The sequence below is a fragment of the Bos taurus genome, chromosome 5 (assembly GCF_002263795.3).
Source record: "Bos taurus isolate L1 Dominette 01449 registration number 42190680 breed Hereford chromosome 5, ARS-UCD2.0, whole genome shotgun sequence".
Taxonomy (NCBI): domain Eukaryota; kingdom Metazoa; phylum Chordata; class Mammalia; order Artiodactyla; family Bovidae; genus Bos; species Bos taurus.
Window position 1 is genome coordinate 14,035,482 of NC_037332.1, and position 144,179 is coordinate 14,179,660.

Consider the following 144,179-nt stretch of genomic DNA (forward strand, 5'->3'; position numbering starts at 1 on the left):
AATTTTGATGATTCACATGTCTCTAGACAAATATGCATTTGTTTTATAAAGTTACATTTAATATTTTCTTTAAAATAGCTTAACGTTTTTCTAATATTACTTACATATTTATTTATTTTTCCTTATTTAATTTGCTGAGAGCTTATAAATTGTATTAGTTTTTAAATAACTGTTTAAAATATTTTATTGTATTTTTGTTTTTGTTGGTTAGCTAACCTCAAAAGATAATTCCATATTCTTTGAAAATTTTCCTCTTTCTTCTTTAATGAATTATGGCTATAACTTTTCAACTTAAAGCACTTACTTTATTCCATATGTATAAGTATAAAATATATTCTTTTTCTTCCTTTTCTAGATAGTTTGAAATTTCATTATTTCAAGTTTGATTCTGGAGGCACCTATATGTGGTTTTTCAAATTTCCAAGTAGTTAAGATGTCTGTTAACACCATTTTTGTTACTTGTATCTAACTTCATTATATTATAATAAGAGCCTATAAAATCTTAATTGTCTAAGTTTTCCTTGTGGCAACAATTTGAGAGGTTTAACTAACAGCTTATACCAGTGAATATTTATATAATATATGAATATTTTCTGTTTGAGAAAGTTAATTTTCTAATTTCCTTCTCTTCTTTCTAACCCTTATTCCTCCTAATTCCTTTTTCGTTTCTTCTATTTCTCATCTATGATGTATTATTTTATTATAAAATTAACTTAATTCATTAAGGAATTTATTTTATTTTGAAATAAATCAATGTTGTTTCTTCTTAATATTGTATTATTATTATCATAAATAATGTCACTATTATATATTTAGTCTCAAATTTTAGTGTATCTAATATGAATATGCCTGTATTTGTGCTTGTTTTGTTTTCATGTAACTGTTTTTTATTAAAAATTATTATTTTCAATCTTTATCACTTAGTCTAATTACATCATTGTTTAGGAAACAGCATTTAGTTAATTTGTTTCACATTAACCCAACCTGAGAACACATTACAGAAGTAGAAAATCTATCTACATTATATATGGGACTTCCCTGTTAGCTCAGCTGGTAAAGAATCCACCTGCAGTGCAGGAGTCCTGGGTCGGTATGATCCCCTGGAGAAGGAATAGGCTACCCAATCCAGTATTCTTGGGCCTTCCTGGTGGCTCAGACAGTAAAGAATCCACCTGCAATGCAGGAGCCTGGGGTTCAATCTCTGGGTTGGGAAGATCCCATAGAGGAGGAGATCTGGGTTCGATTCCTGGGTTGGGTATATACCCTGGAGGAGGGCATGGCAACCAACTCCAGAATTCTTGCCCAGAGAATCCCCATGGACAGAGAAGCCTGGCAAGCTACAGTCCCTGGGGTCCCAAAGAATTGGACACAACCGTATGACTAAGCACAGCACACTCTATATAATGTTACATATGAAATTTAATAGTGATGATTTGTTAGAGATGAAAGAATTTAGATATTTTTCTTTACTATTATCCTTTAGTCATTTTGCCAGGTTATTCTAAGGTTTGTATTTTGTTTGGTTTTACTTTTTATTTGTTTTTTCTCATCCATTCATTGTGAATTGCCTGAGCTTTTTTCAATCTTAGATTGAGTCTTTTCAACTCAGGAAAACATTCTTCAGTAGTTTTTAACTATTGAACTTCTTTAATTTTTATCTTCTCCTGGAATTTTAAATACATTTGGTGTTCTAGATAAAATTTCTTTTCTATCAACACATTCTTTCCACTTGACAAAAGTGGATGGCACCTTTGTACCACTGCCTGGTCGGGGACTGTCCTAAGAATCGAGTTGAATTAGCTCAAAAACTAAGCTAGGCGGGAAGGTGGGAAGTGTCAGCTAATTGCATTCCTTATAACTTGGCAGCCAGTTCATCTCTCAGAAGGGATCTGAGCAGTACACCTCTGTACCTGTCACTAAATAGAGGAAAAAAACATTTTTATCCTGTTTGTTTAAAGAAGCTTAAAAGAACATATCAATAATATAATGACATTGTTTAAATAGAGAAAGTAAAGAAAAATTAACAAGATTTTGAGATTAAAAAGAGCCAGAAATGTAGCTATGCATGATATATAAGTAAGTGAAGTTGCTCAGTCATGTCTGATTCTTTGCAATCTCATAGACTGTTGCCTACCAGGCTCCTCAGTCCATGGAATTTTCTAGGCAAGAGTACTGGAATGGATTGCCATTTCCTATATACATTGTACATAAAAGGTCAAATTTTTTAAAAATATAAGCTTTGTAACACCTAACTGGTACTAAAAAATTGGAGCATTTTTTAAAAAATCATTATATCCTAACATTAAGACTTTGCATCCTACATGAGTCACAACTCTCCTTGCTGCTATGATCAGACAAAATATCTTCCCCAGTATATTTGTCATGGTGGCAGACTGATTATGGAAGATATCCAGATTTTGTATTCATAACATCACTTAATCAGTGGTGAGTTTTTTTTTTTTTTTTTTTTTTTTGCCTTTCCTATTACTCATCCTAGATTCAAAGACAGCCAGAGACCAGAAGTGTGCAGTAAGAAAAATCTCCAAAGAAAGTGCTCATATTCTGAACCAAAAAGTGAGAAAAGGAAACTTCTAATGGTCACAGTGGGGAGAGTTCTATTTTTCTTTCTTTCTTTTATTTTTCTGTCTCACTTCAGCCACGAGTGACTGCTATGGTGGTGGTGGCAACAGAAACCACAGTGGGGATCAGGCAGTTGCCTTAACTGAAGGGGAGGGAAAGTTTTATCTCTGACCACAGGAATTACAGTTCCAAAAACATGAGCTGAAACTCCATGGCTTAGCCTCTTTATCTTGATGGCTATGCCTTAATTTGGATGTAGTCATAGGAAGTGCACAGGAGAGCAGGAAATATAAAGGCATCAGCCCCAGCAAAGCAGAAAGAGTTGGGCAATCACAGAGAAGAAAGAGCTCAAGAAAAATATCCTTTAAAATAGTTTAAGATTTCCTCAGTTCACTCCCAAGCTGCACTACATAGATCTGACTCTAAACAAAATATCAAACATTTTGAAAACTGGAATACAGAAAAAAATCACCATCCAATTCACAGACTGCCTACTGGGTGGCATAAATTGAAGACAGTTACAGATACCACTAAAAAGACCTTCAGAAGTTACCAAGTTACAATTATACAAGATGATTAAATCCTAGAGATCAAATATACACCATTCTAACTATAATAAACAACACAACAATTGTTGTTGTTGTTTTTCAATCACTCAGTCATATCTGACTCTTTGCAACCCCATGGACTGCAACACCCCAGCCTTCCCTGCCCCTCACTATCTCCTGGAGTTTACTCAAACTCGGGTCCACTGAGTCAATGATACCATCCAACCATCTCATCCTCTGTCATCCCCTTCTCCTCCTGCCTTCAGTCTTTCCCAGCATCTGGGTCTTTTCCAAGAAGTCAGCTCTTCACATCTGGTGGTCAAAGTACTGGAGCTTCAGCTTTAGCACCAGTCCTTCCAGTCAATACTCAGGATTGAGTTCCTTTAGGATTGACTGGTTTGATTTCCTTGCTGTCAAAGATATTTTGATAAGAGGGTGAAGCTTATGTGAAGGGTTCTAATCACATTAAATAAAAATAATAAAGAGAGTAGGAGAGAACTTTTGAAGGTGGTGAATACATTTATGGCATAAGCTGTGGTAATAGTTTCATGGGTTTATAATTATATCCAAATTCATGATTTCTATACATTAAATTTATATAGTTATTTGTATGTCAGTCATATTTCTGGGCTTCCCAGGTGGTGCTAGTGGTAAAGAACCTGCCCACCAATGCATATTAGATGTACGAGTAGCTGGTTAGATCCTTGGGTCAAGAAGGTTCCCTGGAGGAGGGTACGGCAACCCACTCAGGTATTCTTGCCTGGAGAATCCCATGGACAGAGGAACCTGGTGGGCTGCAGTCCATGGGGTCAAACAGAGTCTGATATGGCTGAAGCAACTTAGCACACACACATGTCTCAATAAAGTGGTATGAGAAAAAAAAATGAGGCCTATGCTAGAATTCAGCCCGCACAAAAGCTTAAACCCAATAAAACAGAATGTCTACATTAAACACACAGATATCTTTCACACACAGATCTGTACATAAATATTCAGTGCAGCTCTCAGTTCAGTTCAGTTCAGTCACTCAGTCGTGTCCGACTCTTTGCAACCCCATGAATCGCAGCACGCCAGGCCTCCCTGTCCATCACCAACTCCCGGAGTTCACTCAGACCCACGTCCATCGAGTCAGTGATGCCATCCAGCCATCTCATCCTCTATCGTCCCCTTCTCCTCCTGCCCCCAATCCCTCCCAGCATCAGAGTCTTCTCCAATGAGTCAACTCTTCGCATATCCTCTTAGTCCCTCTGCAAAAGTCCCTCTTTCATCTTTCAATGTCTCTCTTTCTCTTCCTATATCTTTAACTATAAAACTGGTGCTTACTTGTGCATTCTAGAGGAGAATTTTTTTAAATTTAAATTTATTTTAATTGGAGGCTAATTACTTTACAATATTGTGAAATGACAGAAGAAATGTGTTAGTCTGAATTTTCATTTTGTGCTCAGTCTCTCAGTCATGTCCAACTCTGCGACCTTTTGGACTGTAGCCTGCCAGGCTCCTCTGATCACAGGATTTCTTCAGGCAAGAATACTGGAGTGGGTTGTCATTGCCTCATCCAGGGGATCTTACTCATGTCTCCCGTGTCTTCTGCATTGTAGACAGTTTCTTTACCGCTGAGCTATCTGGAAATATCCAGTTCGATGGCTATCTTATTGACCAGAAGTAAAAACTGGGATTGGAAGTTAATAGGCTCTAGCACTAAAACTTTAACTCAGGTATTCTCTAACTATAAAATACTTGATTTAACTATACCACACTGTGGAACTGATCCATTTTTGCAAGACATACTATGCTTTGTAGTATCTAATAAAAATTCAATAAATTATTGTCTCATCTAAAATTAACAAATTCTTATCCATGTGTAATTAGCATTGTTTTCTTTATTTTTGTTTTAACTTATACTGAGTGAAGGAATAAAATATGGATAATGCCTCTGGATTTTTTGTTCAAATTATTACATAATATTAAATCTCAGTTTAGTTTAGCAGTAGTTTCTAATTTTCACTCCACCTCAGAGTGGGATCTTTTATAGGAACATGAATTCTTAAATATGCTTTTGCAGTACAGGAATTATTCCAACTGTTACGGTCACAGTGTCCATAAAAATATAATTATGTTTAACTGTTAGCAGCAGTACATGGTTAATGAATCAAACACTTGTGTTTTTAATTTGATCAACATCTGGTTTTGCTCTAGTTTTACCACTTAGGAAGCCAAGATTGATTGACTAAAGAAATATCAATTAATATATGATGGTTGAATTAAACATTATCATTCATATATAGTAATATATCTTCCTCATTCAAAGTACCCAATTTTAATACAACTTTCGTTTATGTTTGTTAATATAACTACTCTTAAATTTGTGGTTGTAATTTTGTTTAAAATGCTTGCTATTTCAAAAATTTTGTTAATATTTTTTCTATTTGCTGTTATGTTAAATTGTTTGATTAAAAAAATAGTAAACAGTGGCTAGTGAGATATCTTATATTTGTTTTCTGTTTTATCTATTACTTATAGTAAAGCTGGTTGTTAAATCTGTTTCAATGTTTTGCTTTACCAAAACCTTTTGAAACTGTGTTGTCTGACATAAATATGAACTCATTATTAACATAATACATATATGGATAGATATATACAAAAACATTTATAGATATGGACTTCTACATTGGTTGGCACATATACATATTCATATCCCTGCCCACTGACAGGATTTAGCAATACCCCAGTAGCAGTGAGCACATCAAGTCCTAAGACCTTGGTTTCTAAATAAAATTCTCCAGTAAATGGGAACCAAAGTTTCTTAGGGAAATGTTTGATTCTAGTACTGGGATAGGGAAAACACAAGACAATCCAGGAGTGTTTTACAGTATCAAAAAATAAGAAATACTGAGAGAGAAATGGAAGAATGAGTGTGTGTCAGAGGGAAAAGGAGCCTCCCAATGACCAGAGCTTAAACAATTTGAGCAACAAAATAAATAATGACAATATTGGGTTATAAACCAAAGAATAAAAATAAATATCTAAACCCATGTTGATACAAATAAATAAATTTAAAAACAGAGGCTAAGTGATGTGTACTCACTATAGAATAATTCCAAATACCAAAGGTAGAAGGAATAAGAATATAACGGATGATCATTAGATCATTACCATGCAAAATATTCTAATGAATGACAAAATTTGTGGGTGAAATTTTATAATCTTTTATAGCCTCAGTATTAATTACTGCAGTGGTTTTAACTTATGTGAAAATGCCTTAATAATACTACTTCTAGGAGGTAAATATTAATTCCTTTCCCCTTAAGTGTGAACTAGACTTAGTGATTTATGTTCAAAGAATAGAGCATGGAAAGTGAAAAATGTTAATTCAGCAATAATAAAAGCTGACAACAACTTAACAGAATGATTTAAGCCAAAATTACCAGACACAAATCATATTAATATTATGTATTCTCTTATATGATTTAATTTGGAGGATACTTCACCTCTGTGCTGTTCTCCCAAATCCATAACTCCAGGCTAATTTTGAGAAAATATTAAACAAACTTTAATTGAAGGAATTCTACAAAATATCTTACTAGAATGCTTCATAAAGGCATTAAAAAAAAAAAAGGAAAAACTGAGAAATTGTCACAGATTAAGAAGGAATGATGCTAAAGCTGAAAGTCCAGTACTTTGGCCACCTTATGCGAAGAGTTGACTCATTGGAAAAGACTCTGATGCTGGATTGGGAGCAGGAGGAGAAGGGGACGACAGAGGATGAGATGGCTGGATGGCATCACTGACTCGATGGACAGTGAGTCTGAGTGAACTCCGGGATTTGGTGATGGACAGGGAGGCCTGGTGTGCTGCAATTCATGGAGTCGCAAAGAGTCGGACACAACTGAGCGACTGATCTGATCTGACTGAAAGTAGATATGATAAGTAAATATAGTGTGCTACCCTGGATTTCATCCTGGGATATAACACTGACATTTGTAGAAAAATTGTTGAAATAAAGTCTTTAATTTGTTAGTATTGTATTAACAAGATATTTTTAATTTCATAAGTTTAGTATCATTATTTAAGAGAAACAGGTAAAGTTTATATAAGAACTCTGTAACTATCTTTATAATTTCTCCTTAATTCTAAAATTATTTCAAAATTAAAAAGGGACGTGAAAGTGAAAGCCACTCAGTCATGTCCAACCCTTTGCGACCGCATGGACTGTAGCTTGCCAGTCTCCTCTGTCCATGGAGTTCTCCAGGAAAGGATACTGGAGTGGGTTGCCATCCTCTTCTCCAGGGGATCTTCCAAACCCAGGAACGGACCCCAGGTCTTTCCCATTGCAGGCAGATTCTTTACTGTTTGAGCTACAAATACAAAGGATCAAGTAACAGCAAGTGGCAATCAGATTCAGTAGTAAGTAGGAAAATTTATGAAATTGCAATGCACACACAACGGATTACTATGAAGCTAAAGAGTCTGAAAACGATCATTATCAGCTAAAACATGGAGCAAGGAGTTCTCTGAAGCACTCTTGATAGAAGTGTATTTAATACAACTTCTTTGAAAAAACTGTTTGGCTTTATGTGGTAATGCTGAGGATATGCTTATCCATGACCCAACCGTTCTACTCTGAGGTGGATATTCTTGGGAAACTCATATATTTGCACACCACAATAAAGGTCAAGGTTGTCCTCAGGAGCATTGTTAGTATATATTAGCCCAAATCTCAAAAAGATTGAAATGCTCGTTGTTATTAGAGTGAACAAATTGTTATAGAGCTATAATGAATTAACATATGTACAATTAAACTTACTGAACTCCAGCCACATGTAAATATTTATGTGTATTATAAAAACAATATTGAAAGAAACAAACACAAGTTAAAATATTCAATATGATTACATTTATAAAAAGGCCAAAATTACAATATTATATTGTATCTTTAGGGGCGCATATGTATAGGTAATGTTTAAGTTTGTTTGGGATGCTGTAACAAAAATACCACAGACTGGTGACTTAAATAACAAACATTTATTTCTCAGTCTTGGAAGTTAGAAAGTCCACAATTAAGGTGCTGGCAGATTTAGTGTCTGCTGGCAGCTTCCTTCCTGTTTGATAGACCACGTCTTCTTCCTGAGCTTTTGCCATGGAGGAAGGCATGAGGGAGCTTCCTGGGGTCTTTTTAATAAGGGCATTAACCCCATTCCTGAGAGTTCAGTCTTCATGGGTAGAGCCTAGCATATGTAGTTTCAGTCATGTCCAAATCTTTGCAAGCTCACCAGGATTCTCTGTCCATGGGATTTTCCAGGCAAGAATACTGGAGTGTGTTGTCATTTCCTTCTCCAAGGCATCTTCCCAACCCAGTGATCAAATTTGAATCCCTTGCATCTCCTTCACTGGCAGGCAGATTCTTTACTGCTTCCACAGTCTGGCTACTGAAAGTCCCACCTCTTAGTACCATCCTTCTGGGGGTTAGAATTTCAACATATGAACTTGGGATGGAGGGGACAAGAACATTCTGGCATAAAAACGTGAGGGAAAACACAGGTAATTATCATCAGAGTCTTCATGTGTTACTTATGGATTATTTGGGGATATATACAGGATGCTTTAAAATATTTTAAAAATATGAAGCTATTACATGAACTTTGCTCTATGTTATGTGGCAGCCTGGATGGGAGGGGAGAGTGGGGGAGAATGGATCCATGTATATGTGTGACTGAATCCATTTGCTGTTCACCTGAACTATGACAGCATCGTTAATCAGCTATACCCTAATACAAAATAAAAAGTTAAAAATATATGAAGCTGTTTATCATAAAAATTAGCATTGTAGTTATTCCTAAGAGGTGGGGTACCATGGAACAAGAACACATGAAGGGGTTCTGGGTAGATTGCAGGTTTCTTTCCAGCCTAGATGGTGGTCACCCAGGTATTGCTTTTCTAGTTATGTGATATGCTGCATGATACAATTTTATGCACTGTCGTTATATATATATTATTTTTCATATTTTAAAAGGCAAATGCATAGGTATATTTGTTTTAAAAAATCCAGAATCCAAACTAAGATTTTAAAATCTGTAATACTCTAAAAATAACATTTGTACAATTAATGAATAGAAGAAAAGCTGATTACACAAAAGTTAACAAAGTGCTTACTGAAAGTGTCATTTGACTCTAAATTTGAAAATTAGGTATGGAATAGAGTGTCTGTGAATGTGAAACACATTTTCCCTTATATTTTGTAATGTAGAATCTTAAATTTATATGAAACTTGGAATAGCGGTTTGGCTCACCATCCAGTCTAAATATTCAAAATTACTGCCAACCTGAGAGATTTGATATAATATATTCAGACTAAGCTGATACACTAAAAAAGTGAACACCAATTATAGGGACACAATAAAATCATAGGGGAGGTAGAAGAAGTAACACAATATTATAAGTTTCACTTTTGCATCATTTCCAATAGTTTATTATTCAGGCAAATCATAATCCCAGAAAGATTATACCCTCTCTGTGGCTAGCTACAACAGTCCAAGCAAAATATTTCAGTCCTTCATGGGCTGGTTATATAGCTGAAAAGAGGGCTAGTTACTAAATACATCTCTTTAAATCCCTAGGCAGACTTAACTCCTTCACTCATTCATTGTGGAGCTTTTATTTTTATTATTTATTGTTTTTTAATTTTTTACAATAGCTGCTGTCATTCCCATTTACCCAGTTGTTCATATCTAAGGTTTAAATAAACCAAGACCATGAGAAGCTATCCTGATTTCTTCTTTTGGTGCTGCAGTAAGATTTTCTCACAGCCTCTTTTGATACTGTTGCTTCTATTTCATGGATTTTCTTTTTTTCTTTCCATTAAACTTCTCTGTCATTACCTATATGTCTTTATAGTTTATACTTTTCCAATTATATAAGAAAAGGGTGTAAGACGTTCCCAATAACACACTGGGATCCTGACAGCTCTTTCCACATCATTTATAGTATCTAAAACAAGACTATTTGGGACACAGACATTCATTTCAATGCTCCTGGATTTTGATATCACTTTGACAGACTCAAGCTAAGTAACTTCTCTCTCCATTGGACATTTGCCTGAATTTCAAGCCTGCTTTATGGGGACATATAGTCACTTCAATTTTACTTGGAGAAACTTCCATCACTTCTATTGCAATACCAAGACCTTGCACATTTCCTCTGCTTTATTTAGAACAACATTCAACCACAGAGGGTTTTATCCCTTCATGGATACAAAATCCCAAACGTGTAGGCAGATTACTAGAAGCCATTTTGTCTATGTTTTTCCATGTTTTGGGAGACTAAAATTCTAAACTAGAGATCATATTGGATTGATTTCACTCAAGGGCCAAAAGAACAGTTTTCATGAAGTAAATGGCCTAGATACGTGCCCAGTCAAGGGACACTCAGACAAAGCTGAGTGGCAGTAATAGCCTGAAGACGTGTGACTGGTGTTAAGAACAGTCAGAGACAGTGGTTTTCCTGAAAAATACTATTTTTTATCTTATAGTCATATAAGTAAGCGTGTGCTGCTAAAAACCAAATCTGAAGTTTTTATCATCTGTCTAAAGATCTCTTCTATATACATTTTAAATTGCCTTACTTTAAACATAAATTTTGAATAATAATATTCTTTCTAAGCTCTTAATTGTAAATAGTATATTACGAAAAACTAAATGAAATTTGTAGCATGAATAGAAGTAATATATAGGGTGCAAGACATGAGAGTACATGAAAAAACATTTTTGTTGTTAGTTTTCAGTTACCATAAAATTCAATTTTAGATTTGAAACCAGAGTTTTGCATTAAAGCATAAGTGCTTGATTTTCAGAGCAATCGTTTATTTCTAGATTTTCTATTTTGCTCTTTCTTCACTCAAAATAAATTTTGTATGATATTCTGAGAGAGATAAGTCAACAATCCTGCAATATGTTGTAGTCTGTGGCTTCTGAGGGAAATTAATACCATCTGTAATTGGAAATTCTGTAGAAACCAAATCTCCAATGAATGGCACCACAAATGCTATTATTGACTCAGAAAATTACTATCTAAATAAAAATGAAAATCCATGTTGCAGGCCATTACTATTTCCTTGCCTCAAATTAATTTCCTCTATACCACCTTTCCCACTGATGACAGCCACTAGAGTTTTGACTAACCACAGTATATTACTATTCAGATGCCACAAATAGCACAAAACATACCCACAACTGGAAAAACCCTGAGGATAGCTCTGTTTTCATTCTGAGGTGAAAACATTTTTTCAGAATGATAAACAGGACAGCTAACCCCAGAGGCATTCTGATACTCACAAATATATAATGTGCTCAGTCACTTCAGTCATGTCCAACTGTTTATGACCCCATGGTCTGTAGCCCACCAGGCTCTTCCATCCATGGGTTTCTCCAGGCAAGAACACTGGAGTGGGTTGCCATTTCTGTCTCCAGGACAAATAAATAATATTTTAGTGTAAATATATATAGCACGTTTGTCCTCTTTAACAGTTAAATCTTATTTGCATGTCTAATAAGTCATTTGAAGAGACAAGCATATTTGTAAAATGGTAGTTACATAAAAATATTTAACCCTGATGGCTCAGCGGGTAAAGAATCTATTTGCAATGCAGGAGACACACATGATGCAGGTTCGATCCCTGGGTTGGGAAGATATCCTGGAGAAGGAAATGGCAACCCTCTCCAGTGTACTTGCCTGGAAAATCCCATGAACAGAGGACTCTGGTGGGCTACAGTCTATGGGATTGCAAAGAGTCAGATACAACTGAACATGATACACAAAGATGCAAAAATAACAATACTATTACAGAAGGGTGACAATATACAGCCTTGACGAACTCCTTTTCCTATTTGGAACCAGTCTGTTGTTCTATGTCCAGTTCTAACTGTTGCTTCGTGACCAGTATACAAATTTCTCAAGAGGCAGATCAGGTGGTCTGGTATTCGCATCTCAAGGCTGTATATTGTCACCCTGTTTATTTAACTTCTATGCAGAGTACATCATGAGAAATGCTGGACTGGAAAAAACACAAACTGGAATCAAGATTGCTGGGAGAAGTATGAATAACCTCAGAGATGCAGATGACACCACCCTTATGGCAGAAAGTGAAGAGGAACTCAAAAGCCTCTTGATGAAAGTGAAAGTGGAGAGTGAAAAAGTTGGCTTAAAGCTCAACATTCAGAAAACGAAGATCATGGCATCCAGTCCCACCGCTTCATGGGAAATAGATGGGGAAACAGTGGAAACAGTGTCAGACTTTATTTTTCTGGGCTCCAAAATCACTACAGATGGTGACTGCAGCCATGAAATTAAAAGATGCTTACTCCTTGGAAGGAAAGTTATGACCAACCTAGATAGCATATTCAAAAGCAGAGACATTACTTTGCCAACAAAGGTCCGTCTAGTCAAGGCTACAGTTTTTCCTGTGGTCATGTATGGATGTGAAAGTTGGACTGTGAAAAAGGCTGAGCACCAAAGAATTGATGCTTTTGAACTGTGGTGTTGGAGAAGACTCTTGAGAGTCCCTTGGACTGCAAGGAGATCCAACCAGTCCATTGTGAAGGAGATCAGCCCTGGGATTTCTTTGGAAGGAATGATGCTAAAGCTGAAACTCCGGTACTTTGGCCACCTCATGCGAAGAGTTGACTCATTGGAAAAGACTCTGATGCTGGGAGGGATTGGGGACAGGAGGAGAAGGGGATGACAGAGGATGAGGTGGCTGGATGGCATCACTGACTCGATGGACGTGAGTCTGAGTGAACTCCGGGAGTTGGTGATGGACAGGGAGGCCTGGCGTGCTGCGATTCATGGGGTCTCAAAGAGTCAGACACGACTGAGTGACTGATCTGATTACAGAAGGAGTCACTTTGAAATCATACTGAGTGTATGATTTCTCAGTGTATGATACTGACAAATCAAAATTTTTAGCTGTTAGATCAAGAGCCAGAATAGTCACTGGGCTTTCCAAATTCATGCAAAAACATGTCATATTGTTTCTTGGCCCCTTTCCTGGGTAGTTCTTGGATTCTATTTTAACTCCAAACATCCACATTTTTTTCAGATAAAGAAACTAAAGCTTTTGAAAATTAATCAACATTCCTAGAAGTAAGCAATTCATAAGAGAACCAAGATTCCAGCTCTGTTCTGCTTGAATTCAAGGTCTGTTATATTTCCAATCATGTGTCCTACTTTTCTTTCCTATTCTCATCAATATCCTACAGACATAGTGCTCACTCCTTAAAGAAATGAAGTCTACATTCATGGTTTCCTGGAAGATGCAGTGTGGTAGTGAGACGGTATAGGTATGGAAATCAGGTGGAAGACATTGTAATAGTTAGGCTAGAGGCCATGAGCATCTAAAACAGAGAAAAGTCATAAATAGAACAAGAGAGGAGGAGAGCTAAGTGATGAGTATACAAAAATATATAAGCCTTAACAGCTCTTTTAACGAAAGAGGCTGCTTTGCCCCATATGCCTTTTAAAGTCTTGGGGAAAAAAAAATGAGTTAGGGCAATTAAATTTATCTTATGGAAACTTAGAATTCGTGAGATGACCCAGTTCCTACTGAGCATTTGAGATAAAAAAAGTAAAAATTTCAGGCACTTGAAGAAGAACAGAAAGATAGTGACTGAAAGAAATTCTGGCCCATGATAAATAGAAGTCTGAATTCTTGATGGCTTTCAAACTCCCAGTTGCACTCCATAAGAGGTCTGGATGTATTTTAGTGTGTTTGTGGGTTTCTGTGAGGTTACAGCATGTACCCATATAAAAAACCACTTGTCTGAGCTGGTTCAAGTGAGTCTTTGTTTTTTGTCAAAGGAGAAAAAGAGGAAAAAGGAAGAAAGGAAGGAAGGAAGGAAGAAAGAAATACAAAACTTTAACTGAGAAAGAGCATAAATTATTGAGAAAGGTCTATATTAACGGTGATAGAAGCAAAAAAGGGTTAAAGATGTAAAAACCTAGAAACCAGCAAGAGAAATTGTGAATAAGAGAGTAATAAAGGCACAGATGCATTGATCCTTTTCAGAAATCCATTCAGATGATCCCAACTGAATAATGAAACAGGACATCATTTATTAATATGGCAGAAACCTTTACAAAATTTGTCTATAGGTCATGTTCAATATGAAGGGCTTTCCAGGTAATGCAGTAGTAAGGAATCCCCTTGCTAGTGCAGGAGACACAAGAGTTGCAGGTTCAATCCTTGGGTGGGAAGATCCCCTGGAGAAAGAAATGGCAACCCACTCCAGTATTCTTGCCTGGAAAATCCCATGGACACAGGAGCCTGGTGGGTTACAGTAGGGGTTCCAAAGAGTCACATATAACTGAGTGACTGAGCACACACACACACAAAATAAATTACAAGGAATGATAATGAAATTAAATTTCAAATAGCTTTTAATAGTGCCCCTTCTCTTTCTCCTACATTCACGAGGAAATATTCTAATCTGTTCACTAAGCCTGTGTACCTCTTTCCTAATATAAAACATTGCATGCTATAACACACATTCAGTTTATAAGATTTACTCTGCAGTTTACCCAACCCAGTATTCTTGGGCTTCCCTGGTGGCTCAGCTGGTAAAGAATCCACCTGCAACGTGGGAGACCTGGGTTCAACCCCTGGGTTGGGAAGATCCAATGGAGAAGGGAAAGGCTACCCACTCCAGTATTCTGGCCTGAAGAAGTCCAATGACTATATAGTCCATGGTGTCACAAAGAGTCAGACACCACTGAGCGACTTTCACTTTCCACATTCAACACTTTCTTCTTCTTTCCACTTGTTATTTATTCCTAAATTACTTAATCTCTTTCTTGCTTTCCCTTTAAGAAACCAAATAAGTATCTTACTTAGAGTAACAGGCTTTCAGTAGATACTGATTTAGACAGTTTAATAATAAGGTAAACTTGTTCCTTCTTCAAAAAATTATTTCAACTTTTAGATTTATATCAAAACATTAGTAAAATTGAGATGTCTAAGGAAAACTGTAGCTGAATTATTGCTGGATAATTTAATAAAGCATGTTTAATTAGCAACAGGCATTTTCTGTAGAAACAGGGCAAAATTCAAACAAGAATGTAATTTTTTTTCACTTCTGACTAGAGGCTACAGTGAGAAAATACTGTCTTGTGGTGGGAATAAAAATATTTGAGGTTTTATCTTAGTGGGTCCAAGGAATGTTTTTCATGTTTCTTTTGAGAGATGAGAGTAGGGAAAAATAAGAACTCTTCCTTTCCTGTTATATTTTCTGTAGGATAGATAAATGAGAAATTAGAAAAGAAAATCCTTGTACTATCCAACAGCTGGAGGGCTTTTGGCATCAAGGACTGGAAAGAATTGGAGGAAAAGGAAGAGCCTTTGATATAAAATAATTGGAAAGATGAAAAGTTTCCTTTGAAGCCAATCATACAAATTGAAGAGAGAAGATTCAGGAATGAATAATCACTACTAATCAAATTGCTAGTGATAAAAATTAAACAAATATGATGAATTTTAATATTTTTGCATTTTCAGCTGAAAATGCAAAAGAAGGAACAACTGAATCATATTCTGATGTGAAGAAATGTGAATAAATACTTAATAAATCTAAATAACCTAAATATGCTTCTGGAAATGATTCAGTACCTGGATCCAGACAAGTTCTCCTGCAGTAAACAATTTTAAAATGGACACGGTGTAAGACGAAATTATTTTCAGGTCAACAGGCAAAGTAACACTATGACTCTGAGAAAAGGGAAGTTTACAAAGTCAACTTTGGCACAAATGCCCACCTTGCTGATATGAGTCAATTTCCTGACCACATTGCAGAAAACTAGGGTCTGAATAGAGCACAGTGGTTCTGCTGAATTGATGATGATCAGACCTGTGAGATGGAACATCGGAGGAGGAAGTACAAAAAGGGAGGGCTTGAGAAGCACATGAAGGGACTTGTTGCAAGGTCATGACTGAGAGGCAGGCTGTACTTTCAGAGAGTAAGATGAGTTGAGGCTTTCCACAAACTGGCAACAGTTTTTAACTATACTTTTAAAACAGACTTTGCATTGCCAAGAAAACGTGTACCCCAATGTTCATCATAGCACTGTTTACAATAGCTTGGACATGGAAGCAACCTAGATGCCCCTCAGCTGACGAATGGATAAGAAAGCTGTGGTACATATACACAATGAAATATTGCTCAGCTATTAAAAAGAATGCATTTGAATCAGTTCTAATGAGGTGGATAAAACTGTAGCCTATTATACAGAGTGAAGTTAGTCAGAAAGAAAAACACGAATACAGTATATCAATGCATATATATGGAATTTAGAAAGAAGGTAATGATGACCCTATATGCGAGACAGCAAAAGAGACACAGATGTAGAGAACAGACTTTTGGACTCGATGGTAGAAGGCAAGGATGGGATGAATTGACAGAATAGCATTGAAACATGTATATTACCATATGTGAAATAGATCGCCAGTCCAGGTTCAATGCATGAGACAGGGTGCTCAAGGCTGGTTCACTGGGATGACCCTGAGGGATGGGATGTGGAGGGAGGTGGGAGGGGGGTGTTCAGGATGGGGAACACATATACACCCATGGCTGATTCATTTCAATGTATGGCAAAAACCACTACAATATTTTAAAGTAATTCGCCTCCAATTAAGATAAATTAATTAAAAAAAAAAAAAAGAACAGAAAATGGAAAGATTTGAGTTGTAGCCCAACCTAAATTATCATAACTAATTAACATTTGCCCCATGTCCCAAGACAGCAGAATTAAAGCCACTAAATCAATAAGTGATATTTAGTATGAGTTTATTGTACATGTAAAAACAATTTGTAAACTGGAAGTCTTCTCATTTAAAACTGATAGGAAGTTCAGCACATGAAGTTACAAGATGGTTTATAAAGTGAAAATGAGGAAGTTGTTTAAGTTTCACAATGATTGGTTATTATAAGGAGGATTTCCAGGTTGATTATTACAATGGGGATTTTGGTTACAAATGATTATCTATAACATTTTCAGGAAGATGACTTAAGTTTCTTCTGTAATTATCAGAGTCATTTACAAGATATAATCAAAATTAAGTTTTGTGTGTATGCATGATAATTCACTTCAGTCATGTCTGATTCTTTGTGATCCTGTGGACTATGGCCCGCCAGGTTCCTCTATCCATGGGATTCCTCAGGCAAGGATGCTGGAGTGGGTTGCCATTTTGCCCTCCAGGGGATCTTCCTAACCCAGGGATGGAACCGGCATCTCCTGTATTTCAGACACTTTACCACTAACTTCTTTACCACTAACGTCCAAGTTTTATGTATGTTCATGAAATACATTTGGCTCGCCTGTGTGGCTTAAATGGTTTTGTCTGCTCAGGGAATTGTCAGGATGGGTCTTCATTTTGTACTTAATATAACACTTTCCGGGCATCCAGCTGAGATAGCAGAAAGACTACCACATATTTGTAATAAAGACCATATCCTAGAGCACTAGTTCTTAATGGCAGAGAAGGTGAATGATGCAGGCTTGCCAAACAGTGGACATTTGGCAATGGAGGGGGCATCTTTGATTGTCACAACAGGCTAAATGATACTGGTCTCTTTTGGGCCAAAGATGTTTTAAATCAATCTTCCCCCCCCACACACAAAATAGCCCCAGCAATAAAAAATTATCTGATCCAAAATGTGAATAATACCAAGGCTGAGAAACATTACCCTAGAATTAGATGTACTCTCCACTCATACCCCACAAAAGCCTAAAAATAAGCCTCAATAAGATCCACAGGAGAAAAAAGACATGTTACATACACAGTAACTGAGAATAAAGTTCTGTTGACTTTTCATCAGAAATAGTGGAGGCCAAAAATCAATTGAGTGACCTTTTTTAAGTTCTGAAAGTTAAAAATAAAAAAAAGAGCAGAAGAAAAGAAAGAAATAAAACTGTTGACAAAAAATTCATATACAGTGAAAATATCCTTGAAAGGTAAGGTTTAAATGACATTTTTAGAAAAATGAAAGCTGAGATTCTGTCACTTCAAGAAATGATAAAATGTCTTTCAATCTGAAAGGAAATGACAAGATAGAAACTCAAATGTACAGAAAATAAATACAACCATTGAAAATAAAAGTCTATGGAAAGGATGGTCTTCAGAGTTGATTCAGTGGCTCAGCATGTTCATGAAGATCCCAGATTTTTTCTACCTTTCAATTTGACATCATTGGAAAATATCATAGGGTTGGTAGCAGTATGTCTCCTACTTTGTAAGCATAGTCTCTGATATAATAACAACCAGAGTCAGTAAAGGGGATTATCATTGAAGTTTTAAGAAGTAAAGAAATTTTACAGCATATCTCTTTTGCCAAAATTGAGTTGCCTGCCTATTATCAAGACAGACACAGGCACAGAGTTTTAATGACCATGATGGTTGTAGAACAGTCACTGCCATGGGATAAATTCTAAGGAGTCACCCTACAAGTCCTCCAGCACATGAAAATGGAACCTCCAACAGTCATATCTGGACTAAATAGTTTTGTGGCTATCCACCCTCCACAGAATCACATCATCTGTTCTCTTTACTGGCAACCTAAAACCTAGATGTTTCAAATGAAAATTAGCCCTCCAATGTAAAATGATCCTCGGTTCTGAAACCATTGGCTGCCTGAGTAACAGAGCACTAGAGCTACTCAGCCTTCTTCTAGAGTTAGTTCCACCCACTGCAAATATTTCAGGGAGCTCCTGAGTTGGTTCTTGGATCATTCATGATTTTTTAAACCCTTTTCCACTTATTGCAGGTACTCTTTCATTCTCTTAAAGTTTCTGAGATCAGTTTGTTTTCTTTTTAATTCCTCTGCTTCCTACCTAGACACAATTAAGGCTATCTTTGGCAAGAGTCATCACTTGGAGCAATAGAAGTCTCTCTCAACACGCACCTGCCTCTCTCTACACCTCTCTGCAACACCTGTCACTGCCCATTCCTTGCAATCTCAAATGTCGTTCTGCTATCTCCAGTTACCCAAATTCTATCAACCATGCAAATCCACTCATTGTCATCTCTCCCAGGGAGACATCTTTGGTCCAGCAGGAAGCATTAATCGCTCCTTAAAGACCTTTAATTTTTTCTTTTTTCATGACTTCTGCTATATTGCCTGAAAGAATTAAGCTCACTTTTCTCCACTCAATCATAATTTCACTTTCAAAAGACAAGTCAGGTTTTCCTCATTTCTTACTCAGGGAAAGAGTAAGGCCTTTGCAGTCAGACATGTACACCTTGAACCACTCTTTACTAACAGTTTGACTTTACATAAATCACCAAACCATCCTAAGACTTAGTTTTCCCCCTCTGTAAATAAGGAAATATAAGTGCGTAAATAAGGAAATATAAAGTTCATTGGTGAACTTTAATGTATGCTAAAGCTGAAACTCCAATATTTTGGCCACCTCATGTGAAGAGTTGACTCATTGGAAAAGACTCTGATGCTGGGAGGGATTGGGGGCAGGAGGAGAAGGGGACAACAGAGGATGAGATGGCTGGATGGCATCACCGACTCCATGGATGTGAGTCTGAGTGAACTCCCGGAGTTGGTGATGGGGAGGCCTGGCATGCTGCGATTCATGGGGTCGCAAAGAGTCAGACACAACTGAGCAACTGAACTAAACTGAACTGAACTGAAATTTCAGTAAAAAAATAAATGTCACTATCTTAATGAGTCCATAGATGGAGCTGAATCAAATTTTCGGTGTGTCTCCAGTGACAAATTTTAGATAAGGAAAACAAATAGCCATGTGGGTATTCTGTTCTTAGAATGTTACCAAAGTAACATCTCACCCCAAATAAAAATAGTGATATTTAATCGTACATATAATATTTATTTTACATATATACATGTGTACTCATATATGTGTGTGTATATATATAAATATATATATATATATATATATATATATATATGTGGAACTTCATATATGCTTTTAAAAGTGTGAATGCTACAAAGTCTAACTGAACTATTCACTTTCAGAAAGAGAAGCAATCTTTCTAGGTGAATGCTATGGCTGAATTGGGTCCCTCCAAAGTGTATAAGTTGAAGTCCTAAATCCAAGTGCTTTAAAATGTGACATTATTCAGAAACAGGGTCATAGAAAATGGAATTAGATAACTTAAGGTCCTTAACATTCAGGTCTGATTTCCTTTAGGATGGACTGGTTGGATCTCCTTGCAGTCCAAGGGACTCTCAAGAGTTTTCTCCAACACCAGAGCTCAAAAGCATCAATTTTTCAGTGCTCAGCTTTCTTCACAATCCAACTCTCACATCCACACATGACCACTGGAAAAACCATAGCCTTGACTAGACGGACCTTTGTTGGCAAATAATGCCTCTGCTTTCGAATATGCTGTCTAGGTTGGTCATAACTTTTCTTCAAGGAGCCAAGTGTCTTTTTATTTCATGGCTGCAGTCACCATCTGCAGTGATTTTGGAGCCCAAAAAAATAAAGTCAACCACTGTTTCCACTGTTCTCCACTATTTGCCATGAAGTGATGGGTCCGGATGCCATGATCTTAGTTTTCTGAATGTGGGCTTTAAGCCAACATTTTCACTCTCCTGATTGTTCATTCAGACCTGAATGTTCACTGAAAGAACTGATGTTGCAGCTGAAAGTCCAATACTTTGGCCACCTGATGTGAAGAACTGACTCATTTAAAAAGACACTGATGCTGGGAAAAATTGATGGCAAGAGGAGAAGGGAATGACAGAGGATGAGATGGTTGGATGGCATCACTGACTCAATGGACATGAGTTTGAGTAAACTCTGGGTGTTGGTGACAGACAGGGAGGCCTGGCATGCTGCAGTCCATGGGATGGCAGAGTCAGACACTACTGAGCGACTGAACAGAACTGAACTGAACTGAGGGTCCTTGAGGTGGACCCTAATCCAATATGAATGTGAAAGTTGCTCAGTCGTGTCCCACTCTCTGCGACCCCATGAACTGTAAAGTCCATGGAATTCTCCAGGCCAGAATACTGGAATTGGTAGCCTTTCCCTTCTCCAGGGGATCTTCCCAACCCAGGGATAGAACCCAGGTCTCCCGCATAGCTGCTGCTGCTGCTAAGTCGCTTCAGTAGCGTCCAACTCTGTTCGACCCCATAGACAGCAGCCCACCAGGCTCCTCTTTCCCTGGGATTCTCCAGGCAAGAATACTGTAGTGGGTTGCCATTTCCTTCTCCAATGCATGCATGCATGCTAAGTCACTTCAGTCCTTTCTGACTCTGTGCGACCCCATGGACAGCAGCCCACCAGGCTCCTGTGTCCACAGGATTCTCTAAGCAAGAATACTGGAGTAGGTTGCCATTTCCTTCTCCACTCCTGCATAGCAGATGGATTCTTTACCAGCTGAGCAACAAGGGAAGCCCAAGAATAGTGGAGTGGGTAGTCTATCCCTTCTCCAGCATGTCTTCCCAACCCAGGAATCAAACAGGGGTCTCTTGCATTGCAGGCAGATTCTTTACCAACTGAATAGGGGAAATTTGGACAAAGAGACATAAGCATAGTAGGAAGATGATATGAAGAGACGTAGAGAAAATGGCCATTCCCAAACCAAGGAGGAAGGTTTAGGACATACCCTTCCCTCATAGCCCTCAAAAGGAATCCACCCTTTCTACACCTTGGTTTTGAACTTTGAGCCTTTAGAGATGTGAGACAAGAGCAGTAAGAACAAACTAATACAGTGAACAAAAAACAAGATAACAGATAATTTTATGCCTGAAAGAATTGTCTGATCTGGTAAAGGAATGGACTTGCCATAAGGAGACACATTTGACAAGGTGAAGAGGAACCGGACAAACATTTATATCTGCATCGGCTTGTGTTATGATATAAAACCTAAGTGTCCTGATTGCAAAGATAATCTTTCTGACATTAGAAACCTCCCCCGTGTAAGAGTAAGCAGTGGCTAGGGTGAGGCAGGGAAGCAGAAGGAGATGATAGTTTCCAAATAACTGTATCAAAGGATCTTGCTGAAGGGAGGACCTGACGTAACTCTCCCAGTATTTGACACTAAAAGTGAGCTAACTGGCCTGAAGTTTCAGCTATCAAAGTTATCAGTATGTAACCTAATGCAGTAATTTGGGGTGATTGCATGATGCAGGCCACCATGCAAACGGTGAGCAATTAACTTTAATTCTTTAAAATATTTTATTTACATTTCAGTTTATCCATACCCACCAAGATGCAAGAAGGGAAGCCCAAGAATTGTTAGCAAGTTTTAGAGTGTCTGGTTTCAAGTTTCCCTGAAGAACACAGCTCTTTCTCTTGTGTCCGGGTTGATAAGTATATTGTCTTTGGTCTAATAAGCTTCTTTTTAAGGATTTCTTCCCCATTTCCTCACACAATTGGGTACAGGTAAAAGTTAATTTAAAGTTGAGACCTAATAACCAATGCCGTTTAATAATCCTACCTCCATCAATGTGAAACAGACCTATGACCTATCAAACTTTTTTGATAAATGGAATCATAGCACACAGATCAGAGCACATGTTTTATCCATGTTGTTACATGTATCAGTAGTTTATTACTTTAAATTACTGAGCTACATTCCACTATATAAATATATACAGTGGAATTTGCATGCTCCTGTTTATGGAAATCTAGTTTGTTTCCAAGTTTGAGAGAATATGAGTATGGCTATTATGAAAATTCCTATGTAAATTGTTTTCTGAATTTATATTCTCATTAATATTTGTTAAATATGTAGAACAGAGATCAAATTGCCAACATCCATTGGATCACAGAGAAAGCAATAGAATTACAGAAAAGCATCTACTTCTGCTTCACCGACTATGCTAAAGCCTTTGAATATGTGGATCACAACAAACTGTGGAAAATTCTTAGAGACGGGAATAACAGACCACTTTACCTACCTCCTGATAAATCTGTACACAGGTCAAGAAGCAACAGTTAGAACCAGACATGGAACAACAGAATGGTTCAAAATTGGGAAAGGAGTATGTCAAGCCTCCTTTATTGTCAACCTGCTTACTTAAGCTATATGCAGAGTACATCATGCGAAATGGCCAGTTGGATGAAGCACCTGATGGAATCAAGATTGCCAGGAGAAGCATCAATAACCTTAGATATGCAGATAACACCACCCTTATGTCAGAAAGTGAAGAGGAACTAAAGAGCCTCTTGATGAAGGTGAAATAAGAGTGAAAAGGCTGGCTTTAAAATGCAATATTCAAAAAATGAAGATCATGACATCCAGTCCCATCATTTCTTGGCATATAGATGGAGAAACAGTGGAAACAATGGCTGACTTTATTTTCTTGGGCTCCAAAATCACTGCACATGGTGACTGTACCCATGAAATTAAAAGAAGCTTGCTCCTTTGAAGAAAAGTTACGACCAACTTAGATTGCATATTAAAAAGCAGAGACATTACTTTGCCAACAAATGTTGGTCTTGTCAAGGCTATGGTTTTTCTAGTAGTCATGTATGGTTGTGAGAGTTAGACCGTAAAGAAGGCTGAATGCTGAAGAATTGATGCTTTTGAACTGTGGTGTTGGAGAAGACTCTTGAGAGTACCTTGGACAGCAAGGAGATCCAACCAGTCAGTCCTAAAGGAAATCAATCCTGAAGGACTAATGCTGAAACTGAAGCTCCAATACTTTGGCCACCTGATATGAAGGGCCGACTCATTGGAAGACCCTGATGCTGGGAAAGATTAAAAGCAGGAGGAGAAGGGGATGACAGAAAACCAGATAGATGGATGGTATCACTGATTCAATGGACCTGAGTTTGATCAAGCCCTGGGATATGGAGAAGGACGGGAAAGTCTGACATGCTGAAGTCCATGGAGTCACAAAGAGTCAGACACGACTGAGTGACTGAACAAAAACAAATGTAGAACAGGAATTCCTAAATTGCTTAATTTCTTTCAAGAAATTACTAAACTCTTTTCCAAAGCAGTTATATTACCTTAGAGTACAGACAAAAATATCAGTTTCAGTTACTCCTGCAACCTTTCTGAAATTTGATGTTGTCAATTTGTTTTTTTTTCATTTTAACTTGTGTAGTGGCAATGGCACCCCACTCCAGTACTCTTGCCTGGAAAATCCTATGGATGGAGGAGCCTGGTGGGCTGCAGTCCATGGGGTCGCTACCAGTCTGACACGACTGAGCAGTTTCACTTTCACTTTTCACTTTCATGCATTGGAGAAGGAAATGGCAATCCACTCCAGTGTTCTTGCCTGGAGGATCCCAGGGATGGCGGAGCCTCATGGGCTGCCGTCTACGGGGTTGCACAGAGTCGGACACGACTGAAGCGACTTAGCAGCAGTGATACCTTAGTATAGTTTTAATTTTTATGTCCCTAATGATGTTCAGTACATTTTTATGTTCCTTGGCCACTTGTATATACTATTTTGGAAAATGTTGGTTTGAGTCTTCTTCAATTTTTGGAAATCAGCATAGTTGGGCTTCTATTTTTGAAATAGAGGTATTGTTTACATATTTTCAATACAAATCTTTTTCAGATATTAGTGTTTCAAATATTCTCTCCCAAAATGTCAATAATTTATTTATTATTTTTATGATATTTCTTTTCTTTTGTGATGATCTGAAAATTTTAATCTTCATACAACCTAACTTTCTTGACAGAAATGTATAGTTTATGCCTACTATATACCATAAGAATTCATTGCCTAACCCAAGGTATCAAAGATTTTTCTCCAGTGTTACATTTAATAAATTGTGTTTTTTAACTCTTATGGTGAGCTTCATAATTCATCACACATTAACATTTCTCACCTGTGATATAAAAATGGGAGGGTGAGATTATCTCTGTAGTAATAGCTATTGTTCCAATACCATATTTGGAAGAGATTTCTCCTTTATGCATCAAATTGTGTTGACCCTTCTTTTATTGCTGTTGTTGGTATTTTATGTACAGATGAGATTTGATTTCCTATTATTGAGCTCCATCATCAAACTCTGGAAGCAAGAGTAAGGGATCAAGTGAAAAAATATATATTAACAGTTTATTAAACTGTTAGTAATATCTTGGGATTTAGGAAGTCTTCACTGCTCCTATACACAAAATTTATCTTCCGCATTTGCTAGGGAAAAGAAAGACTCAAGCAGTAGTTGTTTTAGATATTGGTTTCAGGTATTAGAATTAAAATATAAGAAGGAGAATTTGTTATTCCAAAGTGAGTTTGTCACAGCTGCTTACCTCAATTATTCCTTTATTCTTTAATTTCTTAATCATGTCATATATTTACTTAACCCTATTGTGTACAAGTAACTAGGTGATGCTGGCTTATAAAAGTTATGAAAGAGCATCTGCTACCCACATGATAGTGTTTATTTTAACTCACCTCTTTGATTATTTTCCCCTAAATTTTTCTTAGGATGTAACTTTTTGCATGACGTTTTATCTTTAGAAATGAGTTCTAACACTTAAGAAGACTGTGCCTCCGTATGTAGACAGAGTTAATTCAGAGATAAAATGGGATAAAAAAAAGTAAAAGCGAGTTCCTAAAAGGAGAACAGTATTTCAGAAAACAAGGATACATCTTTCAAGAAGCAGTAATAATCAACAGAATAAAATATTACACACACTAATCAAGCTATGACAATCAACCTAGACAACATATTAACAAATAGAAACATCACTTTACCAACAAAGGTCCCTCTAGTCAAAGCTATGGTGTTTTCAGTAGTCATGTACAAATGTCAGAGTTGGACCATAAAGAAGGCTGAGCTCTGGAGAATTGATGGTTTCAAATTGTGGTGCTGGAAAAGACTTTTGAGAGCCCCTTGGACCTTAGGAAGATCAAATAAGTCAATCCTAAAGGAAAAAGGAAAATGGCTGTCTGGGGAGGCCTTACAAATAGCTATGAAAAGAAGAGAAGCGAAAAGCAAAGGAGAAAAGGAAAGATATAAACATCTGAATGCAGAGTTCCAAAGAATAGCAAGAAGAGATAAGAAAGCCTTCTTCAGCAATCAATACAAAGAAATAGAGGAAAACAACAGAATGGGAAAGACTAGGAATCTCTTCAAGAAAATCAGAGATACCAAAGGAATATTTCATGCAAAGATGGGCTCGATAAAGGACAGAAATGCTATGGACCTAACAGAAGCTGAAGATATTAAGAAGAGATGGCAAGAATACCCAGAAGAACTGTACAAAAAAGATCTTCATGACCCAGATAATCACGATGGTGTGATCACTGACCTAGAGCCAGACATCCTGGAATGTGAAGTCAAGTGGGCCTTAGGAAGCATCCCTACAAACAAAGCTAGTGGAGGTGATGAAATTCCAGTTGAGGTATTCCAAATCCTGAAAGATGATGCTGTGAAAGTGCTGCACTCAATATGCCAGCAAATTTGGAAAACTCAGCAGTGGCCACAGGACTGCAAAAGGTCAGTTTTCATTCCAAACCTAAATAAAGGCAATGCCAAAGAATGCTCCAACTATTGCACAATTGCAGTCATCTCACACGCTAGTAAAGTAATGCTCAAAATTCTCCAACCAGGCTTCAGCAATATGTGAACCGTGAACTTCCTGATGTTCAAGCTGGTTTTAGAAAAGGCAGAGGAACCAGAGATCAAATTGCCAACATCCACTGGATCCTCAAAAAAGCAAGAGAGTTCCAGAAAAACATCTCTTTCTGCTTTATTGACTATGCCAAAGCCTTTGACTGTATGGATCACAATAAACTGTGGAAAATTCTGAAAGAGATGGGAATACCAGACCACCTGACCTGCATCGTGAGAAATCTGTATGCAGGTCAGGAAGGAACAGTTAGAACTGGACATGGAACAACAGACTGGTTCCAAATAGGAAAAGGAGTACGTCAAGGCTGGATATTGTCACCGTGTTTATTTAACTCATGTGCAGATTACATCATGAGAAACACTGGACTGGAAGAAACACAAGCCGGAATCAAGATTGTGGGGAGAAATGTCAATAACCTCAGATATGCAGATGACACCACCCTTATTGCAGAAAGTGAAGAGGAACTAAAAAGCCTCTTGATGAAAGTGAAAGAGGAGAATGAAAAAGTTGGCTTAAAGCTCAACATTCAGAAAAAGAAGATCATGGCATCTAGTCCCATCACTTCATGGGAAATAGATGCGGAAACAGTGGAAACAGAGTCAGACTTTATTTTTCTCGGCTCCAAAATCACTGCAGATGGTGACCACAGCCATGAAATTAAAAGACGCTTACTTCTTGGAAGGAAAGTTATGACCAACCTAGATTGCATATTCAAGAGCAGAGACATTAATTTGCCAACAAAGTTTCATCTAGTCAAGGCTATGGTTTTTTCTGTGGTCATGTATGGATGTGAGAGTTGGACGTGAAGAAGGCTGAGCGCCGAAGAATTGATGCCTTTGAACTGTGGTGTTGGAGAAGACTCTTGAGAGTCTCTTGGACTGTGAGGAGATCCAACCAGTCCATTCTGAAGGAGATCAGCCCTGGGATTTCTTTGGAAGGAATGATGCTAAAGCTGAAACTCCAATATTTTGGCCACCTCATGCGAAGAGTTGACTCATTGGAAAAGACTCTGATGCTGGGAGGGATTGGGGGCAGGAGGAGAAGGGGACGACAGAGGATGAGATGGCTGGATGGCATCACCAACTCGATGGATATGAGTCTGAGTGAACTCCCGGATTTGGTGATGGACAGGGAGGCCTGGCGTGCTGTGATTCATGGGGTCGCAAAGAGTCAGACACGACTGAGTGACTGATCTGATCTGAAGGGAAATCAGCCCTGAATATTCACTGGAGTGTTAGGGGAAGCACACTGACCACCCACCGTGGCCAGGCACCATAAAAACCGCTTGCATGAGTTGTTTTAGAACAGGAGGTCCTGGTAAGCAACAGGGACCTAATAAGCTACCACCAACCAGAAGAGTTCAGGAAAGGTCAAAAGCAGACACCATATGTCCAAGAACTTCCCAGAATCTTTCTCTGGCATACATCTTAGCTGAACAAGGCGTGCACCATCAGGAAGGACTCTGAGTCAGAATGATTGGCTAAAGATGACTGGGAAACTAATCCCATCACCACAAAACCAGAGACTGCAAGCCATGTGGCATAGCAGTTTTCCTGGGAAGGGAACCCTTAAACTACTGCTCTCCACCCAGGGGTCCTTTCCCAATAAAGTCTCTTGCTTTGTCAGCACATGTGTCTCCTCAGACAATTCATTTCTGACTGTTAGACAAGAGCCCAATTTCGGGCCCTGGAAGGGGTCCCCTTTCCTGCAACAGAAGTACTGATGCTGAAGCTAAAGCTCCAATACTCCAGCCACCTGATGTGAAGAGGCAGCTCATTCAAAAAGATTCTGGTGCTGGGAAAGATTGAAGGCAAAAGGAGAAGCAGGCAGCAGAGGATGAGATAGTTGGATGGCATCACTGACTCAATAAACATGAATCTGAGCAAACTCTGGGAGATAGTGAAGGACAGAGAAGCCTGGCATGCTGCATTCCCTGGTGTCACAAAGAGTTGGACACAACTTAGCCACTGAACAAAGAACAACAATCAAATAGAAAAAGAATGACTCAATTAAACATACACACACATTATGAATACAACAGGATAGCATTGGAAAACTCAAATGTAATTTTATGAAGATTATGACAAATGATATCATATGTCACATGTAGGACAGGGGTGAGACACATGACAAAGACTATTCACAAAATCTTTTTTCCAGCAGTGTTCCAGAGACAGTTTGCAAGCCAGCTTCAGTTAAGTCGCTCTGTCATGTCCAACTCTTTGTGACCCAGTGGACTGCAGAACGCTGGGCCTCCCTGTCCATCACCAACTCCTGGAGTTTACTCAAACTCATGTCCATTGAGTCAGTGATGCCATCCAACCATCTCACCCTCTGTCATTCCCTTCTCCTGCCTTCAATCTTTCCCAGCATCAGGGTCTTTTCTGAGTCAGTTCTTCACATCAGGTGGCCAAAGTATTGGAGTTTCAGCATCTGTGCTTCCAATGAATAGTCAGGAATTCAGGACTGATTTCCTGAATTAGGGATGAACTGGTTGGATCTCCGTGCACTCCAAGGGACTCTCAAGAGTCTCCTACACCACAGTTCAAAAACATCAATTCTTCGGAGCACAGCTTTCTTTATAGTCCAACTCTCACATCCATACATGACTACTGGAAAAACCATAGCCTTGACTACAGGGACATTTTTTGGCAAAATAATGTCTCTGCTTTTGAATATGCTGTCTAGGATGGTCAAAACTTTTCTTCCATGGAGCAAGTGTCTTTTAATTTCATGGCTGCAGTCACCATCTGCAGTGATTTTAGAGCCCCCAAAAATATTCTGTCACTGTTTTCACTGTTTCCCCATATATTTGCAAGCTAGCTACTCATTTGATATTTGGAAGGAAATAGCAACCCACTCCAGTGTTCTTGCCTGGAGAATCCCAGGGACAGGGGAGCCTGGTGGGCTGCCGTCTATGGGGTCACACAGAGTCGGACACGACTGAAGCGACTTAGCAGTAGCAGTAGTCTTTCTCCAGAAGGAAAAACACAAACACATGAGCTTAAGGAGCTTTGCAACATCTCCTATGAAAAGCCTGACTTTTTCCTAAATACCTGGGAAAATCTTGTGCTTAAGGATATGTGGTATCTTTCTGATTCCCTTAATAGTCTCTTTAAATCTGAGAATTAATAGCAATTTTCTTGACCTTTTCCTCTCTAGCCCTCCCAACAATTTGTAAGCAAATTATTATTTTAATCAGATCAATTATTGCTTAAAATACTTATGGTATTTATTGCTTTTTGACCTAACTGTGAACCCAACTGGAAGTAAAATAAAGTTTATTTAATTGTAGAAAGCAAATGTAAGAAATACTTCTAATAAAAGTAAATGAATAGGTATTTCAACATAACATTTTAATATTAATGGAAGGCAAGATAATCCAAGTAGCTTACAAGTTAACATGCATAATGTCAAGCAGACAGTAGGCAAAAATGACCAGTTAAGCAGAGATGCAAGAAAATATGATAATCAGGAAAAATTAATTAACATAAACTGACACCAAAATGATTCAGATATATAAATAGCTAAGAAAAATTTTGTCAACTGTTGACAAAGCATGAATAAACTTTGACGGACAAAATAGACTTGATAAGAAAATACTTGGGGAATCTCAACAGAGAAAAGAAAACTAAAACAACCAAAAAATAATCATTAGACATTCCATATTTGAAAGTACAAAAGATGATACAACAACAACAACCAAAAATTATTTTTTGTTGTTGTTGTTGAGGGGTTTAACACAACAATGGAAATAAGAAAAAAAAATGGATTTCATGAATTTGAAGGTAGATTACTTAAATTCATTTACTTTGAAGACCAGAAAAAAATAAAAAATAAAAATACTGAAGAACTTTACTGTGTCTCATTGATTTGGGGGACAAAACTAGGAAGAGAGCCCTCACCAGAAGCCAGATTTACGGGACCATGACTATGAACTTACAACACATGAAAAAATCAATATCTGTTGTTTAAGTCACCCAATGAATGATATTTTGTTATGGCAGCCAGAGAAGACTAATACTCCTTATGAAATACACATACTAGAAATATTTCATAAAACTAAAAAATTAATTATGTGTTAATAATTATGTGAGTGGAAATATGTGCAAAACTGCATTTTTTTTGTTATTCTAATTTCTGGGTTAAAAAATATATGTAACATAAATCCACCCCCTTGTCAAAACTTTAAGTGTACAGTAAAGTGCTGTCTTGCTTGACAGAAACACTGTACCCATTGAACAGAAGTTCATCATTCTACTGTTGACTCACATCTTTGGCAACAACAATTCTACTTTCTGCTTCTATGAACTTTGACTATTTTTGATACCCCTTTTAAGTGAAATCATGCATTGTTTTAGCATATGACTGGATTCCTCCATTTTTAAGGCTAAATGATATTCCATTGCATGTGTATATCATATTTTCTTTATTCATTCATTAATTGATGGATATTTAGGTTGACACAAAAATGACCAACAAGCATATTAAAACATGCTCAACATCATGAATCATCAGGGAAATGCAGAGCAAAACTAAGGAAATATTACCTCATCCATGTTCGGATAGCTGTTATTATAAAACCATTGGAAACAATGAACGGTTGTGAGGATATGGAGAATTTATAACCCCTGTGCACTGTGGTGGAAATGTAAAATGGTGCAGCCACTATTTAAAATAAAATGGAGATTCCTCAAAACAAAACTAAAAATAAAACTAATATATAATCCAGCAATCCCACTTCTAGGTATTTCTCCAAAAAGAATTGAAAACAGGATATGCACACTTCCATTTTCACTGAAGCATTATTCATAACAGCCAAAAGATGCTTCTGCTAAGTCACCTCAGTTGTGTCTGACTCTGTGCGACCCCATAGACGGCAGCCCACCAGGCTCCCCCGTCCCTGGGATTCTCTAGGCAAGAACACTGGAGCGGGTTGCCATTGCCTTCTCCAATGCATGAAAGTGAAAAGTGAAAGTGAAGTCACTCAGTCATGTCCGACTCTTCCCGACCCCATGGACTGCAGCCTACCAGGCTCCTCCATCCATGGAGTTTTCCAGGCCAGAGTACTGGAGTGGGTTGCCATTGCCTTCTCCAAAAAGATGAAAAAAGTCTATATATTTAACTGTACAGTTTTGAAACTGTTGTATGTAAATCCTCTGTAGACATTATTTTATATAAAGTTTCTCTCCTTCCAAAGATTTGTGCATCAGAAATGACTTCATTTTCTGTTGAAACTTTCTTAATATGAAAGATTTAGAAGATGAAATATATGATTGAAAGATGACTTTTAAATACATGAAAGCACAGGTTTAAATAGAAGCAAAATTTGTGGCTATCCTAATGTACCACATGCCATAAGTTCTAAGCTTATTTTTTTTTCTCAAAATATACAAAGCTCCATATGTCTTATAATTACCATTCTACATGGTTCAGTAATTTAATTATCGTTTATGCAAAGAATAGAGCTTTAGAATTTATGTGTGTACAAACAACCGATGTACTGATATCTAACTTATACATTGATATAGATATATGCTATAGAAATGATTGATTGTATTTGTGAACTGCACTAATATTTTCCATTTTTTTGCCTTAGTTTGCTGCATGTAAGTTCTGTCAGTCTCACTGTCATGGAAACATTGATTCCCCATTGTAATCACTGCTGGTGTAAAACACAGCTGCCTAACAAATGTACACTGGAATGGTCTGCTTTTAGCATCTGTTAAATCTCAGCACAGTGTTTAACTGCTCGTTTTAGAGAGCATCAATCATGGAAGAGTGAGACAGAATTAAAGAGTTTAGCCCTGCTTGGCTCCCTTTGTATCTAATTTAGGCATGTATGACCCATTGCATTCATTGTTGTGCTTACAACAGCTGTTTCTTATTATTAAGAAAAGCAGCTTTGCGTGCAGAACATAAAACAATAAATGTTAGCCATGTGGATACAGTACATTTGCTTCTCAGGGTTATAAATATACACTTAATAAGAAAGTAAGGTGATGCTCACCGTAGTTCACAGAGAACAAATGGTACCACTTCAGGCAATAAAGTCTAACACCTCCTGATCAAAAAAAACCCAAATACTGAACTAACAATTCCTATCACTGCAAAAATAATTGTAATGAATAAAATTATGAGCCAGAATGGATCGGGTGCTTCAGAATTATGCTTCAGAAAGATCATCTTTAATGATTTTTCCTAGAATTCCAACTAATTTAACTTCTAGACTATTAAGTATAGAAATTATAAAAGCGTTATATGAATACAAGGATTTATGATTCAAACAATGCACTTAATTTTATGTATATGTCTGTATATTTACAGAAACATTTTGAAAACACTTTTTTTCAGTATTTTGCCCATTTTTCAATGTGAAACTTTAATGCTTTAATAATGGTAACAAATAACTACATTATTAAACTACCATTTAATAATGGTAACAGATAAGTACTAGGTTGAAAATTAATCCTATACTTCTATAATTTCTTTCAAGTTGAAAGTTCATATATTAAAAATCCTAGAGGTGACTTAAGGACTTCCCTAATTAGTAAACTTATCAGTAGTAGAGGTCAAAATAAAAACTATGTCATCAAAATTATGACAAATTTTTAAAAGACTATTTTCTGCATTATATTTTATGTAATCTCTCAAACTAAAGTTCAATTTGTTTCTAAGTGGATTTTGCTGATTCTGATTGATGAGGTGCCTATATAAGAAAATGTTTCCTTTTACTTTTTAGTAAAAATTTGCACAGCTACAAAGAGCTTCCCTGGTGGCTCAGATGGTAAAGCATCTGCCTGCAATACAGGAGATCCGAGTTCCATCCCTGGGTTGGGAAGATCTCCTGGAGAAGGAAACGGCAACCCACTCCAGTATTCCTGCCTGGAGAATCCCAGGGATGGAGGAGTCTGATATACTACAGTCCATGGGGTTGCAAGAGTCGGACATGACTGAGCGACTTCACTTCACTTCAAGGAGTTCAAAAAGTTAATAAATAATTTTCTTTATTTTTTGACCAAATGATAGTCTCCAGCAGTCTTTTGTTTGAGTTTTTTTTTTTTTTTTTAATTTGCTTATCCAAATTACTTCTCTGTACCCTTTTAGGGTAATAGTTTATCTTTTAAAATGTCCAAAATACCTCATTTGTTACACTTTATTTTTTCATTTACTTTCTCTATACAGACCTATGATGGGAATATTTGAAATCTTTACATTTTGGCTTCAGAATCTCTGTAATACACTACTGGTATGTAGTCTGTGAACTCTTCAAAACCAAGGACTATGTGAAACCTTGGGTCATAGTGGACTGAAAGTAAAAATGAAGTCATGTGACAGCAAAGTTTATCTTTTTGCAACTATTATTACGAATAATAGTTCCTCTCCATGTGCTCTTTTCTTGTCTTTCAGAGCCTAAAGGGTTTGTTTAATGAGTGTCATAAGAAAAACCTCTTCCTCTGGTCAGATGCCTATTATCCACACAGAACCTGGGTTTTGTCCCTCCGCCTACCAAAGTCCTCTGTTCCTGGACTTACACTGGGCTGAAGAGAATAGTCTACCTCCACCTTCCAAAATCTTCATATCATCCTCTCTTATATTGTTGCCCAAATAATGCTACTTTTCCATTCCAACGTCTCACAGAAGTTTGTTTAAAAACAGTTGCATCATTTTTAAGTTGTTGCACCTTTCTCTTCCCCTAATTCAGTTTTGAGTTTATAATGCTGGGATAATGACACATTTAAATGAGAAACATGAAGCTTTATCCCTTTGGAAAAAAAGAAGCAGACCACTGAGGGAGCTTTATTAAATTATTTTCCTTCTGACGGCTAGGACTTTTATTTATTTATTTGTTTTACTAGATATTATTTCTTACTTAATGTCACTTCCACTCTCCTATCCTCTCCCACAAGAATAATCTACATTCTTTATACAAAGCATATCCTGGTGACTCACCAGAGTTTCTAGACATGTACTGTGGATTCAAGTTGGCAGTGTCTGCTACACATTCAGTTCACCGCTGTTGTTCCCACAGCACCAGGTGAATGTGTGTTTGTGTTCAGTTGCCAAGTTGTGTCTAACTCTTTGTGACCCCATGGATTGTGACACACCAGGCCTCCCTGTTCTCTCACCATCTCCTGGAGTTTGTCCAAGTTCATGTCCATTGAATTGATGATGCCATCCAACCATCTCATCCTCTGTCACCCTCTTCTCCTTTTGCCTTCAGTCTTTGCCAACATCAGGATCTTTTCCAGTGAGCTGGCTGTTCGCATCAGGTAGCCTAAGTATTGGTGCTTCAGCTTTAGCATCAGTCCTTCCAATGAGTATTTAGGGTTGATTTCTATTAGGATTGACTGGTTTGATCTCCTTATTTTTGAAGGGACTCTCAAGAGTCTTCTCCAGCATCACAGTTTGAAAGCATCAATTCTTTGATGCTCTGCTTTACTTGTGGTCCAACTCTGATATCCATACATTACTACTGGAAAGATCACAGCCTTAACTATACAGACCTTTGTCAGCAAAGTGATGTATTTATTTTTTAATGCACTGTCTAGGTTTGTCATAGCTTTTACGCCAAGAAGCAATCATCTTCTAATATCATGGCTGCAATCAACATCTGCAGTGATGTTAGAGCCCAAGAACAGGAAATTTGTCACTGCTTCCACTTTCTCCTCTTCTATTTGCCATGAAGTGATGGGACTGGATGCTATGATCTTAGTTTTGTTTTCAGTATTGAGTTTTATGCCAGGTATTTCACTCTCCTCTTTCACCCTCATCAAGAGGCTCTTAGTTCCTCTTCACTTTGTGCCTTTAGAGTGGTGTCATCTGCATATATGAGACTGTTGATATTTCTCCTGGAATTCTTGATTCCAACTTGACTTTCATCCAGCCTGGCATTTGGCATGATGTGTTCTGCATATAAGTTAAATAATAAACAGCCTTGTCATATTCCTTTCTCAATTTTTAACCAGTCAGTTGTTCCTTATAAAGTTCTAACTGTTGCTTCTTGACCCTCATACAGGTTTCTTAGGAGACAGGTAAGATGGTGTGGTATTCCCATCTCTTTAAGACTTTTCCAAAGTTTGTTATGATCCACATAAAGGATTTAGCATAGCCAATGAAACAGAAGTAGATGATTTTCTGGAATTCCTTTGCTTACTTTATGATCCAGTGAATTTGATCTCTGGTTCCTCTGGCTTTTCTAAATTCAGTTTGAACACCTGGAAGTTCTCGGTTCACAAGCTGCTGAAGCCTAGCTTGAAGGATTCTGAGCATAATCTTACTAGCATGGGAGATGAGTGTAATTGTCCGGTAGTTTGAACATTGTTTCAGTTCAGTTCAGTTCAGTTGCTCAATCATGTCCGACTCTTTGCGACCCAACGAATCGCAGCATGCTAGGCCTCCCTGTCCATCACCAACTCCCGGAGTTCACTCAGACTCACGTCCATCGAGTCAGTGATGCCATCCAGCCATCTCATCCTCTGTCGTCCCCTTCTCCTCCTGCCGCCAATCCCTCCCAGCATCAGAGTCTTTTCCAATGAGTCAACTCTTCACATGAGGTGGCCAAAGTACTGGAGTTTCAGCTTTAGCATCATTCCTTCCAAAGAAATCCCAGGGCTGATCTCCTTCAGAATGGACTGGTTGGATCTCCTTGCAGTCCAAGGGACTCTCAAGAGTCTTCTCCAACACCACAGTTCAAAAGCATCAATTCTTCAGCGCTCAGCCTTTTTCACAGTCCAACTCTCACATCCATACATGACCACAGGAAAAACCATAGCCTTGACTAGACAGACCTTCGTTGGCAAAGTAATGTCTCTGCTTTTGAATATGCTATCTAGGTTGGTCATAACTCTCCTTCCAAGGAGTAAGCGTCTTTTAATTTCATGGATGCAGTCACCATCTCCAGTGATTTTGGAGCCCCAAAAAATAAAGTCTGACACTGTTTCCACTGTTTCCCCATCTATTTCCCATGAAGTGATGGGACCCGATGCCATGATCTTCGTTTTCTGAATGTTGAGGTTTAAGCCAACTTTTTCACTATCCACTTTCACTTTCATCAAGAGGCTTTTGAGTTCCTCTTCACTTTCTGCCATAAGGGTGGTGTCATCTGCATATCTGAGGTGATTGATAACCCGGCAATCTTGATTCCAGCTTGTGTTTCTTCCAGTCTAGCGTTTCTCATGATGTACTCTGCATAGAAGTTAAATAAGCCAGGGTGACAATATACAGCCTTGACATACTCCTTTTCCTATTTGGAACCAGTCTGTTGTTCCATGTTCAGTTCTAACTTTTGCTTCCTGACCTGCATACAGATTTCTCAAGAGGCAGGTCAGGTGGTCTGGGATTCCCACCTCTTTCAGAATTTTCCAGTTTAATGTGATCCACAGTCAAAGGCTTTGGCATAGTCAATAAAGCAGAAATAGATGTTTTTCTGGAACTCTCTTGCTTTTTCCATGATCCAGCGGATGTTGGCAATTTGATCTCTGGTTCCTCTGCCTTTTGTAAAACCAGCTTGAACATCAGGAAGTTCACGGTTCACATATTGCTGAAGCCTGGCTTGGAGAATTTTGAGCATTACTTTACTAGCATGTGAGATGAGTGCAATTGTGCAGTAGTTTGAGCATTCTTTGGCATTGCCTTTCTTTAGGATTGGAATGAAAACAGACTTTTCCAATCCTGTGGCCACTGCAGAGTTTTCCAAATTTGCTGGCATATTGAGTGCAGCACTTTCACAGCATCATCTTTCAGGATTTGAAATAGCTCAACTGGAATTCCATCACCTCTACTACCTTTGTTCATAGTGATGCTTTCTAAGGCCCACTTGACTTCACATTCCAGGATGTCTGGCTCTAGGTCAGTGATACAGCCCTTTTTGGGAACTAGAATGAATACTGACCTTTTCCAGTCCAGTGGCCACTGCTGGATTTTTCAAACTTGCTGACATATTGAGTACAACACTTTAACAGGATCATCTTTTAGGATTTTAAATACCTCTGCTGGAATATCATCATCTCCACTAGCTTTATTAGCCATAGTGATGCCTAAGACCCACTTGACCGCACACTCCAGAATGTCTGGTTTGGGTTCGTGACCACACCATTGTGGTTATCCAGTTCATTAAGATCTTTTTGTACAGTTCTCTGTATTCTTGTCATCCCTTATTTATTTCCTCTGCTTCTATTATGTTTTTAACATTTCTGTCCTTATTGGCCATCTTTGCACGTTCCTTTGATGTTTCCAATTTTATTGAGGAGGTCTATAGTCTTTCCCTTTCTATTGTTTCCCTGTATTTTATTGCATTGTTCATTGAAGAAGGCCTTCTTTTCTCTCCTTGCTATTCTGTGGAACTCCATATTCAGCTGGGTGTATCCTTCTTTTCTCCCTTGCTTTTCACTTCTCTTCTTTCCCTAGGTATTTATAAAGCCTCTTCACACATCTACTTTGCCTTCTTGCATTTCTTTTTCTTTGGGATGATTTTGTTCACTGCCTCCTGTACAATATTATGAACCTTTGTCCATAGTTCTTCAGGCACTCTGTTTACTAGATCTAATCTCTTGAATCTATTTGTCACCTCCACTGTAAAATCATAGAAGATTTGATTTAGGTCATATCTGACTGGCCTACTGGTTTTATCCACTTTCTTTAGTTTAATCCTGAATTTTGCTATAAGGAGCTGATGATTTGAGCCACAGGCAGCTCCAGGTCTTGTTTTTGCTGACTGCATACAGCTTCTTCAGCTACAAAGAATCTAATCAATGTGATTTCTGTATTGACCATTTGGTGATTTCCATGTGTAAAGTCGTCTTTTGTGTTGTTGAACAAGGGTATTTGCTATGACCAGTGCATTCTTTCATCAGAATTCTGTTAGCCTTTGCACTGCTTCATTTTGTACCCCCAAGGAAGGACAAACTTGCCTGTTTCTCCAGTCATCTCTTGAATTCCTACTTTTGCATTCCGATCACCTGTGATGAATCAGTTCAGTTCAGTTCAGTCGCTCAGTCGTGTCCGACTCTTTGCAACCCCATGAATCGCAGCACGCCAGCCCTCCCTGTCCATCACCAACTTCCAGAGTTCACTCAGACTCACGTCCATCGAGCCAGTGATACCATCCAGCCATCTCATCCTCTGTCGTCCCCTTCTCCCCTTGCCCCCAATCCCTCACAGCATCAGAGTCTTTTCCAGTGAGTCAACTCTTCACATGAGGTGGCCAAAGTACTGGAGTTTCAGCTTTAGCATCATTCCTTCCAAAGAAATCCCAGGGCTGATCTCCTTCAGAATGGACTGGTTGGATCTCCTTGCAGTCCAAGGGACTCTCAAGAGTCTTCTCCAACACCACAGTTCAAAAGCATCAATTCTTCAGCGCTCAGCCTTTTTCACAGTCCAACTCTCACATCCATACATGACCACAGGAAAAACCATAGCCTTGACTAGACGGACCTTCGTTGGCAAAGTAATGTCTCTGCTTTTGAATATGCTATCTAGGTTGGTCATAACTTTACTTCCAAGAAGTAAGAGTCTTTAGGACATCTTTTTTTGGTGTTAGCTCTAAGAGGTCTTGTAGGTCTTCATAGAACTGATTAACTTCATCTTCTTCAGTGGTTTGGGCATAGACTTGGATTACTGTGAATGGTTTGCCTTGGAAATGAACTGAGATCATACTGTCATTTTTGAGATTGTACCCAAGTACTGCATTTAAGGTTCTTTTGTTGATTATGAGGGTTACTACATTTCTTCTATGGGATTCTTGCACACATTAGTAGATATTATGGGCATCTGAATTAAATTCACCCATTTCTCTTCATTTTAGTTCACTGATTCTTTTTTTTGTTTGTTTATTTTTTTTAATTTTATTTTTAAACTTTACATAATTGTATTAGTTTTTCCAAATATCAAAATGAATCCGCCACAGGTATACATGTGTTCCCCATCCCCAACCCTCCTCCCTCCTCCCTCCCCATACCATCCCTCTGTGCCGTCCTAGTGCACCAGCCCCAAGCATCCAGCATCGTGCATCGAACCTGGAATGGCAACTCGTTTCCTACATGATATTTTACATGTTTCATTGCCATTCTCCCAAATCTTCCCACCCTCTCCCTCTCCCACAGAGTCCATAAGACTGTTCTATACATCAGTGTCTCTTTTGCTGTCTCGTACACCGGGTTATTGTTACCCTCTTTCTAAATTCCATATATATGCGTTAGTATACTGTATTTATGTTTTTCCTTCTGGCTTACTTCACTCTGTATAATAGGCTCCAGTTTCATCCACCTCATTAGAACTGATTCAAATGTATTCTTTTTAATGGCTGAGTAATACTCCATTGTGTATATGTACCACTGATTTCTTATCCATTCATCTGCTGATGGACATCTAGGTTGCTTCCATGTCCTGGCTATTATAAACAGTGCTGCGATGAACACTGGGGTACACGTGTCTCTTTCCCTTCTGGTTTCCTCAGTGTGTATGCCCAGCAGTGGGGTTGCTGGATCATAAGGCAGTTCTATTTCCAGTTTTTTAAGGAATCTCCACACTGTTCTCCATAGTGGCTATACTAGTTTGCATTCCCACCAACAGTGTAAGAGGGTTCCCTTTTCTCCACACCCTCTCCAGCATTTATTATTTGTAGACTTTTGGATTGCAGCCATTCTGACTGGTGTGAAATGGTACCTCATAGTGGTTTTGATTTGCATTTCTCTGATAATGAGTGATGTTGAGCATCTTTTCATGTGTTTGTTAGCCATCTGTATGTCTTCTTTGGAGAAATGTCTATTTAGTTCTTTGGCCCATTTTTTGATTGGGTCATTTATTTTTCTGGAATTGAGCTGTAGGAGTTGCTTGTATATTTTTGAGATTAGTTGTTTGTCGGTTGCTTCATTTGCTATTATTTTCTCCCATTCTGAAGGCTGTCTTTTCACCTTGCTAATAGTTTCCTTTGATGTGCAGAAGCTTTTAAGGTTAATTAGGTCCCATTTGTTTATTTTTGCTTTTATTTCCAATATTCTGGGAGGTGGGTCATAGAGGATCCTGCTGTGATGTATGTCGGAGAGTGTTTTGCCTATGTTCTCCTCTAGGAGTTTTATAGTTTCTGGTCTTACGTTTAGATCTTTAATCCATTTTGAGTTTATTTTTGTGTATGGTGTTAGAAAGTGGTCCAGTTTCATTCTTTTACAAGTGGTTGACCAGATATCCCAGTTCACTGATTCTTGTCATCTCCTACATGACTACGTTCAATTTACCTTGATTCATGGACCTAATATTTCTTGTTCCTTTGCAATACTATTCTTTACAACATCAGATTTTACTTTCATCAACAGACACATCCACAAGTGAGTGTCATTTCTGCTTTGTCTCAGGCACTTCATTCTTTCTGGAGCTATTTTTTTAGCTCCAGAGTAGAAAGGTATTCTTTCTAGAGTAATTGTCCTCTGCTTTTCCCCAATAGCATATTGGACACCTTCCCACCTGGGGGACTCAACTTTTGGTGTCATATCTTTTTGCTTTTTTATACAGTTCATGGGGATCTTGTAGCCAGAATACTAGAGTGAATACCTATGTTAAATACATGGGTAGCAAAATAAAATGTTTTATATTAAAATCACTTTAAATAATAAGACAATTGTTTATACTAAAGCAAGAGTTGTTTATAGTATCGGCTAATATAAATTCATTCCCATATTTACAAAACTTCTATTGATACCCATAGTATATGCTATGCACCATATTAGACCATAGAGAAATCATGGTTAATACACATTCTATAAGGAGAATGGAATTCAAAGTCTAGTGGAAGAAACAAACATTAAACATGTGAACAAATGCTAAAGTAAATATTGACAATTTTTTAAAGTTCTCTGAAGGAATAATGATAGCCTAATGAGAAGAATAAAGCAATTGAGAGTATGAGGTGGTCAGCTAAAACATCCTGTCTGATTAAAAAAAAAAAAAATGAAGTTATGAAAAGAATGGGAGGGAAACCATTGAAAAGTAAAGTGAAAGTGTCAGTCACTTAGTTGTGTCTGACTCTTTGCAGCCCTGTGGACTATAGATCACCAGGCTCCTCTGTCCATGGGATTCTCCAGGCAAGAATACTGGAGTGGGTTGCCACTTCCTTCTCCAGGGGATCTTCTCAAACCCAGAACTGAGCCTGGATCTCCCAGGCATGAATGCTCTGAGGCAGGAAAGAGCTTGATAGGTTCAACCATGAGACAATGAATGGTGTGCATATAAGTGTAGAACATGGAAGAAGGAAGGGAAGGGCCAGTCCAGGCAGAGCCTTGTAGAAGCTGAGAAGAAGTTTGGGTTTTTTTGACTTCACAATAGGACTACATGATATATTTTAAGCAAAAAAATATATATAATATTATTTTATTTGTTTTGCATTTATTATGTAACCAAATATATTTGACAGTGTGTCATATATTATAAGGGGCTTCCTTGGTGACTCAGACAGTAAAGAATCAGCTTGTAATGCAGGAGACCCAGGTTTGACCCTCGGGTTGGGAAGATCCCCTGGAGAAGGAAATGGAAACCCACTCCAGTATTCTTTCTTGGAAAATTCCATGGACAGAGAAGCCTGGTGGGCTAGAGTCCATGGGGACACAAAGAATCAGATACAACTGAGCAACTAACACTTTTCTTCATATATGATAATGCTGCTGCTAAGTCACTTCAGTCGTGTCCAACTCTGTGCGACCCCCGTAGACAGCAGCCCACTAGGGTCTGCAGTCCCTGGGATTCTCCAGGCAAGAACTCTGGAGTGGGTTGCCATTTCCTTCTCAATACATGAAAGTGAAAAGTGAAAGTGAAGTCGCTTAGTCGTGTCCGACTCCCAGCGACCCCATGGACTGCAGCCCACCAGGCTCCTCCGTCCATGGGAGTTTCCAGGCAAGAGTACTGAAGTGGGGTGCCAGGGCCTTCTCCGATATATGATAATACGCATACTTAAAAAGCGATATCCATCTTTGACCATAGAACTTAAAATATATACCCATAATTTGGAAAAAGGATTGTGACTTACATTTTTACCAATCTCTAAGTGAGCTTATATGTCACTGTACCTTAATATTTTAAACTAGAGTTCATTATGAATGCTCTTAAGTACATAGGAAATTTCAAATACAACATTCCAGAATATTCATTTTTAAGTTCATTTCTGTAAAGTGCTTTATGTGAATGGATGTCTTCTGCAAAATATACCATGAATTTTCAGTGAAATGAAGTTCCATGTTTGCTTAGCAGCATTATTTTATAAAGAAAAGTTTTTCCTTTGCCCCTCTGTTACCTTTTAAGTATTATTTTGTTTTAGGGTAAGTACAGACTTGTATATTCTTTTTTGGACATCAGTATGTTGGAATTTATTTCTGTCATTATTCATTTTGAAGCTCATTTTCTGCCAGTGGGAGCTGTTTAATCTGGCTCCTGTGTGTTTTTGCCAGATTTCCATTAGTCTCAGAGCATTTTCTTCACTTTATTGGACAATTAGATATTTTACCTTACTTTGAAATGCTCTTGACCCAGAACAATAACCAATTATTTCTAAAAGAAGCACTTGTTTTTTTTGTTCATCTGGTTTGTTGGTTGGTTGCTTTTTTTTTTTTTTTTTTTGTCAGTAGGGAATAGTATTTAGAGTGGGCATAGAATATGCCCATTGCTAATGAGGAGTCCCTCTTTCTTGTTTTTTTAACAATGACTTAGCCTTGATGCCTTTAATTACAGTTCAACATAATTTTCCTTTCATCTCCCTTCCCGCAGTCTGTATCTCTCTTTATCCAGAGTAAGAACAGTTGTTCCTGAAAATATAAATATCCTTATTTTCTACTCTCACAAAAAAATTTAACTTGAGTTTTAGATATATGATAATAACATGATTGTAAGTTCAGAGCTGTGGGAAAAGATATAGTCACAAAAGTTGAGTCCACGTTTTTATCACTTTCAAACTTACTCCTGTAAACACCTAATTTCATTAGTTTTGGAAGTCTTTTGTTCCTGCATAAACTCTTCAAAACAAACCTTATTTGTATTTTTTACATAAAAAGTAACATAGTATATATACTGATAGACCTTGTTTATAAACTCTATAGACTAGAAAACATACCATATAAGTTCACAGAGATATTTTAAATATTTTTATAGCTGCATAGTATTCTCATTAGACTACAACAAAACTGCATACACGTTTTCATAAATGCAATTTTAATAGTATTATGTTTCATTATAGATTTATGTATTTTTCCAGTCAATGATCTATGTATGTTATTGGATTATTTCTAACATATTGCTTCAAAATTCTATTTGTGAATGTATTTGTGCCTGTATTTTGCTTTTGATATTATGTCATTGTTTATTTATTTTCAAGTTAGTGAATATGTGTCTTTAGGGAAAATTCATAAAAATGAGATTGCTGAGCAAATAAACAAAATAAATGTGTTTTATAAGATTTTATTCAAATCTCCATATGGATTTTATCATTGTTCACTTTCTGTGTATGAAAGTGTTTTTACCCTCACAGTCTTGTCAATCTTGCCTTCTTTAATCATCATGAAGAATAAGCTTCATACAACACGAAATATATATTCTTTTATTTTTTAACAGATTTTTGAAGTATAATTAATATGTCTAAATCAATGAAACTACGCCATGCCCATGAGGCAACCCAAGGTGGGCAGGTCATGGTGGAGAGATCTGACAGAATGTGGTCCACTGGAGAAGGGAATAGCAAACCACTTCAGTATTCTTGCCTTGAGAACCCCATGAACAGTATGAAAGGCAAAATGATAGGATACTGAAAGAGAAACTCCCCAGGTCAGTAGGTGCCCAATATGCTACTGGAGATCAGTGGAGAAATAACTCCAGAAGGAATGAAGGGATGGAGCCAAAGCAAAAACAATACCCAGCTGTGGATGTGACTGGTGATAGAAGCAAGGTCCGATGCTGTGAAGAGCAATATTGCATAGGAACCTGGAATGTCAGGTCCATGAATCAAGGCAAATTGGAAGTGGTCAAACAAGAGACGGCAAGAGTGAATGTCGACATTCTAGGAATCAGCAAACTGAAATGGACTGGAATGGGTGAATTTAACTCAGATGACCATTATATCTACTACTGCAGGCAGGAATCCCTCAGAAGAAATGGAGTGGCCATCATGGTCAACAGAGTCCGAAATACAGTACTTGGATGCAATCTCAAAAATGACAGAATGAGCTCTGTTCGTTTCCAAGGCAAACCATTCAATATCACAGTAATCCAAGTCTATGCTCCAACCAGTAACGCTGAAGAAGCTGAACAGTTCTATGAAGACCTCCAAGACCTTTTAGAACTAACACCCAAAGCAGATGTCCTTTTCATTATAGGGGACTGGAATGCAAAAGTAGGAAGTCAAGAAACACCTGGAGTAACAGGCAAATTTGGCCTTGAAATACAGAATGAAGCAGGGCAAACTCTAATAGAGTTTTGCCAAGAAAATGCACTGGTCATACAAACACCCTCTTCCAACAACACAAGAGAGGACTCTATACATGGACATCACCAGATGGTGAACACCGAAATCAGATTGATTATATTCTTTGCAGCCAAAGATAAGGAGGCTCTATACAGTCAACAAAAAGAAGACCAGGAGCTGCCTGTGGCTCAGACCATGAACTCCTTATTGCCAAATTCAGACTTAAATTGAAGAAAGTAAGGAAAACCACTAGACCATTCAGTCTAAATCAAATCCCTTATGATTATACAGTGGAAGTGAGAAATAGATTTAAGGGCTGAGATCTGATAAATAGACTGCCTGATAAACTATGGAATGAGGTTCATGACATTGTACAGGAGGCAGGGATCAAGACTATCCCCATGGAAAAGAAATGCAAAAAAGCAAAATGGCTGTCTGGGGAGGCCTTACAAATAGCTGTGAAAAGAAGAGAAGTGAAAAGCAAAGGAGAAAAGGAAAGATATAAACATCTGAATGCAGAGTTCCAAAGAATAGCAAGAAGAGATAAGAAAGCCTTCTTCAGCAATCAATGCAAAGAAATAGAGGAAAACAACAGAATGGGAAAGACTAGGGATCTCTTCAAGAAAATCAGAGATACCAAACGAACATTTCATGCAAAGATGGGCTCGATAAAGGACAGAAATGGTATGGACCTAACAGAAGCAGAAGATATTCAGAAGAGATGGCAAGAATACCCAGAAGAACTGTACAAAAAAGATCTTCATGACCCAGATAATCACGATGGTGTGATCACTGACCTAGAGCCAGACATCCTGGAATGTGAAGTCAAGTGGGCTTTAGAAAGCATCACTACGAACAAAGCTAGTGGAGGTGATGGAATTCCAGTTGAGCTATTCCAAATCCTGAAAGATGATGCTGTGAAAGTGCTGCACTCAATATGCCAGCAAATTTGGAAAACTCAGCAGTGTCCACAGGACTGCAAAAGGTCAGTTTTCATTCCAATCCCAAAGAAAGTCAATGCCAAAGAATGCTCAAACTACCACACAATTGCACTCATCTCACATGCTAGTAAAGTAATGCTCAAAATTCTCCAAGACAGGCTTCAGCAATATGTGAACCATGAACTTCCTGATGTTCAAGCTGGTTTTACAAAAGGCAGAGGAACCAGAGATCAAATTGACAACATCTGCTGGATCATGGAAAAAGCAAGAGAATTCCAGAAAAGCATCTCTTTCTGCTTTATTGACTATGCCAAAGCCTTTGACTATGTGGATCACAATAAACTGTGGGAAATTCTGAAAGAGATGGGAATATCAGACCACCTGACCTGCCTCTTGAGAAATTTGTATGCAGGTCAGGAAGCAAAAGTTAGAACTGGACATGGAACAACAGACTGGTTCCAAATAGGAAAAGGAGTTCGTCAAAGCTGTATATTGTCACCCTGCTTATTCAACTTCTATACAGAGTATATCATGAGAAACACTGGACTGGAAGAAACACAAGCGGGAATCAAGATTGCCAGGAGAAATATCAATAACCTCAGATATGCAGATGACACCACCCTTATGGCAGAAAGTGAAGAGGAACTAAAAAGCCTCTTGATTAAAGTGAAAGTGGAGCATGAAAAATTCGGCTTAAAGCTCAACATTCAGAAAACGAAGATCATGGCATCCAATCCCATCACTTCATGGGAAATAGATAGAGAAACAGTGGAAATAGTGTCAGACTTTATTTTTCTGGGCTCCAAAATCACTACAGATGGTGACTGCAGCCATGAAATTAAAAGACGTTTACTCTTTGGAAGGAAAGTTATGACCAACCTAGATAGCACATTGAAAAACAGAGACATTACTTTGCCAACAAAGGTTCTTCTAGTCAAGGCTATGGTTTTTCCTGTGGTCATGTATGGATGTGAGAGTTGGACTGTGAAGAAGGCTGAGCACTGAAGAATCGATGCTTTTGAACTGTGGTGTTGGAGAAGACTCTTGAGAGTCCCTTGGACTGCAAGGAGATCCAACCAGTCCATTCTGAAGGAGATCAGCCCTGGGATTTCTTTGGAAGGAATGATGCTAAAGCTGAAACTCCAGTACTTTGGCCACCTCATGTGAAGAGTTGACTCATTGGAAAAGACTCTGTTGCTGTGAGGGATTGGGGGCAGGAGGAGAAGGGGACGATAGAGGATGAGATGGCTGGATGGCATCACTGACTCAATGGACATGAATCTGAGTGAACTCTGGGAGTTGGTGATGGACAGGGAGGCCTGGCATGCTGCGATTCATGGGGTCGCAAAGAGTCGGACACGACTGAGCGACTGATCTGATCTGATCTGGTCTAATATACAAAAATACCTGCACAGGGACTTTTAGCCTCTAGTTATATATGTAAGTCATCATCCTGTCCTAACAATAAGTAAAAAACTGAGCAAATGAAAAATCAACAGCTCTTTTACGATATTTAAGAGAGGTGAAGACACAAGTCAAAGCACTACCCCCAAGACTGGCAAGACAGCGAGAAGACCACAGTGAAGGCATAGACTTCCCTGAGCAAAGACTCATGAAAGAAAATTACCCTGGGAGCCAACACCAGAGTGGGAAATTTTATACTGTAATTTATTGGCAAATTGCTGAGTTTCACTGTAAACAATTCTGAAAGTTAAAAACTCCCAAGGCGATTCATTCATAGTCCCCCCCAGCCCATGTCACCCAGTTTTGTGAGATTTACCTCTAAGAGTTTGACCAGGTTCTCACAGTAGATATTGGAGAAAAGTCACCTCATACTTCCACAAGGAAAGAATAGCATTTTAAAAACATGTCAGAGCTCTCTCTCATTCATAACAGGGCCTGCCATCAAGAGAAACCAGTTAATCAGGGCCTAAGCTGCTGGAGTGTTGTCAGAGCCTAACTAATCTGAGGGAAAGCAAACCTTCAACTCCATCCTACACTCGACACTCTCTCCCATCTAAGGGGATAGAAAACTTAAAAACTAAAAACTTACAAATACTGGTGAAGTTCACAGACTAGAGGTGTAGGCTCACTAAATAACTGAGACCAGTGTAAGGTCTATAGGAAGCTTCCCCTCTCTTCAACTCTCTGAACCTCATTACTGAAGGTTTTTTTATAGCAGTTCCTTTATGTGGTACATCCTGTCCAGCTATCAAGAAAAAAAAAAATGGCAACACATTCTAAAAAGCAAACAATTCAATTCGAAGAAACACAGAAAACATCAAAACTAGTCGTGGCAGGGATGTTAGAATTATCAGGGTGGGGATTTAATACAACTATGGTTAAGATGCTCATGACTCTAATATAAAGTAGACAACCTGCAAAGCAGATAGACATTGTAAGCAGAGAAATGGTAATTCTAAAAAGAGACTGAAAATACTGATAAATCTTACGGATCAAAAACACTAACAAGAGGAAGAATAACTTTATTAATATACTGGATACAGCTGAAGGAAGAATCTCTGAGCTCAAAGTTATCTCAATAGAAACCTCCAGCTTCTCCTCAGAAATCATGCAAGTGAGAAGAGAGTAAAATAATGCAAAATATTGAGAGAGAAACAAAAACAAAAAACCCACCAACCTAGAAATCTGTACCCTCCAAAATTGTTTCTCCAAATGAAGGAGAAACAAGGACTTTCTCAAACAAAAATTGTAAGTATTTCAGGGAGAATAGCCTTTCAAACAATGTTAAAATGAGTTCTTTGAAGAGGAGGGGAAAAAATAGAGGTCAAAAAACTCAAATCTACATGAAGAAAGGTGGAATACTGAAGAAAGAATGCATGAATATAAAATAAAAACTTCTAATTTTCTTAAGAGATAATTTATTTAAATAATAATCATAAAGTGTTTTATCATCAACAAATGTACTGGAACACTGGACATCCACATACAAATAATGAAACACAATTCTTATATCCTTCAAAAAATTAACTCTATCATAGGCCTAAATATAAAACAAAAATTTTAAACTCTTAGAAAATAACACAAGAGAAAATCTACATGACCTTGGGTATGGCAATGACTTTTTAGGTATAACCAAAAAGATGTTACCAATGAAAGAAATATTTGATAAGCTGAATTTTATTAAAATAAAAAATTCTGCTCTGTGAAAGATAATGTCAAGAGAATGAAATGACAAATCACAGACATACTAGAATAATTTATTTGCAGAAGACCCATCCAATAAAGGATCATTATTCAAAATACATAAAGATTTTAAAACTCCCCAATGAGAAAACCCATAACCCAATTTTAATGATGGACCAACATTTTTAATAAACACTTCATCAAAAAAGATATACAAGTTGTAAATAAGCATATGATAAGATGTTACACATCAAATGTCACAGAGCAGTGCAAATTAAAATAAAGAGATACCACTACACAAGTATTAGAAGAGCCAATATCCCGAACACTGACAATAATAAATGCTGGTAAGAATATAAAGCAATAGGAACTCATTCTTTGATGGTGGGAATGCAAAATGATACAATCATTGTGGAAGATAGCTTGTTTTTGTTTTTAATGAAACTAAACACACAATACTATACAATCCAGGAACCATGGATTTCCCAAAGGAATTGAAGATTTATGTTCATGTAGAAACCTGCCTATGATTTTTATAACAGTTTTATATGTAATTTCTAAAACTTGGAAGCAATCAATATTTCCTTTAGAATGTGAATGGCTAATAAAATGGTATATCCAAACAATGGAGTATTAGTCAGTAGCACTAAAAAAAAGTTATTATTAGGCCATGAAAAGACATAGAGGAAACTTAAATGCATGTTACTAAATAAAAGAAGCCAGTCTAAAAAGGCTACATGTATGACTTCAACAATATGACATAATGCACAATGGAAAACTGTGGAGACAGCAAAATTATCAGTGGTTTCCACAGACCAGAGAGTGGGGAGAAGCAGAGGAAACTTTTAGAGCAGTGAAACTATTCTGTATGGTACTTTAACGATGGATACATGTCATTATACGTTTTTACAAATCCACAGAACATATAACATCAAGGGTATTCCCTAATATAAGCTAAGGACTTTAAGTCTCCTGCACTGGTAGGCAGGTTCTTTACCACGAGCACCATGTGGGAAGCCCCTATAATATACTACTGTAGGCTTATCAGCTGTAGCAAATGTAGTGCTCTGATGTAGGGTGTTGTTACATTAACCTTGCAAGTCTGAAATAAGTGTTATGACAATTATACATTTTTCGTATTAGTTCCTTTTAATAAGATCTAGTTATTTGTGCAATTATTCATTTTTATGTTTTGAGCACCTATGGTAGCCAGTGAGATTGGCCAGATCTGTTTGTTTATTAGTACACTTTTTGTTTTGAGGAAATTTGTATCAGGACTCCGTAATCCTTGTAAAATTGCATTGGAAAGCTCTTCACTTAAAAAAAAAAAAAAAATCCTCCAGAATGTTTTATAGAACACGAGAATGATCTCTTTCTTGAATGCTTGCTCTCTAAAACTGCCTTGGCACTGTCTCCCTTTATATGTACAAAATTTACTACCTTTTTTACATCTACTGCAGTTATTGATCTCTTGAGGAACTATACTTTTTTTCTAAGCCAATTTTGGAAATGTATATTTTTCCCAGAAAATTGACCATTTGTCTATGTTGTCAGATTTATTACCATAAAGTTGAACACAGCATTTGCCCTTTATACTTATTTACCACTCTTCCTTAAATCTTAAGCTTTGTGTTCTTTTTGTCCCCAATCTTGCTTGTAAATGCCTTTTCCCTTTCTTCTCTAATCACAATTAGCATAGATTTGCTGATTCAATAGTGTCTGTAAAAAACAGGATTTTTAGTTAATGCATTATACAGTTGTTTTCCAATCAATTAATTCCAACTTTATCTATAGCAATCACCCTTTTAATTTCTTTTTGTCTTTGTTACTTAAAATAAAAACATTTAATACACTGTATTTTCCTATGAGTACTGTCTTGGTTCTATCCTCCTGTTTGAGGGTGTATTTGGTTCTTCTCTAATACTGATTACCATTAGATATTTGGTTTTTGGATCAATGATTGTCCTGTATTGTTAATTTCTTATTATTTTAACTGAATTATGTATCTCTTTATAATAGCTTTTTTGTATGAAGGGATGTGAATCTGCCAAGTCTTACTTGAGTGACTTGGCGGCAGGTGAAGTTCAACTGCTGCCATTTGAAATGAGCCAGCATCACGTCTTCTGGACCAGGAATCTCATTGCTCCTCCCCGGTGTCACTAGCAACCCTGAACATTGCTCTTTCTCTCTGTGTCACCCCACATTACTCATTGCTTCCAACTTCTATTTTGTCCCTTAATATTCCTTCAAATGAAGAATCTAGTTCTTATTTTATGTTCTAAGTCTATATTGTAAACAGATTGGTAGTAGATAGATGTAGATAGTATGCATGAGTGCTCATGTATACATGTATGTGTCAATGTGTATGTGAGAGCATGTATTTCCTTTTAATGAACCATTAAAATATCTACTTTATAGATTTAGTGATAAATTTTGAGGATAGAGGGGATCAGTATATATAACATATTTAGTGTCTTTCCTATAGTCTGAACCAATGAGAGAGAAAATGGGGCAGGTGTCTCCCATCCAAATACAAATCATGCCTGATCCTGCTTAGCTTCAGAGCTTAGAGAAGACAGGGCACATTCAGGTGGTATGCTATAGACATGGAGATGTCAAAATTTCAAGTTTAGAACTTGCAGATTATATACTTCAGGTGCACAGTCACTATAATTGTATCACTGAATTAAATTGTCTTATCCAACCACTTCAGTACAGGCAGTGTAAAAAAACCATCTTTTGAGGACTTCCCTGGTGGTCCAGGGGTTAAAACTCTGCCTTCAAATGAAGGCGATGTGGGTTCATTCCTGGTCAGGAAGCTAAGATCACACATGCCTTGCAGGCAAAAAACAAAAACAAAAAAACATGAGCAATACTATAACAAATTCAGTAAAGACTTTTAAAAAATGGTCTGCATTAAAAAAAAAAAAAAAAAATCACTGTTCCTCATAGGAAAGAGAATATCTAGAGAAGTAAAACAGCTAATGTGTTATATCATTTGTAAACTTCTCGTCAACTCTGGAGTCTACTTCTGGGGAGACTGTCTTAAGAAAATGCTTCACGAGATGTCTGGGCACTTGATGCAAAGCATATAAAACACGCTATGGTTACTTACTTCATTATTTATCACAATTAGAATATCATGAAAGGATATAATAGTTAATTAGCATGATAATATTCACTTATTTAAAAATATTTATGGAGCCCACCTCTATTTAGGAGGTATTGCTTATGGAATTACTAAAACAAATATCATAGCCTAAAGTAAGAAACAAGATTGCAGAAGTTTTTCAAAGGATGAGCAAAAAAGGTTCTAATTTTTTTTAATGTTTTTCCACATTCACTCATATTATAAAGTCTAAAAGTATCTGGAGTTAGAGGTTAGAATAAAACTTACTAACAAAGCTAGGTTGTTTTAAGTTTCACTTCCTCCTCCGGGGCGGGAGATGAGCAGAAGTGAAGCTTTAAGAAAACTCAGTGAACTTTGTTAATGCCCTCATGAAAAGCACAATGGCATATGAGTCCTATGTGCCTGTGTGCGTGCTAAGTCACTTTGGGCGTGTCCAACTTTTTACGACCTCATGGACTGTAGCCCACCAGGCTCCTCTGTCCATGGGATTATCCCAGCAAGAATACTGAAGTGGGTTGCCATTTCCTCCTCCAGGGGTCTTCCTCACCCAGTGATCAAACCAACGTCTCCTGCATTGGCAGGTTTTTTTTTTTTAATCCCTGATCCTTCTGGGAAGCCCATGAGTCCTACAGAGGTATCTAAAGGGAAAGCAATGATATAACTAGCAGGTAGAAAAGTATCAGCTTCGGGTGGCTCACCCTCCCAGAGATTGTTGGGATAAAGCATCTGTTTTTACCAAGAACCAGATGTGCGCCATGCCACAAGAGAGTTAGGATGGTTTTGTCTTGAACACAATTGAAGAAAACTATTTTGAGGTATAATAAGACTTAGCAGAAAGGCAATAAAAGTACCACTACAAACTTTGTAGTTGAACAAAGCCCAAATGACTAAAAGGTATAGAGATAGGTTTGCCCTGTCAAGACATCTTTAGATAACTAACTGCCAGCCCCTGAGTGATTGGCAACATCCATACAACTTTTTAAAAGAGAAAATCCAACTAAAAATCTTTGAAGTCCTGAGTGTTGAGTTATAACTTTACTCTTATATTTGTTCTTTCTTTATACCTCACCCTGAAAATATCATAAACTTGCTTTAGCATGATAAGAAAGGGCAGACCACCCACTTTTTTTTAAAGTCACTCCAGAGGGCAACATTTTTATTAAACAAAATGTGGCTGTTTTCTCAGTACATATGCAGCGTCCAGTTCTGGATCAGAGACTTGGAAGTGTTGGCTGGGAAAAGAGAAAAGCAAACCAATCATCTTTCCCAACAGACTTGAACTGGGAAAGGATCAGGGAATAATTTTCAAGACTGAAAATTTGGCAAACACACTAGACTAAATTTTCTAATGACTTAAACTAGACTGTGTTTTGTGATTTGAAGTCATCAGACACATTTTATTTACCTAAGAGTTGCCTTAAAATTCATGGGTTTTACTAGGCAACTTCCAAGATGGCCCACAATAATCTTGCCTACTGATATTCATGCCTTTGTATAATTCTGTCCCTTTATTACAAAACTGATGTGACATCACTACTGAGGTTAAGTTCCCAAAGATTCTGAGTTCTGTTTTGCTGGTACATTTTTTCTGACCTCATACATACTCACTCTGATGACGCCAGCTACCTTGTTAAGAACTGTTTCATGGAAAGACCCATGTAACAAGAAAGGGAGGGAAGCCTACTGTCAATAGCTTTTTAGAAACTGAGGCCTATTCAACAGCCTGTACCAAAAAAAAAAAAAAAATCCTGCTAATGATTAGTAGAATGAACTTGCAAATGGATCCATTCTATCTAAGTTTACAGATGAGACCTCAGTCCTGCCCAACACTATAACTGCACCTTTGTGAAAGACTCAGAGCCTGAAGGCCCAACTGAGCCACGTCTGGATTCCTATCGCACAGAAATGGTGATGTAATAAATATTGTTATTTTAAACCACTAAGTTTGGGACAACCCGTTACAAAACAGTAGACAACTAAACATTAACTGGCCTTAGTTTTCAACAGCAGAGATGGAAGGATATAATCTAAGAAACTAAATGCAAGCAAACAAACAAACAACAACAACAAAAAAAAAAAAACACCAGTGAGGGGCAAAGATTTAAAAAAACAAAGTCTTCTGTTTATACTCTAGAGAACTTGTTCCAATAAATGCAAATCCTACAATGTCTGAATAAAATATATTATCTGATTCCAGCAGTTCACAATTTAAAAAGGGAGATTTGCACCAAGGCTGGATGTCCTGAGAAATAACTAAACATGTATGTAGAGTGGAATTCCAAGGTCCTATTTTTTAGCATTCTTAAACTCCTAGAAGGCTTTGCATTTTCTTTCTCATCTAGAGCTGACTCCAAATAACAATGAATTGCCTCCATTTAGCAATTATTTCCATATCAGACAGTTGTTATTTTTGTTTCATTGTGCTTTCACATATAAAAAATTCACTCACAGAAACACACCTACACACAAACACACACGTCCCCTCAGGAGAGATTTAAATGTGAAAGACTGTATTGAATGAAATGGTGGTAAGAATAGAAGACATATTTATATTCAAACAACAAACATTGATTTAAACAGGACTTTAAAGAGCAACAATTACAATCGTTACTTCCCTCCTGTAAGAAATTTCTATAACATGCTTTACTGTATATGGTTCTCAATTCCATATCATCTCAGTATTTGCCTAATCAGGCAATTCACCCTGCCATTGCAATTATTTGTCCTTTTTTTCCATAGAACAAAAAATAAGTTTCCCTAATTTTCCACAAGGGACACTTCAACTCTTCAGTTTCTGAGGATGTAATTAACACTTATACCCTAAAATCTACTTTTCTACCCCTTTGTGTGCTGTGCTTAATAGCTGTTGTGTCCGACTCTTGCAACCCCATGGACTGTAACCCCATAGATTCCTCTGTCCATGGGGATTCTCCAGGCAGGAATACTGGAATGGGTTGCATGCCTTCCTCCAGGGGATCTTTGCCCCCAGGGATTGAACCCAAGTCTCCAGCACTGCAGGAGGATTCCTTCCATCTGAGCCACTAGGGAAGCCCATGGTTACTTATTGAAACATTTTCTTATAAAAGCATGAAATATGTAGAGTACATCATGAGAAATGCTGGGCTGGAGGAAGCACAAGCTGGAATCAAGATTGTTGGGAGAAATATCAATAACTTCAGATATGCAGAAGACACAATCCTTATGGCAGAAAGTGAAGAGGAACTAAAGAGCCTCTTGATGAATGTGAAAGAGAAGAGTGAAAAAGTTGGCTTAAAGCTCAACATTCAGAAAACTAAGATCATGGCATCTGGTCTCACCACTTCATGGGAAATAGATGGGGAAACAGTGGAAACAGTGTCAGACTTTATCTTTTGGGCTCCAAAATCACTGCACATGGTGACTGCAGCAATGAAATTAAAAGACGCTTACTCCTTTGAAGAAAAGTTATGACCAACCTAGACAGCACATTAAAAAGCAGAGACATTACTTTGCCAACAAAGGTTCATCTAGTCAAGGCTATAGTTTTTCCAGTGGTCATGTATGGATGTGAGAGTTGGACTATAAAGAAAGCTGAGCACCAAAGAATTGATGCTTTTGAACTGTGGTGTTGGAGAAGACTCTTGAGAGTCCCTTGGACTGCAAGGAGTTCCAACCGGTGCATTCTAAAGGAGATCAGCCCTGGGTGTTCATTGGAAGGACTGATGCTGAAGCTGAAACTCCAGTACTTTGGCCACCTCATGCGAAGAGCTGACTCATCTGTAAAGACCATGATGCTGGGAAAGATTGAGGGAAGGAGGAGAAGGGGACGACAGAGGATGAGATGGTTGGATGGCATCACTGACTCGATGGACATGGGTTTGGGTGGACTCCGGGAGTTGGTGATGGACAGGGAGGCCTGGTGTGCTGCAATTCATGGGGTCGTAAAGAGTCAGACATGATTGAGTGACTGAACTAAACTGATCTTAATAAAATACATTTATTTCAAGCTACTACTTTTCAACTGGTATTGGAATGTGAGAGTGATCTTATTTAATGGTGAGGATGCTGAGGTTTCCTGCTGTATATCTACTTGTTTTGGGAGCAGAAGCTTTCTTTTACCTTCGCTGCTTAGGGCATAACATCTGAACTGAATTTGGACACTCTTCAGCAGTTCAGCATGCATTCAGCAGAACTTGTATGTTGATCTCTGTCAATAAATCTCTTTTTTAGAGTTTTGTTCCCTGGGAAAGTAACATGCAACTATTGGCAGAATAGAATAGCAAATTTCAGGAGGAAGCTAATGAGATGGATTTTAGATAAATTGGAGTCTAGATATACAGTGTAAATTGTTCACTAGGTAACAGAGGAAATAAATAGTAGAGAAAACTAAGCTGATATATAGATGTTGGAGTAATCAATACACTGGATGTATTTTAAATCACAGGAGTTAATACTTTTTATTGAAAAGCACTTACTTTTGTTTTTCACATCCGCCAAATTGGTTTTCATCAGGAAGTTTTCTTAAGTTCACCACTTACTCTTCACCAGCTTATTAAATAGTCTAATTAAACCATATATTCAACAATTAATTTATTCTAATAATAACAACTGAATTCCAGTAATATACCAAAGTGGGTCTAAGATATGTTGTTCTGAATAACATAGAAAAATTTCCAGCTAATGATTGAAAGGAGACAATGATGTGACAATAATAATCCAGACAAAGATTCTGATATGTGAATTTGTTTAGTGTATTTAGCATTACAAATAAGATCAGGGTAGTTGAAAAGTAGTAAATGAGGCAAGAGGATATACGGAGAGGAGTTGAAGAGTTATAAACAGGCTTTAAACCATGTTTCAAATTTGTTCTTTATTTTTAATAAGTTGGAAGAAATTTGAGAGCTAATACAAAAGGTAAATTTATTTATTTGTTAAAACTTATTGAGCACTTTTTTCTGTATTTTCTAGTATTTTTTAGTGGTGGTATTACAGGGGTGAACAAAACAGATTCTCTAATTGTCATGTACCTACATTCTGATTATACAAAAAATTGACTCAGAGAAATAAATAATAGTGAAGACCAATACAGAAAATAAATATCTAATCCTGTAATAAAAAACAAATAGTGATAAAACTCCTGCAAAAATTGATAAAACAGCATAATAGAATAAAGAATGACAGTGGATGTTAGTTTAGGGTGACTGATCAAGGAAAGACTTTTTTAGCACATACTTGAATAAAGCTTAAAAACCAAATATGACAACTGTGTTTATTATAATTAATTTACACTTACTGTATGAAGTGTAAAAATTTCTTGAAGACATAGGTTTGAGAGTCACAAGCAAATAGATGAATTTTAAAATATGGCTTAAAGCTCAACATTCAAAAAACTAATATCATGGCATCTGGTCCCATAATTTCATGGCAAATAAATAGGCAAACAATGGAAACAGTGAGAGATTTTATTTTCTTGGGCTCCAAAAACACTGTAGATGATGGCTGCAGTCATGAAATTAAGATGCTTCCTTCTTGGAAGAAAAGTTATGATCAACCTAGACAGCATATTAAAAAGCAGAGACATTACTTTGCCAACAAAGGTCCATCTAGTCAAACCTATGGCTTTTCCAGTAGTCATGTATGAATGTGAGAGTTGGACTATAAAGAAATCTGTGCACCAAAGAATTGATGCTTTTTGCCAACAAAGGTCCGTCTAGTCAAACCTATGGCTTTTCCAGTAGTCATGTATGAATGTGAGAGTTGGACTATAAAGAAATCTGTGCACCAAAGAATTGATGCTTTTGAACTGTGGTGTTGGAGAAGACTCTTGAGAGTCCCTTGAACTGCAAGGAGATCGAACCAGTCAATCCTAAGGGAAATCAACCCTGAATGAATATTGGAAGGACTGATGCTAAAGTTGAAACTTCAATACTTTGGCCACCTGATGCGAAGAGCTAACTCACTGAAAAGACCCTGATGCTGGAAAAGATTGAAGGCAGGAGGAAAAGGGGACAACAGAAAATGAGATGGTTGGATGGCATCACCAACTCAATGGACTGGAGTTTGAGCAAGCTCTGGGAGCTGGTAATAGACAGGGAAGCCTAGCGTACTGCAGTCTATGGGGTCGCAAAGTCAGACATGACTGACCGACTGAACTGAACTGAAAACATTGATATAGGTCCACTTTAGCAGAGAGTGTAGAAAGAAAAGAGATAAAAGGAGAAGCAAGAGGACTTCAACAGGAGATTTTCAGTTGAGAAGAAAGAAGTCCAACTGGAATAAGTTAAAAACAATATAAAGTGGTGAAATGTTTGAATCTAAGAGCATGGATGACAGTTTTGAGAAATTCTCCTAGAAGTGGAAAAAGATGTGAGAAAATCTTGGGTTGAACTGGCACATGGGATCAAAGGAGTTTGACAATGTTTCTATTATGCATTTTATTTGCTGGTGAAATATGTTCTGAATGATGCAGAATTTGGTGATGTGGGAAGGAGAAGCAATAATTTTAGGAGCAAAATTCTTAATTATGGAGAAGAGAGTGTGAGCCAAGGCAGAGGAAATGGATATGAGTGTTTTGTGTTCTTAGGATTATAAACACTCATATGCAAAATTCATTTTCTATAGCCTGAGTAGTAGTATTTTTTTCTTCATATTCTACATTACACCTACTAAGTTTACATATACATAATACTGGCAGAAATAAAAACCAAATGAAGATAGAATTTTATGTTACCATTTTATTGGGATTTTAAAATCTTATATTACAGAATATAAAAAGAGATTTGACCCCTTTTCTTTAAAGAGAATGAGCATAGAGTACATATAAGACTAGAAAAAATAGAATGTTTTCTATTCACTTAAAGCAACATTCAGATGTATGATTTCACACCAAGTCACTATTTCATAAGTTCCACTTCTGGCAGATGAAAATTCCTGATGGGATAATATCTCCTATGGCCACTTCTGTCCCTTCTCATTTCCTTTTTGAAGATTATTAAAACAGAGGAATTCTTTCTGCTCGGAACTGAAAACACTTCATAATGTATTCTCAAAAAGTTTCTTATTTTTATAGAAGTTATAAAAGAAAAAACACCTTTTCCTCTTTATATCACTCACATCAAGCGTTGTAAATTTTTTAGGTGAAAATAACTTACTATTTTATTTTTTGATTCAATACATCAGTCTTTTTTCTGTGTGCAAATGAGATATTCATCATCCAAATAAAAAATACTTCAGTTAAAACTTAATATTCTTTGATGAAATAGAAATTAGAAAACTATAGAACACACACATTAAATATTTAGCATTACTTTAAAGATAGTTGTTGATATGCTTACTTAATGATCAACACCTCTGCCATTATATATTTAAACTGTAAATATAACAGAACTGTTGTGTTTCTAATCATAGTTTCCTGATGTTTTTAGAGTCACAGGAGGCTATGCAAACATGGAGATAAGAGTCTATTGCAGAAGAGACAACAGATTAAAATCTAGAAACACCTTGCTTCTTGAGGAACATCAAAACTGTACATCATTAATTTCTATTACATTTTTCACAATTTCAAGAAAGAACTAAAAACTAAAAGATTTTCAAACTTAGGAGGGATTCCTGTATTTGCACCACAAAATTAATTCTGAGAAATATATAATTTTTTAAAAAGTAACATTTCCTTTATTAATTAGCTTTTTTAAACTAAGGCAAAGAGTTATAAAATATTTACTTATTTGAAGAGAATATAAATTGCAATAGGTTAAGAAAACTGATTTATAGTGATAATTTAATTGTTAATGTGTAGGTTCTGACAAAACTGTATGTATATCTAAACATTTTTAATAGATAAATTGAGCTTTCTGGTGGCTCAGACAGTAAAGAATCCATCTGCCTGCAATCGAGACCCAGGTTTGATTCTGGGGCTGGGAAGAGACTCGGGAGAAGGGAATGGTTAACCACTCATGCTGTTCAAGTTCATTCATTGTGAAATGTTAGACTTAAATGGTGCTATTATAAAAGCAATGCTTTTTAGCAGAAATATCCACATTCTAAACAAACAAAAATGTATTTGTTAGATGGTATTTCAAACATGCAGGATGTTTAAGGACTTAGTACACATTAGAGAAAATGCATGGGTATTTCAATTTCATCAGAGAGTACTAAGTTTTTTACTCTGTTAAAGTTACCTATACGCCAAGAAAAAAAAGTATTTCTGCCTTCATTTACTTTGTGTGAGTGTGTCAGGGACTCTCCAAGTCACTGAAAAAATAATGGCACTCGGTTCTACCCTATTCTGTCCTCAAACTACACTGTGAGGTATTAATAAGTTCTATACAACAGATCAAAACTGGGAATGATAAAAGTAACAAGTTGCAAAGTCACCATTATAACTCATGCCTCTCTGAAGCAATGAACAGTTTAACAACACCAGTTGGCCATACTTATTGAGAGAAAAAGGATAATAAATTCAGTCTTGCAAGCTTAGTTCCATGCTATCTGTTTAGGATAGAGTAAGTTAATACAAATAGTATTTTAAGAGTTTTACATTTATTTACTCAGTGCATTGTCTGTGATGAGCATTAACTTACATTCCATGTAGACAATGTTCTTTTTCCCTATAATTGACTCACAGTTTTAAATATTTATTTTCTCTGAGTAAGGAAGGTATTGAGTTGTTAAAATTAAAATCAATAAAAGCATATTTTTAAAAGGTGATATTCTATAGAGTTACTTCAAGCTAGAACCATTATAAAAATATTCACTTGTGATTGATAAACCTCATAGGATGGATGATATAATTTAAAATACTCATGATTACAATGTATAAAATCATTATTAAAATCAAAGAACATGAAAGTTTTACATTTTGGCTTCAAATTTATGTATGGTATCATTTTATATTTCACTGGAATGATGATTTACATTCAGTTTTGCCTTTCCCTATGTGAGTTTGAAATAGGAAATGGAAACCCACTCCAGTGTTCTTGCCTGGGAAATTCCATGTACAGAGGAAACTGGAGGGCCACAGCCCATGAGGTCTCAGAGCTGAGCATCTGAGCATACATGCACGCATGTGACAATTAAGAGATACTTATGGTCAGTCAGGCTCCAGGTCAGCTGCCATTATTATATCCCAAGTTCTCCAGTCTTAAACTTTTCTTATTGACATCATTCTTTTACTTTATTATGAAATTTACTCATTTCTCTGAGAGGTTAACTTCTTATCTCATACAGTAAAGGCTAAACTATTATCTAGAATATTTTTTCTTGTTCCTATTATAAGATATTATCAAACTACATGAAACAAAACTATCCCCCCAAAATTAAACGCTCCCTTTAAATTAGATAATGATGGCATTTTTTGTTTTTTTGTTGCTTTAGTCACTAAGTTATGTCAGATTCTTTTGCAATCCCATGGACTGTAGCCCACCAGGCTCCTCTGTCCATGGGATTTCCCAGGCAATAATACTGTATTGGATTGTCATTTCCTTTTCCCAGGGATCTTCCCAACCCAAGGATCAAACTGATGTCTCCTGCATTGGCAAGTGGACTCCTTACCATAGAGACACCTCACATTTAACCGTGGTATTAGTGTTTATCATTAAATATTCATATTATAAAATTTATTTTCCAGTCACACATTCTCTCCAGCAGCCATGTTGCATTTTTGGTAGCATTATTCTCGCTGTCATCTAGGATTGAATCACTTGATCTACAGTCTCACTCTGTTTCTTATTTTCCATATTCACTAAAGCTTACATCCACCATTCATCTCCTTTCTCTCCCACAGTCATTGTTGATCCTTACACATCGCGCGGACATTCACTTAGTGCATCCTGGGGACCCAGTCCTGCGGTAGGTGCTGAGGATGCCGCTGTGCAGACCGCTGGCCCCATGGACCTAGAACCTTGTAAAGAAGGCTCTCTTGTGTCTTTCAGAAGTTTTGCAGCTTGTATCCTGTCATGTTCTATCAGAAATTTGTTTACTTCCCTTTACCCTTTATAATTTTATCCAGAAGAAGTATAGTCAAGTCACATGCTTATGGAATGGCAAAGTTCATAGGAGTTATCTATTTTGTTGTTTGTTTTTGGCTCCACTCACCATGCTCTTAAGTAAGGCTGATGCCTTTTTCAGACATACTCATGGAAAGCTGGGTAATATGCAACACAGTTTCTAAAGTGTCTGTTGTACCAAAAATAATTATCTCCTTTCCTCACTGCCTGAGTCTCCAGCACTGAAAGGCAGACAGAGTGAGTTTGTGCAATCCTGACCACACATTTCAATCCAGATTTTTCCCACCTCTTATATTTCTACAGAAATTTATTGCTAAATTTTACCCATTGCAGGATGCAATGTGGTATCACTAAACTTTATATTTTTTGCCATATTAATTTGTAGGAATTGCATTCTATGAAAACTGTAAAAGTGGTGTTTGAGACAAGACTAGAAAAGTCACCTTGAACAGTCTTTATGAAGATTAGCAACAGGAAAGAGGAGAGAGCACAAGTTTTCTGTTTGACATAACTGTATTTCTCTGAAGCAGGGCAAGTGGTAGAAAACAACTCGTGAGCCCACCTTCTCTTTCAGTCATGCAGGGCTACAGTTGTTTCATACATTTCCTGTAGGCTTTTATAAATGTAATTTATATTTAGTTGATATTTATCACAATTGCTGGCATTTTTTTTTCTGGGTCTTACATTTAGTACTTTTAATGAATTTTCATGTGTCTCTGGCTTTGGCAATAAGTATAAAGGAAAGTAGAAGAAATTGACTCCATTTTAATCCAAAAGTTGCTCCACCTTGTATTTTTTTTTTCTTTTTTCTTTTTTTGTAATGTAACTATTGAATGGATTTGTTTATAGGGCCATCTTTTTTTTTCTCTCTCTCTTTTAGGAGGAACAGGTTTTGAAAGTTTAATTTAATTGAGAGAGAAACAGAAGAATAGAAAAAACATGATCTAATCTTTGAATGTGTAGAGCAGTGTTTTCATTCGTTTGTATCTTTAAGCATCAGTTTAATATTAATTTTTTACATGCAATTTTCCATCAGTTTAGTTCAGTTCAGTCGCTCAGTCGTGTCCGACTCTTTGTGACCCCATGTATTGCACCACGCCAGGCCTCCCTGTCCATCACCAGCTCCCGGAGTTCACTAAAACTCATGTTCATCGAGTAGGTGAGGCCATCCAGCCATCTCATCCTCTGTCGTCCCCTTCTCCTCCTGCCCCCAATCCCTCCCAGCATCAGAGTCTTTTCCAATGAGTCAACTCTTCACATGAGGTGGCCAAAGTACTGGAGTTTCCACTTTAGCATCATTCCTTCCAAAGAACACCCAGGGCTGATCTCCTTTAGAATGGACTGGTTGGATCTCCTTGCAGTCCAAGGGACTCTCAAGAGTGTTCTCCAATACCACAATTCAAAAGCATCAATTCTTTGGTGCTCAGGCTTCTTCACAGTCCAACTCTCACATCCATACATGACCACTGGAAAAACCATAGCCTTGACTAGATGGACCTTTGTTGGCAAAGTAATGTCTCTGCTTTTGAATATGCTGTCTAGGTTGGTCATAACTTTTCTTTCAAGGAGTAAGTGTCTTTTAATTTCATGGCTGCAATCACCATCTGTGATTTTGAAGCCCAGCAAAATAAAGTCTGACTGTTTCCACTGTTTCCCCATCTATTTGCCATGAAGCGATGGGACCACATTTGCCATAGATTGTCAATAAAGCACTTTCAAACCACTTTTTAAGCATGATAAGGAAATATACACAGACTGGCCAATAAGTTTCTTTCCTTCTCATCCTAGTTATTTCAACCAAGTTATTTCATATGCACTACAATAAAACTATATACTTCAAATAAAATATGATTTATGCTTTTATATAAGCATGATCACAACTAGTTTTCCTCTGTAATATGAAAAAATGAATTTCTTTATAATGATATTTTAAAAATCTAGGAATAATTATTTTAATAATGTATAATACTATTATTAAAAATACATTACTTTAGTATCATGCATCATATCTATATTTTAGGGATACTTTATTATAAAAGTAAAAACAAATATGTCTACCTGTTGAAGGTCTGATAGAAAAATAAAATGCGCTTAAAAGTACAAAAACGAGGATATATCTCATAATGGCTTACCAGAGTAATTTTGATGAGACATGTGATAAGCAGTATGTCCTTAAGGAATGGAGTGAAGAAGACACATATCTAACAGCTGTGTTTTCTGAATTTTAAATAAATAAGACATCCAAATAGGCTATGATTAAGTTAAACCAGAAGCCCTACATTTTTAAAAGTGCAGACTATTGTCACTTTAGTTTCTAAAGCTTTCTCTTTTATTTTTAAGTTTAACATATAACCAATTCATTTCCAAGACAAACCATTCAATATCATGATAATCCAAGTCTATGCCCTGACCAGTAACGCTGAAGAAGCTGAAGTTGAATAGTTCTATGAAGACCTACAAGCCCTTATAGAACTAACACCCTCAAAAAGATGTCCTTTTCATTATAGAGGACTGGAATGCTAAAGTAGGAAGTCAAGAAACACCTGGAGTAATAGGCAAATTTGGCCTTGGAGTACAGAATGAAGCAGGGCAAAGGTTAATAGAGTTCTGCCAAGAGAATGCACTGGTCATAGCAAACACCCTCTTCCAACAACACAAGAGAAGACTCTACACATGGACATCACCAGATGGTCAGCAAGGAAATCAGATTGATTATATTCTCTGCAGCCAAAGATGGGGAAGCTCTATACAGTCAGCAAAAACAAGACTGGGAGCTGACTGTGGCTCAGATCATGAACTCCTTATTTCCAAATGCTGCTACTGCTGCTAAGTCGCTTCAGTCGTGTCCAACTCTGTGCGACCCCATAGATGGCAGGCCACCAGGCTCCGCTGTCCCTGGGATTCTCCAGGCACGAATACTGGAGTGGGTTGCCATTTCCTTCTCCAGTGCATAAAAGAGAAAAGTGAAGATGAAGTCGCTCAGTCGTGTCTGACTCCTAGCGACTCCATGGACTGCAGCCTACCAGGATCCTCCATCCATGGATTTTCCAGGCAAGAGTACTGGAGTGGGGTGCCATTGCCTTCTCCGCCTTATTTCCAAATTCAGATTTAAATTGAAGAAAGTGGGGAAAACCACTAGACCATTCAGGTATGACCTACATCAAATCCCTTATGACTATACAGTGGAAGTGAAAAATAGATTTAAGGGACTAAATATGTTAGACAGAGTGCCTGATGAACTATGGACAGAGGTTTGTGACATTGTACAGGAGACAGGGATTAAGACCATCCCCAAGAAAAAGAAATGCAAAAAAGCAAATGGTTGTCTGAAGTGGCCTTACAAATAGCTATGAAAAAAAGGGAAGTGAAAAGCAAAGGAGAAAAGGAAATGCAGAGTTCCAAAGAATAGCAAAGAGAGATAAGAAAGCCTTCCTCAGTGATCACTGCAAAGAAATAAAGGAAAACAATAGAGGTTTCGTCAAGAAAATTAGAGATACCAAGGGAACATTTTATGTAGAGATGGGCTCAATAAAGGACAGAAATGGTAGGGACCTAACAGAAGCAGGAGATATTAAGAAGAGGTGGCAAAATACAAGAACTGTATAAAAAAGATCTTCACAACCCAGACAATCACTGTGGTGTGATCACTCACCTTAGAGCCACACATCCTGGAACGTGAAGTCAAGTGGGCCTTAGAAAGCATCACTACGAACAAAGCTAGTGGAGGTGATGGAATTCCAGTTGAGCTATTTCAAATCCTGAAAGATGATCCTGTGAAAGTGCAGTACGCAATATGCCAGCAAATCTGGAAAACTCAGCAGTAGCCACAGGACTGGAAAAGGTCAATTTTCATTCCAATCCCAAAGAAAGTCAATGCCAAAGAATGCTCAGACTACCGCACAATTGCAGTCATCTCACATGCTAGTAAAGTAATGCTCAAATTCTCCAAGCCAGGCTTCAGCAATACATGAACCGTGAAATTCCAGATGTTCAAGCTGGTTTTAGAAAAGGCAGAGGAACCAGAGATCATATTGCCAACATACACTGGATCATCGAAAAAGCAAGAGAGTTCCAGAAAAACATCTCTTTCTGCTTTATTGACTATGCCAAATCTTTGACTGTGTGGATCACAATAAACTGTGGAAAATTCTGAAAGAGATGGGATACCAGGCCACCTGACCTGCCTCTTGAGAAACCTATATGCAGGTCAGGAAGCAACAGTTAGAATCAGACAAGGAACAACAGACTGGTTCCAAATAGGAAAAGGAGTACATCAAGACTGTATATTGTCACCCTGCTTATTTAACTTATATGCAGAGTACATCATGAGAAATACTGGGCTGGAGGAAGCACAGACTTGAATCAAGATTTCCGGGAGAAATATCAATAACCTCAGATATGCAGATGACACCACCCTTATGGCAGAAACTTAAGAGGAACTAAAAAGCTTCTTGATGAAAGTGAAAGAGGAGAGTGAAAAAGTTGGCTTAAAGCTCAACATTCGAAAACTAAGATCATGGCAACCAGTCCCATCACTTCATAGCAAATAAATGTGGAAACAGTGGAAACAGTGGCTGACTTTATTTTTCTGGGCTCCAAAATCACTGCAGATGGTGATTGTAGCCATGAAATTAAAAGACATTTACTCCTGAGAAGGAAAGGTATGACCAACCTAGACAGCATATTGAAAAGCAGAGACATTACTTTGTCAACAAAGGTACCTCTAGTCAAGGCTATGGTTTTTCCAGTGGTCATGTATGGATGTGAGAGTTGGACTGTGAAGAAAGCTGAGCACCAAAGAATTGATGCTTTTGAACTGTGGTGTTGGAGAAGACTCTTGAGAGTCCCTTGGACTGCAAGGAGATCCAATCAGTCCATCCTAAAGGAGATCAGTTCTGGGTATTCACTGGAAGGACTGATGTTGAAGTTGAAACTCCAATAATTTGGCCACCTCATACAAAGAGTTGACTCATTGGAAAAGACCCTGATGCTGGGAAAGATTGAGGACAGGAGAATAAGGGGAGGACAAAGGATGAGATTGTTGGATGGCATCACTGACTCAATGGACATGGGTTTGAGTGGACTCCGGGAGTTGGTGATGGACAGGGTTGCCTGGTGTGCTGAGTTTCACAGGGTTGCAAAGAGTTGGACATGACTGAGTGACTGAACTGAGCTAAATTAGATTATTTCTGGCATAAGAGTGTGGTAGCAAAAAACAATCAATTTAAGAACAATTTTCGCATGTGAATTTTAATGTAATTTAATAAAAATTCAATTTAAAATGCATGCACAGTCTTTTAATGTTGTGTTACCTATATATGCATACATATATTTATTCATTGCAGAAAATGCAAAACATATTAATCAGAAAAAGCTCTTACTTTCTTTGTAAAACTCTAAGAAAGTAGTACAAGACAATTATTTTTCCAATTTAATTTTCTGTTAATAAATGTATTACACATTAAGTTTTCAATAGTATTTCTTGGATAACTAAATAAATGAATAACTAGAAATACCCAAAGAAGTTAATAGAAGTTATCAAAATTTATGTCATCTATATACTCTTCATATTATAAATTTGATCATTTTGTATACCAATATATTTTGAAAACAACTGCTGAATAAGAATAAGAACGAAGAGAAAGAAGAGAATGGGGGAGAAAGAAAAAGAAGAAACTAATATGTGCAAAGCAATATTTTAAATATTTACACCAATTTAATGAGTTGGTTATTAGTGTTAATTTTATTTTTTCAATGAGAAACCTGAGACACAGTAGGTATAATATCTTGCCCAAGTTTTTATAGCTATTACATGTTACAGCAGAAATTAATTTTAGAAGTCTGGCTCCAAGTCTGTACTTTTAATCAATATTTATTCTGATAGACATATTTAAGATAGGTATACAAAATGAAAATGAAGATAGGAGAATAAAGTATATTAGCTTCAATTCATTACTATTTGTTGAGAGAAAAGATAACTTCAGAGCCGATATTAAAGGCTATGTTCCACAAAGCCCTAAAGGATATAACTTTATTTGCTCCACTGGGCAAACCTCATATTGCCTCAAGTTCAAGTTGGATGTTCCAGCCTCACATCTATGTTTTAGCCAATCGAAAAGAAAAACACACAAGTTGCACTTTAATGAAATCATCCTGAATTTTATACATTTCTTTCCCTACATCTTAATAGTTGAATTATACTCAGTTATTGTTCATTATAAAGGAAATTTGAATTTTATTATGCTAAATTTAAACATGACTTTATGTAAAAGGGAAAGCAGATTTGGAGTTAGATCATATATCATCACAACTAATACATATAAAAATACAAAAAAATTACAGTTGATTACTGCTGACTTAACTGGTTTAAAAGCAGGCAAACTTGGAACAAAATTACAATGAGGATTCGCATAAGATACTTAAAATAATAAAGAAAAATTAAGAAAAGTATAAAATCCAAATTATATTTTAGCTTTGGGTAAAATGTTTCCTAAGATGAAGATACCTAATTTTCACTGGATAGAAAATTATCCATATTCTTCCCAGTGCAGAATTTGTTGAGAATTTATTAAATATATTGCTTTAATAAATGTGAAGAAGGTCCCAACTGATAAATAACTACAAATCACCCAGCTGTAAGTAAATTATACTTCAGCCACATTTTCAAATTGGATAAAACATATTTCATAGAAAAGGAGTTATATGGTTCTTTTTTCAGTTTAAAGCTTATAAGAAATTAACAGTAACTCTTTTTTTTGATATGTGCCATGACATAATCTTATGGCAATTAAAACAATGAACAATAAAAGTCATGCATTTTTATAATGCATGCATCATTATAAATCCAGAGATCTTTAAATATCAATACAACCAAGTTTTATGTTATAACAAGGATTACTTCTCTTGGAAAATGTATTTTATTTTTAGACACAGTTGGAGGAAAACAAAAGTGAAAGTGTTAGTCACACATTTCAGTCTGACTCTTTGCAACCCCATGCCCAACCAGGTTCTTCTGTCCATGGAATTTTCCTGCCAAGAATACTAGAGTGCATTGCCATTTTCTTCTCCAGGGAATCTTCCCAACCCAGGAATTGAACCCGGGTCTCCTGCATTGCAGAAAGATTCTTTACTGTCTGATCCACCAGTGAAGCTGGAGGAAAGCAAGTTGTATATAATTCAGTTATATAACCACTTTTTAAGGTTTTCATCCTAGTTTTGATGTAAAAATTGTCTATAATTATAATAAATTATATTAAATAAAAATCATATAATTTTATATATTTATATGATTTATATTTATTATATGATAATCATATATATTTATATAATTATATAATTGTTATATCTTATATAAAATAATCTATTAAACACAAAAGAAACAGAAGGCATCTGATCTTAACCATTGTAGTAATTTTCTCTACCCAATTATTGTAGTCATAGTAATTAGGATAAAATAAAGGGGAACTCGAGCTAAGCAGATTACCAGGAAGATGGGAATACAAGGATCAGCAGAGGACAAAGGAATAAAATTGTTCACTCAAAAGTTCAAACAAATAATAGAGATAAATCTTAAGCACCCAAACATAATTGGAATTCTTCCATACTTTATAATGAAAAGTTCCGTACTTTATAATGAAAAAAATGTCAACCTGTGAAATAAAGAAGCAACAAACACTATTCAAGTTCTTCACCAAAGAAAAGGAAGTTAAACTATCACTTCAGAGGAATCAGAGAGATCCTCCTCTCCAGGAAAGAAAATCCCCCTATGTAATACATGATGAGGAATAGCCGTGGAAATGAGCCACTCAGATCTCCTGCTTTGGGAAGCAGTAGTTGACCAGCAGTCCCAGCTACTGCTGCTCCACGTCTATGACAAAGTTGTCCTTCTGCAGAGTTGCTCCCAGCTAATTACTGAGTAGACCAGGATCCTGGCACTGAACATTTCCTGTGAGAAACCAGATTGCTCTGGCAGGTGAATTTGACTCAGGCACTCACCATTACCCTGGACAAAATTTTCTCAGAACTGTACTATCATGTGAGAGTTTTCTTACTCATCCTTCTTCCTCCTCATTCTCCTTCATAAGGCAGATGTGCACTGTGGTCTGAAGTTTATCCAACTTCCTCCCTATTCTCCACAGTCGTTTTCCTCGATAAATCTTTACATGTCTCATTCCATCTGGCTATCTACTTCTTGGGGAAACAGAACTAATGTATTTTGTGTAGGAATTTACATGAGGGAGTACATACTGGCAGCCAAGCTATAGGAAACTTTATATTGTATATAAATTCTAAAGATAATTTTATTGTTAATGTTTGTAAATCTCAGCATCAAATAATAGTTGGTTTTTTCCAAAGTTTGTTTTTTTTTTTTTTTTTTTTTTTTTTTGAGTATAGTTGCTTTAGACTGTTGTATCGGTTTCAGCTGATATGTATATCCCCTCTTTTCCTTCCCATTTAGGTTTCCATAGAGAACCAAGTAGAGTTCCCTGTGCTATCCAGTAGGTTTTCCTTAGTTCTCTGTTGTATACATACAGTGAGGTCACTCAGTCGTGTCTGACTCTTTGTGACCCCGTGGACTGTAGCCCACCAGGCTCCTCTGTCCATGGGATTCTCCAGGCAAGAATACTGGAGTGGGTTGCCATTTCCTTCTCCAGTTGTATACATAGTAGTGTATATATGTCAATGCCAGTCTCCCAATTCATCCCCCCACCCCCTTTGCCTTTCCCCCTTGGTATCCATCTACATCTTGGTTCTACATCTGTATCTCTGTTTCTACTTTGCAAATACGATTATCTATACAATTTTTCTAAAGTCCACATACATGTTAACATGAAATCTTTGTCTTTCCCTTTCTGACATCTTCACTCTGTATGAGATTCTCTAGGTCCACCTATGTCTCTGCAAATGGCACAATTTAATTCATTTTCATGGATGGGTAATATTCCATCATATATATGTGATACATCTTCTTTATCCATTCCTCTATTGATGGATATTTAGATTGCTTCCATATGCTAGCTATTGTAAATAGTGCTTCGGTGAATATTAGAGTGCATGTGTCATTTTGAATTATCATTTTCTCTTAGTATATGTCCAGGTCATGCGGTAGTTCTATTTTCAGTTTTTTAAGAAACCTCAATACTGTTCTCCATACTGACTATATCAATTTACATTCCCACCAACAATGTATGTAGCTTTCCATTTATCCACACCATCACCAGCATGTTTGGTTGGAGATTTTTGGTGATGGCCATTCTGACAGATTGGAGAAGCAAATGGCAACTCACTCCAGTATTCTTACTGGATACTGCAAGGATACTTGCTGGAAAATTCCAAGGACAGAAGAGCCTGGTAGGCTCCAGTCTATGGGGTTTCAAAACATTTGGACACAACTTAGAAACCAGAAAACAAAATTCTGACTGGTGTGAGATGATACCTCATTGGAGTTTTGATTTGCATTTCTCTAATAATTAGTGATGTTGAGTGTCTTTTCATGTGTTTGTTGGGTATGTGCATATGTTCTTTGGAGAAATGTCTGTTTACATTTTAACCTATTATTATTTTGAACCTAATATTATTTGGGTTGTTTATTTTTTTGATATTGAGCTGCATGAGCTGTTTGTGTATTTAGGAGATTAATCCCTTATCAGTTGCTTTGTTGCAAATATTTTCTCCCATTCTTTTGTTGCTATTGTTCAGTCACTCAGTCACATCCTACTCTTTGTGACTCCCTGAACTACAGCACACCAGGCTTCCCAGTTCTTCACCATTTCCCATAGCTTGTTCAAACTCCTGTCCATCAACTTGATGATGCCATCCAACCATCTCATCTTCTGTCGTCCCCTTTTCTTCCTGCCCTCAATCTTTCCCAGCATCAGAGTCTTTTCTAATGAGTTGGCTCTTCGCATCAGGCAGCTAAAGTTTTGGAGCTTCACCTTCAGCATCAGTCCTTCCAATGAATATTCAGAATTGATTTCCTTTAGGATTGACTGGTTGGATCTTCTTGCATCCAAGGCACTCTCAAGAGTCTTCTCTAACACCATGGATCAAATCACCAGTTCTTTGGCACTCAGCTTTCTTTATGGTCCAACTTTCACATCCACACATGACTACTGGAAAAACCATAGCTTTGACTAGATGGACCTTTGCTAGCAAAGTAATGTCTCTGCCTTTTATTAAATTTATTTTTTATTGAAGGATAATTGCTCTACAGAATTTTGCTGTTTACTGTCAAACCTCAACATGTATGCAGCGACAGACTTTATTTTCTTGGGCTCCAGCTTGTGCTTTATCCAACCCAACATTTCTCATGATGTACTCTGCATGTAAGTTAAATAAGCAGGGTGATAGTATATAGTCTTGATGTACTCCTTCTCCAATTTAGAACCAGTCTGTTGTTCCATCTCTGGTTCTAACTGTTGCTTCTTGACTTTCATACAGATTACTCAGGAGGCCAGGTAAGGTGGCCTGGTATTCCCATCTCTTTAAGAATTTTCCAGTTTGTTGTGATCCACATAGTAAAAGGCTTTAGGGTAGTATATGAAGCAGAAATAAATATTTCCTGGAACTCTCTAGGTTTTTCTATGATCCAACAGATGTTGGCAATTTGATCTCTGGTTCCTCTGCTTTTTCTAAATCCAGCCTGAACATCTGGATGTTCTCGGTTCATGTACTGTTGTAGCCTAGCTTGGAGAATTGTGAGCATTACTTTGCTAGCATGTGAAGTGAGTGCAGTTGTGAGGTAGTTGGAACATTCTCTGGTATTGCTCTTCTTTGGGATTGGAATGAAAGCTGACCTTTTCCAATCCTGTGGCCACTGTTGAGTTTTCCAAATTTGTTGGTATATTGAGCACAGCACTTTCACAGCATCATCTTTTAGGACTGGAAATAGCCCAACTGGAATTCCATCACCTCCACTAGCTTTGTTTATAATGTTGCTCCCTATGGCCCATTTGACTTTCATTCTAAGGGCTGTCTTTTCACCTTATGATTTCCTTTGCTGTCCAAAACTTTTAAATTTAAATAGGTTACATTTGTTCATTTTTATTTTCAATACTCTAGGAGATGGGTCAAAAAAGATCTTGCTGTGATTTATGGCAAAGAGTCTTCTGCCTATGTTTTCCTCTAAGAGTTTTATAAAGTCTAGCTTTTACATTCAGGTCTTTAAGACATTTTGAGTTATTTTTGTGTGTGTGGTGTTAGGGAGCATTCTAGTTTCATTCTTTTACATGTAATTGTCCAGTTTTTCCAGCACCACTTATTGAAGACAGTGTCTTTTCTCCATTGTATATTCTTGCCTCCTTTGCCATATGTTAATTAACCATTGGAGCATTCCACAAGGGCTTCCCTACAGTGCCAGGAGCCGGTGAGGCATTCCACTCATGACAAAGGTCATGAGGAAGGAGGCTTGGCATACGCAAAGGCGGGATCAAGCCTCAGGAATCCCCCTGGATATTCTCGAGCATCTACCCCCAAAAACCAGAGTCTGCCTACTTTATTGCTTTGTGCTCTCACCTCTGACTTTACTGGGGGCTGTCCCATACTACCATCTCGCTCTCTCTGTCAAAGAGTTAACTTACAGCTCCAATTAATAAAAGTTCCTAGGCAATTAGGAGTGTTTAAATCCAAACCCCTCAGATGGCTCTCTAACTTGCCTGACAAGTTTACCCAGACTCCTACAGCTATGCATACGATTGTTTACAGTCTCCCAGCCTCGAGAGGCATGGGAAGCTTAAGATATTCAAATAGCTTAGAGCCTCTCAGAGAGTTAGAAACTGTCAGAATAAACTAGTAAAGGATTTCATTGATGAGCCAATGCTTGCTGCCAAGTTTCCACATCCTCTGAATTGTATCCTTGAATGTGTATTAATTAATATAGTTGGTATGTAGAAAAAATAAGTAGTGGCCTTGGTGTTAGTAACTTTAGACCCTTAAGGTAATAAATTCTTTCCTTTGTTGTAAACCCATTACACATCCGCCCTATAGGAATGCAATTTTATCTAACACCTTCAGAAGATGACGCCAAACCTTAAAATAATTACTTTTAGAGAAAATAAGTCTTACGGTTGATAAGTCTTTGTCAAGAGTCATAAAATGTTAATAGGCCTTCTGGCCAGAAGATGATGTAAATCACCTAAACCATTTGTATATGATAAATTTGCAGGAAAGAAACCCTGGTTTTTGATAAGGATCAAAGACTGCTGACTTTGCATCCCCTATTATCCTCTATGTGTAACTTAGGGTATATAAGCCCCTGTTGAAAATAAAGCTACGGGCCTTACTCACCAAAGCTTGGTCTCCCCATGTCATTCTTCCCCTTAACTTCCAGCTGAGTCTCCATCTGGAGCGCGGATATCCTTTGCGAACCATTTATTTGCCTGGGCTTCTAAGACCCACTAGAGAAGGTGTCTAAGGTGGGGCACCTTCCACTATTCGAGAGGGCGCCTGCGGCCTCCGTGGTCAGAGCTAACCTGGTGTCACAGGTTATATTGATTTTCTGCATAAACCAAGCTACTCAGCTTCTTTTCTCCACTGAATTTTCCTACTGAGCTATCCTCATTCTATTATTCTTTATATCTTTGATAAATAAATAAATAGGTCGCCGAAGCCGTCTCTCCTTCGAATACCCTGAATCAGCCGGGGCTGGACCTCGGCACTAAAGGCTTTAGAGATAAAGTTTAAAGGTAGAAATAACATACATATAGCATTATTTCAATTTTTATTTGAGGTGATTTTGATGAATTTAAACCAGAAATTTTGTTTAATGTGGTATAAAACCACTTATATAGGGATATATATCCTTACATAATATGAATCTTCAGAGGTATTACTTTTCTACTTATAATTTCTCTGACAACTGTAAATCTAAGTTTTTGAAAGAAGTCAGTAAAATATAATAAGCAGTATTGTTCAACAAATTTACAAGATATCAATGAGATCCTTTATATATTTATGCAATGTACACTTGCATATGAAATTAAAAGCTATAAAATTAAAAGACACTTATTCCTTGGAAGGAAAGTTATGACCAACCTAGACAGCATATTGAAAAGCAGAGACATTACTTTGTCAACAAAGGTACCTCTAGTCAAGGTTATGGTTTTTCCAGTGGTTGTGTATGGATGTGATACTTGGACTATAAAGAAAGCTGAGTGCAGAAGAATTGATGCTTTTGAACTGTGGTGTTGGAGAAGACTCTTGAGAGTCCCTTGGACTGCAAGGAGTTCCAACCAGTCCATCCTAAAGGAGATCAGTCCTCGGTGTTCATTGGAAGGACTGATGCTGAAGCTGAAACTCCAATACTTTGGCCACCTGATGCAAAGAGTTGACTCATTGGAAAAGACCCTGATGCTGGGAAAGATTGAGGGCAGGAGGAGAAGGGGATGACAGAGGATGAGATTGTTGGATGGCATCATTGACTCAATGGACATGGGTTTGGGTGGACTCCAGGAGTTGGTGATGGACAGGGAGGCCCGGCATGCTGCAGTTCATGAGGTCACAAAGAGTCGGACACGACTGAGTGACTGAACTGAATTGAATGTACACTTATGCTGTATTAGTATATTCTGTGTTTTTTTCATCATATACTTTAATAAATTAAATAAATCTTTATGGAAATCAGCTGATTTTATATGTCATTGCATCTTTATTCTTTTTCACTTAAAGTGATACTTTTATTCATGTAACACACAAACAGGAGATTGTTTTTAAGTCCCCTAGTGCAGACTATAAAAAAAAAAAAATTAACTTACACTAAAATACCCACAGGCCTGGCGTGCTGCAATTCATGGGGTTGCAAAGAGTCGCACACGACTGAGCAACTGAACTGAACTGAACTGAAAATACCCACATTTAAGTTAAACTGAGAGTAGGCAGTTTAAGAAATTTAGGATTAATTATAAACAAAGCAAAGCTTATAGTCTAAAATAATCTTTTCCATGCTGTTCAGTTGTCACAACATAGTTAAAATAAACGTGTTTTTTTTTTTTTTTTTAATTAATAAAGAAAGCAAGTAGCTTTTTGTGTCACGGAATAGGACAAATCAAGAGCCAGTTAAGAGCTACCCCTTCAAAACTGTGTTCAGATTATTGCCCATCCTGTACAATATTGATTTGAATAAAAGATAAAGCAGACATTAGATGCTTGTGTGCTCAGTCATGTCTGACTCTTTGAAGCCCCATGGACTTTATCCTGCCAGATTCCTCTGTACATGAGATTTTTCCGGGCAAGAATATTGAAGTCAGTATGTCTCCTCCACGGCAGGTGAATTCTTTACCACTGAGCTGCCTGGGAAACCCCAAAGTAGACATTTGAAGACATGATGCAATCAGTTAAAAAGGTATATTATCTAAACCAGTGAGAATAAAGTGTTAAATATGCAAGTTCAATTCATTCATCTTACCATCTCTACTCCAAAATCTCTAGTAGCTGCTGATATTTCCAGTAATCTCTAAAATTTTTATATTTTCAGAATGGTCATATAGTTAGAATCCTTCAATAGACGGTCTTTTTAAACTGGCTCTTTTCATTAAGCCATATGCATTTAGATATTTTCCTGTCTCTTTGTGGCTCTGATAGGAATGTAGAGATGTTTGTTTATATGCTTGCCTATTGAAGGATATCTTGGTTTCTTTCAATTTGAGGCAATTATGAATAAAGCTGCTGTAAACATCCCCATGCAGGTTTTTGTGTAGACATAAGTTTTCAATTCATTTGTATAAATATATTGAAGTATAATGGCTGGATCATATGTTAAGCCAATGTTTGGCTTTCTAAGAATCTTCTAAAATGTCTTCCAATGTGGTTATATTATTTGTATTTCCACTGCTGCTGCTAAGTCGCTTCAGTCGTGTCCGACTCTGTTCGACCCCATAGACGGCAGCCCACCAGGCCCCCCGTCCCTGGGATTCTCCAGGCAAGAACACTGGAATAGATTGCCATTTCCTTCCCCAGTATTTCCACTAGCGAGGACAAAAAGTTCCCATTGCTCTACATCTTTGGAACATGCAGTCAGCATTTGCTGTCATTAGTGTTTTCGATTTTTACTCTTTCTAATAAATAAAGAAAGCTGAGTGCCAAAGAATTGATACTTCTGAACTGTGGTTCTGGAGAAGACTCTTGAGAGTCCCTTGGACTGCAAGGAGATCCAACCAGTCCATCCTAAAGGAAATCAGTCCTGAATTTTCACTGGAAGGACTGATGTTGAAGCTGAAACTCCAATACTTTGACCACCTGATGAGAAGAGCTGACTCATTTGAAAAGACCCTGATTCTGGGAAAGATTGAAGGTAGGAGAAGAAGGGGATGACAGAGGATGAGATGCTTGGATGGCATCACCAACTCAATGAACATGAGTTTGAGTAAACTCTGGGAGTTGATGATGGACAGGGAGGCCTGGCATGCTGCAGTCCATGTGGTGGCAAAGAGTTGGACACAACTGAGCGACTGAACTGAATAGGTATACACGAGTTTCTCATTGTTGTTTTAATTTGTCATTTTCTAATGATATATGATACTGAAAACTTTTTCACTTGCATATTTATAGTTTGCATAACTACATCAGGTAGGTGTTCAGATCTTTTCCTTTACTTTTCTAATTGGGTTGATTTCATATCATTGAATTTGGAGGAAGAGAATGATGGGTCTCATTCCTGCGAATGCTGCAAAAGCAGACAAAAGCTGAAAACTGGAAACAACTGCCACCTCCATCTGAAGAGCCGTTGTGTGGCTTTGCTGATAGAACCACAAGCAAATTCATTTGGAATTAAAATCTTTTTTTTTTTTTTTTCCCCCTTTTTCCTGTCTTCTAACAGCCTTCCAGAGCCCTCTATCGGCAAAGCTTAACAGGAAGTTAGCTGAGACTAGGAGACGGTGGCTCCTCTGCTGTTAAGCAAGGTAAACATAGCAAGTATGCAAAAAAGTGTAAATGATGTGAAAGTTTATACATTTTTATTGTATCCACTTTCAAAGTACTTTATAATTTTATTCAGTATAGTAAAAGAGATGCCCAGAAAAAGAGGTTAAAAAGATGATAACCACAATTAAAAAAAAAGACAATTTGATTTTTTGAAAATGTTTTAACTTTTATTCTTATCCACGTACCTATAACTTTCAGTAATTGTTTTGAATTATTAGTTACTATGTTAAGCAAATGTTCAAAAGAGGTTTTTAAGTAAACTAATTTCACAGTATGACCTAAACTTATATGTAATGTATGCATTTTAATTTGGTTGAACTGCTCATTAAATCACATAAAAATAAATTCTTTGTTTTGAAGATGTTGTTTCTTTCAATGTTTATGAAAGAGAAATTCTTCTATTGGTTATGCCTAGTGACATTTAGCTATTTACAAGTGCTCTGTGCAGTATACCATTCAAAACACATTTGTTTCAGAGCCTAACTGTTAAAAATACATGTATGACATTTATATTCCCATAGATTCCGTACAATTATTACTAAAGTTTACAATTAGATTTTTGCCAAATTCACACACAAAGAAAGGATACAAATGTAAAACACAGCATTTTAAATCTTCATACCAACATTTCATATTTCTTTGTATATGCCCAAATAGAGTTGCTTAAAATTGTTCAAGTATATTCTGTTTTTCATCTTTAAAACTTGGGAATATTTCTATAGATCAAATCTCATGATATTGTCTAGCTTAATATTTTTTAAAAATCTATTTTCTGGCATTGACATTTTTGATGATAGCACAATTTGGAAGAATGCTGCAGAATGGTACCATAATTTTTGTTGCTGCAAGATAGAGTCAGTGTAAATCAACACATAAAGTGTGTATGTGTTTGTGTTTCCTTTTATGCTATTCTGTTAATTATTTTATTCAGGAATGGATATGACATTTTATCAAATATTTTTAAGTGTGTCATACTTTCATATTATCTTCAATTTATTACTATAATCAATGTTATGCGGTGGTGGAACATTTGGTAAAACTATCATATGTTTATTTAATAAAAAGAAAATGTATTCAATGAGCTTGTGCCAAGATAGCTTCTAGGCAAACGCTTAAAGTTTGAGATTGTTGCTTCATATAAGCTAACAAAGAAATGGATAAACTCACAAACGACTGGACAGATTTCAGGCATAATTTAGAGGTAATATAGAGAGCCCAAAACTTTGGATATTAAAAACAAAAAGCAGTATCTTGTTCTTCAACTCTCCTGTCAATAAAAGATTCTCAAATTAAGATACAACCTGTGGTCAAAGAAAAAAAATCAAAAGAAGGGGAGTCACTTTTATAAGATACCTGAAAAACTAGGAGATCTTTTCATTTGGGTGAAAGAACTTATAACAGGCATAACTTCATGGTTTCGCTGAAGAAATATATACTTAAAGACTTCTAATCATGTTTATAAGGAAATTGATGTCTCCAAAAGAATTATGGGGATAGAATGTGGCAGAGACTTGACTGGAATCAAATACACAGAAAATCCAAGAAGTTTTTAAGAGAAATACATTTTTTAAGTTACAGCAAGCCTTAACTGACATAGTTCAAAATTAGAAAAGTCCTCTTGGTCCCCAACATTCTACAGCTATAAAGAAGTATAAAGAAGGATGGGCAACATTTTTCATCTCAAAACAAAAAACATGTTTTACAAATCTTTCTAGAAATGGCCAAAGACAATGATGGAAAAGTAAGGATGTCCCTAGGGCAAATACAAGAGTCTTAGAGAACATTAGAATGGCAAAGCAGTCATGGGGAGCAGAATCAGTGCCTAATAAAATGTATATCTTACCCAACAGTTACGGAGATCTGGCATCATTTATCCAGGTGGATTATAGAATGGTTATGAGAAAATGAAGGAGTGCGTCTTTTGCGTCTCAAATTATCTAAATACACATTTTCTATTGACAATATCCTTTTCTTGTCTAACCATTGTATGTTGAGGGGATGTTTTCTTTCTTATTCATAAATCTTTGGGTCATGAAGAATAATCCAACATTGATACTGATATAGATCTCAAGATTTTAGGTTTCAGGCTTCCTGCTGTGATTAGATTGGGGTATTGGGATGAGTGTGGAATGTTTTACATGTAATAAGCTTGTGAATAAATGTGACCAAGAAAGCACATTTAATAGAGTTATTGGCTAACATTGTTCACTCATCCCTGTTTCCATGCCCCTTGATATATGTTTGTTGCCTCCGTAACAAGTCAAAGAGCACTTTTCCCTTTGACTTTGGGATTGGCTATGGTCAATAGCACGTGGATGGAAATGATAAGCCAAAACCTTAAGTTGCTGCTGCTGCTACTAAGTCATTTCAGTTGTGTCCAACTCTGTGCGACCCCATAGACGGCAGCCCACCAGGCTCCCCCGTCCCTGGGATTCTCCAGGCAAGAACACTGGAGTGGGTTGCCGTTTCCTTCTCCAATGCATGAAAGTGAAAAGTAAAAGTGAAGTCGCTCAGTCGTGTCCGACTCTTAGCGACCCCATGGACTGCAGCCCACCAGGCTCCTCCATCCATGGGATTTTCCAGGCAAGAGTACTGGAGTGGGGTGCCATTGCCTTCTCCATCACTTGTGCTCTACTAAACACCTTTAAAAAGCATGTCTTAGCTGACCCACAGACCCAAGAGAATAAAAACACTGGGGCTTTGAATCAATGAGTTTTCGAGTGGTTTATTACATAGTGGTTTTTAAACAGTGGCTTATCATCATGATATGATGGTAACAGCTAGCTGATGTAGTAAATCAAATGATGAGATAGTTATAAGAAAAGTTTATTAGGTACTCTTAAATTGTTTCAAGGTGACGTAACCATTTATACTCCTCTTAGCAGTACTGATAATTTCCTGTCTCTCACATCCATACCAACAATATATTGTGTTAAATTTTGTTTTTGTTTTTTTTTTCTTTGCCAGTCTAATGAGTGGTTAATTAGGACCTATTAAAAATGAATTTCCAGATTTCTACTGATTTTCAGAACCTACTATGAATTCACTCCTCCTATTTGTGCATTTTATCTTTAACAATTAATTATCAATATGTAGGAATTTTTTATATTTTTACACAATCAAATTTCTATTCCTTTCTTGGCAGTATGAGTTCTAAATATTTTCCTAAGTATGAAGATTTCACTGTCACATGGCTAATTAATCATTTCCACATGCAGAAGTATATAATTGCAGTGTAGTCGAATTTATTAGTTTTCAATTTTGGTCTTTTAAAAAATCTTAATGCACCACAATGCTCAAAAGCATTTCTATATTTTCTTCCAAGTTATTTTTGTAGTCTTGCTTTACAAATATACATATTTGTTATGAGTTGAATTGTGTCTCTCTAAAAAATAGACTGAACTCCTAACTTATATGTGATTTAATTTGGAAACAGGATTATCACAGATGGAATTAGTTAACTTAAAGTGAAATCATACTAGAATAGGATAGACTCTTTATCCAGTATGACTGGTGTCCTTATAAGAATATAGAGATTTGAACACAGAGACAGAGATGCCAATATAAGGATGCAGCTGTGAGCAAAAGAATGCCAAAGATTGAAGGTCATCACAAGAAGCTATGAAAAGCAAGGTAGAGTTCTATTCAGAATTTCAGAGGACTCATGGTCTTGCTGGCATCCTGATTCTGAAATCCTAACCTCCAGAATTGTAAGAGAATAAAGTTCTCTTTTAAGCCATCCAGTTGTAGTCATTTGTTATGGAAGCCCTAGGAAACTAATACAAATTTTGGTACTGGAAAGCGGGCTACTGTTATAACTACCTAAAACTATGAGAGTAGCTTTAGAATTGGATAATGAGTAGAGCATAGAAGAATTTTGAGGTAGACGATAGGCAAATGTAGATGGCCTCAAAGGTATTGACAGAAATAAGGACTTTAAAGGCACTTCAGCTAAGGGCTCCAAAAAAAAAAAGTGAGAAGAGCTGCAGAGAAAGCTTCTGTTGTCTTATAGAACACATGTATCATCATGAATAGAATGTTACCAGAAATGTGAATGTTAAAGATGTTTCAGGTACGGTCTCGAATAGAATTTAAGAACATGTTATTGGAAACTGAAGGAGAGGCAATCCTTATCATAGACTGACAGGTCTTGGTTGAATTGTATATGTAGTTTTTGTGGCAAGTGGAATTTGTTAGTGATCAACTTGAATATTTAACTGAGGAAATGTCCCAGCAAAGTGTTTCTGAAAGTGCAAATATTTTTCTTTGCTGTTTTTTGTAAAACTCAAGAGGAAAAATAAATTGAAAGATGAAGTTTTAAGCAAAAAGTAACCAGCACTTGATGATTTAAAAATTCACAACCTATTTGAATAAAACCAGGGGAGAGCTGGACAGTCACTTACTGAAGAGGTTAGGCAGGTAATTTATGAATCTAATCAATCATCTTTGCATAAGCCAGGAAAAAAGATGAGATTGTCCAGGAAATATTTGAAGAGGACAGTTCTTGTTTGATGGCTTGGATCCCTGAGTATTGCATGGAAGACCAAGGGTTTGGAAAATCTTTTACTAATAGAAACAATGCCTTCATGGTCTGAAAGGGAGAGAGGTGAGAAGGAATGAGGGAAGAACAATGAGATGGAAGACCAGAATGCAGAGGCAGGCAGGGCTCCTACCCCCACAGAAGGCACAGGCCTGGGAGGGGCAGGGTTGCCCCAGTGGGCCCAGACGACAAGGTATGGCACCACAGGTCTTGAGAGCTAGTGTAATTTGCATTGAGATCTAGTGTAATTTGCACCACAGGTCTTGAGATCTAGTGTAATTTGGACCTGTTCACATCTGTAATCTCTTTATTCCTTTCAAAAGTTTCTTCATTTTGCAGTGTAGGTATCTGTGTTATATGTTTCCACCACTGTATTTTGGAAATTGACTACTTGTTTAGTCAGAGGTTCACAGATAGAGGGGAATTTTGCTCTAAGATTAATCATACCCTGATCACCCATAATTCATTTAAATGATTTTGATTATGAGACTTGGGACTTTAGATTCATGATATTTAGATGAAATTTTGCACTTAGAGTTGATATTGGAATGCTTAAAACTGAGAGATATTCATATGGTGTGGATGTATTTTGCATATGGGAAGACAATGCATTACTGGGGGCAGAAGTGGATTGTTACAGGTTGAGTTGGGTGCCTCAAAAAGATATCCTAAAGTCTTATTAACTCACCTGAGCATGTGACCTTATTTAGAAATAGGCTCATTGTAGATGCAATTAGTTAAGTTAAAATTAGGCCTTACTAGAGCAGGGTTTTCATTCAAAATGCCTGGTGTCATAAGCAGGAAATTTGCATACTAAGACAGAGACAGGACAATGGCATATGACAAGAGACAGAGATTAGAGTGATTCAGTTGCCAGCCAAGAAATGCCAATGACTGATGGTAACCACCAGAAATCAGGGCTTTCCTGATGGCTCAGATGGTAAAGAATCTGCCTGCAATGCAGGAGACCTGGGTTCAATTCCTAGGTTGGGAAGATCCCCTGGAGAAGGAAACAGCAACCTACTTCAGTATTCTTGCCTGGGAAATCCCAGGGACAGAGGAACCTGGCAGGCTACAGTCCATGGGGTCACAGAGAATCAGACAGGACTGAGTGACTAACACACAGTTTGACCAGAAACTAGAAGGAAACAAGGAAGCATTCTACCCAGGGCCTCAGAGGGAGCATGGTCCTGCTAACATTTTGATTTTTGATTTCTGGACTCCAGAACTGTGAGATAATAAATTTCTGTTTTAAGCCACCCAGTTGTGGCACTTTGTTACAGCAGCTATAGATAACTAATACAATATTTAATACACCAGAGTATATCTTAAGTTATGGTGTGAGGTACAAATCTACATTTATCACTCTTTTGATGTGAATAGCTTTTTTTCCTCCAGTGGCATTGCTTAAATAGTACATCATAAACACACACACACACACACACACTGTTCTATAAAAATAGCTGTTTTACTTTGTATACTTTTATAGTATTTTTATAGTCAGTGCAATTTTATAATGGATTTTAATATCCTGTCTCCTCCTACTACTTCAAATATTCTATTTTGAGCCCTTTAATTCTTCATATGAATTTTTGGCTTAGCTTGGCATGTAACATATCATGGCGCAAAATTGGAATTTCATTTAAACTTTGAGTTATATTGGGGGAAAAGAACATCTTTGCTATATTTAGTTTTACCCATCCATAAGCCAACTATATAACTTATATATGTGGAAAAGCTTTTATTTTATATGTATTTCTTCTTTGGTGCCTGTTAGCCAATAAAATTTAATGAGTTACTTCATTAAATCTCATGCATCGTTTGAAAGGTTTATTCACAGGTACTTTATAGCTTTCTTTGTATTGTAATTAGTATATTATTTTTCTTAGCTCATACTGCTGTAACAAGTTACCATAAACTGGTGGCTTAGACAACAAGCATTTATTTCTCACAGCGCTGGAGTCTGGAAATCCAAGCTCAGGATGTCAGCATAGCTGTGTTCTTGGTGAGTGCTTTCTTCCTGATTTGCAGGGAAGGGTGTCTTCTGGCTATATGTTCATACAGTAAAAATTGAGCTCCCCAGCTCTCTGGCCTCTTATATGGTCACTTGTTCCATTTATGATGTTTCCTCTCTTATGATGTAACTACCTCCCAACGGCTCAACCTCCATTGGGATTAGGTTTTCAACATATGAATTTTGAAGGACACAAAAACCAAGTAAAAACTAGACTGGTCAAAATAGTTCAGAATATCTCTTTTATCATTCTATAGGAATCTTTATTAGCCTTAGCCCTATTACTGCCTATTACTTAGAGTACATGATATTATTTTTGCTTTGCAAGATTTCTTTTGGTTACTAAGTACTGGAACAACTTTTTTAATTTTTTAATATAATTATATTTCATTTGTGCCCTTTAGATTAGGACCTGCTGGATACTTTTTTTTTTTTTTAATTTAAACATGTAATTTAAATATGTAATTTTTTTTTTTAATTTTATTTTATTTTTAAACTTTACATAATTGTATTAGTTTTGCCAAATATCAAAATGAATCCACCACAGGTATACATGTGTTCCCCATCCTGAACCCTCCTCCCTCCTCCCTCCCCATACCATCCCTCTGGGTCGTCCCAGTGCACTAGCCCCAAGCATCCAGTATCGTGCATCAAACCTGGACTGGCATGTAAAATATCATGCTGGATACTTTTAACATCCAATTTTAGACTTTACACCCTTTGCAAGTTGATATGTTTGCACTTATTATGATTACTGACATTTCTATTCTATTATGTTCCTTTTAGGACATATAATAATTATGAACATGTATGTGCCTGTGAATGTGCAGTATATAAAGTCTCATAGAATTAGTAAGAAACAGCTATATTACAAAGTTCTATGAGTTTTTGCTCATTTTGGTTTTTGCCAAGTATATCATGTGTTGCTTTATTAATTAATGTATTTTTTATTGAAGTATAATTGATTTGCAGCATTATATTAGTTTCAGATATACAGCATAGTGGTTTACTCTTTTTATAGATGAGCTTCCATTGTGGCTTAGCTGGTAAAGAATCTGCCTTTTTATATATACATTTAATTATACATTTAATTTAGATATTCCTTTCTTTCTTTCATCAGCATTTTGTAGCTTCCACGTAAAGATCCTACCCATAATTTGTTAGATTTATACCTAAGTACATCTTTGATTTTTTAAAAAATCTATCTTAAGCATCATTTTTTAAAGTCCAAATACCATTTGTTTATTTCCTAACTACAAGAAAGCAATTGACTTTATGCACTAACCTTATATCCTATGACCTTGCTTTACTCACTTATTAGGTATAGAGGTTGTTTTGCTTTGCTTTCGTTTCTGGGCAATTCTTTAGACCTTTCTACCTAGAAAAGCAAGTCTCATGTAATGAAGATAATTCTATTTTCCTTTCCAATCTGTTTAGCTTCTATTTTCTTTTTTCATGGCACTTGTTATTATTTCTAACACAAAACTGAATGAATACAAAGAGGGACACCCTTGCTTGTTTTCAATCAAAAGCGAAAATGTTCAATCTCTCATCATTAAGTATGAAGTTAGTGATAGCTATCTTGATTCCTGTTCTTTTCCAAGTTGAGAAGGTCTGCTTCTAATCCATACAATTTTTATTATAGATGGTGTTGGGTTTTGTCAGATATTTCCTCTGCATTAATTGTCATGATCTTATAATGTTTATTTTTTAGGCTCTTTATGTGGTAGAGAACAATGACTGAGGTTTGAATGTTGAATCTATTAGCTTTGTTTACCTGAGATCAATCCCTCTTAGTGTATAACTTTTGCTAACCATTGTATGATTTGATTTGCTAATATTCTGTTGAGTATTTTTACACCTATGTTCATGAGAGATATTAGTTTCAGAATTAATTTCTTGAAATCTAGTTTTGTTATAAGCATAATTCTGATATCATAGAACGAGTTTACAAATGCCCTCCTGCTTTCATTTGGTGGAAATATTTGTGCAGAATAGTTATCACTTCTGTGTATAGCAGGATTCACATTTATTACTTCAACTCATTTAATAGATATAGACCTTTTCAGATTACCTGTTTCTCCTTTTTTTTGTACCTGTTTCTTCTTGAATGAGTTTGATAGTGTTTGACTGTCAAGAAATTTGTCCATTTTATTAAAATTATTAAACTTAAGGTCATAAATTTATTTATGAAAGTACTTTATAATACTTTTAATGTCCAGAGAGTTAATAGAAACTACCTGCTTACATTTCTGATATTGGTAAATGTAATCTTTTCTCTTCTTTCTTGGTTATCCTGAATAGAGAATCATCAATTTTATTTATCTTTTCAAAGAACCAGCCTCTGATTCTAATTATTTTCCCTATTGTTTTTCTGTTTTCTGCTATACCAATTTCTGCTCTATTGTTTATTATTTATTTTCTTCTATTGCTTTGGGCTTACACTAGTCTTCTTTTAAAATATAGTTTTCAAATATTCTAACTTCAAGTAACTCTATATCACTTTATACATAGTACAGGTACTTTATAACAAAATATTCCCAATTTTTCCCTTCCCTTAAGACATTGCTGTCATGCATAGGCTATGGTGATCTGATATATTTGATCTATGCTTACTATAATATTCCATTGTCTGAAAATAATACTATTTTTGTTTAAACAGTATCTTTCATATCAATTAGTAAAAAAAAAATATTTTATTTTATTTCATTATTATATCTCTAATATTCTCCCTTTCTTTTTTAGACTTGAACTTTGATCTTAAGTCATTGTTCTTCTGCCTGAGAAAATCTTTTAATAATTCCCATAAGAAAGGCCTGCTGCTGCTGCTGCTTCTGCTAAGTTGCTTCAGTCCTGTCCAACTCTGTGTGACCCCATAGACGGAAGCCCACCAGGCTCCCCCGTCCCTGAGATTCTCCAGGCAAGAACACTGGAGTGGGTTGCCATTTCCTCCTCCAATGCATGAAAGTGAAAAGTGAAAGTGAAGTCGCTCAGTCGTGTCGGACTCTTAGCGACCCCATGGACTGCAGCCTACCAGGCTCCTCCATCCATAAGATTTTTTTAGGCAAGAGTATTGGAGTGGGGTGCCATTGCCTTCTCCGAAGAAAGGCCTAGCCCTGATGAATTTCCTCTGTTTATATTTTCAAAAATTTCTACTTCTCCCTCACTTTTGAAGGATAATTTCACTTAATATAAAATTCTAGATTACTGGAGCTTTTTTTTTTTTTTTGCCCTCTTCACACTTTAAATATTTAATTCCATTTTATTTTAACTTGATTTCTTTTCATGCAATGATCACTTTGATTTTTTTCCTTATGTAAAGTACTTATTTTTCTCTGACTGCTTTCACTTTGTTTTACTCTGTCTTAGGTTTTCCACAATTGAATATGATTAATAATATAAACCTAGGTTTAGATTTCTGTTGTTTTTCTTTTGCTTTGTATTTCTCTATTATGATGTTTCCTGAGCTTCCTGTAACGATGTTTTGGGGTCCATAATTGATTTCTTATTTTCTCAACCATTAATGAGGCCTCCCTAGTGGTAAAGAATCTGTCTGCCAATGCAGGAGAGGAGGCGTAAGAAATGCGGGTTCAATCCTTGGGCTGGCAAGATCCCCTGGAGAAGGAAATGGCAACCCACTGCTTTATTCTATCTTATCCTTGTGATGTTGTAATCATTTTTGTCTTTTGAAGTTGTTCCACAGTTTGAATATTCCATTTCATTTTTAAAAAGTTCTTTTTCTCTGGAATGTTTCTATTGACCTGTCTTCAATTTCACATTCTTCCCTTGGTGTAATTTATTGTTGATCCCATCATGCCTGATATAGTGCATCAGGTAATAGGAACTGAGAGAAATACCAGTCTCTTACTGTGAGGTCTCTCTTACTTGGCTAGAGGTTTGTCTAGACCACTTAATTTTGCTGTAACTGTAGATTCCAGAGTCTTCCTGTTCCTTAGGTTCTTTGGGTTTTTTATCCCCTCTGCATTTTAGACTTTCCTAAACAGTCCTTTTTAGACATAGGCTGTGCCTTGCAGCTCTTTGAAGTATAATTTACGTTTTGCTACAGACCTTTGGCTGAGGTGGTAAGGTGTTGGAGAGGAAACACATTCTATAACCTCATGATTAAATCTGAAACTCTTAGTTGGCCTGTCTCTAGGCTGTGATCTTTACAAGTGTTTCTCCATTGGCATAGCTTGTTTTTTGTTTTTCCCCTTATATGAGACAGGGTGAGTTTTGAATGTGGGAGTTCTTGTTAGAGAAGGAGAAATATTTTCACCTCTAAAGTAGGCCTTTGCTGTAGGAATGTTCTGAGTATACTTCACTGTGGTTACTGATCCCTTCTGTCTGCAGTTCAGTTCAGTTCAGTTCAGTCACTCAGTCATGTCTGAATCTTTGCGACCCCATGAATTGTAGCACACCAGGCCTCCCTGTCCATCACCATCTCCCAGAGTTCACTCAAACTCATGTCCATCGAGTCGATGATGCCATCCAGCCATCTCATCCTCTGTCATCCCCTTTTCCTCCTGCCCACAATCCCACCCAGCATCAGTCTTTTCCAGTGAGTCAACTCTTCGCATGAGGTGACCAAAGTACTGGAGTTTCAGCTTTAGCATCATTCCTTCCAAAGAACACCCAGGACTGATCTCCTTTAGAATGGACTGGTTGGATCTCCTTGCAGTCCAAGGGACTCTCAAGATTCTTCTCCAACACCACAGTTCAAAAGCACCAATTCTTAGGTGCAAGAGCTAGGAGATCTTTCTCAGATCCATGAGACCACAGCAGGGACAGTCTCTGGAAGTGAAGTCCATAAAATGCTGTGCCTCTCTAAGACTGCAGCTTCCAAACCAGTTCACATTCAGCCTCTAAAAATGCATCAGACTTATGTTCCTTGAAAGACCCAAGAAAAATTAATGTTCAGTTAACTCAGTTATTTTTTTTTCTTTGAAGAAAGAAGATTTCCAAGCTCTTCATGAGTCAGAATTAAAACCAGAAGAATACTAAATTTCTTTTAAAATAAACACTAACTGATATCCAATTTTAAATAGTGTATGCAGATTTAATATGTGCTCCTTCTTTATTTAGCTATATCCAATCTTCAGTCAAGTTTATCAAATGTCTTCTGAGAATTAGAAGTGTTATTTTGTTCTTTTTAGTTAAGCAAATGGCTGAGTTTCATATCTCAGTTAATTCATCCTGAAAGAGAGATGGCATATAAAGTATGTCACAGGAACTATAATTTAAGCAAATTGTATAGAACCAGAAGCCCAGAACTAAAGATGGCTCATATCTACTTCCATTCCCAAGAATTTGCAGAAATCTTAAGAAATATTTAAATTCCCTTAAGGAGTACAAAGAAAATTTGAGTTGATTTTATTTCAGTTGACACAGACACAGGGGTATTCTCCATTTTTCTGCTTCCAATATCCCTAATAAAAATTATTCTTCTGCATGTGGATGGAATGTCCTGAAGATATCAATAAGATTCATCTTATCTAATGTATCATTTAAGACTTGTGTTTCCTTATTGATTTTTCTGTTTTGATGATCTGACCATTGGTGTAAGTGGAACAAAATTCTGTAAAGCAATTATCCTTCAATTAAAAAAATAAATAAATTTTAAATTTTTTTAAAAATATTCATCTCTGCAAGGATAAAGTGAAATTCAGGCTCTCAGAACTTAAAATATATTCCAGACCTCAAAGACATTAAATTTTTTTTTCAAGGAGAAGCTTTTAAGCATATATAAGTAAAACAGTGATATAATATTATGTTATTTAAAGTTATTTTAGTAAACTTTTTAGCAAATAAAATATATTTAGACTAGTATACAAATTTTAAGTGTACAGATTGCAAATTTCAAGCAAGCATACCTTTTATAATCAGCACTGATGAATCCTCACAAATTATACTCACATGTGTAACAAGACCTGTATCATGAAACAAACAATTACCAGTACTTTAAATACCCTCTTCATGTCCTTCTTTACCCCAGAACAGTGTAAGCTTTTAGGACAGCAGCCATCAAACATGTTATACGATACCGAGTATTTATGCTCTCCGTCATGTCTGACTCTGTGACGCTATAGACTGTAGCCCACCAGGCTCCTCTGTTCATGAATTTTCCAGGCAAGACTGGAGTGGGTTGCCATTTCTTCCTCCAGAGGATCTTCCAGACCCGAGGATCAAACCCATGACTCCTGCATTGTCAGAATGATTCTTTACCACTGCAACATCTGGGAAGCCCCATAAGATACCAAAGGAGAGTTTAATTTACCCTTAGGAATGATTACTAGGCAAACCACTGTAAATTGTTATTTAAATATTAGGGGAAAACTCTTCTAGAATGAACTTCCTTAGTAGAAGTAGGATAGGATATGTTGCCATCAAAGTAAAATTCATCAACATCTCAGTGGTACAGAAAAGGAAATTATATTTTTCATATAAAATGTACTTGAAGTCTGGGTGATGCTCCAGGGAAACTATTTTCTACATTACCATGTACTCACTGATCCAGACTAGTTTGTTTCTTCATCTCAACAAAAGGCTAATGTGGTTGTTCTAAAAAGGGAAGAGATGAATGAGGATGAATGAGTGTCACACTGCTTTTACTTCTTCCCACAACACTTGGGCTATCACCAGGCACATTACATCAGTAGAATAGAGGCAGTAATATGTACTGTGTTCAAAAAGAAAGGAAAGTTGGCTAAGGGTGGGGATAGAAGCCTTTCCTAGAAGAAATATTTGGGGGTTTATCTCAGACATGATAAATTATTTGCTTAACAGCAAAAAATATTTGTTTATTGAAAGCAGAACAGTTGTTCTAAATAAAATATTTCCTTTTGAAAATTGTTTATTTTTCAATATCGATTTAGTTTGCTTTGTGCCTATATATTACTGATTCTTATTGTGTGTTTATTTTTCTCTTGTCTTTTAAGGTATAGCTTGAAGATAAACTGGAGATATAGATCTAGCCTTTATCTTGTCTGTAAGGAAAATTTGTAAGAAGTAATTAAACTAGATTGTTGAATTTACTTTTAGTAGCTTAGATACTGATGATTGTGTTCTGAAATTTGGAAGAAGAAAGCAAACGGTGCCTGCAACCTGTGAGGATATTGGTGCAGTTTTCCATAAAGACAAAGTAAAATCTCACTTCACATCTTCCTGTGAAAATGGCATTGCTTAGACATCAATAGGACTCTATGAGTGGGCCTTTGTCATTGGTTGAAAAACATATCCTCTTGCTAAGCTTGGTTATTGGATGGGGACATTGAGATTTTGGAAGTCTTTCTAATGTTATAGGTCTTAAAACTCTTTTCTTCCTTAATCCTGAAAAAGATACAAATAAGAATATACACCTGTGACTTTAAATGATTGTTAAAGAAGGAATCATGAAGAAACTAGAATCTCAATCAAGGCCAGTAGACTAGAACTCAGCATTGATTTATATCCAAAGAATTAAAGCATTTTCTGGTTCTTCAGCTAGGTATACACAAACACATGTAAACACACAACATGTACATTATTTCAAACTTATAAATTTGCTTTCCATCTACAAAAATCAATAATTTTGCAATAGATTTAAAAATATCACATATCAGTACATCGTCCTGTGGCACTACTTGTATATTAAACCCTCCTTATTCTATATGCAGCATCAAAGTTTGGAATGATGTTGAGAGAGTCAATTCCTAGGCAGGTTGATAAGACGTCCAGGGTCTCCCAGCAGAAGAAAGGGGGTTGGGGCTCTCAAAGTGGAGATATGGGTCTGGTGTCCTCAAGGAGGAGAAACGGACAAAATGATTTTTTTTTCTTAAGCCTAGAACTGACGATTACACAACAAAACAACTCAGCTTAAACTCTGTACTAAGGATTATATAACAACAATGTATCCTTCTTGAGACATGTTTCTCCTTCTTAAGAACCTTCTGACTAATTCCTGTTATCTTAAAATGTTTATTATGGGCCATTACAATCTTGAGACATTCTTTTTTATTTACTGTAATAACCAATTAAAAAATATATAACTCCCTTGCTAAGACTGGTTCCAAATAGGAAAAGGAGTACATCAAGGCTGTGTATTGTCACCCTGATTATTTAACTTATATGCAGAGTACATCATGAGAAATGCTGGGCTGGAGGAAGCACAAGCTGGAATCAAGATTGCAGGGAGAAATATCAATAACCTCAGATATGCAGATGACACCACCCTTATGGCAGAAAGTGAAGAACAAAAGAGCCTCTTGATGAAAGTGAAAGAGGAGAGTGAAAAAGTTGGCTTAAAACTCAACATTCAGAAAACAAAGATCATGGCATCTGGTCCCATCACTTCATGGGAAATAGATGGGGAAACAGTGGAAACAGTGGCTGACTTTGTTTTGGGGCTCCAAAATCACCGCAGATGGTGACTGCAGCCATGAAATTAAAAAACGCTTACTCCTTGGAAGGAAATTTATAATCAACCTAGACAGCATATTCAAAAGCAGAGACATTACTTTGCCAACAAAGATCCTTCTAGTCAAGGCTATGGTTTTTCCAGTGGTCATGTATGGATGTGAGAGTTGAACTATAAAGAAAGCTGAGCACCAAAGAATTGATGCTTTTGAACTGTGGTGTTGGAGAAGACTCTTGAGAGTCCCTTGGACTGCAAGGAGATCCAACCAGTCCATCCTAAAGGAGGTCAGTCCTGAGTGTTCATTGGAGGGACTGATGTTGAAGCTGAAACTTCAATACTTTGGCCACCTCATGCAAAAAGCTGACTCATTTGAAAAGACCCTGATGCTGGGAAAGATTGAAGGTGGGAGGAGAAGGGGACGACAGAGGAGAAGATGGTTGGATGGCATCACCGACTCAATGGACATGAGTCTGCGTGAACTCCGGGAGTTGGTGATGGACAGGGAGGCCTGGCATGCTGCGGTTCATGGGGTCGCAAAGAGTCAGACACAACTGAGTGAATGTGCTGAACTGAAATTGCTAAGACTAGCAAGAGGGGCACTCTCTGTCCCCCTTCTAATGTCTATGTCAGAAGCTTTCTCTGTTCCTTTTTATACTTTAATAAAGCTCTGCTATACAAAAGCTCTTTGATCAAGTCTGGTCTCTGGTCCTGAAGCTAAATCTTCTTTGGAGATCACGAATCTGACATCATTCACCATAAGCTATCATCTGGGATCTTCAAGACAAGGTAAGAACACTCAGAGCTCTAGCCTCTGTGCTAAGGAAGGGTTAAAATCCATCATTGAAAAGTTAAAGCAACAGGGGCTATTAATTCCCTGTAATAGTCCAGGCAACACTCCTATTTGGGTTGTGAAAAAGTCAAATGATAAATGGAGACTAGATCAAGATTTACAAATAATAAATGAGGTTGTGGTTCCTTTATACCCCAGGGTACCTAATCCTTATACTTTGTTGTCTGAAATTCCTGCATGGGCCAAATATTTCTCAGTAATTGATTTAAAAGATGCCTTCTATTCTGTACCATTGGTGGAGGAAAGTCAATTTCTATTTGCCTTTGAAGACCCTACTCAGCCAGCTTCTCAGATAACCTGGACAGTTTTGCCCCAGGGCTTTGGTGACAGCCGCCACCTATTTAGCAAAGTTTGTCCTGGGATTTACAAAACTTTAATAGCTCCAAGACAGTAGTGCTATAATACCTAGATGATGTTCTGTTCTGTGCTGAGACAGAGGAAGCTTGCTCACAAGCCTTAGATGTCTTCCTAAGCTTTTTGGCTGGCTGAAGTTATAAGGCATTAAGGGAAAATGCTCAGCTTTATCAACAGTCTGTTAAATATCTGGACCTAATCATATCAGAAGGGACTAGGGCCATAGGCCCCTAGAGAATTAAACCTATATTGAATCATTCCCTACCTATGACTTTAAGACAATTGAGAGGATTTTGGAGAATCACAGGCTACTGATGAATTTGGATTTCGGGTTATGGGGAACTTCAGTTCAGTTCAGTCGCTCAGTCACTGGCAACTCTGCAACCCCATGAACTGCAGCATGCCAGGCTTCCCTGTCCTTCACCAACACCTGGAGTCTACCCAAACCCATGTCCATCGAGTCATTGATGCCATCCAACTATCTCATCCTCTGTCGCCCCCTTCTCCTCCTGCCTTCAATCTTTCCCAGCATCAGGGTCTTTTCCAATGAGTCAGTCCATTCAATGGGAAACTTGCCTAGTCTTTACATAAACTTATAACTGAAATTCATCAGGCCCAAACCAACAAACTGGTTTGTTCCCTGAGTCTGAAAAGGCTTTTAAGGTTCTTCAAACTGTTCTCCTGCAAGCTCCTGTTTAAGCTTGCCCACAGGATCAGAGTTCGATTTGTCATAAATAGGGGTTTGACACAACTCTGAGGGCCTCACCAGCAACCTATAGGATTCCTGAGCATAAAATTAGATGTGGTGGCCACATTGGCTGAGAGTAATTGTCATAATTGCTTTATTTGCACCCAAAGCTCTCACATGTATTAGTGGTAGAAATCTTACTATACTGACCTCATCATGTGAATGGAATCTTAAACTCTAAAGTTAATATTTGGATGGCAGACAGTCAGCTTCTTAAGTATCAGTCACTGTTGTTAGAAGGACCAATAACTAAGCTTAAAGTTTGTGGAAACTTAAATCCTGCCACTTTACTTCCTGAAAAGGAAGATGAAACATCAATCACAATTGTTCCCAATTCCTAACTTTTAACTATGCAGCTTGGGAAGATCTAATGCATACCCCATTAGACAATTCTGACACGGATATATTTACAGATGGCAATTCTTTTGTTCAAGATGAGAAGTGGAAAGTAGGTTATGCTGTGGTTACATCTGAACAGGTTTTAGAGGTAAATTCAAATTATAATGATTGGGAACAATTGGGATCTTGTCTCAAGAAATATGAAATGTAATCATTCCTGTGGTTTCCAAACCTAGTTCAGGTCCTCCTTTTGCCTGGCCAGAAACTCATTGGGACTGGGTCCCTCAGTCATGATGGTTTGCTCCAAATGGGACCTACTGGATATCTGGATCCTACCTATGGGTGTGGCTTTCCCCTGGCTGGATAAGGAAATGCACCCTAGGTCTAGCTTTTACTCATGGCTTCATATTTTCAGAGCTTCCAGAGAAGCCTGCTAATATGCCACACCTTAGAACTTACTGGCAAGGTCTGTTTTTTCACTGGTATGGTTATCTGGCTGCAATACTAGTTCCCTTTAAGGGAACTACAGATGTTACACTATGAGTTGATGTTCTGACTAACTTTACTCAACAGGCTTTACAAGATTCTCAGAAAAGCTATTTTGGCCCTTAATGCTGAACAAATACAAATTAGAAAGATGATTTTACAAAACAGATTGGCCTTAGATATTCTAACAGCCATACAAGGAGGAACTTGTGCCATTCATAACCAGTGTTGTACATATATACCAGATATGAGTACTAATGTTATTCGCATTACCATATACATGATCAAGATGATTCAGGTTATGCATTCTCCTGAAGCCTCAGTCACCTTACTTTGGGAAATGTTAACTAGCTCCCTATGGTAGAAAGCTATCTTAATCATAATAATTCTAATTATTTCTGTTTTTACTGTTTGCTCCCTGCAACTGTAACTCTGTAACTGGATTTATTTCTAACCATCTGAAAGCTTTTAAGTTACAAGTGGCTATCCAGGCTCCTACGAGTGCCACAGCCTCCTCCAAATATTACTTGGGGCCCCTGGATCACAGAGCCTCCAAATGAGGGTTAGGAGAATATGCTGCCTCAACAATTTAGGGACAACAGCCCTCAACACAGGAAGCAGTTATGGAATGAAAATGACACCCCTTTCATAATTATCCTAAAAGCAGGATTGGGGGAGGAGGGGGGATGAGAGAATCAATTTCTAGGTAGGGTGATAAGGAGTCCAGGGTCCCAGAGGAAGAGAGAGGAGTCTGAAATTATCAAGGAGGAGGAAAGGGCAAACATATTTTTTTCTTTTTTTTTTTCCCTACATTCCTTAGTCTTAGTCACATAAAAAAAAATTTTTTTTTTTTAATTTAAGCTCATAATTGATGGTTACACAACAAAACAACTCAGCTTAAACTCTGTACTAAGGATTGTGACTGAAAAGGTCATTTTTCATTCCAATCCCAAAGAAAGGCAATACCAAAGAATGCTCAAATTACTGCACAATTGCACTAATCTCATATGCTAGTAAAGTAATGTTCAAAATTCTCTAAGCCAGGCTTCAACAATTTGTGAACCATGAACTTTCAGATATTCAAGCAGGTTTTAGAAAAGGCAGAGGAACCAGATATCAAATTGCCAATATCCATTGGATCATCAAAAAAGCAAGAGAGTTCCAGAAATTATCTATTTCTGTTTTATTGACTATGCCAAAACTTTTGACTGTGTGGATCACCACAAACTGGGGAAATTTCTTAAAGAGATGGGAATACCAGACCACCTGACCTGCCTCTTGAGAAACCTGTATACAGATCAGGAAGCAACAGTTAGAACTGGACATGGAATAACAGACTGGTTCCAAATAGGAAAAGGAGTACTTCAAGGCTGTATATTGTCACCCTGCTTATTTAACTTATATGGAAAGTACCTCATGAAAAGTGGTGAGCTGGAGGAAGCACAAGCTGGAATCAAGATTGCTGGGAGAAATATCAATAACCTCAGATATGCATATAGCACTACCTTTATTACAGAAAGTGAAGAAGAACTAGAGTTAAGAGCTAGAGTCTGTTGATGAAAGTGAAAGAGGAGAGTGAAAATGTTGGCTTAAAGCTCAATATTTAGAAAACTAAGATCATGGCATCCAGTCCCATCACTTCATGGCAAATAGATGGAGAAACAGTGGAAACAGTGGCAGACTTTATTTTGGGGGGCTCCAAACCCACAGCAGATGGTGATTGCAGCAATGAAATTAAAAGACGCTTACTCCTTGGAAGAAAAGTTATGACCAACCTAGACAGTATATTAAAAAGCAGAGACATTACTTTGCCAACAAAGGTCCATCTAGTCAAGGCTATGGTTGTTCCAGTAGTCATGTATGGATGTTAGATTTGGACTGTAGAGAAAGCTGAGTGCTGAAGAATTGATGCTTTTGAACTGTGGTGCTGGAGAAGATTCTTGAGTCTCTTGGACTGCAAGGAGATGCAACCAGTTCATCCTAAAGGAAATCAGTCTTGAATATACATTGGAAGGACTGATGTTGAAGCTGAAACTCCAATTGTTTGGCCACCTGATGTGAAGAACTGACTCATTTGAAAAGACCCTGATGCTGGGCAAGATTGAAGGAAGGAAGAGAAGGGGACGACAGAGGATAAGATGGCTGGATGGCATCACCAACTCAGTGGACTGAGTTTGAGTAAATTCCGGGAGTTGGTGATGTACAGGGAAGCCTGGCATGCTGCAGTTCCCGGGGTGGCAAAGAGTTGGACATGACTGAGCTACTGAACTGAACTGAAAGATTTTATAATAACAATGTATCCTGTTTAAGGACAGTCTTTCCTTCTTGAAAACCTTCTGACTAATCCTGGTATCTTAAAATGTAAATTATGGGAGTGGTTCTGGTAAAATTTTTCTATTGTTAAATTCTAATCCTGTTATCTTAATATGTAAATTGTGGGAATGGGTCTGGTAAAATCATTACAACCTTGAGACATTCTTTTGATATATTGTAATAACCAATTTAAAAAAGTAAGAGAAGCGAAAAGCAAAGGAGAAGGAAACATATAAGCATTTGAATGCAGAGTTCAAAAGAAAAGCAAGTAGATATACGAAAACCTTCCTCAGAGATCAATGCAAAGAAATAGAAGAAAAACAACAGAATGGGGAAGTCTAGAGATTTCTTCAAGAAAACTAGAGATACCAAGGAACATTTCATGCACAGATGGGCTCCATAAAGGACAGAAATGGTATGGACCTAATACAAGCAGAAGATATTAAGAAGGGGTGGCAAATATACACAGAAGAACTGTACAAAAAAAGATCTTCACGACCAAGATAATCACGATGGTGTAATCACTTACCCAGAGCCAGACATCCTGGAATGTGAAGTCAAGTGGGCCTTAGAAAGCATCACTATGAACAAAGCTATTGGAGGTGATGGAATTCCAGCTGAGTTATTTCAAATCCTAAAAGATGGTGCTGTGAAAGTGCTGCACTCAATATGCCAGCAAATTTGGAAAGCTCATCAGTGGCCACAGGACTGGAAAAGGTCAGTTTTCATTCCAGTCCCTAAGAAAGGTAATGCCAAAGAATGCTCAAACTACCCACACAATTGCACTCATCTCACACGCTAGTAAAGTAATGCTCAAAATTCTCCAAGACAGGCTTCAGCAATACATGAACTATGAACTTCCAGATGTTCAAGCTGGTTTTAGAAAAGGCAAAGAAACCAGAGATCAAATTGCCAACATCCGCTGGATCATGGAAAAAGCAAGAGAGTTCCAGAAAAACATCTATTTCTGTTTTATTGACAATGCCAAAGCCTTTGACTGTGTGGAATACAATAAACTGGAAAATTCTGAAAGAGATGGGAATACCAGACCACCTGACCTGCCTCCTGAGAAATCTGTATGCAGGTCAGGAAGCAACAGTTAGAACTGGACATGCAACAACAGACTGGTTCCAAATAGGAAAAGGAGTTCGTCAAGGCTGTATATTGTCACCCTGCTTATTTAACTTATATGCAGAGTATACCATGAGAAACGCTGGGCTGGAAGAAGCACAAATTGGAATCAAGATGGCCTGGAGAAATATCAATAACCTCAGATATGCAGATGACACCACCCTTATGGCAGAAAGTGAAGAGGAACTAAAAAGCCTTTTGATAAAAGTGAAAGAGGAGAGTGAAAAAGTTGGCTCAATGCTCAACATTCAGAAAACGAAGATCATGGCATCTGGTCCCATCCCTTCATGGGAAATAGATGGGAAACTGGAAATAGTGTCAGACTATTTTTTTTGGCTCCAAAATCACTGCAGATGGTGACTGCAGGCATGAAATTAAAAGACGCTTACTCCTTGGAAGGAAAGTTATGACCAACCTAGATAGCATGTTCAAAAGCAGAGACATTACTTTGCCAACAAAGGTCCATCTAGTCAAGGCTATGGCTTTTCCAGTGGTCATGCATGGATGTGAGAGTTGGACTTTGAAAAAGCTGAGCACTGAAGAATTGATGCTTTTGAACTGTGGTGTTGGAGAAGACTCTTGAGAGTCCCTTGGACTGCAAGGAGATCCAACCAGTCCATCCTAAAGGAGATCAGTCCTGGGTGTTCTTTGGAAGGACTGATACTTAAGCTGAAACTCCAGTACTTTGGCCAATTGATGCGAAGTGTTCACTCATTGGAAAAGACTCTGATGCTGGGAGGGATTGAAGGCAGGAGGAGAAGGGGATGACAGAGGATGAGATGGCTTGATGGCATCACCGACTCGATGGACATGAGTCTGAGTGAACTCCGGGTGTTGGTTATGGACAGGGAGGCCTTGGGTGCCGCAATTCATGGTGTCCCAAAACGTCGGACACAACTGGGCGACTGAACTGAACTGAACTCATAGCTCCCTTGCTAAAACTAGCGAGTGTGGCACTCTCCACCCACTTCTGACATCTATGTCAGAAGCTTCCTCTGTGCCTTTTCACTGTAATAAAACTTCTCCCACACAAGAGCCCTGAGTGTTCGAGCCTGGTCTTTGGTCCCAAAGCTAAATCTTCAGAGATCAGGAATCCAACATTGTTCAGGGAAAGCTATCAATGTGATAAACAAGGCTATGCCCCCAGTTTACAAAGATCTAAGTCTAGGCTGGCATATCATTAACCAGCTCTGATGACACATTTGTGTCAATGAATCTGTCTGGATACACATTCTAATTTCCTTACTGGTTTCACTTATTGCAGTGAATGAAGATCACTTATAAAAAGTGTCTTTTAAAATAGCATACAAAACTCTGGGTCTCACTCCTACAGAAGCCATTCAAACAGCCCAGTTCCATCTCCCAGTTAAATGCTGGCAAAGAAAAACTGTAAGTAAGACTAGCATGGGGGGGTGGGGGAAGGGTTTGGAGGAAACAAACAAACAAACAAAAAAAGCACCAAGCTAAGCCTCAGCCCATCAACACAATTATATAATGCAATAATTTGATGCTACTAAGCCTCTGACTCTGAGAATGGTTTTAATGCAATGATACCAGATAATAGACATTTAGGTCTGTATCTTATCCCCAGGATCTCTAAGGAAAATTTCTCCAAATGATTCTAATACTCAGCCAAACTTGCAAATGGCCAATTTAAATGATACTGGATAGATTTTCCAGTTTCAGCATTTCAGGAATCTAGGACCATAGTCGGTCCAGAAATAAATCAGAGTCTTAATGTGATTCAATCTGAATAAAATTCTCCATATCATCTCCTTCCAAGGTTCTAGCATTTAGGTAGTCTCAAGAGACACTTCCAAAAATTCAGACTCACTACCCGATATGACAGTACTAAATGATAGAAATACCACAAATTCTGCCTTTTGCAATCCTCATTAAATGTTCCAATTGGCAGCCTACTAGTTGAGTCCTAGGTATCATGGGAAATATTGCATATCAGACTGCAATTCAGGAAAATTTATCCTACGTTTATAGGATTTATATTTTAACTCTAACGTGTGTTTGAATATTGACTTTATCATTCAAAACTAAACAAAACAAAACATTAGTGCAGAAGTATTTTACCAGATCCCTAAGTGAACCTAAGCCAGTGTGACTGGTGTGTAAAAATGCATCATGGCCAAAGATTACAGGTAGTAAAAGATTTCCACAACTAGTTCAGAGGTAAAGGGCCAGGCCAAAGCACATAAGCTTATGATCTCCTAGTAAAAAAATATTGAGATGAAGACTTCTGGTCCCAAGGAGATAAGGGCTTGATCTTACTCTTTCTTGAGAGTCAGTGGTAGGTCCTCAGCAACAATCAAGTCTATGAGCAATATTATTGAAGGAAACAACACACCAGCCTTTTAATATTTTTATATACTATCTCATAAAACTCAAAGGAAAAAATATACTTCCCTCTCTCAAGAAATTGTCACGTACTGAGCCAGACTCTGGGAGGAGTTCTCTTTGCCTTACAATGACTTCCATAATAAACTTTGCATTTGACTCATTTTTACTCTTTATTCTCTGGCCAGACATTTGGCTTTTTGCATGTGAATTTCATCTACCCCCAACCTATATTTATACAGCAGTTCAAGATTAAATTCTGTATAAGAAACTCCATTCCTTTTCTTTCACTGTTTTAAAACTCCAAAACAAAGACAGTAATAAATTGTTTCATAAATTATTTCATTTATTGGTTGAGTTTGTGAAAACTGTGAGTAGACGATATGAACTCAACTTACGTGCTCTGAAATTGTGAATTATGGGTCTGTTTTCCACCATTTCACAAAATGTTCTACTCTAACTTCTGCTTGTAATTAGTTACTTTGGAAAGAACTAAGCAGATGTGTTACAGTTTCTTTGAATTATCAGCGTGTGTTTAAGACAAACTCCATCTTCTGAAGAAATTGTATCCTCCAGGGAATTATTTGTCTTCTGCTAACAGACTTTTATTTGGGATGTGAAGATAGTTTTAGGTTTCAGGTGTGCTGGCTGGAGATTAATGTAGCTAAAAGTTACAGCATAAATTTTTTAACTCAAGCTCAACACATTTGGTTCTGACTCTTGATTTCTAAGAAAGGTGGTTTTCTCAGGCATTAGTAGCTAGAAACCATAAGTGTACACGGATTTGCAGCAAGTAGAATTGATGTGACAAACTAGAAGAGTAAAGGTAGCTGGAAGAAAGTTTTAGAACAATTATTAAACTTTCCCTATAGTACATTATGAGTGCTTAGTCACTCAGTCATGCCTGACTCTTAGTGACTCCATGGAGTGTAGCCCACCAGGCTCTTCTGTCCATGGGGATTCTCCAGGCAAGAATATTGGAGTGAGTTGCCATGCCCTTCTCCAGGGAATCTTCCCAACCCAGGGACAGAACCCATTTCTCCAGCATTGCAGGCAGATTCTTTACCAACTGAGCCACTCGGGAAGCCCATAGTACATTAGAGATAAACTCTATTACAGATGTTGGTTTTTATAGGAAAATAAATATGCAGGATGCATATATATTATATGCATATTATATAAATGTGCATATATATATCATGAAAACAAAAAATTCTCAACACAGATTTCAGAAAATAATACTTTTATTTTTTAGAAAATAAATATTAGTATTGGGAAAAATAAGTGGTTTCAATACTTAATATGAAAGGTTAAAGGCAAAACATCACCTATCGTTATTCATTTGAATATATACATCCAATTATGATCTACCAATCAGAAGATAATTTTACTCTCTCTGTTATGTTGCCACTTTATCATTTTCCACTTCAGTATTTAAGTGCTTTAAAATCTTATTCATTCTTAATAATACCCTTACTTTTAATTAAAGTAGTCTCAGAAATAATGTTATGCCTTCTCTATTTTACAAATGACTTGGTTCCTAGTCATCAACCAAGAAAAGCATCTTTTTTTTTTTTTTGCAAATATGCTTAGAATTGCATATTAATAAGGTTACATACTGGTTTTATATAGGATAGTATTTTATATCCAAACAGTTTTCTCCATATATTTAAATCTAAGATTATTGTGCATTTTAAAGTATAGTCTAAAGCAAGTATTATCAAAGTTCAAAGGAATAATTAATAGTATTCATTACTTTTCTTTTAAAAAATGAAGATATTATGTGTTGACTTAAATTTCTTCAAGGTCTTTGCCCTTATAAACTATATTATAAAGATTTTCATGTTTGAAATTTTCTTTTCGTTTTGCCTGTATTTAGCCATCTTACTCATGACAAAAATAATGACTCTTACAAAAAAATTATATTTTGCTGAATCTCAAAAAGGACACTTGGAATTATCAGTGCAAATTTTTATAATTTTAAAATGAACACAGTTTATATCTTAAAGAAAAAAGTAAAGATAAATAGTAATTTGCTTAATAAAATAAAGCATATTAAAATATATCAATTCAGTTTAGTTTTATAGTTCATGGTTTAACCATGAGTCTATTTTAAATAAAGCATTTGCTTCACTTACAACATCCTCAGAAAATAAACATGAGAAAATCTTTTATCTAACAAAGATATCTTACCCAGATATTCTCTTAAGGAGTAAGATCAGTCTTCATATACTATACACTACTTCTCAGGGTGTATTTAAAAAACAAACATGGTTTGAGGCTACAAAGAGTTAAGACAACCTCTCATCTCACTCCTAACCTATACACAGTAGAAACAGGTATCCTAACTTTCTTATTTTATAAGAGCTTGATTCTAATTTGGGAGGCCATCAAAACTGTGAAAAACATGTGAAACATAACTTTGGCTCCAATCTTCCATCTGTACATTCATGTAACTCCCACTGAAACTAATTAATTTTTTCTTCAGTTTATGTTACTAGGAGTTGGGCATGCAGAAGTTTCAATTAAATTGTCCATATTGAAATCAATGGGAGTTCAGTGATATTGATGGGGATTACATACATGAAAAAGATGTAAAAGAAGATGTTAAAATTTGTTAAGACCCTTTAGCAAGGCAACATGTTTCTGAAAATTGATTCACTTCTCTTCTAAATCAGAGTTTGAATTTTATGTATGCTAAATTGTTAAGCTTTTTTACATGATTAAAAATATATATTTAAAAGAGATATAAGCAGACATCTGAATTCTCCCAATTTATCATATAAAATATATTTTTTGCTTCTCTTGGTAATAAATTTGTTTTTTTTATTTCTTATTAATGTGTTGTTGCATGGTTTTATTGGCTGAAATGTAATTTAAAATATTGGGAATGACACTCTCCTGTGTACAGTCTGTTGACCTTCATTCAACCCATCCAGTAACAATGGACTCTGGGCATGGAACATTTCCTTACCAAGCAATGAACAGCCTATACAATGGGGCTTGTCAGCTTATTCAAGAAATATCTTTTCTGGTTTCATGCTCAATAGTGTTCCTTTGCTCTGCTGAAGCATGTATGTCAGTGCACTTCAGTCATATCCCAGTTTTTAGTGTTCCAGACTTGACAGAGGAAGGGTCAAAGTCCTTCTGCTGGGACATGGGGAGTGTTGCACATAGGCCAGTTGCTCTGTGACTGCTGCCAGGGACACCTGCTAGTCATGAGGGATTTACACAGCCATTGAAGTTGATCTTACCCTGTCTCTTCTGTGTGTGACTAATACTAATATTCCCTGTCTTGAGTTTTTTTTGGTGACTTTTTTTTTTTCTTGCTGATATTTTTGATACCAAAGATGCAAGAGAGTTTAACTCCTGGTGGCTAGTATGTGATGGTCTTTGCTGTTTTCCATCTAGCCGGAGTCCTACTCTGGCACTGATAACCAGTACCTCATGTTCTGCTCAGTATAAAACTTTGCTGCAAATGTATTTAAAAGAGAGGAAGAGGTGACCACTGAGCAACTACTCAACCAGTCCATTAATACACAACAGTTTAGTTGGCTATGGATGCTTTCCCTCTCAGGAAGATATAGAGCTATTAAGGGAAAAAACATAGAAAATCTTACTACAAGATGTGATAGGTAAGTGGGTAAGTAGTTACATAGTAGAATTAATGAAAACACGGCATGTAAGACCACCCAAGACAGATGGGTCATGGTGGAGAGGTCTGACAAAACATGGTCTGCTGGAGAAGGGAATGACAAACCACTTCAGTGCTCTTGCCATGAGAATCTCATGAACAGTATGAAAAAGCAAAACGATATGACACTGAGAGATGAGCTGTAGGAGGTCAGTAGGTGTCCAATATGCTACTGGGGAAGAACAGAGAAATAGTGCAACAAAGAATGAAGATGCTGAGCCTTAGCAGAAACGACGCCCAGTTGTGGATGTGTCTGGCAGTGAAAGTAAAGCCTGATGCAATAAAGAACAATATTTCATGGGAATCTGTAATGTTAGAGCCATGAATCACGGTAAATTTGATGTGGTTAAAAAGGAAATGGCAAGAATGAACATCCACCGTTTAGGAATCAGTGAACTAAAAATGGATGGGGATGGGTGAATTTAATTCAGATAACCATTAAATACTTCTTTGGGAAAGAATCCCTTAGAAGAAATAGAGTAGCCCTCATAGTTAACAAAAGGTCCAAACGTAGTACTTGGGGGCAGTCTCATAAGTGACAGAATATTCTCGGTTCATTTTCAAGGTAAACCATTCAACAACACAGTAATCCAAGTCTATGCTCCAACCACTAATGCCAAAGAAGCTAAAGTTGAACGGCTGTATGAAGAACACAAAGACTCTCTAGAACTAACACCAAAAAAAAGATGTCCTTTTCATCATAGGGGATTGAAATGCAAAAGTAGAAGTCAAGAGATATCTGGAGTAATAGACATATTGGCCTTGGAGAACAAAATGAAGCAGGGCAAAGGCTAACAGAGTTTTGCCAAGAAAACACACTAGTCATAGCAAACACCATCTTCCAACATCACGAGACGAACTGATACATGGACATCACCAGATGGTGAATACTGGAATCAGATTGATTATATTCTTTGTAGCTGAAGATGGAGATGCTCTATACAGTCAGCAAAAACAAGACTGGGTACTGACTGTGGCTCAGATCATGAACTCCTTATTGCAAAATTCAGACTTAAATTGAATAAAGTAGGAAAAACCACTAGGCCATTCATATATTATGTAAACCAAATCCCTTATGATTATACAGTGGAAGTGACAAACAGATACAAGGAATTAAATCTGATGGATAGAGTGCATGAAGAACTATGGATGGAGATTTGTAACATTATGCAGGAGACAGTGACCAAAACCAGCCCCAAGAGAAAGAAATGCATGAAGTCAAAATTGTTGTCTGAGGAGGCCTTACAAATAGCTGAGAAAGGAAGAGAAGTGAAAGGCAAAGGAGAAAGGGAAAGATATACTCAGCTGAATGCAGAATTCCAAAGAAATAGCAGAGAGATAAGTGTGCTAATCTCTTAGGTAGTCTCAGACTACTTAAGAGAACAATGCAAAAAATAGAAGAAAACAATAGAATGGAAAAGACTAGAAATCTCTTTAAGAAAATTGGATATCCTAAGGGAAGATTTCATGCGAAGATGGGCCAATAAAGGATAGAAATAGTAAGAACCTAACAGAAGGGGAAGAAATTAAGAAGAGATGGCAAGAGTACAAGGTACTCTTGTACAAAACAGGTCTCATGATCTGGATAACCACAATGATGTTGTCACTTACCTAGAGCCAGACATCCTGGAGTGTGAAGTCAAGTGGGCCTTAGGAAGCATCACTAAGAAAAAGCTAGTGGAGGTGATGGAATTTCAGCTAAGCTATTTCCAATCCTAAAAGATTATGCTATTAAAGTGCTGCACTCAGTATGCCAGCAAATTTGAAAACACGGCAATGGACTAGAAAAGGTCAGTTTTCACTCCAATCCCAAAGAAAGGCAATGACAAAGAATGTTCAAATTACCATACAACTGCACTCATTTCACATGCTAGCAAGACTATGCTCAATATCCTTCAAGTTACGTTTCAACAATACAAAAACTGAAAACTTCGAAATGTACAAGCTGGATTTAGAAAAGGCAGAGGAATCAGAGATCAAATTGCCAACATCTGTTGTATCATCAAAAAAGCAAGAGATTTCCAGAAAAAAAACATCTACTTCTGCTTCATTGACCAAGCTAAAGCCTTTGACTGTGTGGATCTCAGCTAACTGGAAGGACTGATGCTGAAGCTGAAGCTCCAATACTTTGGCCACCTGATGAGAAGAGCCAACTCACTGGAAAAGTTGCTGATGTTGGGAAAGATTGAGGGCAGGATGAGAAGGGGGTGACAGAGGATGAGATGGTTGGATGGCACCATCGAGTCAATGAACATGAATTTGAGCAAACTCTGGGAGTTAGTGGACAGGGAACCTGGCATGCTGCAGTCCATGGTCTCAAAGAGTCCAGCACAAATTAGTGATTGAACAACAACAATTTTGAATTTTAATCTACAAAACTTCACAGCATACCATTTAATTCAAAGAAAACTTCTATGTGCTCTCCCTGTACAAGGCATCATGTATTACTTTAATGTAATTTACTAATAATGTTGAGAATAATTATTTGAAGCAGAATTCAATATCTCTATTATATTGATGAGAAACTGAGGCTTAGAGAATTAAAAAAACAGAGTTTGGATTTCAATCCATGCTTTGTGACTACAGTTTCCATTTTTTACATTTTTCCATACTGGCTCATGAATCATCTTCAAAATTATTGTACATAGGAAAATCAACTGATATATTATTTGATGAGCATGTCATTCCCCATCTTGATGAACTTCAATAGACTCTAAATAGCTTAAAGCTCTCATTCTTTAAATCCCAATTCCCAGTTAAAATGTTATAAAAACCTTAGTAAAAGGATGTAACTCATAAATCTACACTGAATTCATGGACTTTTTATACTAAAGTTTTGCTAAGATATATGTAAGTAATTATGACCACATGTTTCCCATTTTATTTAACAAGATAAAGCAATGAGAAATGTTCTTTAACAAAATATTTTGCCTAAACCAAGACAACTCAAAATAAGTTTAGGATGTTTTGTCAAATCAAAATCCCCAAGTTCACTCATCCACAGTTTTTTTTTCCCTCAGATCTATTATTAGTACTTTCTTTTCCTCTGCAAAATGTAGTAATAAGTATTGGATACAAGAAAACTCAGACATCCAACACCAATGTTGTTCCCAGAATAATGATAACTAATTGAATGAAACTCTATTGTCTAGAGAACAAATCTCTTGAGCAGATTGAGGAACTCTTGTGTAATTACTATTTTATAATATAAATCTATATAAAATCAAGGGTAAATATACAATTTTAATAAATAATATCACACTCAAATTAGTTTAAGTAAAAGGAGGATGATATCCATTATTTCAATTCCAAATTAAAAACTTTTCTACAAAATTAGTAAAATGTTATTTTTCAAGATTATCCTTTTTATTTCTCCCTTTTTTGCTATTTGCTGCTGCTAAGTCGCCTCAGTCGTGTCCGACTCTGTGGGACCCCATAGACGGCAGCCCACCAGGCTCCCCCGTCCCTGGGATTCTCCAGGCAAGAACACTGGAGTGGGTTGCCATTTCCTTCTCCAGTGCATGAAAGTGAAAAGTGAAAGTGAAGTCGCTCAGTCGTGTCCGACTCTTACCGACCCCATGGACTGCAGCCTACCAGGCTCCTCTGTCCATGGGATTTTCCAGGCAAGAGTACTGGAGTGAGGTGCCATGGCCTTCTCTGTTTTGCTATTTAGAAGATGCCAAATATGTCCTATGTTAATTGAGATTTGAAACTTATACTATTATCATACCTGATAATCTCAATCCTTTGTTCATCACACTAGGTAGAATTCCAAAGAAAAGGAAATAGGTGACAGACAGACAATGTGATCATATTTATACCTATTTGTAGTGATCTCCTGCCTTATATTTTGCTGCAAGTTTTTCTCAGCTTACAAATTCCCTCTTCAGATAGCCAAGTTGGATATCTCTCCCTTTTGCTTTTTTTTTTTAAAGGTTTTTACATATTAATAATTCATCAGAGCATTTAACTGTGCTTCCTTAAAATGCTACTTGAAATTGTGACTAACACCAAATTTTGCTTATATCTTTGTATTCCCTGTATCTAATAAAATGTTCTCCATATAATAGCAACTAAAAAAATAATTTTTGAATTCATCTGCCCAATCTATTGTGTTGCAGCCCTGAATAATCCACATTATGAAGCATGGATTCACTATACAGTCCTTGGTGAATTTCCAAAGAAATAATTAATCATTATAATAATTACAATTAACTAATAGCAATTGAAGTAACTTATGTGTATGTGAAAGTCGTTCAGTTGTGTCCAACTCTGTGACCGCATGCACTGTAACCTGCCAGGCTCCTCTGTCCATGGGGATTCTCCAGGCAAGAATACTGCTGTGGGTTGCCATTCCCTTCTCCAGGGAATCTTCCCTAGCCAGGGATAGACCTCAGGTCTCCTGCATTTACTTCTGAGCCATGGGAGAGAATGGAGCGCGCACACACAGTTGTCATTTTAGTACCTGGTACGTGTTATCATCAGGAGAAGGCAGTGGCATCCCACTCCAGTACTCTTGCCTGGAAAATACCATGGACGGCAGAGCCTGGTAGGCTGCGGTCCGTGGGGTCGCCAAGAGTCGGACACGACTGAGCGACTTCACTTTCATTTTTCACTTTCATGCACTGGAGAAGGAAATGGCAACCCACTCCAGTGTCCCTGCTTGGAGAATCCCAGGGACAGGGGAGCCTGGTGGACCGCCATCTATGGGGTCGCACACAGTCGGACACGACTGACGTGACTTAGCAGCAGCAACATATGTTATTATCATATTGCAACATATAAACTACATTTTATGCATTTTTCATAGACTGTCCTATTTAACTTTCATTATCATTTTCAGTTCAGTTCAGTCGCTCAATCATGTCTGACTCTTTGCGACCCCATGAATCGCAGCACGCCAGCCCTCCCTGTCCATCACCAACTCCCAGAGTTCACCCAAACTCAGGTCCATTGAGTCGGTGATGCCATCCAGCCATCTCATCCTCTGTCGTCCCTTTCTCCTCCTGGCCCCAATCTCTCCCAGCATCAGGGTCTTCTCCAGTGAGCCAGCTCTTCACTTGAGGTGGCCAAAGTATTTGAAGTTTCAGCTTCAGCATCAGTCCTTCCAATGAACACCCAGGACTGATCTCCTTTAGGATGGACTGGTTGGATCTCCTTGCAGTCCAAGGGACTCTAAAGAGTCTTCTCCAACACCACAATTCAAAAGCATCAATTCTTTGATGCTCAGTTTTATTTATAGTCCAACTCTCACATCTATACATGACTACTGGAAAAACCATAGCCTTAACTAGATGGACCTTTGTTGGCAAAGTAGTATCTCTGCTTTTCAACATGCTATCTAGGTTGGTCTTAACTTTGATTCCAAGGAGTAAGTGTCTTTTAATTTCATGGCTGCAGTGATTTTGGAGCCCCCCAAAATAAAGTCTGACATTGTTTCCACTGTTTCCCCATCTCTTTCCCATAAAGTGATGGGACCAGATGCTATGATCTTAGTTTTCTGAATGTTGAGCTTTAAGCCAACTTTTTCACTCTCCTCTTTCACTTTCATCAAGAGGCTTTTTAGTTCCTTATATGGCAGCAAAGGACTAACATGGATACTGAGATTTAGAGATATTAAATAAATTTCTCAAAGACGTATATAGCAAAAAAAAAAAAAAGTGTAAGCATTTAAATTAATACTCTTCAGATCTTAGAGACAGAGTTTTCAACATGCTGCTAAGCTAGACATTTTAAAGACTATATGCTAACTATAAATTTCTTGATTGCTCTTTTAGAGAAATCATTTTTATTTTCTACTAAAAGTAGTAGAAGACACTGGTGTTATTGCTTCTAAAGAATTACAGTATCTGTCTTTTTGAAGATAGGTGTGGCTAAGGGACTTTCTTTAGCTAAAATGTTAGTGATGTGACATGTTATATGTGTACACAATTGTCCATGTGGCATGACATTTGACCGTGGCCCAAAGACTGGAGTCCTGGTTCCCAAGGAGGCAATGTAAAACACACTTCCACAAACAACAAGTGAGAATTTTTGCTTTTTAAGCTACTGAGATTTGTGGATTGTTTCTTACCACAACAAAATGTACTTGCCTGAGAAGGTCAAGGAATTGATACATAACAAAAACTCAATTTTAGAGATGTTTTGATTTTTGTTGATTTACATTCCAATGGCTTCCTAGGTGCCACAGCAGTAAAGAACATGCCTGCCAATGCAGGAGATTCAAGAGACATGGGTGCCATCCATGGGTCAGAAAGATCCCCTAGAATAGGACACGGCAACCCACTCCAGTCTTCTTGCCTGTGAAATTCCACAGATAGAGGAACCTGGTGGGCTACAGTCCATGGGTCTCAAAGAGTTGGACACAACTGAGCAACTACACATTCACACATGCACCAATGAAATACTCAGATATCAGTTGAGAAAATTCAGAGGATAAGTATCTAATTCTTTAATTCTGTTTTGTTTGTTTTTTCCCAACAGTGTTGCTCATGTGTACTTGGTATGCAAAGAATGGCACGTATTTCACATGCACAAGTTGAACAGTTTGGACATAGAAAAAACACCTGGGAAACCATGACCAGAACCCAGGTAAAACATATCCAGCACCTCCCAAATTTCCCTTGTGTCTTTCTGTTTTGTTTCAGGTTTTGCATCTGTGTGTGTGTGGTAAGAGACACTGATGTATAGAACAGTCTTATGGACTCTGTGGGAGAGGGAGAGGGTGGGAAGATTTGGGAGAATGGCATTGAAACATGTAAAATATCATGTATGAAACGAGTTGCCAGTCCAGGTTCAATGCACGATACTGGATGCTTGGGGCTGGTGCACTGGAACGACCCAGAGGGATGGTATGGGGAGGGAGGAGGGGGGAGGGTTCAGGATGGGGAACACATGTATACCTGTGGCGGATTCATTTTGATATTTGGCAAAACTAATACAATTTTGTAAAGTTTTTAAAATAAAAAAAATTAATTAATTAATTAATTTTTTTAAAAAAAGAACATTTAACATGATATATATCCTAATATCAAATTTTGGAGTGCATGAGACCATGTTGTTAACTATAGGCACTGTGCTGCTGCATAGCAGATCCCTAGAAAAGGCAATGGCACCCCACTCCAGAACTCTTGCCTGGAAAATTCCATGGACAGAGGAGCCTGGTAGGCTGCAGTCCATGGGGTCGCTAAGAGTCGGACATGACTGAGCGACTTCACTTTCACTTTTCACTTTCATGCATTGGAGAAGGAAATGGTAACCCACTCCAGTGTTCTTGCCTGGAGAATCCCAGGGATGGGGGAGCCTGGTGGGCTGCCGTCTATGGGGTCCCACAGAGTCGGACACGACTGACGCGACTTGGCAGCAGCAGTAGCAGCAGCAGCATAACTGAAACTTTATACCCATTGAGCCACAGAAGAAACAATACATTATTAGTTTCATTGCCTGCAGTTATTTTTGGTCATTTTATCACTGGGAGTAAAGACATATAAAAAGTGTCAGATAATTATAAATTAAAAGCTATATAAAAATATAATGAATAAAGCTCTATTAAAAACATCTATTTTCAGTTCTAGGATGAATAAGGACTGAAGATGTAAGGTAAAACAAGAAGGCTACAGTTGATCACACTACATTATCAAACCGAAATTTTCTAACAATGTAGATCTTAAATGTTCTCACCAAAAAAGGAGAAATGTGAGGTGATAAATGTTTTAATTAAACTAAATGGGGGTAATCCTTCAAAAAAACAGTTGGCTAATTCATACACTTGTTGTAAGGCAAAAAACAAAACATAAAGCAATTATCCTCCAATTAAAAATAATTTAAGACATAACTAAATAGAAAAATAATTAATAAAGACAGCTATTTTCAAACGTGATGGAAAAGAAAAATCTTGTATTATCTTACAGAAAAAATGATCCTGATTTACTTTCCTTTCTTAAAACATTGTTTCATCTTAAAGTGTGTGAGAGTGTGTATATGTGAGTGTATCTGATTTACTATAGCTTTGGGGGCCATTTTTGTAAATGTTTTCTGAAATTATAGCAGTATAATAAAATAGAGGCAGTAGAGATGAATTCATTTGTTCATAAGAGATAGGGGCTCCATATTACATTCATGTTCAATGTGACAAAATATTACTTTGAATATTCTTTGTTCACTAGTCCCATAATGATCCAAATTAAATAGATTTAGTAATTGTAGAAAATACAGCAAGGTAATTCAGTTTATAAGTTAATAACTGGGCTCTGAGAAGGTCATTATCTTGTCTGGCAATGAGTAATTTTTTCTTTTTTTTTTTAATGTTTCACTATTCACAAAGATATTGAATACACAAAATCAGTAACATATTACAAAGAAAATATATTTAAGCAAAGCAAAAATACATTACATGTACAAAAGGAAATGAAAATAAATATATAAGCATTCCTTACTATACAATTAACTTGGAAATATACATTTTTATTAATGTAGTAGGCTGAGATTATATAAAAATTCATTCTTTTTAATATGATAGGAATTTAGAACTATAAGGTAGTTGCATAGTGTATATTATTAGGTTTTGGCCATTAGTTTTTGATTGATTATTTGTTTTTTGTTTTCTAAAGACATGATAAAAACATCAACTTTGTTTAAAAAGATTGGAATATGGTCAAATTTTATAATTGTGATATAATAAAAAGGTTATTAGGCAAAGTATATAAGATTTTTGGATAAATTATTAAGAATATAGGTTTCAGTATCCTCATTTGTAAAATCAGATTTGATGTTATATGAGCTCCAAAGATTTCTTTCAGTGTAGAATTAGTTCATGAAGTAATTTATTACACATCACATTTTAGAATAATTATTAGGTGTTCTGAGATGGGATCTTTAGTTAATACAAATGAGTATTAGCCATTTCAATCATTAATTGTATTGGGAAAGCATTTTTGAAGCTCTAAAATCTATTTACTCTATATTTTAGTCTTTTCATACACTTGCCAGAGTAAGAGAAATAAGAGCCTGTCAGCAGACACTAAAATTCCTTAGCATTTGACACTTCAAATATCTGCTGGCAACATCCCCAAGATGATGTCAGCTTCTTATACAGAGCAGAACATTTATGCTCCCCCAGAGCATCTCACTTTCAGAGTTGGTGCAATTTCAAATATCAAGTACATTAATGGTTTTTCTCCAAATGGTGACTGAAATCCTTAGAAGTTTTTCTCCAATCTCAGCAAAGAATGAGATATTATGATATGAAAAACAAAGTGAAGGAAATGTAAAATACATATTGAATGTCTGAGGAAACATTTACAAAATGAACAGATGCCTTTTATTTTTTTTTTTCTTTTTTTTTTTTTTAATTCTTCCAATTTTATTTTATTTTTAAACTTTACATAATTGTATTAGTTTTGCCAAATATCAAAATGAATCCACCACAGGTATACATGTGTTCCCCATCCCGAACCCTCCTCCCTCCTCCCTCCCCATACCATACCTCTGGGCCGTCCCAGTGCACCAGCCCCAAGCATCCAGATGCCTTTTAAAAAAAATCCTAGAAATAGGTATGGTAAATCATATAAACTTAAAAAAAAAAACTGAACTCAATTGTGATAATATTTTAAAATAAAGCAGTCTCTCTAAATAAAATTATGTCTTTTGAAGAGCTGATGAATAATGTGACTGTTCATGCTATTTCTTAAGATTACATTTCAGAGACTTTATTGTGCTTAATATTGCAACATTATTTATTTAGCATCCATAGATAAATAAGTTGTTGCTTATAAGTCAATTTTGTACATTACCAATTTTTTCGCTACCAACTTGCCTTTTTTATTTAAAAAGACACATTTTTGTTTTCTAAGTCTTACATCTTTCTTTGCAACTATAATTGCTATTTTTGTTGTTTAGTCGCTAAGTTGTGTCTGTCTCTTTTGCGACCCTATGGACTGCAGCCTGCCAGGCTAATCTGTCCATGGAATTTCCTAGGCAATAATACTGCAGTGGGTTGCCATTTCCCTCTTCGGGGGATCTTCTCAACCCAGGGACAGAACCTGCATCTCCCACATTGGCAGACAGATTCTTTACCATTGAGCCACCAGGGAAGCCCCTGCAACTATAGTACACTATTATAATAATACGTGACTTCTCTGGTGGCTCAGACAGTAAAGCGTCTGCCTACAATGCAGGAGACCTGGGTTCAATCCCTGGGTCGGGAAGATCCCCTGGAGAAGGAAATGGCAATCCACTCCAGTATTCTTGCCTGGAAAATCCCATGAATGGAGGAGCTTGGTTGGCTACTGTCCATGGAGTCGCAAAGAGTCAGACACGACTGAGTGACTTCACTATCTATCTATCTATCTATTATAATAATCAGTCATTAAATAGATTGAAAACTTTTAGAGATTCTTACTTATGTGTGGTAAGGTAAATATTTCAACATTTAATAACATTGATAACAATAATTGTTGGCTTATTTTGCTGATTATAATATCTGAGAATAAAACATATACTAATAAACCAGACTTTGGAAATTATGGGAATAAAAGAAGCTGAGAAAGAAAGTCACTCATAATTCCACTATCTACAACCATATTTCCTTTCTGAATACTTCTGTTTGGTTTTCACAGGGTTAGAATAATGTATCTATAAAATGATGTGTTCTGTATTTTTCTCTTAGCCATGTATCATAAGCATTTCCCCATTAAAATTCTAAAACCCCATTTTAATAAAATAGCATGTATTCCGTGTGCTAGGGGACTTCTGTGGGGTAATTAGGTGACTTCTAGGTTTTTTTTTTTTTTTTTTTAATCTCTCCTCACCATAAAGTGTGATATATCCCTAAGACAATAAAGATATTTAGGTATCTCATAGAGAAAGTAGTCTAGAGGAAGGCAGTTTAGTGACTAAGTGACATCAAGCTTCCATGTCATTTTCTTAGAGATTCTCTTAATCTTTCCCTGAGGATTGCCGAGTGTCTGCATAATTTCCAGGCTTCATGCCCTTACACAACTCAATCCAAACACAGAAAGTTTCAGAGCTAATTGGAGTGACAGAATACTTCTTAATATACCTTTTTTCCCCTTGGTCATGGACGAAATACTCTTAAGAGAACTCTAGTAACATTTTCATTATTAATTGGCCAGAACTGAATCACATGAGAACAGTCAATTGCAGAAGAGAGATCAAAAATGGATAAAGGATGAGAATTGAACTGGATTTAATTGTGCTCCATCCCCATTGTCTGGCACAATGATGTACCAAAAAAAAAAAAAAAAAAAATCACTTTATCACATGGCAAAGCAGGGGTAGGCATCCACTACTGGTTGGGTGAATAACTAGATTAAGAAAGCCTCTGAATACCATGCCTGTTTCCTGAAAGATACTAGCAATTAATATATACACTAGTAGTATGCTGCTGCTGCTAAGTCGCTTCAGTCGTGTCCGACTCTGTGCGACCCCATAGACGGCAGCCCACCAGGCTCCCCCGTCCCTGGGATTCTCCAGGCAAGAACACTGGAGTGGGTTGCTATTTCCTTCTCTAATGCATGAAAGTGAAAAGTGAAAGTGAAGTCGCTTAGTCGTGTCCAAATACTAGTGACCCCGTGGACTGCAGCCTACCAGGCCCCTCCGCCCATGGGATTTTCCAGGCAAGAGTACTGGAGTGGGGTGCCATTGCCTTCTCCGACTAGTAGTATACAAGCTTATATAGATTCAGCTTAAAGGTATAGCTATTTTGACAGGAAATTTTAGTTTTTCATTGTGATACTGTAATACTCTAATGTCCAAATATCTTTTTTTCTACAACTTTAAAAGTATTTTTCATTCTAAACCTTTAAAATTATTTTTTGATGTCTTTATATATCTCATACAAATTTAAGGTTGCTATACTTTAGAGTAGTACTAATTACACAGTGACACATTCAGAAAAAAAGGTGACAGTTTTTTCTAAGTTACTAGCTGAAACTTGAGGCCCTAAGGAGATGCCTAGTAGTAATAGTCCCTTTGTTAGTATTTGCAGTTTCTAATATCTTGACTATTAGGAATCAATATAACTGATTTTTTTAAATTTTGTCATTAGTTTTTATAATTTTCTGAACTCTTGATATTTTTCAGAATTTTGTTTAAAATTTACCCTTGAACATATTCCATTGTTTAAAATTATCTGATTTAGTAGTGTTTATATAAGGAAGATGCTGCTTAAACATTTTGCTATCTATAATCACGAGGGAAAAACTAAGGAAAGTGCATATTGTCCAGTTTCTGGTACAGGACTAGGGAATTAAATGATAATAATAATAATAAGGCCAATAATGATTAGCCCATCAGACTGCATGAACTGATAGACATCTTTCTGGAGCTACTATCATTTAAAAAGAGATAATTCACTAAAAAATGCAGAGAACAGAAATTCTTATGGAATATGAAGTTGAATTGTTTGACAGTAATGAAACAATTTCTGGCATGATAGGAGAAAATCCCTCTCTTCAATGACTGGAGAAAACGTCCTCTCTTGAATGACCATAAAGCACAGAAGGTAGAAGTCACAGGCCAACCGGGACTAAAATGTTGTTATGAAGTGAAAGAGTACATTTAAAAAAAATAATTCACAAAAATTTTGGTTATATAGATGTATATTAAATATCATATGAAACTTTTTCTGATCAAGTTGACCAGGGCCTAAGTCTCTACTTGAGTCTTTGCCTTTTTTTTCCCCTAATCTAATGATACTCAATGATAAAAAGACTTTCTATTCCTTTGATTAATTTCTAGTTAATTATTGTTAGATTGATCTTATAAATTTACATTTCTCAAGAACAATTTTATTTCTCACATAATAAGAGTACTTCTTTAAAAATACATATAATTTGTTTGTATAACCCAAAGCCTCTTTTCATGAAATAGATACAAACCATTTGATTTCACCACAATCAGAACAGTCATAGGCATAAACCAAATAGTGAATAAGATTAGAGAACAGGCTTCCCAGGTGGCACTAGTGGTAAAGAATCTAGCTGCCAATGCAGGAAACTCGAGAGATGCAGATTTGATCCCTAGGTGGAGGAAGATACCTTGGAGTAGAAAATGGCAACCTATTCCAGGACTCTTGCTGGGGAAATTCTATGGACAGGGGAGCCTGGTGGGCTATAGTTCATGGGGCCACAAAGAGTCAGACATGACAGCACAAGTATGCATACAAACCATATGAAATTCTGATTTAGGTGAACCACTGATGATATTTTCAATTAATCACAGCAATGATATTGTATTATGTTGATGACGATGGTGGTGTGTGTTTTCATGCTTACTATAGGCTCTGTTCTTTGAGCTACATTTTCTATCATTTCCTCTTAATAAATGAGAAAATAGGTTGTGGAAGCTTAAGTAAGTTAGCTAAGACATCTAACTAGTAAGTAAAGGGGACTTTATTCAAACACATAACTGACTTTATAATCTACAGTTTAAAACCTGGAGTAAGAGAGAAAATATCATCAAGTCTAAAATGACCAAATATGAAAGCAATAGATGGAAAAAGAACAAGATAAAATATAGAAAATTTTAAATTATAGTAGTATCAACTAATGGAAAATATTTCCCCACTTTTAAATGAATTAAAAATGCCAGATTTAAAAACAAAACAGAGATGGAAATACCAGACCACCTGATCTGCCTCTTGAGAAATTTGTATGCAGGTAAGGAAGCAACAGTTAGAACTGGACATGGAATAACAGACTGGTTCCAAATAGGAAAAGGAGTACGTCAAGGCTGTATATTGTCACCCTGCTTATTTAGCTTATACACAGAGTACATCATGAGAAACGCTGGGCTGGAAGAAACACAAGCTGGAATCAAGATTTCCAGGAGAAATATCAATAACCTCAGATATGCAGATGACACCACTCTAATGGCAGAAAGCAAAGGGAAACTAAAAAGCCTCTTGATGAGAATGAAAGAGGAGTGTGAAAAAGTTGGCTTAAAGCTCAACATTCAGAAAACGAAGATCATGGCATCTGGTCCCATCACTTCATGGGAAATAGATGGGGAAACAGTGGAAACAGTGTCAGACTTTGTTTTGGGGCTCTAAAATCACTGCAGATAGTGACTGCAGCCATGAAATTAAAAAATGTTTACTCCTTGGAAGGAAAGTTATGACCAACCTAGATAGAATATTCAAAAGCAGAGTCATTACTTTGCCAACAAAGGTCCGTCTAGTCAAGGCTATGGTTTTTCCTGTGGTCACGTATGGATGTGAGAGTTGGACTGTGAAGAAAGCTGAGTGCCGAAGAACTGATGCTTTTGAACTGTGGTGTTGGAGAAGACTCTTGAGAGTCCCTTGGCCCACAAGGAGATCCAACCAGTCCATTCTGAAGGAGATCAGCCCTGGGATTTCTTTGGAAGGAATGATATTAAAGTTGAAACTCCAATACTTTGGCCACCTCATGCGAAGAGTTGACTCATTGGAAAAGACCCTGATGCTGGGAGGGATTGGGGGCGGGAGGAGAAGGGGACGACAAAGGATGAGATGGCTGGATGGCATCACTGATTCGATGGACGTGAGTTTGAGTGAACTCCGGGAGTTGGTGATGGACAGGGAGGCCTGGCGTGCTGCAATTCATGGAGCCCCAAAGAGTCGGACACGACTGAGTGACTGAACTGAACTGAAACCAATTATAGTAACCATTACCTTTATGAATATTCAAGACAATGTGTGACTTACAAACTTATATAATTGGAACAATAAATGTATTCAAAACAACTAATATTGTTATTCAAATAATACTGAAACATTCTAATACTTTTATATTGTGTCAACCATATTAATAATATCAGTTTTAAAACCATTAAGTCTATGAATAAGTGTATCCCCAATTTTCACCAGAGAACCAGATTTAATCATATGTATACAGATAGAGACAGAGAGAAGAGTAAGAAGATAATAAGAGATTCTTCTAAAGAATAAAGTCACTCTACCAGTCCATGGAGTTGCAAAGAGTCAGACATGAATCAGCAAGTGAACAACAACCAGTACCTCTCAGTAATTATTGGCTTCACTATCAGCACTGAATTGTGAGTAGTTAGTATGATTTATGCTTTCAAAACAGCCTTTTTGTTGTTGTTGTTCAGCCGCCAAGTCATATCCAACTCTTTGTGACCTCATGGACTGTAGCACACCAGGCTCCTCTGTGTCCATTATCACCCAGAGTTTGCTCAAACTCATGTCCATTGAGTCAGTGATGCCATCCAACCATCTAATCCTCTACCTACCCCTTCTCCTTTTGCCTTCAGTCTTTCCCAGCATCAGTATCTTTTCCTTGAGTTGACTCTTTGCATCAGGTGGCCAAAGTATTGGAGCTTCAGCTTCAGCAACAGTCGTTCCAGTAATATTCAGGGTTGATTTCCTTTAGGATTGACAGGTTTGATCACTTTGCAGTCCAAGGGACTCTCAAGAGTCTTCTCCAGAAACAGCCATAAGAAATCCAAATTTTGATTATTTAATTTATTAGCTATGAGGCTCTATCAGTAACAATGAATCTTGGTGCCTCCATGCTCATTTCATTAAGATTTCAATATATGAAAAATTTGGCTTCTGCTTGAAAAGAACTAAACGTAGCCCGTGATACAAAATGAAATCATGAGCTGAAAACCATGTGCTTAGCTCCTAGATTACTTTGGAATACAGAGAGAAACTTGAGCTCTGTAACAGACATACATCTATTCACATTGGAACACAAATATAATATGCTACTTTAATTTTTCTCATCTCATTAATATATATATGCAAAACAAAATAATGTCCTGAAGGTTAATCCCCCCTTTCCAAACTTTTTTCCAGTTTTCACTAATTGTCTGTGCTGATAGAGTTGATTTCACACATGCAGAAGCTGGGATTTACATTTTTCAGTTAAAAGAGGTCAAAACCATAATAACAAATGAAATTATGTCACAAACTAAATTATTCAATATAGAAACATAATGTAGTTTACAGTGGTCACTTTAGGTAATTCTTCAAAAGGATCCAGAAAGTATCAATTTGATCTAAATCTCAATTCCAGTTCCTTATGCTTTGTGCCACGTCCTCCATTTCTGCAAATTTCCTCAGCGTCTGCTTATGACTTTGTCTACATTGTCAGTCTTTTTACTCCTGACTGCATTTGCTGTCTCTTTTCTGCTCTACATATGTTCTAGATAACTTCTTTAATTATTAAATCTAGTTTGTTCATTGACTTTCACAAGAACACCCTCCATCAAACATTTCTTGGTAAGTTTACGAAGAATTTTGCACTCAGATAGTCATAGCAGCAATCATGACCTGCTCTCTTTTCATTCTACCTCTATTTCCATCCCCTACCTGCTCAGACAGAGAGACACACACACGCATACACACACACACACACACACACACGCACACAGAAATGAATTCATCATGTCATGTTATCCACTGAGAGAAATGATTTCATTTGAAAATCTCAGGGTGTACTATATATAACGTGTCCAGAAATTCCTTCTTATAATTCCAGTGTGATTCTTTAAGGACACATTACCTTATACATAATGCTGTTCATTTTGTTGTGGAAATACTGTATAGAACTCATGAAATTGCAGTATTTTTCTCTGGGCTTGAATCCGTATATGCCTGTGTAGAGAACTGTCCACACAGAAGATGCTACCAGTGTTTATAAGCTGGATTGTGCTTCTCTTGGCAATTGTTGTCATTTCTTACATGATGCTTGTATAAAGAAATAGAAGTTGTCAGTCATTAAAATGGAAGGCATTCAGCTTTGTGCCTGTCTGAGAATAAAATTGGATTTCTCTGTCTGGGTCGTGCTTATTCCTTTTTATTCCACAAAGCAAATTGCTTTTCCAAGACATCAGTATTAACAGAAAAAAGCCTCTACTAAGACAGGTAGTACTAAGAGTGTATTAGCGGTAATACTTTGTATTCTCTACTGAATATCATACGAGTGGAGAATAGATTTATGAAATACAAAACTCTCTTTCAAAGTTTTGTGCAATTTTATGTATGTTTTGTGCCCATCTCAGCTTACCGATATGTAGTGCTGTGGTTGGACTGGCCCTTGTGGTTATTAATGTGATTATAAGATGCCCTTCAGCAATACAATTAGTACATTTAAAAAAAAAAAGGTTTGTTACTTACCGAATCTAGAAATTACACAGCACATCTCATGCAGTAGGTAGATAGGTTTCAGAGAGAGAGAAAGAGGGAGGGAGGGAAACAGAAAAGGCGTGGAGGCCTCAGGTTCTGCTTTTGCTGGAATCAAGGGTGGGGGCCTAGAGTTTCATGGGCTCACTCTTTATTAATAAATTAAAAGCATAAGAGCAAGAGTTTAAAGCATAAGAAGAGAAAAAAAACAAGTAGTTCAAATGGTCAGTTATCAAACCCAACCAAGATGCCTAAAACAAAGGAGCCTTGGCTGGGGGAGACAGCCTAGTTCTTAACCTAGTCCTGTGGCTGCCTATATATTTATTTGAGAGAGCAGTTTTTGAAATGGTTGCCTTTTTGAAGTGAATGCCTCAGCAATCAAAGTTTAAGTCAAGAATTTGCATTACAGAAAGAAAAAACAAAACAAAACCTCAAATGTCAGAATTTACAGTACAATCTAGTCTGTGACGCTGAGGCAACAGAGTCAAGGAAATTAATGGCCTGGGAAGCTGATATACTCAAAGTCAAGGGTGAAAATGAAAGTGAAATTGATATCACTCAGTCCTTTCTGACTCTTTGGGACCCCACGGATTGTAGCCTACCAGGCTCCTCAGTCCATGGGATTTTCCAGGCAAGAATACTGGAGTGTGTTGCCATTTCCTTCTCCAGGAGATCTTCCCAACCCAGGGACTGAACCCGGGTCTCCTGCATTGTAGGCAGACGGTTTACCATCTGTGCCACCAGGGAAGTATATCCCAGAAATTTCACATCTTAATAGAATTATAATAGCAGTTCTAATATTACATAGCCATGGTTTGAAATCTTATCCATAACTATTGTTTCAAACTACGGAAAATAGGTGAGTGAACTTGAGGGGACCTGGGAATCTGTTCAAATATTTGGGTAAAGTGAAGGAATGTTTTAATGTTTGAGTCATCTGGTATAAGTAGGTTTTGAACTTGTCCTAAATTGGTAGATTGCCCCATATTTTTTAAAGCCAGAAACTCAGAATAGTTCCGTCCAGTTTAAGGGTTTTGTCTCATTTCAGGAGACGGTGAAACTGGTGGAGTTCTCTAGTTAGACCTATTTGGCAGTTCTTTGCATTATTTGCATCTGGTATTTCATATGAAGCACTTTTAAGGGAAAAAAAGGAAAAAAAGTTTAATCAGTAGGTCAGATTATAATCCCAGTTTCTGAGTTCTGAAGGCATCCAGTCAAGAAGATTTCTAGATGTTGGGCTTGAGGCATCTTCAGATGGAGTGAGGGAAAGCCATGACAATCATAGGTTTTTCTGGTTTTTAATTTAAATGTCTCTGGTAGTGGTCCACACAGCAACAGGCATGAAGATTGTCTATCTCTGAATAGTTGTCATAATTCCTTTGAAGTTTAATGAAGTTTTTCTACTTTAGTCTATGCGGTTTTGTGAGAAGGGCAGTTTTAGTTCTCAGTGATTTCAAGCCTGAAGGGTAGGAAAAAAATCAATGTTTGCAGAGCTGTAGCCAATATCTGGCTACATAGAGGGAATGAGAAGAATTCAGCCTTCAAACCATTAACAAACATAAAACCCTCAAGGCAATTAATAGGTCTACAGTCTGATATCCATAAGAGAGTACTGTACTTTTCCACTGAAATTTTTTCTCTCCCTAATTCACCTCATTTCTTGCAGAGATAATCAAAGCAAGGTAAATTTGTTTGCAAAAATAAATATAATCTTAATAAACTTGGCCTTATTATATAAATGTTTCTAGTTTTTCCCCTTTCAGGGGAAAGTTAAGGGGGTTCAGGATCTGTGATATCTTGAAGGAAATGAGCGTAGAGCCTGGATGGATCTTTAAGAGAGTTATGAATTTTAGGGTTTTTAGAGATATCAGTCATTTGACACATATGGCAACCTTGAGTAACAATTCAGAGATCATTCCAAACAAACTAAAAAACCTTCAGTAATCAGTTAATCCCCCCTGTCCTTCCTAGGGCCTCCCTGGTGGCTCAGATGGTAAAGAATCCACCTGCGATGTAGGTAGACCTGGGTTTCATCCCTGGGTTGGGGAGATCCTCTGGAGAAGGGAATGGCAACCCACTCCAGGATTCTTGCCTGAAGAATCCCCATGGACAGAGGAGCCTGATGGGCTACAGTCCATGGGGTCACAGAGAATCAGACATGACTGAACAATTAAGCACATCTCCTTCCTAGGAGGTGCATAAAATCTTTAAGGAAGATTTGACTTTTGGTTAGGTATAATTTTTTTTCATCTCAGTATCTACTTCTTGTTTTTAGGCTATTACCATCATCTTATGTAATGTTACTGGAAAATTTTGCACAAGGTTTTTGGGAAAAGTACTTAGGCCTCCATGGGGTTCTGCATTTATCAAGGGGCTAGTATACCTTCTCAGGGTTCTTAGGACACATTGACCCCAGATGTTCAGGATATTTACCCCAGATGTTCAGGTGGTGGTTTACTCACTAAATCATGTCCAACTCTTGCAACCCCATGGACTGTAGCTGGCCAGCTCCAGGCATGAATACTGAAGTGAGTTGCCATTGCCTTATCCAGGGATATTCCTGACCCACGGATTGAAACTGTGTCCCCAACATTGCAGGCAGATTCTTTACTCACTGAGCGACCAGGGACATCTAGGGTGTTTATAATTGTCCATTAATCTTTAGTAACATGACACCACGTATTGGACTCCTAGTATCCCATCAGGTCAGGGGACAAAGAGCCACAGTAATGAGTGAAATAGTAACACGAGACCACAGATCTTTTCCCTCTTGTGGCATCATTGATTTCTGGTTTAAGGCTATTTCCCTCTTGTGGGTTAGGACACAGAGTCCAGGCATAACCCTCTGACTCAGTACTCACAGGCAGAGTTCTTATACCCTCCTCACCTACAAGAATCCTTTCCTTATTCCTTTAGCCCAGAACTTCTTCTTGGGTGCTAACACTATCCTGGCAATTCAACCTACCTTCTTTAGCTCTCCTTGGTCTTTAGGCATGGAGGATCTTTATTCACATTAATAATCCATTAAGGCCTTTGTAATTAGTGGTGTCATCGTCTCATTGATCACACTACTTTGAGAAGATCTTTGGATTATTATGGCAGCTGTGACATTTTGGATTGGATGTTGCAGGTGATACACTACAGAAGCAGTTCGTCCAAACACATAGCATGCTCACAGAACAGACCCCCATCAAGCAGTGCTCCTTTCTCAGATGGTGTTAGCCACATGAGTTAGGTCACTAATAAGCAAGTTGCAGATAAAAAGGCCATTCCCCTTGGTTAATTACAAGGGCAGTCATGCAATCCTAGCAACTGTGAAAATTATTTTGTGTTAGTCTCTGCCTACAAATAAGCAATGTCGTGACTGTTGCTGGTTCTTATCAGTGCAAGCTGCCTTCTGCTCTAACTTTCAGGAAACTTTGAAACAATAAAGGTATATAATTTGCAGGACCTAGAAATTACACAGCACACCTAGGGTCACACAGTGAGTCTCAGGTAGGAAGAGAGAGCATATGCAGGCCTGAGGATCTCCTTTTTTAGAGTGGAGGTTGAAGGGCTAAGGTTTTGCAGGTTTATTCTTTATTGGTGAACTGGAAATGTAAGAGTGAGAATTTAGAGCACAGGAAAAGAAAAAGCAAGTGGCCCAGATGGTCAGTTATAAAAATCAATCGAGATTTCTGAAACAAAGGAGCTTCAGTCAGGTAGAAACAGCTCAGCTCTTTATCTAGGTCTGTGGCTGGCAATGTGTTTATTTGAGATAGCAGTCTTTGAAGAGGATGCCTCTATGAAGTATATGCCCAGGCAGGCAATCAAAGCTGGAGGCAGACACGTGCATTACAAAAAAGGAAAAAAATATTATCAGGGTTTATACTATAATGTGTTAAGGTGTTTTACTATTTTTTTTTTCTTTTTCATTCCCATTCCCTTCTCATCTTGCTTGTGTCTAACATCATATTTTTCTCATTTATTGACAGTACAATATTTCATCTTGGAAGCAATAGACAGCTTTAGCAAATACCTACATTTGTGATGAAGAAACAGGATAAAAATTTTAACATCAAAAATAAATTACAATTTTATAGCCTTTATTGAGAAATTTGAGATACTGTTTTAAGCATGCTAAATTCTTGTGTATCATTTTTTTGTAAAATCAATTGTCTAGAGCATAAACCATCAATATTTTCCCATGGGTTTACCATATATTTTGCTATAACATTTATTCAAAACAAGGGAACTTTATAATGCAGTATAACCAATTTAAACAGATACAAAGTCAAATTTGATTTTAAAAGTTAGGGTACATGTCATGTAGCTTGACATATTCATTATTCATGTTCACTAGCACTACAGCACAACAGTAAGTTCAAAGGTTTAATGGAAACATAGTGATCAAGTTGAAAGTGAAGTATTTGTATTTTTTTCAATGATTTTAATTTATTTTTAATACTATTTAAAGGTAAAATGATTTTTCATTTAGATGAATGAGAATCAATGTTTACCATGGTATTAATTAATACTATCATTTTAAACAAGTCATAAATATTAATACCATAAAGATATGTCTCAACAAAAATAATTCATGCTTCACCTATTCCTATGGTGAGTCTGATTAAAGATAATTGTATAAAAAGCAAAAATTTAATAGCTAATTTGAGTTTTAAGTTTTGCAAACTTTGAACTTTATTTGAAATATTATTTAGAGATTAAAAAATCACATGCCCATTTTTTAATGAAGGGAAATAAAATTCCATTCATAAATATAAATGCTTAAAAGAAGGTTTACAGTAATTTTCAAATTAGTATTGTTTTACTGAAACTTAGTAATTTTCTCAAAAGTTTCTTTGTAATATCACTTGAAAATTTTAATAATATATTGAATATATTGATATAAAATAAATACCTGAACCAGAGTTTTATGGACTCATCTTTTCACCCTAACGCAAATTGAAAAAAAAAAAAGGGAAATTTATGGATAATATCAAATGTTTTCAAAAAACATATTTGAAAGTTCACCATAACCATTAAAGACTTGTCAAAATGATTATGAATGATTTGTTTGAAAATATGAAAGAAAAACTCTATGACAACAAGGCATTTCCAATTTTTATTGCAATATTTATATATATTTTTCCTTTTTGCTTATTTCATCATAGCCTCTTTTTTTTTATGACACTAGGCTTGAATTAATTCATATGTTCAATTCTTTCTTGACTCTGTAACATCCCATTCCAGCACTTGCCTCTTTGTAATTTTAGTGTAAAAAATTTCACTATAATATTCTAAGCATGGTTATCTCCATTATATCAAATGTTTGGACTAAACCTGGAAAATTCAACTGTCAAGTACTTCCTGACACTTTCACATTTCTGCTACATACCATGTAGAAAGGTGCTTTGTATACATTACTGAATGATCGGTTCTTGTTGATGTTAGCATCCTGTATTATCTTAATTTTACTAGATATTTATATTTCTAATTATTTCTTGCTTTATATTTATTTTGGTTTTATTTTTAGTCCTGTCATTGACATGTAATTGAAATATAAATATATTCTTCTTTAAAATGCATAATTTAAGAAATTGACATATATATGTTTGACCATAGAATCATAACTGCAATCAAGATTGTGGACATCTATCATCTGCCTCTATCATCCTTCTAAGTTTCTTCATGTCCCTTCATAATCCCTCTGTCCTTCCTTCCCTTCCTTTCCCAGCACTCACCCCAGTCCCCACATAACCACGAATCTGTGTTCTATTACTATAGATTGGGTTCTAGAATTTTATAAATGGCATAATACACTACGTATTTCTTTTCATCTGGCTTTTTTCACCAGGATAATCATATTTATCAATGTTTTCATGTGCATCTCAACTCTTGTACATATCAACACTTTTTATTGCTGAGTAGAATTTCATCGTATGGACAAACCACAATTTCTTTGTTCATTCACCTGTTGGTTGACATGTGGATTATTTAGAGTTTGGGGCTATTGAAAATAAAATTGCTATAAACAGTCAGAGAGTAAGTCTTTTGATGGACACATACTTTTTTTTTGAGTAAATACCAAAGAATGGAATGACTTGTACACGTGATGATTTAATAAAAACTTTTTTTTAGGAATTTCCAAACTGATATCTAAAATTATTCTGCAGTTTACATTCCCAAGGTCAGTGTATGAGAATTCCAGTTGTTCTATATCTTTGCAAAGTAAGTATGGTCAGTATTTTTACACTGTAGCCTAGAAGATGTGTAATCAGTTCAGTTCAGTCACTTAGTAGTGTCCGACTCTTTGCGACCCCGTGAATCGCAGCATGCCAGGCCTCCCTGTCCATCACCAACTCCCGGAGTTCACTCAGACTCACGTCCATCGAGTCAGTGATGCCATCCGGCCATCTCATCCTTTGTTGTCCCATTCTCCTCCTGCCCCCAATCCCTCCCAGCATCACAGTCTTTTCCAATGAGTCAACTCTGCATGAGGTGGCCAAAGTACTGGAGTTTCAACTTTAGCATCATTCCTTCCAAAGAACACCCAGGGCTGATTTCCTTTAGAATGGACTGGTTGGATCTCCTTGCAGATGTGTAATAATACCTCCTAAATTTAGCCTGAATTTTCATTAATGTTTGCTAATATTTAGTGTTAAAATCCACGAAGATTTTTCTATGCTTACTTGCAATCTGTATATTTTCTTTGATAAAATGTACGTAACAATCTTTCAGGCATTTTTATTTTTCTCACTGAGTTTTGAAAAATACATCTATATTATGTATATAAGTTATTTATAAGATATTATTGGTTAATATTTTGTTCTTTTTCTTACCTGACTGTACTCTAGCACACTTAAAACACATTGAATATAATTGGTGAGAGTGGACATCCTTGTATTTTTCCTGCACTTAGTGGGGAGCATTTAATTTTTCACTCTTAAATATAATATTAGCCATAGGTTTTTTGAGGAAGTATGTATGAGGTAGAAAGGGTTACCCTATTTTTCCTCTTTCCTTAGAGTTTTTATTCTGAATGTATGTTAGATGCTTCCATTTGCTTTTTCTGCATGTAATGGGATTATTATATTGTGTTTTTTTTTTATTTTATTTTATTTTTAAACTTTACATAATTGTATTAGTTTTGCTAAATATCAAAATGAATCCACTACAGGCATACATATTACATTGTTTTTATCTTAAAGTTTGTCGATATGGTAGATCACATGACTAGTCTTTGAATGTTAAACTAATCTTACATTCCTAGACTAAACTCTATTGAATCGTAATGCACTATTATATATTGTTGGATTTGTTGTTTAGACTTTTTATATATTCATCCAGGAAGAACATTCAATTGTAGTTTTTCTTTCTTATTATATATTATTTCATTTTCTGTATTCTTAAACAGTTTTTCTTTTATGTTCTATCAATTATTCTCAGAATAGTTTACTAATTTCCATAGTCTATAATTTTAGATATGTTTATTTCTCTTCACAGAGAAAGATTCTATTGTAATGTGACATATATTTAAGACCTTTGCTGTTAGGTACATACAGTGTGGGATTGTTATGCCCTCTTGATGAGTTATACTCTTTATCATCATGAAATGATATTTTTAAAATTTCTGAAATAAACTTTTATAATAGAAATAGCCACTCCAGACTTCTTTTTATTAGTGTTATCATGCAATTTCATTTTCTATCCATTTACTTTTAACACACTTGTGACTTTCTAGTTGAAGTTATTTTCTGATAAGCAGCACATATTTGAGTCTTCATGTTTTTTCTTCAATCTGAAAAATAGTCCATTTACAATAAGCGTATTTCTTTTTATGGTTAAATAAATCATCTTGCTACTTGCTTTTTATTGGATCCATGTGATCTTTTTGTCTTTTTAAAATTATTTTAGAACTCTATTTTATCTCCTTTGAAGTCTTTGAAGTCTTTTTAAGCATAACCACTCATTTTGATGTGTTAATTTTTTTATGGTTATAGTATTCACTTTTAACTTACCACAGTCTATCATATATGTAGTTTGGTTGTTGTTGTTTTTGTTTAGTTGCTAAGCTAAGTCTGACTCTTTAGAGACCCCATAGACTGTAGCTCCCAAGGCAACTCTGCCCATAGGATTTCCCATGCAAGAATACTGGAGTGGGTTGCCGTTTCCTTCTTCAGGGGATCTATAGTATAAAACGTATAAATCTAGTTTTATTTTTTCACATAAGTAAATAATTATTCCACCATTATCTTTCCCACCAACATTTCTCTCTTATTTTATTCTCATTGTGTGAAAGACATGAAAGATTCCCATCCTTTAACCTTTAATATGTCTTTGAATTTATCTGTGATATATTTCTTATAAATGGTGTACAGTTGAGTCTTGCAGTTTATCCATTCTGAGAATCTCTACCTTTTTATTGGGCAATTTATATTTGCATTTAACATAATTATTTATATGGCAGAGTTTGTCTATCAGCTTTGTACTTATTTTATATTTTTATATGTTATTTTTTCTCGTTTCCTTCTTTTCTTTTTACTATAATATGTAGCATTTTTTGACAGGCATCTTGTTTCCCCTCTAGCTTTGCCTAAACAGGATGAGTCTGTTTAGTTTCCTAGGAAATCAGGACTCTAAACCTATTACTTTGTAATACTTAGATTCATTTATAGTCATTGGTTTCTTTTTTCTTTTTTTTTCCCCTTTTCAGCATGTTCATTTTATCCTGTCTCAGAGTTAGCAACTTACTCAAAAGGAAAATTTGCCCATTATATCAGACCCTCCCTGCATTGTTTTCCCTGAAATTCTGTTCTGTTTTTTCCCTCAAAGCATGCTTGAGTGTCACAAACTCTAGACTGTATTTTCTTATGCCCTGTGCAGAAAATTGGAAAACAAACTACAGGGCAAAAAGGTGGCCAACATAGTCATCAGCATAATGCCTTCCATTGTCTCAAGGTTCTTGCTTCCTCAAATCTTACCTCTCCTGGATACTTTCAAATGCCATGAACTGTTAATTTTTTAATATTTTTCTCAAGTTTTTTATACAGAGTCAGTGAGAGGCTTATTCTGGTAGTAGCAACTGTGTCATTTCAGAGTAAGGAAGTCCCCACTTCTATTTTGTGTTTATTATATATGTAGTGAAAAAGATTTCCTTGTGCATCCAACAATTCACTTGTTTCTTTTATCATGCATTCATTAAGTGAATATAAATTAGGCACTGTGTTTATTATTCTAAGAACTGTTTGAACTAGAACAGTAGTTCAAAAAACTTCTTGTGCTCAACTGTGTCCAACCCTTTGCGGGCCAATGGACTGTAGTCCACCAGGCTCCTCTGTCCAAGGGATTTTCCAGATAAAAATACTGATGTGGAGTGCCATTTCCTACTCCAGGGGATCTTCCTGACCCATGTATCAAATATGTGTCTCACATTGGCAGGCAGAATTTTTACCATTAGCACCACCTTCTTATTGAATGCAAATTTCTGTGTTCATATTATCTTTTATTTATTAAAAGCTTAAGCACATGAGAAGGCAATGGCACCCCACTCCAGTACTCTTGCCTGGAAAATCCCATGGACAGAGGAGCCTGGTAGGCTGCAGTCCATGGGATCGCAAAGAGTCAGACACGACTGAGCGACTTCCCTTTCACTTTTCACTTTCATGCATTGGAGAAGGAAATGGCAACCCACTCCAGCGTTCTTGCCTGGAGAATCCCAGGGATGGGGGAGCCTGGTGGGCTGCCGTCTATGGGGTCGCACAGAGTTGGACACGACTGAAGCAACTTAGCAGCAGCCGCAGCAGCAAGCACATGAGAGACACACACATGTTCACACACATACTTATCACTTTATTGAACTTTTTAATACTATTACTATATTCTGAATTATAAGTAAATTCGAGTTTGAGGTTCATGTATTTAGTAATGTTTTGTGGATTTTGGAACCAACTGTATGTACCTTCATATAGGACGCACCTTTAGTAGATTTTAGGCATAATGACACTAATAATAAGAACTATGCTTCTAGAGATTATCATAATACCTGGTACAAAATAAGCATGCTGGAAATAATGGCTTACTTTATAAATGAGTGAATCTCTAGAATGAAACATTTTGCTTATATAGAAACTAAACTAAAATCTTAACATTATTTTATACAACATTCTTACCTCTTAAACAATTGCCTACTTCATGCTCTTCATTTTGCCTGAAAACCTCTTATCTTCCTTTCCTGTATGTATGTATCCAACAATGTTGGATACATCATAATTATTGGAGCTAAATTCAAGCCACTCAATTATATCCAACAATGTTTATAGAAAGAGTTCCTCCTATGCATTCCACTTGCACCCTGTGATACTTTTATGCTAAAATTTATGACCCAGGTTTATTTATCCTCCTGTGCCTTTTTCATTGCTTAAATATAGAATTATGCAAACCAACCACATATTAAATGATTCAGGATTAATTTTATTCTAAAGTGGAGTTACTAGGCTCTAAGAATATATATGTGAATAAAAAATCATGCTTTGCCTGTGGTGAAGTCTAGAAAAGGAGGCTTTATCTATAATTTTGATCACATATTGATTAATAAGAGGAAAATATTTGGTTTTATTTGGTCCCCTAAGGTTTGTATGACTATGACACCTGTAAAAATCTATGACTTTGACATTTTTAACCTAAACTTCATACTACCAAAAATGTGAACACATTACCATTTCTGCTCTTTTTATTAGATAATATAGCTCATAATTTTACCATTACACCATTACAGATTTATACTGGGAGTTTATCATTATACAATTATTTTTCTCTTGAAACTGTTGATTTTTATCAGATGAACCTCTAATATCTAAGGCCCTAGTTTTAAAAAATATCTTTTTGTATAATTTACAACTGTATTTTAATATTTTTATCTTTTAATAAAGATAATTTTGATATAAATATAGAGTTTTCATTTATCTATATTGAAGGAATGGCATTAGGACCAAATTAATCCAATACAACATCACCTCTGCCTGTTGACAGATAACCAAATTTTTGGCAGAACCTCAAAGAGAAGATAATGAGTCTCCAGAGAGAATGAACTTTTTCTCTTTTTAGCTGATATAAAGTGAAGTATTAAAGACACAATCTGAAGACTTGCAAAGTTCATCAAAACCTTCAAGAATGTATTTGCTTTATTTGGTTCTAGCAAGATTTCACTAGAGTAAAAGAGGATGGGGAACAGCTGGTCCCAGCTGCTTTGTGCTGTTTCATTGAAGTGGAATGTTTGTTACACCAAGCTTCATTAAAATTAAATTCTATGTCCACTCTATTTATATGAAAATTAGCAAGTTTTATAGGCCATAGCTTATGATTCTGCAAGGTACAGAGTAAGAATAAATACAATGGAATATTTTAGGATATATGTAATTTAATAGAGCAAAGAAAATAATCTGGAAAAAAATTTTGAAAGAACTATTTAAAGGATAGTCAGGACTTGGCAGATGAATAATTTCCAAGGTTTCATGATCAAAATTCTTGGTGCTGAGAGTCCAATAATTAGTCAGTCTGGTTAAGTAGTAGCCTAAAGGTCAAACTGGGAAGAAGCAATTGACTTCAAAAAAAAAAAAAATTTTATTAAAAAAACAAAGCCACACAAAACAAAAATAAGAGCATAAAAAGAAGAAAGTTTATTTAGCAATAGTGAGGAAAACACAATATAAGTATTGCAAGTATTAATTTAAATTCTGATACTTAGAAAAAGAGGGGTGAATGGTGAAAGATATGATTTACATATATCATAATTTATTACCTGAAGTTGGCAGATTCTATACAGTTTCTGTGAGCCAGAAAGGTGAACAAATGTCTATTAGGCATGTATTCAACAATGTTCCATTACCAAAACCACAATCTGTCCAGGATTTCCCAGTGGTTTAGCAGTAAAGAATCTGCTTGCAATACAGGAGACACTGAAAATGCAGGTTCAATCCCTGGGTTGGGAAGATCCCCTGGAGAAGGGAATGATAACCCATTCCAGTACTCTTGCCTGGAGTATCCCTTGGACAGAAAAGCCTGGTGGCCCACAGTCCAGGGCTGCAAAGAGTCGGGCACAACTGAAGCAGCTTATCACACACAAAGTCACAATCAGGTAAAGCGGGTTGTCTCTGGCTTCTCTCTGCTCTCCTTTTGGTAATTCTATCCTACCACCTGCTTCCATCCTATGACCAATCATATTCCCAATAGGAATGCCATTTAGATTTTGCTGTACTGTGAAGTTCAAAAATCCTCTGAAATTACCAACATTCTCCATCCTTGACAGAGGAAGAAAACACGTGCATTAGCTCTGTGTAAGTAACCAAGTCACTTTTGTTATTAATCCATGTAATATGTGAAGGATTATCATTTTAAACATAAGATGATTTCTAACCAAGCAAATATCCATTTGGTGTCAAGTGATGGAACCAATTAGAGCAAAAACAAAAACCAAGCAGTGTAAGAAAGTTCACAGTTATGAAAGTGTCTACCATTAAGCAAATGAGCTATTTCTCGATTTTCACAGATATTATTATTTCTTCTCTGGACATACTAGAGGTATTTTACTGGAAATGTGTGGAATACAGAAAAATAGAAGGGAAAATAATTACTTTGACCTTCTTGTTAACTTCATTAAAGCAATGTGGCTTTATAAAGGTCAAGTGTTATAGATAGCCAGGGATAAGGCATTAACATTTTACCATCAAGATCAAAGGAATACCCTGCAGAAACTAGCCACCTCCATTTCTCTTATCTTGATGCTAGATTTTTCGGCTCAAGATGAGCAAATATTGTTATCCCTGATTGGGAGTTACAGGAGCAGCAAATAAGCAAACTATGATATAAAGCCTAGCCTGATTCCTAAATTAAGAGAGACTTACCTCTCAGAGAGGGTCTTAGTAATTGCACAGTCACTGAATTCTAGATTTTCAAAGCTATTTTATATAAATACCTGTTTTCATGTAAAGATATTTTTTAAAATTATCAGCTACATGTATGAATACATGCCTTTATATCTTTGTAAGATGTTTCATTATAGGGGACTGGAATGCAAAAGTAGAAAGTCAAGAAACACCTGGAGTAACAGGCAAATTTGGCCTTGGAGTAGAGAATGAAGCAGGACAAAGGCTAATAGAGTTTTGCCAAGAGAACACAGTAGTCATAGCAAACACCCTCTTCCAACAACACAAGAGAAGACTCTACACATGGACATCACCAGATGGTCAACACCAAAATCAGATTGATTATATTCTTTGCAGCCAAAGATGGAGAAGCTCTATACAGTCAGCAAAACAAGACCAGGAGCTGACTGGCTCAGATCATGAACACCTTATTGCCAAATTGAGACTTAAATTGAGAAAGTGGGGAAAACACTAGGCCATTCAGGTATGACCTAAATCAAATCCCTTATGATTATACAGTGGAAGTGAGAAATAAATTTAAGGGACTAGATCTGATAGATAAGATTGCCTGATGAACTATGGACAGAGGTTCATGACATTGTGCAGGAGACAGGGATCAAGACCATCCCCAGGAAAAAGAAATGCAAAAAAGCAAAATGGCTGTCTGAGGAGGTCTTACAAATAGTGTGAAAAGAAGAGAAGCAAAAAGCAAAGGAGAAAGGAAAGATAGAAGCATCTGAATGCAGAGTTCCAAAGAATAGCAAGGAGAAATAAGAAAGCCTTCCTCAGCGAGCAATGCAAAGAAATAAAGGAAAACACAGAATGACAAAGGCTAGAGATCTCTTCAAGAATATTAGAGATACCAAGGGAACATTTCATGCAAAGATGGGCTCGATAAAGGACAGAAATGGTATGGACCTAACAGAAGCAGAAGATAAGAAGAGGTGGCAAGAATACACAGAACTGTACAAAAAAGAGCTTCACAACCCATATAATCACGATGGTGTGATCACTCACCTAGAGCCAAACATCATGGAATGTGAAGTCAAGTCGCCTTAGAAAACATCTCTATGAACAAAGCTAGTGGAGGTGATAGAATTCCAGTGGAGTTATTTAAAACCCTGGAAGATGATGCTGTGAAAGTGCTGCATGGGAGAATGGCATTGAAACATGTAAAATATCATGTATGAAACGAGATGCCAGTCCAGGTTCAATGCACGATACTGGATGCTTGGGGCTAGTGCACTGGGACGACCCAGAGGGATGGTATGGGGAGGGAGGAGGGAGGAGGGTTCAGGATGGGGAGCACATGTATACCTGTGGCAGATTCATTTTGATATTTGGCAAAACTAATACAATTATGTAAAGTTTAAAAATAAAATAAAATTTAAAAAAAAAAAAAGAAAGAAAGTGCTGCGCTCAAAATGCCAGCAAATTCAGAAAACTCAGCAGTGGCCACAGGACTAGAAAAGGTCAGTTTTCATTCCAATCCCAAAGAAAAGCAATGCCAAAGAATACACAAACTACTGCACAAATGCACTCATCTCACACGCTAGTAAAGTAATGCTCAAAATTGTCCAAGCCAGGCTTCAGCAATATGTGAACCATGAACTTCCAGATGTTCAGGCTGGTTTTAGAAAAGGCAGAGGAACCCGAAATCAAATAGCCAACATCCACTGGATCATCAAAAAAGCAAGAGAGTTCCAGAAAAACATCTATTTCTGCTTTATTGACTATGCCAAAGCCTTTGACTGTGTGGATCACAATAAACTGTGGGAAATGCTGAAAGAGATGGGAATACCAGACCACCTGACCTGCCTCTTGAGAAACCTATATGCAGTCAGGAAGCAACAGTTAGAACTGGACATGGAACAACAGACTGGTTCCAAATAGGAAAAGGAGTACGTCAAGGCTGTATATTGTCACCCTGTTTATTTAACTTATATGCAGAGTACATCATGAGAAATGCTGGGCTGGAGGAAGCACAAGCTGGAATCAAGATTGCTGGGAGAAATATCAATAACCTCAGATATACAGATGACACCACCCTTATGGCAGAAAGTGAAGAGGAAATAAAAAGCCTCTTGATGAAAGTGAAATTGGAGAGTGAAAAAGTTGGCTTAAAGCTCAATATTCAGAAAACGAAGATCATGGCATCTGGTCCCATCACTTCATGGGAAATAGATGGGGAAACAGTGGAGACAGTGTCAGACTTTATTTTGGGGGCTCCAAAATCACTACAGATGGTGACTGCAGCCATGAAATTAAAAGACGCTTACTCCTTGGAAGGAAAGTTATGACCAACTTAGATAGTATATTGAAAAGCAGAGATACTACTTTGCCAACAAAGGTCCATCTAGTTAAGGCTATGGTTTTTCCAGTGGTCATGTATGGATGTGAGAGTTGGACTGTGAAGAAAGCTGAGCGCCGAAGTATTGATGTTTTTGAAGAAGAGTCCCTTGGACTGCAAGGAGATCCAACCAGTCCATTCTAAAGGAGATCAGTCCTGGGTGTTCATTGGAAGGACTGATGTTGAAGCTGAAACTCCAGTACTTTGGCCACCTCATGTGAAGAGTTGACTCATTGGTAAAGACTCTGATGCTGGGAGGGATTGGGGGCAGGAGGAGAAGGGGGTGACAGAGTATGAGATGGCTGGATGGCATAACCGACTCGATGGACATGAGTTTGAGTAGACTCCAGAGTTGTTGATGGACAGGGGGGCCTTGTGTGCTATGATTCATGGGGTCGCAAAGAGTTGGACACGACTTAGCAACTGATTTGAACTGAACTGAAAATGTTTAAGAGAAGTCATGAGTAAATGTACATACACCCTCTCCTTTGGGGTACGCTCTCCCTCGTGCCTCGAGGGTATATTATCCTTTGTTTGCTGAATAAAACCCTGAGCTGTAACAGGGCTGTCACACTGGTCCACAATTTAAAGTTTTGTTGTGGTGAGATTAACTGCTGAAATTTCACACTCTCCTGACATATCTGGTGCTGTGATCGGGATGTAACCTGGCTGAAGCAACCTCGGCTCTGCATCCATGAGGCGGAGACAAAGCCCATCAGAAGCCCATCTCGGTGAAAGTTCTCACTGTGAAAGCCCAGTGCAATGCAAACTCAGCACAGTGGAAGTGGCAAGAAGTGCCAAATGCTGGAAAGCAGGCTTACCCTTTAATGACAGGTAATTATCCTCATTACCCTACAATAGTTAGGCTTCAGGCCAAAAAAAAAAAAGGGAGGGAACAGAACCCCTCACCCATCAACAGAAAATTGGATTAAAGATTTATTGAGCATAGCCTGGGCCCATCAAAACAATACCCAGATTCCCCCTCAGTCAGTCTCTCCCATTAGGAACCTTTCACAAGCCTATGGAAGGTTATGCATCAGAGGGCAGACAGAATAAAAACCACAATCACAGAAAACTAACCAAACTGAGCACATGGACCACAGCCTTGTCTAACTCAATGAAACTATGAGCCTTATCATGTAGGGCTACCCAAGACTGACAGGTCATGGTGGACAGTTCTGATAAAACATGGTCCATTGGAGAAGGGAATGGCAAGCCACTTCAGTATTCTTTCCTTGAGAACCCCATAAACAGTATGAAAAAATAAAAAGATATGACACTCCCCATAACACATGACACAAAATGATGAACTCCCCAGGTCGGATGGTGCCCAATATGCTACTAGAGAAGAGTGGAGAAATAACTCCAGAAAGAATGAAAAGATGGAGCCAAACCAAAAACAACACCCAATTCTGATATGATTGGTGATGGATGTAAAATCTGATGCTGTAAAAACAATATTGCATAGGAACCTGAAATGTCAGGTCCATGAATCAAGGTAAATTGGAAGTGGTCAAACCAGAGATGGCAAGAGTGAGCATGGACATTTTAGAAATCAGGGAAATAAAATGGAAAGGAATGGGTGAATTTAATTCATGACTGTTATATTTACTACTGTTGGCAAGAATCCCTTAGAAGAAATGGAGTAGCTCTCATAGTCAATAAAAGAGTCTGAAATACAGTACTTGTGTGCAATCTCAAAAATTACAGAAAGATCTCTGTTCATTTCCAAGGCAAACCATTCAGTATCACACTGATCCAAGTCTATGTGCCAACCATTAATGCAAAGAAGCTGAAGTTGAACAGTTCTATGATGACATACAAGACCTTCTAGAAGTAACACCAAAAAAAAAAAAAAAGAGAGAGAGCTGTCCTTTTCATCATAAGGGACTGGAATGCAAAAATAGGAATTCAAGAGATACCTGGAGTAACAGGCAAGTTTAGTGTTGGAGTACAAAATGAAACAGGGCAAAGACTAACAGAGCTTTGCCAAGAGAACACACTTGTTACAGCAAACACAATCTTCCAACAACACAAGAGACAGCTCTACACATGGACATCACCAGATGTTCAATACCAAAATCAGATTGATTATATTCTTTGCAGCAGAAGGAGAAGCTCTATAAAGTCAGAAATAACAAGACCAGGAGCTGAATGTGGATCAGATCATGAACTTCAACTGCAAAAATCAGACCTAAATTGAAGAAACTAGGGAAAACCACTACACCATTAAGGTATGACCCAAATCAAGTCCCTCAAAATTATACAATGGAAGTGACAAATAGATTCAAGGGATTATATTTGATAGACGGAGTACCTGAAGAACTATTGACAGAGGATCATGACATTGTACAGGAGGCAGTGATCAAGACCATCCCCAAAGAAAAAGAAAGGCAAAATGGTTGCTTGAGGAGACCTTAAAAATAGTTGAGAAAAGAAGAGAAGCTAAAGGCAAAGGAGAAAAGGGAACATATACCCATTTGAATGCAGAGTTCCAAAGAATACAAGGAGAGATAAGAAAGCCTTCCTCAGTGATTACTGCAAAGAAATAGAGGAAAACAATAGAGTGGGAAAGACTAGAGATATCTTCAAGAAAATTAGAGATATCAAGGGAACATTTTATGCAAAGATGGGCTCAATAAAGGACAGAAATGGTAGGGACCTAACAGAAGTAGAAGATATTAAGAAGAGGTAGCAACAATACACAGAACTATACAAAAAAGATCTTCATGACCCAGATAACCACGATGGTATGATCACTCACCTAGAGTCAGACATCCTGGAATGTGAAGTCAAGTGGGTCATAGGAAGCATCAATAAGAACAAAGCTAGTGGAGGTGATTGAATTTCAGTTGAACTATGTCAAGTCCTAAAAGATGATGCTGTGAAAGTTCTGTATTCAATATGCTAGCAAATTTGGAAAACTCAGCAGTGGCCAGCACTGGAAAAGGAGGTATTCATTCCAATCTCAAAGAAAGGCAGGGCCAAAGACTGTTCAAACTACTGCACAATTGCACTCATCTCACACGCTATCAAAGTAATGCTCAAAATTCTCCAAGCCAGGCTTTAAGTACATGAACAATGAATTTCCAGATGTTCAAGCTGGTTTTGGAAAAGGCAGAGGAACCAGAGATCAAATTGTCAACAACTGTCAGATCATCAATAAAGCTAGAGAGTTCCAGAAAAATATCTACTTCTGCTTTATTGACTACACCAAAGCCTTTGACTGTGTGGGTGACAACAAACTGAAGAAAATTCTGAAAGAGATGGGAATACCAGACCACCTGACGTGCCTCCCGAGAAATCTGTATGCAGGTCAAGAAGCAAAAATTTGAACAGGACATGGAATAATGGACTGGTTCCAAATTGAAAAGGGAGTACAACAAGGCTGTATATTGTCACCCTGCTTATCTAAATCTATGCAGAGTACATGATGCAAAGTGCCAGGCTGAATGAAGCCCAAGTTGGAATCAAGACTGCCAGGAAAAATATCAATAACCTCAGATATGCAGATGACACCACCCTTATGGCAGAAAACGAAGAAGGACTAACGAGCCTCTTGATGAAAGTGAAACAGGAGAGTGAAAAAGCTGGCTTAAAACTCAACATTCAAAAAACGAAGATCATGGCATCGGGTCCTATCACTTCGTGGCAAATAGATGGGGAAACAATGAAATCAGAGACTTTATTTTCTTGGGCTCCAAAATCACTGCAGATTGTGACTGCAGCCATGAAATTAAAAGATGCTTGCTGCTTAGAAGAAAAACTATGACCAACCTAGACAGCATATTAAGAAGCAGAAACATTACTTTGCTAACAAAGGTCCATCTAGTCAAGGCTATGGTTTTTCCAGTAGTCATGCATGGATGTGAGAGTTTGACCTAAAGAAAGCTGGGCACTGAAGAACTGATGCTTTTCAATTGTGATGTTGGAGAAGGCTCTTGAGAATCTCTTGGACTCCGAGAAGATCCAACCAGTCAATCCTAAAGGAAATCAGTCCTGAATAGTCATTGGAAGGACTGATGCTGAAGCTGAAACTCCAATACTTTGGCTACCTGTTGCGAATAACTGACTCATTGGAAAAGACCCTGATGCTGGGAAAGATTGAATGCAGGAGGAGAAGTGGAAGACAGGGGATGAGCTGGTGGTATGGCATCACCTACTCAATGGGCATGGGGTTGAGTAAACTCCAGGAGTTGGTGGTGGACAGGGAAGCCTGACGTGCTGCAGTCCATGGGGTCTCAGTCAGACATGACTGGACGACTGAACTAAACTGAACTGGTATACATTCAAACTTCATATTGAAAAATATTAATATTCATGTTCTATTCCTATTCATATTAGGTACTATTTTAGAGACTTTTTTTAAATAGGTGTTCTTTTTAGACACTTCTTATTTAGTGACACTTCTTATTTAGTTATATTCTTGTTTGTTTACTTATGCTTTGTTTGTTTTTTCATTTTGTTAATTCACTTTGTAGTTTTCCTGAAAAATCAAGCTTGAAATCTTTAAGTACAAAACCCTTTAGTTTCAGTTTTGTAATAAGCAACCTATGTTGTGAAATTATGTGATATCAACATTAAAACATAGAGGCATGTACATTTTTTAAAGATTACCTTTAAAGAAAAAAAGGAAGAATATAATTATATCTAAAATACAGTAAGATATTTTCCTATGACACAACCTAAAACTTTGTTCATTTTTTCCTAAAGAGAAGAAAAAAGTAAGCACTAATACTTGACCACTTTGCTTAATGGAAAATTTATCAGTTTTATAAATTTTGGATGGCTTAAAAATATAAAGGAGGCATGAAGAAAAACTAGGAGTAGGGTCTTTTTAAAATTAGTTCATTTATTTTAATTGGTGATAATTACTTTACAATATTGTAGTGGTTTTTGCCATACACTGACATGAATCAGCCATGTGTGTACATTTGTTCCCCATCCTGAACCGCCCTCCCACCTCCCTCCTCATCCCATCCCAGTGCACCAGCCCTGAGCACCCTGTCTCATGCATTGAACCTGGACTGGTGATCTATTTCACATATGGTAATATGCATGTTTAAATGCTATTCTTTCAAAATATCCCACCCTCACCTTCTCCCACAGAGTCCAAAAGTCTGTTCTTTACATCTGTATTTCTTTTGGTGTCTTGCATATAGGGTCATCATTACCTTCTTTTTAAATTCCATATATATGCATTAATATACTGTATTGGTGTTCTTTCTGAATTACTTCACTCTGTATAATAGGCTCCAGTTTCATCCACCTCATTAGAACTGAATCAAATGCATTCTTTTTAATGGCTGAGTAATACTCCATTGTGTATATGTAACACAGCTTTCTTATCCATTCATCTGCTGATGGACATCTAGGTTGCTTCTATGTCCTAGCTATTCTAAACAGTGCTGCAATGAACATTGGGGTACACGTGTCTCTGTCAATTCTGCTTTCCTTAGTGTGTATACCCAGCAGTGGGATTGCTGGGTCATATGGCAGTTTTATTTCCAGTTTTTTAAGGAATCTCCACATTATTCTCCATAGTGGCTGTACTAGTTTGCATTCCCACCAACAGTGTAAGAGGGTTCCCTTTTCTCCACACCCTCTCCAGCATTTATTGCTTTTAGACTTTTTGATTGTAGTCATTCTAACCGGCATGAGATGATACCTCATAGTGGCTTTGATTTGCATTTCTCTGATAATGAGTGATGTTGAGCATCTTTTCATGTGTTTGTTAGCCATCTGTATGTCTTCTTTGGAGAAATGTCCATTTAGTTCTTTGGCCCATGTTTTGATTGGGTCATTTATTTTTCTGGAATTGAGCTGCAGGAGCTGCTTGTTTATTTTTGAGATTAATTCTTTGTCAGTTGCTTCATTTGCTATTATTTTCTCCCGTTCTGAAGGCTGTCTTTTCACCTTGCTTATACATTCCTTCGTTGTGCAAAAGCATTTAAGTTTAATTAGGTCCCATTTGTTTATTTTTTATTTCCATTCCTCTGGGAGGTGGGTCATAGAGGATCCTGCTATGATTTATGTGAGAGAGTGTTTTTGCCTATGATTTCCTCTAGGAGTTTTATAGTTTCTGGTCTTACATTTAGATCTTTAGTCCATTTTTAGTTTATTTTTGTGTGTGGTGTAGAAAATGTTCTAGTTTCATTCTTTTCCAAGTGGTTGACCAGTTTTCCCAGCACCACTTGTTAAAGAGATTGTCTTTTCTCCATTATATACTCTTGCCTCCTTTGTCAAAGATAAGGTGTCCATGCTATGCTAAGTCACTTCAGTTGTGTCCAACTCTGTGCGACCCCATAGATGGCGGCCCACC